At 37.1% G+C, this 144,179-nt stretch overlaps 1 protein-coding gene and 1 long non-coding RNA gene across 4 annotated transcripts; both read left to right on the top strand.

Annotated features, from left to right (window-relative positions):
- The first annotated feature begins 36,082 nt into the window (after positions 1-36,082).
- Positions 36,083-47,392, top strand: LOC149805614 (uncharacterized). Of its 3 annotated transcripts, XR_016419716.1 has the most exons (6): positions 36,085-44,386; positions 44,732-44,821; positions 45,673-45,869; positions 46,371-46,527; positions 46,723-46,829; positions 47,282-47,392. It is a non-coding gene; the product is annotated as an uncharacterized LOC149805614 (long non-coding RNA). The 3 variants fall into 3 exon arrangements; XR_016419717.1 differs by lacking the exon at positions 44,732-44,821 and having other exon boundaries at positions 36,083-44,386; XR_016419715.1 differs by having other exon boundaries at positions 36,095-44,386; positions 44,732-45,869.
- A 23,371-nt stretch (positions 47,393-70,763) lies between these two features.
- LOC149805613 (uncharacterized) lies at positions 70,764-97,335 on the top strand. Its single transcript, XM_089950247.1, has 4 exons — positions 70,764-71,236; positions 72,981-73,085; positions 73,476-73,508; positions 92,485-97,335. Exons 1-4 carry the CDS (start codon positions 71,131-71,133, stop codon positions 94,545-94,547), a joined length of 2,307 nt encoding a protein of 768 aa, XP_089806373.1. The 5' UTR covers positions 70,764-71,130; the 3' UTR covers positions 94,548-97,335.
- The last annotated feature ends 46,844 nt before the right edge of the window (positions 97,336-144,179 follow it).

Here is a 144,179-nt window from a genome sequence, read left to right as displayed (position 1 = left end):
ATAGTTTTCAACCCTTCATTCCCAATATAAGTCTGCAAAAGTCCTATCTGTATTGCATTCTTTACACAGGCAGTTTTTCTTCCCCAACCTCCCTTCATACAGTTGAAACATTCTTGATGTATAACTGCATGGTGAACATACTGCTCTCTCCCACCAAACCAGATCTCTTTTTTCTTCATGTACCAAGTCCCATGATAGAAAACCTTTATACTCAGGGTGTTGCAACTTGTGGTCTCAGAACACATTATTCCAAATCTCAGCATTTGATTACTGCGTGCACTAATTGATATGGGTTTTCTTCACCATATATGTTGTTGTGAATAAATGAAAACAAGGTTCATGTCAGAAATATGGTTTCATATTTGAAACAAAAGCTATTTATTAAACCTACATTGCTCTGTTCTTACCATCAAGTAATAGTAAGGAATCATTTAGCTGTAAATTAGAGCTTGCTATTTGGTTTGCCAATTCAAGGTGTATTACCTCCCCTTTGACTGTAATTGAGTGATTGCAATGTTTGCTTTGTTTCTCTTTTGTTCAATAATGTATGCATTTTTTCAGTTTTATATTAAAAAGTAAGTAATTTAACACTGCTTATAGTGGAAAGTAGCCACAGTAATGATTTTGAGACTTTTTCTTAACTTTTTATGAGCTTTGGGTAAATGTAGGTATATGTTTATGTATTAGACAACTTCAATAAGCAATTCAATTCTATTACTTAAATTTAACAAGTAGTGTATTCAGTGACAATTTTTATCAGTGTCTGCATATTGCATAGAGACATGAACTTGTCTTGGCATAGCAAAGTTTTTCACACATTTCTCCACCTCCAGCATACTTAATAGCTTGAGTCATAACAGTTTGTGCATACACTTTCTGTCTCCAACATCAATGTCAGCATTATAGGAACTTTGGATAGCTTTTTCAAATTTGTCTCTTGCTGTCCTTATGTAACATACCTCATGCTGATGTGTTATTTGGGTTGATACACATTCCCCCCACCCCCGTTGTGGGGAACATTACCAGGCTTGAAGAAATTACTCTGTCTATTCTTTGCTTATTCACCCTTCCCCATAGTTTTATACTAAAAAGTAGCACTATGTTATTTAATTATTCAGTATAATAAAGCTTATGGAACTCTTCCTTGGCTTTTATACCTTTTTATTAACATTTGGGGGTTATGAATCACATGTGATGATAGTTTAAATAAGTTTGGAATGTCAGCATCTCTTGATGCTTCATGGGTGTGTGTATATGTTTTAGTCACAAAAGGGCAATGGCCTCTTATCATTTTGACCTGTCATGTGGCACACTTATTTGTTTTGTTTGATTGATGTGAATAGGGATGCACTGTATCTTATTTCTGTGAGAGTCAGCAAGAAAAGAAATGCAATTTTGAAATTTAAAACATTTAAAACTTGTCTTATAGCCAGTGAGAGATGAAAAAACAATGTGTCATGTAATTTGATACCCTGTGATGTCATACTTGCTGATGTCAGCATGCTTGTGTTTCTTTTGTGTAGCATGCATGCCATAGAAAGATAACATGAAGATACAAAGGCAGAAAACAATTATTTTAATAACAAGAATAAGCCATTAATAAGTACAATACAACACAGCAACATGTGATGCGGATGCAATTTAACTATAGATATTGGTATCACATAAAATGCTATTGCACTATTATCCATGCACAAGCATGGCCAATTCTTTCTTACAATTATGCTCTAATATCAAGGAGTAAAATACAACTTTTTCAAAAAAAATTAAATCTGGTTATAGGACACACGGTACTAATTATACGGAAGAACTGTGAACCAGTCTAGAAATGGGTGAAGAAATGATAGAGTATTTACAGGTTTGGTGGTCCATAATTGGTTAATAATGAAAATTAAAATTTTAGGAAAAATATCTTTTGAGAGCTTATCCTATATGTAATGTAAAAAAAATATTGACAAATTTCTACTGATGCATCTTTAGCATTTTTACAGGCTTGACTCAGGAGTACTCAATACTGAAAGTAGCACCTGATTCATTTGGTGCAGAATCAATAACACGTGTTTCATGCACATGTATGTAAACAAATTGCCGCGGGTCATATGGTGTTCTCCACACATAAGCTTGCACCAAGGTTAGATGTGCACGAAAAATTATAGGTGTCATTATCAGCACCCATAAATTTTAAGTTATTGAATTTTGAATATGACAGTGTTTCCATATGTTTACCATTGGAGTGGAATTAGTACCGTGAGTCCTGGAGAAGAGGTCACTAAATTACCGTTTCCATAGTTACACACTGGTCAGATAGAGCAGTCTCCCGCAGGTATCATTCCCTATAGATGAATTAGAGGCCAAGTAAACTGCCTTCATTTCATGAGCTATACTAGTGTAGTATAGATGAAATAAGTTTTAAATTGCAAAAGTTGTCTCTTTTGTAACCAAAGTGCAAATCAATAAAGAAATATAATGACATGTAAAATTACTCGAACAGCAATGAAGGATCTTTTCACGAGAGTCGCAAAAGATTGAAACTATTTAACGAATTTCATAAATTTCATTTTAAATAATCTTAAATGTAAGATTATGTTATGTGTATCACATGACAGAAATGATATTCAATAAAAAGCATAAAAATAGGTTACATAATTGACTTTAAATTACATTCGTCATTACACCTTCAATTCATATGTCGTCATGCCGGCATTTGCTGAGTTATTGGGTGTTATTAAACGTATCATATAGTTACGTATGATACTGGAAAATATCATATGGGTATATTAATCTTAAGAGGAGCAACATTGGCTCAGTGGTTAGCGTCTCAGACCTGCGACCGAAAGGATGCAGGTTCAACCCCTGCCATCGGATCAAATCCTCGACCTTATTGGAAAATAATGAGATAACAAGTACATTCTACAAAGACATGGAACCTATTACCTCCACTGAAACGTACGAAATGATCATCTAAATTTGCAACAAGTGATCAGGAGAAGTGCGACCTGTTGAACTCGTAAGTTTGATATGTTACACATTTAAAAAATTATGATAAACAGTTACCGCATTTTGAAGTTAGAAATGAAACTTTTATTTCTGCCATCATTATATATAAACAAGAAATTATAGATGTAGTAACTAGTCTTGACCTAAACAAAACCGCTGGAACCAATCCAATAAGTAATAAACTTGTACAAGTATAGTTGAAGAAATGTATGTTCCATTGCAAATACATTTAAATAAATCACTCCCAGCCAGCGTGTTCCTAACACAGTGCAAGCTAGCGTATGACATACCGATGTATAAGAAAGGAGATAAAAAACACTACCGTCTAAATGCAGACTAATTGTTGACTTCAGCTAAATTATATACACTATTCGTAAGTCCAACCTTAGAATATACTTCTAGAGTCTGGGATAATTGTTCTATTGAAGATTCGGAAAGATTAGAATAAAGGGGGGAAAATCAGATGGAAGATGCACGGATCGTTCCAGATCTATACCCATTCATTCTTCTAGATAGTCTCTTTATGCGGAAACTGCTTGGTTTGCACAACGAAGGAAAAGGAAGAGATTATGCATTATGTATTCGATTATAAATACTCAAGTACCTAACTATTTAAACGAACTTCTTCCACAAAGGAGATATGAGGCATCTAATTATCGTCTACGTTACTCTCAAAGTATCACACCAATCTCAACCAAACTTTATATTTTCACACGACCTTTTACCATATACGATTCGTCTTTAGAACTCTCTGCCTGATGATATCCGAAATCCTCCAAATCTTTCTATTTTTAAGAAACGTTTCTCTAATTTAACTAACGTGTCATCACACAAGCAGAAAGACGTCGTATTGTAGGTGAGTAGTCACGTCACTTTTCAATGATAAATCTAGACTTAACCAAGAAGTGTATTGAAAGGTAGAGCGAAAGAGCTGGGATCTTTGGCATTAGGTAAGGAGCAATAGACAAAGTGTTCAACTTCTTCATTATCATAAGCACATGCACACGTGAAAGAGTTAACTAAATTCACCATGTAAAGGTCGGATTTCAGGAGACTACCTGCTTGCCTAAGTTTAGTATGTAGGATATTAAGGTGACATTTGTCAGTAGCGTAATTTTAGCGTGATGACCCGTTAGTTGAATTAGAAAAACGTTTCTTAAAAACAGAAAGATTTGGAGGATGAGAAACCTATAAACTGATATCAAATGTGTTAACATCGGTGGTTCTTTACAATTGGCATGACTTATTTGGTTATATACAAACCATCAAAAAACGGCAAGGGTAGAAGCGGGTAGCAAAGATATGAAGATCGGTAAGTCGCAAGCAATACCGAGACAAAAAAGGCAACTTTCAAGGTAGCATTTTCATACATTTATATTGACACGGGTCGTTTTAGACTAATGAGAAACCAATAACTGGATATCAAATAGGTCCAAATCTTTGTAGCTTTTTTTACGATTAACATGACATATTTAGCCTTATAGAAAACGATCATGTTGCAAGGATATAGGCGCACCGACAGAGAAATGAAGATGTACTTAATAAGATACATACACATAATTTTTACTGTTTTATTGCTTAAGTATATGCTTCATATCACTAGTATCAGCATCGAGGTATGTGATACCATCGCAAAACAGCAATACTAGAGGCACGTAACAAGGATATGAAGATTGGTAATGGTAAAGTCGCAAAGGATACTGGGTAAAATATATAAACTTTTCTAGGTTGCATTTTCACACATTTCTGTAGGCATAGATCAATTTAGACTGATGAGAAACCTACCAAATAATACCAGATTTGTCAAAATCTGTGTGTGCTTACGATTGGCATGACTTATTCGACTCTAAGATAAACGTTCGTGTTGTAAAGATCTAGGAGCACAAACATTCAAATGATTATCATCGAATTATATGGTACCATCTCAAAGCGGCAAGGGTAGAGGCACGTAGGTAGAATATAAAATATGATGATCCGTTGATGATCCGTAATATCGCAAGCGACACCAAGTAAAAAATATCAACTTTTTTACTTGCATTTTCACACATTTATATATTTCACAGATCAATTTAGACTGATGAGAAACCTATCAATTGATATCAAATTCGTCTAAATCGCGTTTTTAAAAAATTACTAATGTTATAACTTATTTGCCTATATGGAACACGCTCATTGAGGAAGACACTGAGCGGACATGCAGACACACAAAGATGTACTTTATAAGATGCATACACATATTATATATTGTTGTATAGCTTTCCTTATATGTTTGAGATCTATAATATTAAAATTGAAATATGTGGTACCGTGGCAAACTGCAATGGTAGAGGCACGAATCAAGGATATGAAGATCGTTAAAGTCGCAACCGATATCGAGTCAAAAATACAAACTATTTTATTTTCATTTTCACACATTTCTGTTGGCACAGATCGATTTAGACTGACGAGAAACCTAACAATTGATATCAAATTTTGCTAAATCGGTGTTTATTACTATTGTAATGACTTATTCACCTGTTTGTTAAACGATCGTATAGAAGACATTAGGAGAAAAGACAGCAAATGAAGACGTACTTAATAAGATATACACACATATTATTTACTGTTGTACAGCTTTAATTATATTCTTCAAATTTATAGTATTAGCATCGAAATATGTGGTACAATCGCAAAACGGCAATGGTAGTTTCACGTACCAAGGATATGAAGATCGGTAATGTCGCACCCGATATTCAGTAAAAAGAACAATCTTTTTTATTTTGCATTTTCACACATGTCTATTGGCAGAGATCGACTTAGAATCATGAGAAACGTATCAATTGATATCAAACTTGTCAACATCGTTGGTTGTTTGCGATTGGTATGACTTATTCGCCTATATGGAAAATATTCGGTTAGGAAAGCACTAAACGCAAGGACGTACAAATGAAGACGTACTTCATAAGACGCATACACATTATTTACCGTTGAACAGCTTTTATTATATGTGTCAGGTTTATAGAATTAGCATCGAAAAAATGTGATACGATCGCAAAACGGGAATGGCAGATGGACGTAGCAAGGATACGATGATCGGTAACGTTGCAAGCGATACTGAGTGAAAAATACCAACTTTTCTATTTTGCATTTTCACCCATTTATATTGGCACAGATCTATTTAGACTGATAAAAATTTATCAACTGATATCAAACGTGTCAAAATCGTTCTTTGCGATTGGTATGACTTATTCGCCCATATGGAAAACTTTCGTATAGGTCAGATGTAGGCACACGGAAAGACAGATAAAGACGTGCTTAATAAGATACATACACATATTTTATAATTATGTACAGCTTTAATTCTATGCTTCAGATCTATAGTATTAGCATGGAAGTATGTGCTACCATCGCAGAACGGGAACGGTATATAAACGTAGCAAGGATATGAAGATCAGTAAAGTCGAACCCAATATTCAGTAAAAAGTACACTTTTTTGTATTCTGCATGTTCACACATGTCTGTTGGCACAGATCGAGTTAGACAGATGAGAAACCTATATATTAATATGAAATTTGTCAAAATCGGTGTTTATTTACTATTGGTATGACTTATTCGTGTATATCGAAACCGTTCGTAGAGGAAGGCATTGGGTGCACGAACATACATTATGAAGACGTACTTAATAAGAAGATATATAAACATATTATTTACTGTTGTACAGCTTTAATTATATGCTTCAAATCTATAGTATTAGCATCCAAGTAGGTGCTACCATCCCTAAACGGGAAGGATGGAAGCATCAAGGATACGAAGATCGGTAAAGTCGCAAGCGACAATGAGTCACAAATAGCAACTTTTTTATTATTCATTTTCACACATTTTTTTTAATTATTTTTTTTTTTCTGCACAGATCGATTGAAACTGATGAGAAACCTATAAATTGATATCATATATGTCGAAATCGGTGGTTGTTTACGATTGGTACAACTTATTTACCTATATGGAACATGTTCGTGTAGGAAGGCATTTTGGCGCACGGAAAGACAAATGAAGACGTATTTAATAAGATATATAAACATGTTATGCTGTTGTTTAGTTTTAATTTTATGCTTCAAATCAGTAGTCAGCATCGAAGTATGTTGTAAACTCCCCCTCCCCTTAGTATGCAACTGCAAGCACACTTTGTCAAATGCTAAAAGGCACTAACTTTCTTGAAAATTATAATAATCAAAAAAATTCCGAATTCGTATATTATAACGTTATAATGCGCTTTCATTTTCCGTCAGGTAGGTCTCCAGGTCGAGTTGTTATGAACAACAGGAAACAGTATCGTACATTCTTTGCTAAGCGATCGCTCAGGTGGTGCAGTGTCTGTACAGAGCGTCCGCCTTGGATGCGAGAGGTCGCGGATTCAAACCCCTGCCGAATCATACTAAAGACATAAAAATGGTACTAGCAGCTGCCTCTTTTGGCGCCCATCATTAAGATATTGGTGTGAGGATAATGTGATTGGGTGTGACAAAATGCTGTATGTTTGTGGCATGATGCCACATTGCTAGACATCATTATAAACTGTCACAATGCAGACATGGTAGCGATATGATTGCATTTTTTTTTAAAGCTACGTTAAAAATTACACACACACACACACACACACACACACACACTTTGCTTGGTTATTTGCTATTTGAAGAGATGGAATATTGTTCATATTTCAACCGCTTTTTATTAATGATCATCGATGTGACCAACATATACGATAATAATACTCCCGATGATGATGATGATGGTTGATGTTCTGATTTCTGTATTACTACTGCTCCATGGGTATATTATATATCGAACTTGAAAACAGAAGCACTACCAGCAATAAAGCAGCTTTGAAAACAAATCGCACTTAATCGATATCAATATATATTGACATCAAAATGAACGTCAAATGCTCTGTGCAACTGTATCGAAATGAACTATTACATGCTGGGTTTTTTTCTTCTTTTTTTTGGACAGTTTTAGACCGAAAAAAGTAGTACTTCAAGGCTCTGTCTATGGTATAAATATGTTCATGTACACTTTTCCATTGTAACTTTAAGTGTATAGACTGCAAATACGATGAAGCACAAATCGAGGACGTCGAGTGTTAGCACTGGAACAATGTTACTACTTCGGTCGAGAAGGATAACGACCTATATATGTATTCCTGCCCACTACCATGTAGGATGTATCAAACTGTATATTACTCAAGCGCTCTTTGTCGAGCGTGCTGGTGTGTGTGTACAAAAAAAAAAAATGGAATATAATAACTGTAACTGAAATATATACAATTAAATTCTATATAAAAGTGATGCGGCACCTGGGAGTTAAGCAAAAATGGAAGAAACAAATTTCCGGATCGCTACTATCAACAGCAATGGGATAGGCAAAGCGAAAGCAGACAAAGTAGCCAAAGAAACAAACTTTGATGTAATAATGATACAAGAAACACACTATAGAATTAAACCAGAGTTCAAAATTTTAGTAGAAGACAAACTTAACGCAATAAAGATATGCAACAATTTTGCAAATAATGATATTAGAGTTGGTTGCAACAATAATATTTTTAAAAAGCTGGGAAAGGTTTGAGGAGGGGGGAACTTTTTAAGGGACGGTTGCTACGTGTTAAAATGTTTAATTGGCATATTATAAATGTGTACATGCCAGCTAATAGAAATAAGAAACTAATTTTAAAGAAAACTTATATACCTACCTACAACAATATTCGATGGAAAATCTAATCATGGGGGAGATTTCAACTGGGTAACTATAAATTAAACCAGTCTAGCAGGATTGATAAATTTTACGGAAATTGTTATGATCCATTAATATATATTAATACTGCAATAACCAACCAAAAGCTATCAGACCATTTCATGCTCACTATTGACCTAAAAATAAAAAAATTAGAAAAATGTGGGCCAGGACTATGGAAACTAAATAATAAGATTTTAAATGACAAAGAATATGTCGAAATAATAATTAAAAAAAGAAATTGAAACCGTCAAAAATGAAGAAAATATTAATATAATAATTGATTGGGATGTTTTAAAAAACAAAATAAAAGGAATAAATATTCAGTACTCAAATAGAGGGCGGAAAAACCCCAGAAAAAAAAAGACAAACACGAACTCAAATTAGAACTAAGCAAAACAACAAACGACGATGGAGAAAGAAAAAAAAAAAAACGATTGACAGACAAAATTAAAATCGTTGAAGAAGACGAAAATCAGGGGAGAATAATAAGGGCGGGAAAATTTACAGAGATCTACAACGAGGCAAAAACGTATATAAGCGAAAAGAATTTAGAAAAGGGGGTGATACAATTTTAAACAATATCAAAATAAACAATGTAACCCATACTGTAAAAGAAGATATCCTAAATAATATTTCCAAATATTATAAAGAACTATACACCACACACCACACAGAACATATACTTCAGCACAATCGACAGCTACTTAAAAAATGTCGACTGTGAGATGACATCAGCAGTACATAGAGACCAATGTGATGATGTCATCTCAGATGAAGAAATCACAAAAAGTATATCAACACTCACAAAAGTCACCAGGGAAAAATGGACTCATCGTGGAATTCTGCCAAAAGTTTCACGGTGAACTGACGCCGATCTTAAACGCTTTGTATAATAATATAGTTTTAAGTAAAAATAAAATGACTAAATCTATGAGGGAGGGAGTTATTACAATTATATACAAAGGGAAAGGGAATATAGACGAGATTAAAAACTGGAGGCCTATATCACTTTTAAACACGGACTATAAGATTTTAAGTAGGATTTTAACAAATACAGTAAAGGGTAGGATAAACAAGATAATTAATGTAAATCAAACTTGTGGGGGAGGGATATACAAAACAATATTTTAAACATTAAAACTATAATTAACTACATAAATGAAACTGGTATGATGAGTGCTATGGTACTCTTCGACCAGGAGAAAGCTTTCGACTGATTTGAACAAAACTGTATAAAGAATGTTTTTTAAAAAATTTGGTTTCGGACCCAATTTCCAAAATGGACCAAAATCCTACACACTGGGATACTTAAACGGGAAATGCACGAAAGAATTTGAAATACAACGATCAGTGATACAAGGATGTCCACTATCAATGCTAGAATACGTAGTGGCAATATAAATCCTACGTCACACGATAAGAAACAACCCAGATATACAAGCAGGGGCGTATTAACCATTAAGCAGACTAAGCACGTGCATAGGACACCAGGGCCAAAGGGGGCACCACAAAGTTGAGAAAAGGGTGAAAAGAAAGAAAGAAAAAAGAATGAAGATTTGTAAAAAAACTGATACAACTAGTGCAAATTGATCATGATGTTCTGTTTCTTGATCATGGTACACCCTTGGGTTATCTTCTCAGGTGTACGTGGAAAAGAGGGGGGCACCAAGATTTGTCAGTGCTTAGGGCACCAGTGAGCCTTAATCCGCCCCTGATTATACAAGGCATACAAATACCAAACCTAAAAAAGAATTAAAAAATGCTCTAACGTGCATATGATTGCAACATCTTTATAAGAGAGGGGAAATGCTATAAGCGTCGGGTTCCAAAATAAACCACAACAAGCACGAAATCTTAAAAATAGTTAACTGGAGGGGCAACCACCCTGGATTATCGCCCCCCCCCCACACACACACACTTACTGAGAGACACTGTAAAGGCTCTAGGGGTTTACTTTGGTAATAAAAAAAAGAAGCTGTAGAAAATTATGAACATATTATCAATAAAATAAGAGAAAATGTGAAAATCTGGCCATGGCGCCATTACCTATCATGGAGCGGGCCCAAGTGGCCAAGACTTATTTATACTCAAATATTAACTACATAATTAAATCCATAGATATGCATAATACAATTTTAAACAAAACAGACAACGAAATAATAGATTATATATGGAATCATAAAATGCATCATGTAAAAAGAGACATTATATAGGGCCAAAAGTAGAGGGGGCTTGGGGTTGCCGAGCCCTCTACTAATATAATTAACTAACATAATCAATAGATTAAAAAAAAAAATGCACTCAGACCCGGCTACAGCGTGAGAAGCACCGTACATCTACTGGTTCGGCTTCACCTTGAGAAACCGACCAGAGATATACAAAAATAACAAATTAATATAAAAAAATCGAAGTGCCACGCAAACATATGAGAACTAATTTTAAAATATAGAGACAAAACAGATTTATGCAAAATTTAATAAGTAAAAGTCACGCTTGGATTAGGGAGGAGGTAACCAAAAATATAAAATGTAGAGTAGAACAGGACAACTGAGGGGGTAAATTGGACAAAAAATTGGAAAAATTGGGGAAAATAAGATCTGTCAAAACACAAAGTATAATTTTTAAATACCTGCACAACACCTGGCTAACAGGCGAAGAAACAATCAAACATCGTATGCTGAGGATAATGCCAAAATGCCCTTTATGTAAAACAGCGAACTTCACCAAACTACATACCATTGTCCAATGTGATAAAACTAAACATAATAGGATAAAGTTAATAATGAAAATTTGCAAAAAATATAAGTATAACAAAAATAACATTTTATTCATAGATTTAGACTACGAAAACAAAATCGTTCTAAAATGTATAGACTACATAGTAACTACGATGATATCCTGTGGACAGGTGATAAAGATTTTTAAATAAGATACGTGGTAAAAATAAGAATATTAACCACAACAAGAACTCAATACGTCTTACGACGAATAGATACTTACCGTCAGGTTGATATAACGCAATTGATGTTGGAATTGGGGGAGAGAGGGGGAGGGAGGAATAGGTATTGCAGACCGAAGGGTCGCGTAGCGCAATTGCGAGCTGATGCCATACCCATACCCCCTCCTCGCACCCCACAACAGCCATATTTCAAAGAAAATTTCAAATTCTATTTCAAATATTTCAAAGAAACCCATATAACTTTTTTTTTTTAAAAGAGAAAAGGGAAGAAAGGAAGAAAGAAAAAATAAAAGAATTTTGTAATTTAATTTTTTTTCTTCTTTCTCTGAAAGAAAATTCTAAAGACATATATAGGAAGGCATACAGGGAAAATATAAGGGGGAAGTAAATGGCGATGACATCATGGGGCTAAGTCACAGGGCTCAGTGAAGTGCACAGGCCCATCATGAGTCTTTGAAAACACCCAATGTAGAACATAAACAGACAAAATAAAGACACAAATACATACTGTATAACACTTAGTTTAAAACCCTACTAACTTCTCCCGCACTGCACGGTTGACCACTATAGAATAATGTGGTCTCATAAATACGTTTGGATCTTTCAATAAAGCATAATCAGATAAACTAAATAAAGGAGGCCTAATGCGACCCAGGAAAAACACATAGAGAATAAAGAAGCGTGAACCTTGGATCGAGCGTAACCTACCTATCAACATCTTTAAAGACTATTATGAGGAACGACACATATTATCACTCGAATAATAAAATAGGAAATTATTTTTTTTAAACAAAATCTAAATAGTACAGCATTCCATCGTCAAAATTAGAAAACCATAAAACAAATTAAAAGATACAATATAACATCATAAAGGAAGAAATACAACTGGGAAAGATATTTGATCTATACTTGCTGTCTCAAACATAAAGAAACTATAGCATACACACAATATAACACCATTACATATAGTAAACACTGAGACCTAGGCGACATATAGCAAAGGTTACAAAACATTTCAAGGGAAGGAACTTCGAGCAAGGTGAGGGAAACCAGACTCGGACGAACAACCCTTTAGATAACACTATGGAAACATAAATACCCCATCAAAAATTCTAAAAACTAAATTTTTTATATAAAATTTTGTTTTAATAAAACGTAGAACACATCTGAGGGGGAAATACACAAATATAAAATACTTTTTATTTTTTTTTTGGAAATGGGGGCATCTGTCCGTTGCCCCCACCCCACTCCCAAAAAAGTGTGTGTGTGTGTGTGTGTGTGTGTGTGTGTGTGTTATTATACCCATTACATTACTTGCAAAATATATATGGTGCTGACATTTTCGGCAAGAGGGAGACCTACCGATATTCTGCATATAATTATTTTAATGTTTTTCAGAGCGAGAGTATTGGGGCCTGATCTGTTCAATATATTTCTCAACTGATACAGCAGGTATAATCAGAGGCGTAACTGGGGGGAGGGGGAAGGGGAGTACATATGTCCCCGGGCGCCAAGGTACAGGGGCGCCAAAATGAGGCTTACAACGTTACATTATAATAAGTAAACAAGGGTAATATTCAAAAATGTGATTAAACGGGGAGGGGGCTGGGGCGCCAATTTTATAGTTCGTCCCCGGGCGCAAAATATCATAGCTACGCCTCTGGGTATAATAGAGACCCCCCCCCCCCCCCCGAGTTTGCCACAGAGCGCTCGTGTAATATACGGTTTAATACAAAATACATGATTGTGGGCAGGAATATACAAATTTTGGTCGATATACATGATCGTTGGTATCTATTCAAACGAGGGCCATGAAATACATTAGCAAATTCCTACAGTATTTTAAGGCAGGCGATTACGAATTATTTAAACCACGTTTTTCATCTGTCACAGATTTTATAATCATTTTGAAGTGGCTGCTTTATCTCGAGGAAAACGAGCGGTAAGTGTTATACAAAACAAAATCTTAATAGCAATTTGATCACTTTTGCGTCATTTGACAGTAAGAATAGTAATAAATAGAGGATAATTTCTTTTCCTACGTTAGGCCTAATACCTGGTATGTTTTTTAGTGTGGTACACACACAAAAAACAACCCCAAAACAATACTAACAACATTTTAAAAAACCCACAAAAACGAGTGCCGTGCCGAAGCCACGGGCTAAAATGCTTTATTATCATTTTTTTTTATTTATAGCATCAATCACAAATTGAAATATATACAGTATTAGCGTTGGAAAAAAAAGTTTTCTTTTTGTTATATTTTTTTTTCTCACCCTAGCGAAACACTTTCTGCAAATGACCTTAATAAAGAAAAATAATAAATTAACCTAAACCACTTTGAATGTCGACCGTATCTTTTATTTACACGGCATCATGCGCGGAAGAAAATAACAACTGAACCGGGATTTCAGACAGCAGATGAATTGAAGTTGATTCATTGAACATCATTAGCAATTGTACAATCAAACAGATGCAACAATGAAAAGTGGAACTATGAAAAATCGAGAATGTTAGATTTGCGAAGGATTTATTCCGAATCATTGTCTGCTAATAGAGAATTCATGTCAGTTGCTGTGTCGGCGATGCCCACACAGCGCGCCGTCCAAATGTGAAGTTGCGTTTTGCTGACAGACATAACACTGTGCCATAATTTATCTGATGACATGTAAAGAAGCTGCTTAAATTATAGTATTTTAAAGTTTCTTCATTTTGTAAGAGCTCAAGAAATTAATTCTGGTTTGAAAGACAAGATGACGGTAAAACTCAGAAGACGTATCTGTACAGTACCGTTGGTGTTGGAGACATCATAATAAAGGTAACTGCGTTAACTTCGCTTTTTGTTTGGTAATTTGTTGGATATTATCTTTTGCTGATCTTCTTTGAGCTTGGAGTAAATTTTACATTCTGAACATTTTTATTTGCACTTATCTGCTTAATATGTATTGCTGGGATATCATATAGAATATGAAGTCAGTATAATGGTACTATATTTTACATATTTGAATGATAAAAGACTGGTAAATGATATAATGATAAACTACAAAATAAATAATTTGCCCATTATTCCAAATATGTTAATTAAAACAAACATTGAATGTAAATTCAGATATAATGAGCAGTTGTAAGAAGTAAGAAATAACATTTTATCCATTGAACCTGTTATGTGTTATCATCATCAGTTTTAAAATAAACACATGGAGACAAGTTTGCTTAAATTCTAAAATTAACACACACACACACACACACACACACACACACACACACATATGGTATTTTAATCTAATACAGAAATGGTGACATTGATATATGCAGACCAATAGATTTTTTTCTTCTACAGATATAAATTAAAAAGCCTAATTCTGAGAGTTTCACCTACAACATTCATGATGGGAAAGGGCCACTAATTAAGAGCTGACATATGTGGAAGAAAAATACCATCCATGTTGAAAAGGGCTAGAGGTAATGTGAGAAAACATAATTTATCAATCTTATTTAACATTATTGTTGATATTTTATCTCAACTGGTCAAAAGGCTAAGTGGGTTTATGTAATGGTCCAGAGTGTGTTATTTATTTCACATCCCCTTCTGTCTTTCAACAGTAAGAAATTAGCTACTTTGGAGTCCATAGTTCTGATCAATTTGTTTATATAAAACTTGGTTTTGGGCTTAAATCAACATCTTGGATAAATCTAATAATGAGCAAAATCCAAGTATATACATGCGATCATGTATAAGATTAGTTGAGTTTTTTAACCAGCCTAAAAGCCATACTTCCACAATATAGGCTAAAATCATTAAGTTGTCCTTGAAGTTTGATGAGTGTTAACCATTAATAATAATAAGGTGATCTTTCATCTGAGTATGTTACCACCGCATGCAATATTTATACATGTAGTGCAGTTTTTACTAAACTTAGAATACATGCTTATATAAATGAGATCTAGATTGAAGAAGTGAAGATGCGTACAAATACATGAGGTTATAACCACTACTGCTGATTCAAGTTTGATCATGCTTGGCCATTGGGCTTATATAGTCAAGTTTCACAATGATGCTTATTATGAGTGTGATAAAGGTATGGTAGTGAAGTGACCTTGCATCTGATTGGCAGAGTTTCTTATGATTTGCACAACAGTGTTTATGATCCAATTTAGATCTGACTTGTTTAATTATTTGCTTGTATGTCTGAGGCTATAAGCAAAATCTATGCATATAATGTGGTGGTTCTACATCTCACTAGCCATTCTTGCTACTGCTCTTAAAACTATTTCTCATTAATTTTATCAGACTTGGTGAATAGATTTATCTCATCAAGATATAGCAAAAGAGCAATTTTGTAAAAAAAATATTCATTCATATTAAACTCAAATTCTGCATCTGATTGGTTGACCTTGCAAATACTATAAGGGCTCTATTTCTGACAAAAAGATTATTTTGATCTAATGTAGCAGAAATGCTTATATGATCAAAACATTGAACATATTTGATGACAAATAAGAAATAGTTTTTCATGCAAATTTGATAAACATTGATAAATCGGTTCATATCATTAAAAGCTTGGAAGAGTTTGATTACATGCGAGACCATCACATATTAATCATTCTTTATTTAGAGAATTATTTTTGTCAGAATTTAGTAAAATATGTAAAAATCAATATGGACTGGTTTTGTTATGTACAGCAACACTAGTTGTTTACTGAGTACTGAGGGAATTGGAGTAAGGCAAGGGTACATTGCAGTAGGTAACCTGGTTGACTTGATAACAGGATTTTAACACAAACATTTTTATCAGGAGTCTAGCATACTAACCATTGATTCACTGCAGATCCTGCCCCCCATTAGTTACCTTTTAATACATAAAGCATTTGGGTTTTTTATGTCACAAATCCCATAGGGATTAAAATTAACATCATAGGTCTCACTGGATAGTTTCGTATTTTGACATCCCTCTAATTTTTAAGGTAGAAGGCATGAACCTAATTATCACAAGCCTAGCATTTATAAATTTACACATAAGCTAAATGTATAATGTGGTTCAGATTCACTTTGAGTTAGGCATGGAAATAGGTTGGCTTGTTGGTGACTGCCTGTCACAGTTAGATGAGCATTGGAGATCATATGCGTAACTTAGTCTGCAAATGAGCTGCCGACTTTTATTTGTGTCTGCTACAGAGGTAAATATAAAAAAATCTTGATGGTAGAGGGGTGATGAAAAGTATGCTAATTTGTTATAGTACTAGTGAACTTTATTCATTCATAAGGCACATACTGATTCTTTTAGTTGCCTTGTCACAGAAAAATATTGAAAATAGCTATTTCTAGTAAAAAATGAATGTAAAATGTACCTGCATCCTTTGACCCTACCAGAACCAAACTAAAAGCTCAAATTTGTGCAGCTGCTTTTGCTCATCACAAACATAATTGGGAGTATAACTGCTAACCCTACCCTCTAGCACACATTTAAGATCTTTAGAGTTTTTAAATACAGCCTTCTAATTATACAAGTTTCATTACATTGGTCAATAATTAGTCACATGTGATGACACTTGTAACTAATCAAACCACAGCAACTGAGAGCAGACTAAGCACTGATATTTATATGGTACAGTGGCAATATACAGTCTGTCTGCCGCAACACATGAAACAAACTGGACAAATCTGAAAGCCTTGAATTTGACTTTATTTATCTGTATGGTAGAACAGAACCTGAGTTGAAAAGCTTTTAAAGAAAGACCTTGATATCAAACCTAATAATAACTGCAGGAGTTATATTATGGATAATTAACCATTCTCTCAGTTTCAAACTGGGCATTCCATCCCATGGGGTTCTAAATGTAAACCAAGTGTAACTGATATCCTAATGAACTGTAAAGACCATAGCAGCACAACAGCAGGGGACCAGATATGTCCAGATCCAGAAATCATAGACCAGTTTCAAACTGATGATGAACCACATAAAAATTACACATCTGCTAGAACTTATGTTATGAAGATAACTTAAATTGCATTATTATTAATCCTCCTCCTCACATTCATCATAATTGAGATGCATCATATATGTTTTATTGTAAAATAGTTTATGCAACGTAATTCAGTGAAGACCTTTGCTGCCAATTTACCAGTGAACCATTTGTTTCAATGAACATATTTTATGTTGTAACAAGGAGCATCATTTAAACATTATGAGTAGTAAAGTGGGGCACATTAGGGACAATGGGACTTAGCATTAAAAAAGACCCCTGGGTCAGATTAGGGACAATGGAAATTTAACATGGAGAGAAATCGTGGGTCACTTTAGGGACAATGGGAATTTAACATAGAGTTTGGGTCTGTCTAGGGACAAGGGAAATTAACATGGGGAATAGAGTTTGGGCTTTTGGGATTTTTTAAAAATTTTTTTTTAAATTTAAATTTAAATTTAAATTTAAATTTAAAAAAAAAAGGGGTAGGCAATGGAAAGGCTATCTCTTTTCGAGAAATATGGCTGGCCCTGAAAAGGGCCTTTGGGTTTTCTTCTTCTTCTTCTGCTTCTAGTTTCTTCTTTTTCTCCACCAAGTTCTTATTTTATCTCCAACACTCTTTCTCTTCTTTTCTTTCTTTCTTTTTCTCCTGCTCTTCTTTCTTCTTCTCTTCCTCCTCTTCTTTCTTCCTCTTTTCATTTTCTTCTTCTTTTTCAATTTTTTCATTCCATGCTCTCATCCTTATCCTTTCCTCATCATCCTCCTTCTCCTCCTTTATTTCTTTCAACAGATCACTGATGATTACCTTCATTTTTCGTAAATTGTTTATCTCCATCTTCACTCGATGGGGACTATAAGAATAGTGATCCTCGTTTAGGTTGACCAACATTTGCTCTATCATTCCTAAATTGTCGAGGACGTTTTGCAATTTTTCCATTTTGTCCATTTGGTTAGAAGCCATCTTCTTTTTTTATTCTTTGCAGAACGGTTTGAACGACGAATACTGTGGGTTCTTATACGAAAAGCGCGGACGTGAAGGAAAACATCCCCCTACTTTTTCATTTCATATAATAAAACCCAAACTATACTTTCTCATTTCATATAATAAAAACCCAAACTATACTCTCCACATACGCTAAGAAACAATAAACAAAATCCATAATCTACTATCCACACAATCTTACGTGAGCGCTTACAAAACCCAAACTATACTCTCCACATATGCTAAGAAACAATAAACAAAATCCATAATCTACTATCCACACAATCGTACGTGAGCGGTTACAAAACCCAAACTATACTCTCCACATACGCTAAGAAACAATAAACAAATCCATAATCTACTATCCACACAATCGTACGTGAGCGGTTTCAAAACCCTAACTATACTCTCCACATACGCTAAGAAACAATTAACAAAATCCATAATCTACTATCCACACAATCGTACGTGAGCGGTTACAAAACCCTAACTATACTCTCCACATACGCTAAGAAACAATTAACAAAATCCATAATCTACTATCCACACAATCTTACGTGAGCGCTTACAAAACCCAAACTATACTCTCCACATACGCTAAGAAACAATAAAAAATCCATAATCTACTATTCACACAATCGTACGTGAGCGGGTACAAACACAAACACACAAACACAAACACACAAACACATACGCTAAGAAACAATAAACAAATCCATAATCTACTATCCACACAATCGTACGTGAGCGGTTACAAAACCCTAACTATACTCTCCACATAAGCTAAGAAACAATTAACAAAATCCATAATCTACTATCCACACAATCTTACGTGAGCGCTTACAAAACCCAAACTATACTCTTCACATACGCTAAGAAACAATAAAGAAACCCATAATCTACCATTCACACAAACTTACGTGAGCAGTTACAAACACAAACACACAAACACATACCCTCACACTATGAAAAAAGAGTTAGTGTTTATAATCACACTACTCTACCTACACACACACACACACACACACACACACACACACATTGGCAAATCGATAGTTATTTCTTTTCTAGAGTATTGGGTAGCCCTGAAAAGGGCTGTTTTTTTTTTTTTGAACTCCAGATGCACCTATCTAATGGTTGCACCTTCCTGGCCTGGCGCCACACACGCATCTTCTTCCCCAGTCTCCTTTCACCTTTCTTCTGGGGAGCGCAGAGGGAGGATGATTCGCTTCAACACCCCAATCCTCTGTCTCGGGAATATTGTACGACATCCTCTCTTCTAGTTTCTATTCCTCCTCTTCCCTCTGTCTTCTCTCCTCCTCTTCGTTCTTCATTCTTTCCTCTTCTACTATAGCCTTCGCGGCCAGTTCATTTAACAGGCGCCTGACATATTCCAGATGTATCTGGAGTTCAAGAAGTTTGCTTATTCTGCTATTCATTCTTGTGTTGATCAATCAACAAGGGTAGCTAGACTGCCCAGCGAGTTTCAATTTGTAGTGAAAGCGCGGACGTGATGGAAAACATCCCCCTAAAAACATAAAATTGATCATACCTAGATCATAACCAAAAAAAAAACAACAACGCGCGGACCTAAAAGAAACACTCACTCACTTTTTTATGCTACCCATCACTATTTTAAAATTTTTTATAAATCACTTCAATAGACTATCCACATACGCAAAGCAATCCAATCTAACCCCAAATTTACACCTCAAACACCCCCCAAAAAAAGATATCATTTTAATCTACTATCCATACCAACTTACTTAACCACTTACAAACACAAACACACAAACACATACCCTCACATTTTTTTAAAAAAGAGTTAGTGTTTATTTTCACACTACTCTACCTACACACATTGGCAAATCGATTGTTATTTCTTTTCTAGAGTATTGGGTAGCCCTGAAAAGGGCTGTTTTTTTTTTTGTTTGCTATGGCATTCTTTTTAGTTTCTAAGAATGCGATGTCCTCTGAGGATAGACTTTCTGGCGATAGGTCTGCTTCTTCGGAAAGAGAAGAAGAACTCTTTGGTGTCGATACGACAATCGACAAAGCCTCTGTCAGCTTCAGGTTGCTGCTGCTGCTCTTGTTGTTGTTGTTGCTGTTGTCTCTGAAGTCTGTGCTTCTCTGTCCATTCTTCTTTTTCCCTGTTCATTTCTTCTCTGAAGAGCTCTTCTATTAGGTCTTCAGTGATTTTTAACATTCTCACATTCTCTATTTCTTCTGGCTTCGGTATCAGACTGTGTCTGACCCTATGCAAATTCACGTAGGCTTCGTTGAGTTTAGCTAGTTTGGAGCACATCTTCTTAGGAGGATGAGTCGACAATGGATGGTTAGACTGGAAACAACCCGGTTCTTAAAGTCAAAGCGCGGACGTGAAGGAAAACATCCCCCACACGGTTTTTGAGTCGCAACGTTTAGTGAGTGTCATGAGAGGGATAGTAAGAAATGAAAGAGCATCAATCCAACATTCTTATAGCTAAACAAAAGACAAAGGCATTTTTTTCAAAACACAACATTTTTTATTCAAAAATCACTTAACACTAAACAACAACTCTAACATTTTTAACAATAATCCAACAATATAACATCAAACATTTTTTTCAAAACACAACATTTTTTATTCAAAAATCACTTAACACTAAACAACAACTCTAACATTTTTTAACAACAATGCAACACTAAAAGTTTCTCCACTAGGTAAAGAGGGATAACAGTCTTCCATGGTTTCTAGTAATCTAGGATGACTTCTCTCAAACTGTTGATTTCTATGGTATTATCGAATTCTGCATACAGGATGACGTTCACCGTTTCATCAGGGTCTCGGTCTTTAAACTGAATTTCCACACGAATCTGGCCGGATTTTATAGGGTGGAAATGTCCCTCGTCGCTGCCTTGGTCTGGAGTGAAATCGAAAGCCCACAAAGCGTAGCCTCCTGCATAATCCTCGTACGTAATACCGTGACTGGTATTGGTTCCTAACTGTCCGGTGGCTTCGTACAGGGACAAGTACGATCTCAAGTAATTCTTCTTGGTAAAGTCAGGTTTGAAAGGTCGGGTACACAAGGTCTTGCCATCGCGACTGACTTCGATTTTGGACACGCCAAAGTGTTGAAAGTAGAAAGGATTTTTTTTCGGCAGCTCCGTTGAAGGCTGTATTCTCGACGATACCAACGATCAAACGTTTGGGTAACTGTCCTTGGAACAGATGATCTTCGATCATGGATCGCTGTCCCTTGGGAATGGTGAAGGTTTTCACTTCCACGCGTCGTATGGGATACTTGGCAGTCGTTCTGCTCAACGTCTGACTGATGTCGTTTCCCACTTTAGGTAACACTTCCACACGGCGTACGTAGAGTCTGGCTTCTAGGATTTTGGTTTTGTAACCGTCACTATCAGCCATCAAATGGAAAGCGGCACTGCTACGATTCAGTCTCAGGCGGACATCCACCCCGTTCAGCAAATACTTTTCTTGCAACCACATGTCCAAATGCAAACGATCCATCAGTTCTAAACTTGTGTCGGCTCCCGGGATTCTCTTTCTTCGTTCTACAAATCCATCATTGTTGTCTTTCTTTTCATCAGTTTCCAATATTTCAAACTTGGTAGGTTCCTCAGCTTCCCATACCACACAGGCATTGAGATGAGTGTTCTTGGCATCTATTCCGTACGTCAAGAGATTTTCCAGGTAGGCACGATAAGGGTAAGTATCCATGCTGCTACTGACCAGTTTGTTATTCAAGTACAAGTCCACTCCACTGAACAAGGAATGCATGAAATTGTTGACGGGAGCTACTGCTTCATCGTCTATAGCACCTCCAGTCTTATCTAGAATTTTGACTTTCAGGTACAAGTAACTGCTATTCAGATCGATGTAATCTTTGGGCTGTCCTTTGATTTCAAACTCGATGGGAGCGGAATCGGTCAGTGAGGAGACGGGGTGAAATTCCACCCACTGGGATTCTTGCATCGTCATCATCGTGGGGGGCATGGCAAACAGATCCAGTTCCGTCTTGGAACAAGCGCAAGATTCTCGGTGCATCATTTTTTTGTCTCTTTTCTCAATAATCGAAAACGTCTAAGTCTCGAACGGTTCTTCTTTTCTTGGCCTTTCTAGCTTGAAGTCTGGTGAAAGGGTGTTTTCTTCGTCGTCTCTTTCTGCCTTGTCCTTGCTGAATGCCTGACTCGGTAGCATGCAGGGCATTTATAGGTGTTTCTTGGTGACCCAAAATGTCTTTGCCCGTTTGCAGCAAGACATTTTTGCCTGCCCTCATGAAGGCTTCTTTAGGGTTTTGTTTGTCGATGATGACATTTTGGAGAAATTCTTTGCCTTGCGTCAGTGCCGCATCTTTCAAGGCGTGCAATCCGCGTGTCACCATCGGTTTCAACACCGGGGCCACCGAACGAAAGGCCGATTTTAACATATCTCCTAAACCGTGTCCTCGCTGTCGAGCAACCCCTCGGTACACTGGATACATGACTTACGAATCGTGAGAAAACCGTTTTCGAAAATGGAGTTTCACCGTGACTTTTCCTTTGGTGAATGGAATATTTTGTCCCAAATCTCCTTTTATAGTAATGTTGACCGTGTCCAAATACGACTTACTGACAGGCAAATAGTGAGGATGTACAAATTCGCGGTGGACGTGGTAAGTGTTTCCACCTTCCTCGTCAGTGTTCGTGGCAGAATCCACTTTGAAAGGAATGACACGCAGTAACGGTACGGAGGTGTGTCCCACCACGTTATACTCCACCACATCGGAGTACACAAACATCAAATTCAGTCCTTGGTTCAATTCTACCGGGGCACGAAATAACTTGCTAAAAGACTCGTTGTCGTAAACGATGGGTAATTCGCTTTTCTTCATCATGCTCATTCTCAGGTTCATGTCTCTGCCCAACATGTCATACAATTCAGGACAAAATAAAATGGACAGGATTTTACTCCGTTCAAATTTCATCAAGAAGCGACGAGCTGTTTTGTGGTACTCCATGGTGACGCTTTTGTTAACATGCTCCAAAGCTTTCAGAAACACGGCATTAAACCTGGAGGCTATGGTGCTGACCAAATGTTGACCACTAAAATAATAGCCTGGGGAAATGAACAAGTGATAGGTGGTGTACTTTTGTGTACGGGTTTTCTTGTCATATTTGACATTGCTATCCATCCACTGTTGCAATTGTTCGTCATGAACTTCCACATCAAAAAAATTTTGATTGGGAAGGACATTGAGGACTTGGGTCGGGTGAATCATTTCTACTAAAGCCACTTCCCAATGGGCTTCGTGATCTAAGGGGATGGCTTGAGGTAATTTGGCCGTGTAACAGCACAACGTGTTCTTGGGAAACACCTCCATGGAACTGTCACTGGGTAAGGTTAAGTAAAATTGGTTTTGGTGACTCATAATTCCAGAGTTCTGTGGCTGTCCGAGGGGTTAGTGGACGTCAGAGGCGTGTCTCCGCCCAAAATGGGGTTCTGGTTGTGGTTGGAGTGGTGACTGGCACTGGCACTGGACACAAGGTTCCCGTGGTTCCCGTTCGAGGTGAATTTCAGGGAGGGATTAGGAAGCAAGTAACCGATGCAACTGCTCAATAAAATGGTCCACAATTGTTTGTCTCCTTGTTGCAAACTCAAATTGGCAATGGCTGCCCCGATGACACAATACACCACGAAGATTTGGCAGAAAAAGACGATTTGCGTTTTAGGCACACGTTCTCCACACCACACCCACAAGGGTTGTTTTTGTAAATCTTGCACAGAAGAACTGGGTGAAGGAGGAGTGGTCGACGTAGCTGCGTCTGTGTGAAAAGGCATGATGGTCACTTCTTTTTATAGTCGATGACTTGCGAAGCGTCGATCCAAGAATCAAAACTGGGCGAATATCCTTTCCAACGTACTTTGACTTCTTTGACACGTCGTTTGCCCACTTTACGGGTTCTGCGTTCGAGAATGCTTTCGATGTCGTACACGTCGTCTTCTTTTTTGGTGACACGTTGTAACTCGGGCAAATAAAACGTTCCTTTGAGCACTTCTCCGTTCATGTCTTCCAATTTATAGACGGCAGGATGACGGCCATGCACTCGTCCAGTGACGCGAAACAGTTCGGTCGTCCAGTTAGGTAAGTAACCTTTGTCAAAAGTGCGTTTGGTTTTGCCAATGCGCACCCAATCTCCTACGGCCAACTCTCCACTTTTCTTGGGGACAGCCCTCGTCGGGGACGTACCAAACAGACGCTCAAACACCAGCACTTCGTTGTCGGGAGTCACGTCTTGCGGGGCACGTCCGATGCTTCGATGGTAAGATTGGTTGTACGCTTGCACCAGGTGCGGAAAGATGTCGATGTACTTCAGAGTGTGGTGATGCGTAAAATATTTCCACATGCGTTCTTTCAAAGTGCGTTGAAAACGTTCCACGATGCTGGCTTTGGTTTTGGGATTCTCGGTGGTAAAAAAATGAATGTCACGTTTCTTTAATTCTTTTTGGAAAGCTTGGTTCAGAAATTCGGTACCTTTGTCCGTTTGCCATCGAAGAGGGTGACGACCGCTTTGTTTCAACACCCGTTGCAGGGCTCGCACTAACTCGCTGCTCGATTTGGAAGTCAAGGGTACGACCCAAGCAAATTTGGAAAAGACGTCGATGACACAAAACAAATATTTGTAGCCACGATTGTAGCTGGCCAAATGAGAGACATCGGCTAAATCGGCTTGCCATTGATGATCGATGCCTTCCACTCGGGTGCGACTTCTGGCAAACTTGCGTCGAATGGGTTTGTGTAAAGTGTAGGTAGCTTGTTCTTGTAACCATCGTTGCACTTGAGGTAAACGGAGACTTTTCAGTTGCGTTTTGGCAGCACGATACAATTTTTGAACTCCTACGTAACCTGCAGGATGGGAGGGATCGTAGTAAATGCTGGCTAAGACTTTTTCCATTTTTTGTGTTGGTTGGTGTGTTAATAAGGCACCCACTCTTGGAGGAGGCTACTCTTTTTCTCTTGGGGTATTTTCTTGGATTGCAATGCTTTGCGTGTGCGACCGGCAATAGGTGTTGAAGAGGAGGAGGATGTCTGAGCGGGGGATATCGGTTCTTGTTTCACTTCTGTCTTCACTTCTGTCTTCACTTTCTTTTTCTCTTGTGATGAAGAAGGGGTGGCCATCATCTTTTTAATCCATCCAATTCTGGAGGTAGGTGGTGTTGTTAACTTGCGTACTTTTTCTGGTGGAGTTTGAAACCCTTCTTCTTCTTCTTTTCCTTTTTCTGTCTTGGTCACTGGTACTGGTGGTACTGGTACTGGTGCTGGTGATGGTGCTGGACTTTTCATCAAGGTCTTAAAATCTTTCAGAGTGGGTAGAGCTGTTTCGTCTAAAGCTTTCTGGTGAAAGAGTTGCAGTCGTTGCAAGAGTTGACCGTACTTTTGCGCTTTTTCTGTTTCGGACAAATCTTGGCGATCCATCAAGGACTGCAATTCGTGTTGTAACTGGGACATCTCGCTCAAATGGGGATTGGGAGGTAAATGCGGGGTGTGTTGTTCTTGCCACCGATGGTATTCCATCCATCGTTTGTAAGGCACTAAAGCTAGTTTTCGTCCTTCCATGGGGTTGTCAGGGGTCGATTCTGAGATCTTGGAATTTCCGAGGCCTTTTTATCTTGCTCCCACCAGTCCTCCCAACATGGTTCCCAAGACTCCTTTCAGTATGAGGCCTAACAAGAGAGGTAAAATACCTCCACGTTGCACTAACAACTTCTTTTTTTGACGAATGGGAATTTTCTTTTGAACCATTTGGCGAAGAACGTGACGATGTTTGCCTAAGCATTGTTTCTGGTGTTTGGACAAAGGGATCGTGCCTTTCAAAACGTTCAAACAACATTCGCACACGGTATCGATGACCTCTTTGGAGGCCGTTTGAATGAGTTTTTTTCGTATGGGGTGGAGAAGCTTTGGACAGGACAGATAACATGTCCCCATGTTTGGCTAAACTTGGTGGCAGTCCTTTCCTTTTCTTTCCTTGGGGTTTTCTGGAGGGTGACATCTTTAAGTCTTCAGGAGCACCAAAAAACACTGATACCCGACTTGGTCACAGGCCTTTTTTATACTGGAACGCGTCGCCACTGATTGTCTTGACGTCGTATTAGTTTGAGGACAGGCATGACACGTCGTGCAGGGGTACGTAACGGACTAAATCGAGCCAGTTCTTGCTTGGACAAATCCAGTAAACCTTGTAACATGCCCGATCTTTCTTGAACTTTGATTTTGGGAGAAGGTACTTTGTGAGCAGCAGCCACTGCCACTAAATTGGAAGGTCCTGCCAATGGGGAAGTTCTTTTGGGGGTCATTAACGGAGAAGTTCTTGGTGTGATCAACGTCTCCAAGTACTCTTCAGTTCCTGGTGTCATCAATGGAGAAGTGGATAAACGTGAGGATGCCGGAGACGCAGTCACTGCCGTGGCAGATCGTGGTTTGCGAGTGTAAGGTTGCGCCCTGGCCGAAGTGCCTCTCTTGCGACTAGTTTTCTTCTGTGGACTTTTCTTTTTCTGGGGACTTTTTCTCTGTTTCTTTTTCTGGGGGCTTCTTTTCTTTTTCCGGGGTGGTGGTGTCTGGTCATAGGAGGGTCCTGCCACTGGAGAAGTTCCCCTTGGGGACCTGGTCTTTTTCTTCTTGGGGCTTCGTTGGACTTTTGTCTTGGGTATAACTTTGGGGGCATTAGGATCCCATCTTAAGAGTGAGCGAATGATGACCCCTCCTAGAGTACCGCTCCCTCCAGGTTTCAAAATGATTTGTTTTTTGGATTGAGTGTTGATGCGGGGATCGGCCAGTTGGACCAAAGCGACTTTGTTTCGATCGAAAAAGCGTTTGGTTTGATGAGGAATCTGAATGATTCCTTGGAGTAATTGACGTGCCGTCACCGTGAACCATCGTAAGACTTCTTTGAGACTAGATTCTAAGACACGAGCTCGTGTTTGTGGATCTTTTTCTCGACTGATGCCATACAAGGCACGAATCAATTTGACGGGAAGATGTGACTGAAGGGACGTCATGTTCGCACTGAGAGTGAGACAGATGAAAAAGGGTCTGAGGTTTTTATAGATTTTTTTTATGTGGAGTGAAATGAAGTCGAGGACGGAGACGTGTACAGGACAGGCCCTCCGTCTTGGCACCAGTGGTGAAACAAGTGGGTACGAAATCGCAAATCCTCGGGAGTCGTAGGTTTCAAATCGACGAGTAAATAGGCATGTGGAGTTTGAGTGGCATCGTCGTACGCCTGAGTCAGCCAAAGCGTTCCTAACTGTTTGGCTAAGACTTGCACTTGCGATTTATCTCGAGGGCTTTTAAACAAGACCACGTAATGCGCATTGAGACTGATGGTGCGATGGGCTTTACTTTGTTGAAACAAATTTTGGGTGATGTAAACGACACTGGCATTACGGTGATGCCCTTTGCGCGTGAACCACAGTTTAATTTCTTCTTCGTCTTCTCCTAACATGTCGTCGAAAATGACCAAATGGGTTTGACGGGAGTCAGAGACGATGCCGTCGTCTTCTTTAGGAATGCCTTCCACAAACACGATGGAATCGCCTTGACTTTCTCGCAAGAGGTTGTACGCCGATTGCCACTCTTTGTAACACCACACGATCCGTTGAGGTGGCCGATCGATCAAATGATGTTTATGTTCGATCAAACGTTTGACGAATTCGGTTTTGCCTGAACCGCTAGGTCCAGCAGTGAGCATGTTAAAGGGATGGCGAAGATACAAAGCCTCCCAACTGGCACGATCTAAGTGTTCGTCGATGACATTGACAGTAGAGGAAGAGGGAGCAGAGACAGCAGAGGTAGCCATGGTGTGAGAAATGTCACTTGTGACACGAAAAACAAACAAGACAAGAGTTTATATACTTTTTCAGAACACGTTTATTGAATGTTTTTTTTTCAAACATGAATACGAAAGACAAATATACATAAAAGCCAAAGGCTTAAGGACAAGAATAAAAGGCACATGATAACCATGAACGTGGAATAAACACAAGTGTCTGTACAACATGTTTTGGGTAAAGTTCTAACCAGTTCTATAGTAGGGGGTAAGGTCACACAAGTGTCCTCCCGAAAGGGTCTTTCAGGCCTGTCCACGACAGTCCTGTCCTGGGTGACGGGTTCTTCTGGCACCGTCACTAACACAGGTTGAAAAGTAACTTTTTTCCTTGAATAACTCTCATGCATACTGGGCCACCTCTTGTGTCCAAGCCTCAAAACCCTGGTCTCGGTGATGTCCAACATTTGACTCCTAACCAATCTGGTTTCTTCTTCGTCAACGACATGGTAAGTTACTTCAATGAACAGTGAACTATCGATCTTGCCTAGGGTTCCTTTTCATATACAGACCAATACCAACGTGACCGTACGGCAACGTAAAGTGATTGGGAAGTCTCACTCGCTTCTGGTACACGATTTGATAGACTTTTTCTAGGGGCCGACTGACGATGTGGTGAGTGGGTAAACGTACAATCTTGTTCGGTTGATAAGTGGTCTCTTTAAAGTTTCCATCCTCTCCCGATTGCAAGGCTTCTTTCAATACCCCAAAGTTGACCACTCGACTGGTACGATGATTCAGAGTCAGTCCTTTCACTTTGCACGTCGTGTGCACTTCTCCTTGTTTGTCCCGGTATTCGTAGCCGTAATTTTTGGGACCACCACTGACGAAACTTAGAATCTTGTCGTCGGGATGCTCGTCTGTCCAGGCTCCTAAACGGCCTCCTTCAATGTCAGGGTGCTGTTGAATCGGGTGATGGATGTAAATGCAACTGTCCGTGTCAAAGTACAGGACGCGTTCTTCTAACAGTTCTAAAGCTTAATACAATTTTAAGCGAGCATGAGCTGTCACGTAAGCCGCAATGATGACATTTCCAAAAGGGTCGTCTTGTACAAAGTCCAGATCTTCTTCGTAATTGACCAAGATCAAATCCTCTCGAACGACGTCCACGTGTTTCATGTATTTGGTTTTGTCGTAAATCATCTGGAAGTAGCGGGAAGGTTCTGTCAAATATTCCGTCTTGGGTAAACACGGTCTTTGTGCCATTTTACCCCACAACCAATTTAACATCACTTTGGCAAACGATCGCCTGCCTTCGTTTTTCTCTATGTGGTCTAAAGAGATGCCTTCTTGTTCATAGTATTTCTCTTTGGCTTCTTGCTTCAGTTTCAAAAAGGCATCCACGTAGTCGGCGAAAATGCCTTTCTGCGTGGGGTCACCCTTGTGGTATTGTTGTGTCTTGGGAAAGTGGCAAATTTCGTACACTTCTAACAGTTGGTATCCCACGTCCAGAGCTTTGAACAATTCCACGCTGACCCAGGTTCCCGTCAAGGCACGTTCTTCCTGGCTGTGATGGCAAGGTTGGTCCTGGTTGCACGTTTCGGCACAAGTACGGCACAAGGGAAACATCAGTTTGCCTTGACAATGGTGAGGTAAGACGGGATGGTATAGGTTCGTGGGAGGCAAAACTTTACACTTGATCAAGCCTTCCTATTGTCGAATGTATTTCAAGTCGATGTGTTCCGTCAGCAATTGTGGGTGTCCTACAGGAAAGCGACAATATTTGCACACGTAGGGATACAGCGAACACACATCCAAGTATTTGATTTCTTCTCCTTTCTCTTCGTCGGCTTGGTACAGCAAACAGGTGGCATTGGTCCTTCCTCCGTACAAACTATCCCTCGGGTTCAACGGGTCCATGAACTGGTAACTTTCCACGAGGCGTTTAAACTCGGGATCGGTTTTCATACGGTGATCGTACTCGTGTTCCCACATTTCCACCACTTGGTATCCTTGCTGTTCTAACTTTAGGCGCTGCTGACAAGTGTCCTGGTACAAGTCTTCCATGGTTCGTTGTAAAAACTGATTTTTAGTGCTACGGTCAGGGTAACAGATGGGACATCCGTGAAATAAGCAGCCATTAAACTCGTACACGATCTTGGGGTTTTCTAAGTCCCAGCCATCGACCGAATACGTTCCGATGGTCTTTTCGCCCCCTCCGTTGCGGGCATGCTGAATCCACTTGTCTTCCTTGTCGCCAAAGTAGGGCTTTGACCGAGTATTGACGTTTGACAAAGTGGGTCGTTTGAGGACTGATGACAGCTACGGTGTTTTCAGGCATGAATCGTTGTCGATACACTAAGGAACACGCTTTGGCAATGGTGCAAGCTTCTTTCAAAGGATCGACCCCTCCGTGTTCCATGAACAGTTCTCGAAATTTTCCACAGCAACGCCATAAAATGTCCACGTCGGAACGACAATACTTTAGCATTTCTTCCTGAAAGTCGAAAGGGTCGAAAGGGTCCGAGGCGTGAGCTTGGTACCAAGCGTAGAAAGCTTCTCGTTGTTCGGTACGCATGTTGTCGGGGTCGTAATAGTGAGCCTCAGGTAAATGGGGTAGAACGGCATGTTGATTGGCTTCCGTATTGAAAAAGTGAGGAAAGTACCCATTAGCCATTTCTGTCATTCCAAACGTTTTAAGTATTCGACTCAAAGGCATGGCGAAGTAACTCATCGAATCTTTAAACTGCACTTGCCCCACTTGCATGAAAATGATTTTGGCTCCGTTCAAAGTCACTTTAGGACGCTCGGTGCCTTGTTCCATATAGTATCTCAAAAGAAACTGTCCATCGTATCCGGAGAAATTGTGAGCCATCACCGTGGCATGACGATGACAATCTCCGTAACGTTCGATGTCCTCTTGGCTCCACGTCTTGTCAATGGGGTCTAAAACCCATTGGGCAAAATCGGCTAACGTGTTCGGTCCCCGAAAGATTTTTTCACGCCCTCCAGGAATCTTGCTGCAGTGAGGGCAATGACTGAAGATAGGTTCTTGAATGCACTTCTCGCATGCTCGATGAGCCACGCAGAAATTAGGAATGTGAATGCCGGTCTCTTGCATGCATTCGAAATCGAAAAAGATGAAATTGCCTTTCTTCTTGTGACCGTCCTCTTTCTCTGGTGGGGGTTGGTATTTTTGCACGTAGCATTGGTGTTCCAAGTCCACGATGTGTTGACAAATGTGACATTTTTTCTTTCCTCGACATACGTGTGCCTTGGCATTATTGGTAAGTATGCCTTGTCCACAGGTAGGGCACAATCTCAGGAGTTGACAAGCACATTTCTTCTGTGAACCTTGTGTTTTCAAATGTTGTTGGTAACAGGTAGGGCTGACAAACGTGCGCAGACAAGTCGAACAAGGCACTGGTTCTTCGCTCAGACAGGGTGGAGAGGCCAAACATCCTGAGCATTTCCATCCACAATGTTTGTGTTGCTCTCGGTTATTATAACCATATTCACATTTCTCACAATAATAAGCATATCCCAGGAATCCAGTGATACTGGTAATGGTATCGAAATGGTCATCGTGATGATAAACATGAATGTATTTTCCGTCCTTAAAATGTTGGCCTCGAAACAACAGAGGCCCGCGCATTTCTTGAGGGTGCACTTTCAAGGTGTAGCATGGAGCTAGGGCATCTTGCAATTTTTGCATCTCAGGAATGCCACATTGTGTGTCTTTGGACATGCCAGCTTGTTGCAACAGGAGTTCTGCTTCGTTTCGTTGTTTGGTTCGGTTCGATTTTCGAATGTTCTCCCAGGTTCTTTTCCATTCTACCATGTCGTTCTTGTTGGCATAGGTTCGTCCCACCACGATGGCACGGGCTAAGCACATCTGGTCTTGAGGGTTGTTAATTCGGACGAGACTCTTTTTGGTGTTGCGAAGGACGTTCACCAGTAGGACCTTTTTGCGTCCTGTCCCTTGAGGAAGAGAGACGTGAGCCATTTTCAGTGTGGCTTTACCATCGGTGATGTCAAACTGGTCATTAGATTGTTGTACGTGTTGAATCTTGTCCATGACTTTGGAAGGGGTTAGTTCTGCGGGTCTGCTAAACTCGATCCAAACAGGGGATTTCAAACCATCGTGATCTATGGATAGTGTCAAGCGATCGTCTTCTTTGGGTTGACATTGTCGCTTGAGTGCGGTGAGCAAAGAATCACCTATCTCGGTGATAAACCCTTCTGCTTTCTCCAAGGGTACGTCGGCCTTGAAATCTTTAAACTTCACCGTGTAGGTGTAAGCCGTGGTTCTAAATTTTCTAGAGGAGCGCTTTTCCGTCTCTCGAATGGAATAGTACTTTTCAGGGTTGACTAAGGGTGGTGAACTTGGTTTAGAGGGTTTCGGATTCTGGTTCACTCATGTCCTCTTCAAAATCACTGGCATGAATTTGTGCCAAGATTTCAGCCCTGGTACGAGGCGATAGATCACGTTTCTGCCTCTTACTTTCTTCTTCTTCTTTCTTCTCGAATGAATAGGATCGTTTCATCTTGAGTGCAAAACGTCAAATGACTCAAGTTCAAACACCATAGACTAATTTATAGTCATGGCAAACCAGCGTATATAAAAAGGGTGTGTCTTGTCCTTTCACTATTCATTTCACTCTCAAACCGAGGAGAACGATGGAAGAGACTACCCAGATGGAACGTTTCGTCAGAGCTTTGCGAGGGGTCATTAGAAAATTCTCTTCAGACCAGCCGACGGACTACTCTCCTTCCTTTCGAGATAAGAGTCAAGATACTTGCTATATCTGTCAGAAGAAAGGGCATTGGTCTTCAGAGTGTCCAGACCATCAAAAAAGAAAAAAAACAGGGGCTAAAAAAGACAAAAGTCAAGATACCTGTTATTATTGTAAAGAAAAAGGACATTGGTCTCCAGATTGCCCAAAAAAGAAACAAGAGGAGTCAGAAGAAAAGAAGGATTCTTCAGAAGAAGAGAGGGATTCTTCGGAAGAAGAGAGGGATTCTTCGAAAGAAGAGAGGGATTCTTCAGAGGAAGAAGAGGAAGAAGGAAGACAATTATATTTAAAAGAAGCAAAGAAACAGGAGAAGAAAAGAAGAAGGGAAGAAAATGAGGAAAAAACGGTGAAGAAATTAAAAAAACAGAGAGACTAAACAAGGAGAAAGAAGAAGTCAATGAACTTTTAATTAAAGTGTTCTGTGGTGAATTGTGAATTGGATTGTAAAAAATGGATAAAAGAATACATGAATGATATAAGGTAAGTGTCTTTGAGTTTTGATTTTAAAATAAGAAGCTACACTCACGCACTCATACACAGACACGTACTATAAGGGTAAAATGGGTGGGGTTTATTTTTGAGTTATTGGCAAATTGAAATTGTATTTCTTTTCGAGAAATGTGGGTGGCCCTGAAAAGGGCCTTTTTATTTTGGTGTAGGGGTGAGTTTAACCAATCAACTTTAACTGCCTTAAGCCTTTGCCACGGCCAAGGCCTACTTCTGATGATTGGGTTGAAATCACTAAGGGTGGTACGACAGGCTTAGTCACAGGGTTGGCGTGTTTAGCTCGGGAAGGTCGTATTCTCTTCGGTCGTGATAAAGAAGTCTGATACATTTGTTTCAGACTTCTTAACTCCGCTAAAATGTCCAACAGTACCGTAGCCGTTTGATTTTCACCCTCTTGTTTCTTTGCTGCTACTTCTTCTTGCTGTTGTTGCTGTTGTTTTTTTCTTACCTCTTCTTGTTGCTGTTGCTGTTGCTGTAGGAGAAAAGCTTGTTCCGCTTCCTTTTGTCGTTGCATAAATTTCTCCAATTCTTCTTTCTGTCTCTGTCTAAAATTCTCCACTTGCGGTAATGAAGAAGGTAACGAAGGTTCCGGAACAAATTCTTGCGAGGTAAGAAAATCCACAAAATCCCAATTCACCTCTTGTGAAAGTAAGTCCGGGTTCCCTTGGGCAGTCTCCCCTGCTGGTGCACCCCAATGGATCGTTTTCTGAGTTTCCGTCATGTTGAATCACTGTCGCATAGATTGACTGCACACAAGCGCTAGCGAATCTATATAGACCAACTGACATCACAGACTACTCTCTTCGGATTGGATGCGGGCTGACTGAATTTTGTAACGCGTGTTTGGATTGGTGAATGAACTCAATCTGTTTCAATCCTGCCTCTACCTATAAATAAGCGCAGTTCAGTGCATTGATTCACTTGTTCTCGTCGCTTCAAGATGTGGACCGATGTGCAATCTTCTACGCTTGTGTCTTCCATGATGTTCCGGATGGACATACCCATGTATGTCCGATCCAAGTGGACTGTTGTCCACAGGACAAACACCAGTCTGTGGATACGTAGGATCTACGTAGAAAGACAAGGATGCCTCAAAAGAGTCCTGATTTACGGTCCTACAGTGAAACGCAGCCTAAGGACAAGAAGAAGATGAATGCGGTGCCCTTTATGTTAATGAATACATTAACATAAACCCAAAGGCCCTTTTCAGGGCCAGCCATATTTCTCGAAAAGAGATAGCCTTTCCATTACCTATCCCTTTTTTTTTTTTTTAAATTTAAATTTAAATTTAAATTTAAAAAAATTTTTAAAAAAATTCCAAAAGCCCAAACTCTATTCCCCATGTTAATTTCCCTTGTCCCTAGACAGACCCAAACTCTGTTAAATTCCCATTGTCCCTAAAGTGACCCCCGATTTCTCTCCATGTTACATTTCCATTGTCCCTAATCTGACCCAGGGGTCTTTTTAATGCTAAGTCCCATTGTCCCTAATGTGCCCCACTTCACTACTATTATGATACACTTATCATACCTGTATATGAAATCTTAATACTAACACTTATACTTGCAATACTACTACTAATAAAAACACCTGCATTGATAATTTGATTATGTTCAATTGGACTTGTATCTAAATGATCACCAGCTGTATGAAAAGACATATTTTAATATATAGATATTGGATGGAATACTAGTTACCACAATTGAATAGTCATATGATAAATGATATATTATTTTAAACAATTTATATTTGCAGTGAAACATACTTTTACATTATTTTCACTTAAATTTCATTTATAGAACAGTATACTCTGCATTCATTAAATTACTGAAATGGTTAATAATACAACAACAAATACTGCAACTTCCAGAATCACAAAAATCAAAAGATATAAACAAAAACTTCCCTACATGTATCAACAGTTGTCACTTAATAGACAGAACTATGAAGATTTAGAATAGGATGTTAACAAATTAGGTATTCAAGTTAAAAAGAAAAAAATACCAAGTAAGCTTACTACCAACAAATCAAACAATAACAGTGAATTTTAGTACATTCCCAGGAAACAGAATATATGATTTTTCTTAACTTGATCTGATACATCTTAAATCTATAGAAAATGATTCATATTGTATGACTAAAATATTATGTAAACAAAAATTCCATCACTTTTTTCAGATGCAACATGCATACCCCAACCCATCCTTCTTGATCATAAAGTATACCAGCATTCCACTATAAGATGGGGAGCTGTAGTGGCTCAGTGGTTAGCTTTCTGGACCTGTGAAATAAGGTAGGTTCAAATTCTACCATCAGACCAACCTGGGTTAGCTACCATGGTGTGTCCTTGGGCAAGGCACTATACTTAAAGTGCCTTGGCACTAAATAACTTACCATAAAAGGCCAAACCAAACACAAAAAAACAACAACTTTAAAATATGAGTTTTGTCAATACTAAGTAAATGAAAATCATACTGAAGAAATGTTTTTGTTAATACAGTTTAATGGATCTAAAAAATCTCTTTCTTCTGCAGGAGTTTAAAATGTTAAATTAAAAAGGTCATGGTACACATTGCTTTGTTCGTACGCATCAGGCTCCGTAACCCATATCCAACTAAAAATTTTAGTAGAGTCTGAATAAAACATATTTTAATCTGGATGATAATATTCTTTCTCCATTCATATATTACACCACCAAGATTGATCCAAATAAGATTACATTTTACTATAACACTGAGGATGAGTATGCCTCTAACAACTGACAAATGTGGAGAGAATGGAGTTAAACTGAACTTTGATTTCTTTTCAACCATAGCACAAGATGATCATTTATTATGAAAAAACCTGAATAAAGTTGGAGTTCATAACCATGACAGTCTTGATACAATATAAATTCAATATATTATTGTTGTCTTGAGGTATAGTTCTGTATATTACAATCTCACACAAGATCAGGGTATATTTTAGTACCATACAGTTAATTCGGGATTGTGTTAATACCTATTCTGGTGAATGAACATTAAATAAGGTTTACTATTTTGGAACCAGTTGCAATAAAGTTTACTAAACAAGAGAAAATATGACTTTACTATAATATCTAAAATGTAAAATCTGCAAACAGAATACTTGCTTGACTTTACACTTCAACTATATCATAATATTTATTTGAAATGAATTTATACAAATGGCATTAAATTGGGTTTCAGGCTGGTAATGACAATGGTAGTAGTGAATAGGGACGGTCTAGGGACTAGGGAACTTCCATGTTAAAAAGGGTATATCCACTCTGGGGACTATGTAATTTAACATGGGAGAAAAAAAAAATATCCATTCTAGGGACAAGGGGAATTTAACATGGGAGAAAGACAAAAAACTATTCACTCTAGGGACAAGGGCAATTGAACATGGGGAATAAATCGTGGGACTGTCTTGGGACTAGGGGAAATGGAACAGGGTCGGGACCCTATTTTAATAAGGTCCCGACCTGATGGGTCTATGAAAATGGAACAGGTGAAAATTGAAACAGGGAGGGGTCTCTATTTTTTTATTATTTTTTTAAACAAAAAAATAAAAAAAGGGGTAGGCATTTGAAGGTCAAGATCTTTTCGAGAGATAGGAATGGCCCTGAAAAGGGCCTTTGGTTTTATGTTAATATACCCTTAACATAAAGGGCATCTGTGACATCTTCTTCTTGACCTTAGGCTGCGTCTGACTGCAGGACCATAGATTAAGACTCTTTTGAGGCATCCTTGATGCTCCACATAAGATTCTTCGCATCCACAGGCTGGTGTCTGTCCTGTGGATAACTGTCCAGTTGGATCGGACATACATTGATATGTCCGTCCGGAACATCATCGAAGACACAAGCGTTGAAGATTGTACGTCGGTCCACATGTTGGGGTGCTGAGTAACAGGTGAAGGAATGCAGTGAACTGTACTTATTTATAGGGGGAGGAAGGATTGAAACGGATTGAGTTTGTTGACCAATCCAAACACGCGTTACAAAATTCAGTCAGCCCACGTCCAATCCGAAGAGAGCAGTCTGTGACGTCACATAGTCTATATAGATTCGCTAGTGCCTGTGCGCAGTCAATCTAAGCGACAGTTTTTCAACATGACGGAAACTCAGAAAACGATCAGTTTGGGTGCACTGATGGTGGAGACTACCCAAGGGAACCCAGACTTACTTTCAGAAGAGGTGAATTGGGATTTTGTGGATTTTTTTACCTTGCAAGAATTTGTTCCTGAACCTTCGTCACCTTCTCCTTCATTGCCGCACATGGAAAATTTTAGACAGAGACAGAAAGAAGAATTGGAGAAATTTATACAACAGCAAAAGGAAGCGGAACAAGCTTTTCTCCTACAGCAACAGCAGCAAGAAGAAGAGGTAAGAAAAAAACAACAACAAGAAGAAGCAGCAGCAAAGAAACAAGGGTGTCAAAATCAAACGGTCACGGTACTGTTAGACATTTTAGCGGAGTTAAGAAGTCTGAAACAATGTATCAGACTTCTTTATTACGGCCGAAGAGAATACGACCTTCCCAAGCTAAACACTCCAACCCTGTGACTACGCCTACTGCACCACCCTTAGTGATTTCAACGAAATCATCATCAACAGTACGCAGTCCAGAAGTAGGCCTTGGCTATGGCAAAGGCTTAAGACAGTTAAAGTTGATTGTTTAAACTCACCCCTTACACCAAAAAAGGCCCTTTTCAGGGCCATCCACGTCTCTCGAAAAGAGATAGACTTTCAATTGCCAATAACTAAAAAAAAACATTTTACCCAATAGTACCTGTCTGTGTATGAGTGTGCGTGAGTGTAGGTTCTTATTTTAAAATCAAAACCCAAAGACACTTACCTTTTATAATTAATTTATTCTTTTATAAATATTTACAATTCACAATTCACAACAGAGCACTTTAAAAAGTTCATAGACTTATTCTGTCTCATTGTTCACTCTGTTTTTTTAATTTCTTCACCGTCATAGTCTTTTCCTCCTCTTCCTCCTCGCTTTCTTCCCTTCTTTTCTTCTCCTGTTTCTTTTTCTTCACCTGTCTGTTTTCTTCCTCTTCTTCTTCCTCTTCCTCTGAAGAATCCCTTTCTTCTTCTGACTCCTCTTGTTTCTTTTTTGGGCAGTCTGGTGACCAATGTCCTTTTTCTTGACAATAATAACAGGTATCTTGACTTTTGTCTCTTCTAACCCCGTTTTTTTCTTTTTTGACGGTCTGGACACTCTGAAGACCAATGCCCTTTCTTCTGACAGATATAGCAAGTATCTTGACTTTTATCTTGAAAGGAAGGAGAGTAGTCCCTCGGCTGGTCTGAAGAGAATTTTCTAATGACCCCTCGCAAAGCTCTGATGAAACGTTCGATCTTGGTAGTCTCTTCCATCGTTGTGGCTCATCGAGCGTGCGAGAAGTGATTCAAGAACCTATCTTGAGTTATTGCCCTCACTGCAGTAAGATTCCTGGAGGGCGTGAAAAAATCTTTCAAGGACCGAACACACTAGCCGATTTCACACAATGGGTTTTAGACCCCATCGACAAGACGTGGAGCCAAGAGGACATCGAACATTATTATGGAGAATGTCATCACCATGCCACGGTGATGGCTCACAATTTCTCCGGATACGATGGACAATTTCTTTTGAGATGTTATACGGAACGTGGCATCGAGCGTCCTAAAATCACTTTGAACGGAGCCAAAATCATTTTCATGCAAGTGGGACAAGTGCAGTTTAAAGATTCGATGAGCTACTTAGCCATGCCTTTGAGTCGAATGCCTAAAATGTTTGGAATGACAGAAATGGCTAAAGGGTACTTTCCACACTTTTTCAATACAGAAGCCAATCAACACGCCGTTCTACCCCATTTGCCTCAGGCTCACTATTACGACCCTGACAACATGCGTACCGAACGAGAAACTTTCTACGCTTGGTACCAGGCTCACGCCTCCGACCCTTTCGACTTTCAGGAAGAAATGCTAAAGTATCGTCGTTCCGACGTGGACATTTTACGGCGATGCTGTGGAAAATTTCGAGAACTGTTCATGGAACACGGAGGGGTTGATCATTTGAAAGAGGCTTGCACCATTGCCAAAGCGTGTTCCTTAGTCTACCGACAATGATTCATGCTTGAAAACACTGTGGCTGTCATCAGTCCTCAAACGACCAACTATGTCAAACGTCAATACTCGGTCAAAGCCCCATGCTGGTTGCATTACTTGTGCGACAAAGAAGACAAATGGATTCAGCATGCCCGCAACGGACAGGGCGAAAAGATCATCGGAATGCATTCGGTCGATGGCTGGGACTTAGAAAACCCCAAGATCATGTACGAGTTTAACGGTTGCTTATTTCACGGATGTCCCGTCTGTTACCCTGACCGCGGCACTAAAAATCAGTTCTTACAACAAACCATGGAAGACTTGTACCAGGCCATTTGTCAGCGACGTCTAAAGTTAGAACAGGAAGGATACCAAGTGGTGGAAATGTGGGAACACAAATACAATCACCGTTTGAACACTGATCCCGAGTTTAAACGCCTCATGGAAAGTTACCAGTTCATGGACCCCCTGAACCCAAGTGATAGTTTGTACGGAGGAAGGACCAATGCCACCTGTTTGCTGTACCAAGCTGACGAAGAGAAAGGAGAAGAAATCAGATACTTGGACGTGTGTTCACTGTATCCCTACGTGTGCAAATATTGTTGCTTTCCTGCAGGGCACCCACAATTGTTCACCGAACACATCGACCTAAAAAACATTCGACAATACGAAGGCTTGATCAAGTGCAAAGTTTTGCCTCCCACGAACCTATACCATCCCGTCTTACCTCGCCATTGCCAAGGCAAACTTATGTTTCCTTTGTGCCGTACTTGTGCTGAAACGTGCAACCAAGATCAACCTTGTCATCACACCCAGGAAGAACGGGCCTTGACGGGGACATGGGTCAGCGTAGAATTGTTCAAAGCTCTGAACATGGGATACCAACTGTTAGAAGTGTACGAAATTTGCCACTTTCCCAAGACACAATAATTCCACAAGGGTGACCCCACGCAGAAAGGCATTTTCGCAGACTACGTGGATGTCTTTTTGAAACTGAGCAAGAAGCCAGCGGCTATCTGTCCTGGTGTCACACTCCCGAAGACCAAAAGACATTCAGAGAGAAATTCTGGGCACAAGAAGGCATTACTTAAGATCACATTGAGAAAAACGAAGGCAGGCGATCGTTTGCCAAAGTGATGTTAAATTGCCTGTGGGGTAAAATGGCACAATGACTGTGTTTACCCAAGATGGAGTATTTGACCGAACCTTCCCGCTACTTTCAGATGATTCACGACAAAGCGAAATTCATGAAACACGTGGACGTCGTTCATGAGGATTTGATCTTGGTGAATTACGAAGAAGATCTGAACTTTGTAGAAGATGACCTCTTTGGAAATGTCATCATTGCAGCTTACATGACAGCTCATGCTCGCTTAAAATTGTACGAAGCTTTAGAACTGTTAGGGGAACATGTCTTGTACTTTGACATGGACAGTTGCATTTATATTGATCACCCGAGTCAACAGCACCCTGACATCGAAGGAGACCGTTTAGGAGCCTGGACAGACGAACACCCCGATGACAAGATTCTAAGTTTCGTCAGTGGCGGTCCCAAAATTACGGCTACGAATACTGGGACAAACAAGGAGAAGTGCACACGAAGTGTAAAGTGAAAGGACTTACTCTGAATTATCGTACCAGTCGAGTGGTCAACTTTGGCGTATTGAAAGAAGCCTTGCAGTCTAGAGAAAGTGACCACCTATCAACCCAACAAGATTGTACGTTTACCCACACACCACATTGTCAGTCGACCCTTGGAAAAAGTCTATCAGATCGTGTAGCAGAAGCGAGTGCGGCTTCCCACCCACTTTACTTTGCCGTATGGACATGTCGGTATAAAACATTGGTTGTAAGAGGATAGCCACCCACCAGAAGGATGACTTCGCCACAGCAAGAATCGAGTGAGAAATCCAGTGAGAACTCCAAGTTCAAACCCTACCATTTTCCAGTCTTCTTACCTGACTATTGTGATTGTGCCCGTCGATTGGACACGTTTCAAAAATGGCCTACGGATAGGGAAGGATTACCTTCTTCGTATGTTTTAGCTAGAACAGGATTTGTCTACTTCGGACCTGAGTCAGGATTGGGATACGAAGTACAGTGTTTCGCTTGCGGACTGAAGTTACGAATGGATCTATGTATCTACAAAGATTCAGCTATTCTGGAACATACTCGATGGTCTCCGCACTGCCCTTACCTTTCAATGGCCTTTCCACCCATTAAACTACGGTACAATTATGACGGTACCTTAGAGACGGTACCTTCCAAAACTAGACGTAAACACATTGCATCCTATTTCATTGTTGTTTCTTTTCCACATAATAGCTTATTTTTTTATAAAATGTTAAACTTTACTAATCTTTTTTCAAGATCACTTTAGTTTGCAAAAATATATCTTGTCATTTATTGGCATTCTACATTGAATTTTGTAAACTAGCTATAAACCTGACCTAAGTACTCAACTTAACTGCTGACAGAAACAGTCTACAGTAAATGTATTTCATTTCTATAGCTCGATGGATAAACCTTACATCTTTTAAAGCTGTGCACAGAATAGGCCGACATATCACGAGTCAGGAAAACATGGGGGTGGTATCCCCTGTGTCCAAAATTAATATCATTTTGAATAGAATATTCTAGTGACAATTTCCTCTTTTCAAATGGTAAGCATTGCTTTTTTTTATTTTCGTCAATCTGTCAAATTCGGTATGCATTTTGCTTTAATATTTGAGATGGAAACCTTAGGTGCATAGAAATGTCAGACAGCATTGTACATCATGGATGGTGTCCAACATACTTTTATGATCATAAAACAAAATCCCATTTTTTAGCTATGGCCACTGATTTAAAAAATATTCATCCAAGCTAAATATAATAATAATAATAATGAGGACTTTGTATAGCGCCTAATCTTTAGAGGCTCTAAGCGCTTTGCAACATTAGACAACATAAAAACATACACAATGATATGATTACAAAAACAAACACCATGAAATTAGAAAACATAAAAAACATGCTGAGAATATTTAAGGTAGTTAACAGTATTAAGTCATTAAGTTTGTTTTTGTAGTCAGAATAAGTAGTTTTGAGAGCACTCTTGAATGGGATCACTGCGTCTTTGTGTCTAAGTTCAGTGGGCAATTCATTCCATGTTGCTGGGCCCTGGTATGCAAAAGAATGCTGTCCATGTGACTTTGTTTTCATAGTGAGAATAATGAGTATATGATTGTCGGAAGAGGAGTGTAAGTATCTTGCTTGTGTGTACACATAGGTGAGGTCGGATAGGTATGTTGGACTAGAGTCTGTCAGTGAAACGTAGCACAGAGAACTAATGTTGTGTTTGATTCTGGATCGAATGGATAGCCAGGGTTGGGTACAGAGCAGCGGGGAGGTGTGCTCTGATTGTGGTACTCTAAGTATGATCCAAGCAGCTATGTTTTGAACTTTTTGAAGTCTCTGCAGTAGATATTAAGATGAACCAGACAGAATTGAGTTACCATAGTACAGTCTTGAAAGTAGTAATGAACACACAAGTGTTTTAGTGGCATCCTGAAAGATATCTGAGAATGGAGCTGATGCGTCTCAGCTCAAGATATGCAGCCTTGCATATGTTCATGACATGTTGGTGCAATGTGAGAGTACTGTCCAGAGTAACACCTAGGTTTTGTACTGATTGTGTGAATTTAATGTTGGTGTTGCTGATATTTATTGTGTGAGGTAAAGGATGTGAATGAGAAAGTCTTTGTGTTGTAATCAGAATGGCCTCAGTTTTATCATCATTCATCTGCAGCTTGTTACAAGTCATCCATGATTTCACATCAGAAATGCACATCTCTACACCTTGGATGGTAGCATCAACTTCAGTTGGGTGGCTAGATTTGTATATTTGGGTGTCATCAGTGTACAATTGGTGAGACACTGGATGATGATCTATGACACTTGAGAGCAGCTGAGTGTATAGAGTGTAGAGAACAGGTCGAAGAACAGACCCCTGTGCAACACCACAACATAGATCAACTGGGCTGGAGTGTAATCTATTTGCAGACACAATTTGTGTCCTGTGGCAAGGGCGATATGCAGATTGTACATTGCTAAAAAGACTGTTTGAATTCAGACAAGATGCAAGCTGGGATTGAACAACCTTTTGTAAGATTTTTTATATGAATTGGAGATTAGAAACCGGGCAGTAGTTCTTTAAATCCTTATGGTGTAGTGTTAGTTTCTTCAGCAGAGGTTTTACAATGAGAGTTTTGAAAAATGATGGAAATTATGCTGATGAGAGAGAGGTATTAATAACATCAGTTAGTGAAGGCAATACTGGATCTAAGCACTCAAGCAGCAGTAATGTTGGAATTGGATCAAGTTCACATGACTTTGGTGCACTCTAGGATGATTATTTAAAGATGAAAATCTCAAGTGGAAACCTTTCTGGTCAGCCATCTCATCCAAAACCTCCTGAAATGGAGAGTATTTTGCAGACTCCAAGATTTCCTCTTATCCTGCTGGTATGTTCTATTTAGTTTATCTGGTCTCTTTTTATTTTTTATCAATTGCTTTTATACCATGCCACAATTGGAAATTCTTTATCAAAAGTATGTATAAATTTCATCATTTTTCTGTCTGTTTAATAAGATGTGTTTAAGAGTACTTACTTACTCATGATGCTGTATATATGAGATTAGATGTTTTGTTAAAAAAGAATGCATTTTGTGATATATTGTATCACTGCTTTATATACAGTGGTCATTGCAACCAGTATGCATTTTGTTTACATGCCAAAAAATCCAGTCTGATTTCTTTGTTTCTTTTTTACTGCAATTAAGGAGTAGTGATAATCTTTATACTCTTAGCTGCATCCAGAAGGACAACACCATCACCATCCCCATCCACTCTGGAGTGGAGAATATAAAGATTTCTCTCTGCCAGTTCCTCTGCAAGTAGTAAGTATTGAGGATGGAAAAAAATGTACATTATAGAATAATGAAACAAATACTACAGGTGTTGACTTTTATATAATCTCTTATTTCATTTACAGCTCTCTAAATACGAGTAGGTCAATTATACACTGTATTTATGAATTTAATTCTCATCTAAGGTAGTAGAACTGTTTTATGTTTGACAAAATGTTGGGTAATTTGTGGCCATACACTAAAAACACATTTTGTAGCATTTAAAAATGCTTATGTTCAATGCACGTAAAACTCATTGGTTTGTTGTCACTTCAGTTGATAATAGTCTTGTCATCTTGTAGACATTTTGAATGTTAGTGTTCAATGCTAAGGTCATATACATTGATTCAACATCAAAATTTGTTTGCAAAATGGAAGATTATGACATGAAAGCACAAGCTCTTGTAGCTTAGATACTGTTATTTCAGAACATTGTGAGATGTTAATTAATTAAATTATAGGTCATAAAACATACTGTTCAAGACTTATTTGTGCAAATAAACAATGAATTGTTTTTCATTGATGTGTCGACTGTTCATCATTCCATTGGTTTTTTTATTTTTCTTTCTGATGTATACCATTGTCTTGTTTAAGTCAGACGCCTAAACCATCTACATTGAATGCAGACTTTACAGACACCAGCAGTGAAACAACATATTCAGGGAATAAAAAAATAAAGGATTATAGGGAAAAGTTTTCATATAAACTGTACAAAAACCATGTATTTCATTTCATAAATATATTTCATTGTTAAACCCATGTTCACTGTACAGATCTTTTTAAGGAGTTTATAATAATGATCTTGATCTTTCAAAACTAATTTCATCACAAATCTGTTACAGATTTCCAGTTCAATGTACTTATGAAACTGGACACAAATATTGAGAATTTGTTGGAGCAGCTGGCCCTCCAAGTTCATACACAAGGCCCAGACACAGAATATAGAGAAGAAATTCTTGCAATGCCATGTGATTCAGTGGAGGAACTAGAGGGCCTTTGCCAGAGGTTGGAGGAGAATCCCAAACTCTCCAAGAAGATGGTAAATTGGGGCTTTATTTTCTATTTAAAAAAAACTGTTATAACCTTTATTTGCTGTTGTGAACCTCAATATGCATTATGCAAGTTCTGCAGTGCCTGTATAATTATTTTTGGGGGTGGGGTGAACATGTAGTGGTCGGCTGTTTTGTCTTACGGATGTAGGCCAAAACATGTTTAGAGATGAACATGTAACAGGTATTTTACTACATATACACTATTACATATTATGTGGCTACTTTAATTCAATCCTTGAGTGAATGTCATTTATGAAGTTAATAGATTCACGGTGGTTAATTTGGTTTATAATTGCTATTAGTACATTGTGTTGCATAGTTAATGTTATCAAATTTTTTTCAAGTTAGAGAAATTAAATTTGCTTGCAAAACCATGGCAAAAAATAACTATATACAAGCATATTTTGTCACATCGATCATGAAATACTACTACTAATAATAATATCAAAATCAAAAAATAGTAATATTATTATTATTATTATTTTCAGATATGCTACTTGAGCTCCCTTGGCAGGTTTACAATTGGGGATAGTGTCTGCAGGATGATGAAAAAGCTTAAAACAAAAAGACTGGCCAGAGTATAATCCAAAGGGACGTAAAGGGAAAAAAGCATTTCAAGAGCTTGTGATATGTCAGATTTGATAAGTAAGTATGGCTTGATTTAAATTGTGTTTTTCATGTGACTTGCCAGAGATTTTTAAATGAATTGATAAAGTAACTTGAGACACATTTCAAAGTACATGTTTTAAAAATATTCCATTGATTATTGCTGGCATTTAGAAAAATGCAATGCATCCTTTGTTGTGAAACTTATTTTAAAACATTGTATTACTCTTGCAGAAGCCTGCTTGAAAACTAATGGCAAAGCAAAGGCAAATGGAATGGAAGAGACCATATCAGAGACCCTCAAATATGCACCCAACCAACGCAGAATGATAAAAAACAAGGTAATCCAAATGACTCTTATTTCATCAATATTGGATTCAGTTTCGTCTTTTAAAGCATAGTATTTGCAAAGCGGATGCATTTCTAAACTGATAACAAAATCAGCTTATCCTATTGCCCAGGACTATCAGAGCTAGAGTCCAGCTAACTACAATATGCATATATCTTGTCTGATCGGACAAGTCCCTCCATTTGGAATTTTTATTCACATGAAACATTTGGATGAAATAAATTCATCTTTGTGCAAATTGATTGCACCATCCACTTGCCAGAAATGACAAGTAAGTGCAAAGTTATCTTGTATCATGGCTTAACGATAGTAAGGGAAGCACAAGTGCAGTGAAGAAAATTTCATACATTTTTATAATGCTGATTAACATGACTTCTGCATATGTAACTAGTGCTGAGATGATATGACTTTATTTAAGCATTACAATTTTGTTTTAATTTGCAGGTGCCTGAGCAGAAGAAGTAATATATAAACTTTACAGTGGAGTTGGAGACTGATTCTGATTCATAATCTTAATTAAATCTAGAAAATAAACATTAAAGTCATATTAAAATATCTGTTGTATTGTTTCCTTCTTTCATGTTTCTCTTAAAAACAAATGTCTGAACCTTTAGTCTGTAAATTCAGTGGATTCCTTATCAGCCCATCTACTTTTACTTTACACCATGCTACTTTAAAAAAAAATGAATTATCCCCATTGGGGTAGGTCCCCCCAACCCCCCACCCTACTTTGTCAACTTACCTGCCACATTTAAATCTAATGGAAGGCCCTGCTGTAAAGCCTGTTAGTAAAACTACCCAACAAGAGGATTTCATACATTTGCAACTCCTAGATGGATGGTAATGTTTTCATTTTTGTAATGTAGATTTGGACATTCTTGCCACCAGTATGGAATATGTGTTTCAGAAACACAAGCAGCTTTCATCAGATTTGCATATAGGTTTTATATGTTGTGAGTATGTTGTAGGAAGTTTTTTTAAATAACATCATATGAGATGATGCCAGTGGAAATGGCAGAAAAGTGTCTGTATTGTTCACCAACTACACCTTGTTCTTACAAAATGTGGCTGTTACACATTCCCATGATGATGTCACTGACAGCCATCAGTGAGGAATGCCCCAACAAGCATAATACAAATTGCTTCCATTGTAATTGTTACAATTCCATTCTGACCACTCCGGTGTCCTAGTGGTTAGAGCGTCCGCCTCAGAAGCGGGAGGTCATGGGTTCAAACCCCAGCCAAGTCATACCAAAGACTTACAAAAATGGTATTAACAGCTACCTCGCTAGACGCTCAGCATTAAGAGGTTAGTGTTAGGACTGATTGGCCTGGTGTCAGGATAATGTGACTGGGTGCAACATCATACTACATTTTTGCAGCATGATGCCCCAGTGCTATACATCACTATAAACTGCCACACTGCAGACATCGTAGCAATATGACTGAAAAATTATTCAAGCTACGTTAAAAATCCAATCACACACACACAATTCCATTCTACGATCCAGAACCAACACTAATTCCGTACTACAGTTCTTGCATTTCAATCCAATTTTGCTTTTGAAATGTAGTGCCACTCAATTCATAATGAACCCATTCATTTCAAACACTCGCAAATACTTATTATTCCTGTCTACAACTGAAAAATATCTATATAAAAAAACGTGTAACTGTGTTTTATGCAAGGGCATGGAGATGCACAAAAACTTGCACCTGAAGCTTGAATAAAACCCCGACTGTGGATAAGACTTTACCCATCGATTACCCCAGCTTGGGGATAAATTCCGACCGTGGCGATTTATTATATATCCTATGACTGCTCCAGCTTGAGGGCAAAATCCAAGCACATCCCTAAAAAGATAACAAGTATAGCGGCTCTTTACCTTCTGTAAATGCCACTTGAGCTTCCTGATGCTGTTGTATCTGCCATTTGACAGAATCACGAATGTGGATATATTTCTTAATTGCCTCTAGTTGTTGAGCTAGTTTAGCTGTATGAAATTCCTTTTGTGCAGACTCACTCATTATTAATATTACAACAGTGATTTAATTACACATCACCTGTCAGCACACCGATGATAAGTCAGTTATTTTATAACACACCAACAAGCTTGCCCCTTGCACCCCCCCCCCCTTTTTTTTTTATTTGGGCACCTGTGGACATGAATCTGCAAGGCTCAAATTGTCATTTTTAATATAAGATCTCAACATTTTTAAGGCCTTAATTTTAAAGACATCCTTAAAACCCCCAAAAGGTTATCAACTGGATCACCAGCCTTCGTTTAGAGTAACAGCAAGTATATATATATATTTAGGTCTAAGGAAACACAATAAAAATGTTTGATTTAACAATGACATATTTGCCTCAGGTCTGTGATCCTGAAGTGAATATTAACTGTCCATTTATTTTCTTGGCTTTTCTTTACTAGGAAATTGATTATAGAGATTTCTGCAATGGTGAAGGCAATGTAAAAATTGGTTACTATAACATACTTTTTACGCCATGTTTGAAAAAATAAATCCAATGGAAAGGTTATAGTCTGAAAATCTTCATTAAATTAAGTTAATATAGGGGAAAAAACTTTAAGAGTTCATAAATATTTTTCAGTGCTGAATAAAGATATAACATAACACTTTCTGCTGTGATTTTAATAGTTTCTGAGAGCATGGCAAATTTCTAGAACTATAATGTATAAATGTTTTCAAAAGATTATATTAATATGAGGGAAAAATCTGTTATGAAATAAACCGACAAGATCTTGTATGAATTCATGTTATCTTTAAATATGATATTTGTGTGAAAATATCTGGAAGAAAAAACAAGATGGTGCCACTCACACATACAATGTGGTTGCCACAGTAGCCATATTAAGAAACTTTTTATCGCTACTTCTGAATGGATAATTGTGTCAGCGTGTCAACATGTGTACAAAATACTTATGTTGATGTCTAGCAGGTCCTGAATGAGAATTATGGTGCTGTACAGACATCCTATAAGGCCACCAATGTGGCCATCCTGAAAATCTTGGTATAACTACTTCTCCTGAATGAATCGTCATATCAGTGAAAGACTTCTTATGTCTAGTTGGACGTAAATGAAAATAGTGCCAATCTAACCTCCAATATGGCTGTTTTAATGGGCATCTGGAAAACCCCTTCCTTGCTACTTCTCCTAGATGGCTGGTCATTTTGACATTGTGCTTTCACTAGATGACCTATTTGATGTCTGGTTGGCCGTAAATGGAACTATGCATATGGTTTTGATGTCTAGTTGGTCCTAAATGTGGTTTTTGCTGCTCATAAACTGCTAATGGTATTATAGTTGGTTCCTTAATGAAACTGCTGTACAAAATTAAAAGGCCTTCTCACTTTCTATCAAGTTGGATACAGTTATCTTTACCAGCTAGGATTTCTTGATCCTCTTTTTTATACATCAACCCTTCGCATATGTAGTTAGCTAAAACAGTATTTTGAACAATTAATTGCCCTCTTGCAAATACAATCCCAGTTGCATGCTTTTACCAGTGTGAGAGCTCCTTATATAAGTAGCTAAGTATTCAGTAACTGAATTTCCACATCCACATGCATCAACTCAGAATTAAAAGTTGCAAAACATATACAAATTTGAAAATCTTGAGACATGTGTCACTTTGCATGGTGGGTGTTATGATTTAAATGCAACAAGGAAATTGAATTAGGGTTAATTTCATTAAGCTGTATTCAATCATGGGGCCCTGGATTATAGAATGGTCTAGGCATACACATCACTAATCAACTCTCTCTAGTCCAACCAATGTGTGGATATGAGAAAGCTTGCCAGTAGCGTTATGTGTGTTGATTTCTTCCAATAAATATGTTGGCTGCCATGTAAAGTCTATGATGTCCTGAAAAATGGTGTTAAGCTCCATACAAGCAAGCTAAACAATCAATGATATAATGGAACAGTAGACACCATTTTAGCTAAATATGCCAAGAATTGATTTAGAGACTTGGTTAGTGATGATGACTTAAAATTGGCAAGGGATTAAAAAGATAAAAGAAATGACCTTTCATGGCACTGTAATATAACAAATGAGGAAAAACAAAAGTTTATTGCATTTGAACCTTTTGTTTTTTCACAGTTTCAATTTAAGTCATAAGGCCCCTTATTTTGCCTTACCAAACATATAGCAAGTTATTACCTCAAGCCCTAGCACTAATAATGCCTCACAAGTAAGCAGTCTTTTATGAAGTCTCAGGTCTGAGTATATGTCTAGCAATACTTATGTCCAGTTTGTTTATAAAATTCTTTCTCACATGGTACAGTTTTCAGAGAGACACGATAAATTCAACAAGTGTGCTAATGAAGGGACAGACATTCTTTATTTATGCACACATCCCAAAGGGACATTGCTATGTTTGAATCAACACTGAACTGAAGAATGGAGCATCAGCTGCATCAATTAAAATATTGTGGCCCACACAAAATACTGCAAGGACTATAATCAATTTATGAGTGCAATGGGCATGAATTACTGTAGCAGACTGGAGGAAGTAATCCGAATTTATTAATATCTTGAAGCTAAATATAGTAAAGTTTTCATCTATAATCTGTGGAATCGTTTTTGCACACAGTTTGCAGGATTTGTCTTTGGGTCATCGTTTTTCTTTTTCTTCATCTTTCTAGCTCATGGTATCTTGATAAGTCTTATGGTGCCATGCAACTGCACTTGATGATTACCACAGCCAGTGACATTGTATCAAATCTTCTGGGATCAGATGATTCAATGCAAATTCCACATAACCTATCACCATCCTCATGTTTGCCATCTGACTTACTAAGTTATTTTGCCTAAATAATAATAAAAACAATCTGGTCTGATGTATTGATAGCGTTCTGAATGACCATAATATATTCTCTGTATCTACCCAAGAAAATCCTGAGTGGATCGCTGTTTGGTTTTAATAAACCAATGTAATCCAATGAAAGGCATTTTACAGACACAAGTGTCTGTTTCCTGTATGCAGTGATTAAATGATAGTATTATGTCTTTATTTTTTTAAAACTGATGATACATATGATCACCTTCAGTGTGCAATATTAGTTATGTTAATTAACGAGTGGGCAATATTTGAATTTCAAAGATAAAAGTGTATGCCATGATCACTTTAGTAGGATGATTTGTCAAGTGAGGTTATCTTTTCTGTTTGAATAAATATTGTTAACTAAACTATTTTCGCAAGTTATGACATAAGAATGATTCAAAGAAAGAAAATTCATTAAATTGAACATGTAAAATGTAATACTGCAACAGAGTCTAGATGAACTATTTCTTCAGAGACACAATCCAGACTCTGTGGCAGCAAAATTATCAAAAAGGACACAACTAAGAGACAATCACATTTTCAGTCACAATGGTTTGACAATTATCAATGGCTTGAATTCATTGACTGTGAAGGCAAAGTGATTTGCAGTTACTGCAAAAAAAGTTCCCAAACTGTCACAGATTTTAAATTCTACCAGTGGACTTGTCAGTGTAACTGACAAATTCAGGATTTAATCAAACAAGTCTCATGATAGTATTATACCTAATAAAGCAAAATGTAGCACAGTATATTCATGACACTTAGGCCAGCATGTACAAAATATTCCTCAAGTTACAGTTGCTAGCACTCCACTAAGAAATGTCATTTTATAATAAATAAAAATGTAATGGAAAAAAAAATCGATAAAGTGATTGCACTCTTTAACATAGCCTACTACCTAACTCAATAATGAAAATGATTTGGTTCATTATATCTTTGTGTTTTATGGAATAAATGCATACATCTGATTGAATTTTAGGCAAGAGACTGAACTTTTGGGTTAAGTTAAAATGTATGTGGAACAAATGCATTTTCTAAAACTACTTGTATCAGTGTGCATTGTGACTTTTCTTTAAGATAACTCTAAATGGTACTGGGTATATATCATTTTCTTCAACTGCACACTGTTGTCTTCCATTTGATTTGATGACTTACAGCTATACTGTCTACACAGTAGGCCTCAACATCAGGAAAAATTCTGTATACTTCAGTTACAGCTGAAATAAGTTTTGCATTAGTACCTGAATCAGACAAAAAAGCTTGTGTTCTGGTGTGTGAATAGAAATGGCTAAAAGTAATATAGACAAAAGCCATAAGAGTACACAAGTTGCATATGAAAACCACCAATTCACTTGCATGTGTGGCATACAAGTTCAAAGATTTACTTCATGTTTATTTGTGTACACACATTGTTCAACTCATAAGATATTTTAAGAGCTATTTCTCTATTGTATGGATAATTCATTTACAAATGTGATTAGTGGGCCACACCGAAGGCCATACTATTAGTTCACTTGGCAATATGGTAACGTCAGCTGAAAAGCATAATCATCCATTAAAAGAGCATTATGATATGAACATTAGGTATTTAGGACTTATAGATTTTTCTTTTCCAAATGGAGTCCAAGTAATTATTGCCCAATCCAGGTATAATTTTGTACACAAGTAAAGAACAAAATAAGATAAATCTTCATTTATTTGCAATTGACAATACACTTCTTAATGAATATACACTTTTGCATTTATTTTGTATCACTTGAATAAACAATATTTCTTTCAGTTCATTTTAAACTTTTATTTTATATCACTTGAGTAAACAATATCTCTTTCGTTTCATTTAACACTTAGAAACAGGTTCTTCCAGTTACAATAATCAACTCTGGAAACAATAAACAAACTGGAACTTTTGACCTAATTATATTACATATACTAGGGTTAAAACAATAAATTCCTTAACATAATAAATTAACAGTTCCAGTTAATCAAACACAAAATCATCTTTTATACAGGGTGTGAACTGTTAATATTTACAGGATAAAGCTTATAGTTTCCAAATTGATTGAAGCTTACATGTTGCAGTTGCTGGCACATATCTATTTCCAGCATGGTTTGCATACATTCCACCTTTAATAATTTTGTTACTTCCCTACCCCACCCCATTCAGTAACAAGTATCAAAAATCAGGCTCATTCTAAGGCAAAGTCTGTAACTTGTGTACCACAGTCATCAGAGAGACAAAGATGCAAAACTTTATGATGCCTGTCAAAGGAAGAAAACAGTTTGTTGTTTACCCAAGTTTTGAACCAGTTAACTTGAATTCTCAGACCATCAATTGCTACAGCCCCACTAATTACAATTGTTAGGGAATAATGAGAACTCACCTTCAGTTATCTGTGTATATATATAATTTTAATAACCAAGAATACCGGATGTCTGGGAACATTATAGCATTCAATGGTAACGTCAGAACTGAGATGAGAGAATTCAACAAGCATAGTACATGACATAATATATCCATAAACTATTGACTGGGAAAAATACTACAGAACACCATTTCTGCTGGCAGTAAGATGTTGAACCTATATGTCAAAAATATCAGGTTGGACATCTAGGACCAGTAATATTCATGATGGGCAGTACCCACCCCCTACCCCCCAAGTGAGAAGGGCCTAATTTGTAATCTAAGCCACCCAACCTATCACAGCCTTTATAGTACTTGAAACAAATATTGAGTAATAGTAAAACAAACTCTGAAAGTTATTAAAACCAATTTGTTATATTTCCATAACTCTGCATAGTTAACTGTGCAAGCAGACTTAAACATATCAGTGTATGACAGTTAAATTGATCTATAGCATCGATTAACAGAAGCTACGAATTCATCAACAAGCAGTGAACAATCATCTTCACAATAAATGTCAAACATTAGCATCCATAAGCTGTCAAGACAAGTTGTTACACTGGATATATAATCATCCATTTATTTCAAACAAGCTGTGAAAAACGAACCTCACGTCCGCTATATGTACGCTGGCCATTGCAAAGGATGCTTTAATAGATTAATGTTTATCTCGTGTCTTGACAACCATTTTGCGCGCGCACACCGGAAAGTCATGCTATATATTTGTTACTTGTGAACGTATTCGTGGGCAGTACGCTATATATTGTTCCCGTGGCCGTATTCACGGGCAGAATGCTATATGTTTGTTCTTCGTGAACGTATTTTTGGGCAGTTACTTTGTCATCTTCAACCTAAAGGTCAAAACTGCCCATGAAATTTATATATCTGCCCACGAACCGAAAACATGAATAGGACTATAACATAAGTGTATATACTTATTTTCAACATATACATAATTACTATGTAAGAAATACAACCTATGTATATGTATTTTGATTTGAAATGTAAACTATATCATGTCCTTCCCGTAAACCCACTTTCGGGATGACTGCCCACAACGCACCTAAAACGTGTATATATATATATATATATATATATATATATATATATATATATATATATATATATATATATATATATACATATATACATACATATATATATATATATATATATATATATATATATATATATATATATATATATATTACGTGGGGACTAGCTATGATATAATGCTGTTATCATCTTGTGATAATTATTTCTTGTGGATGTAATATGCAGATATTTGTTTCTGGAATGTAAAACATATTAATGTTGAACCATGAAATATTGACCGTCTAATTGCATTTTCGATTTGAATTTAAATGGACTTGTGTACCTTAAAAGCAAAGCATGTTTTCGTACGTTTTACCTTTAAATGCATGAGATCTCTAATTATCAGACAATATTATCATACTAATATTAACCAATAATTGTCCTGCAAGCGGTCTTTATTTAGAAATAATAAGCATTACAATGTCAGTTTAGAACATAATTAAAGGTTATAATTCGACAACAACTTTAAGTCTGATTATATAGCTGGATATAACATATGACAACCAAGCACCAAATACGACACTATCTTGCTCTTTTGCATGTAACACATGCATCAACAGCGCGATTTGCCGTTTGATACAGCATTAGCAGTCCAGCAGGCATAACTTTCTCTCACGCTAAGGTCTTCGCATCTCGTCTCGAGATCACAATGCCTGCAAAGTTACATTTGTATACAGATCCACGACACTACGTGTCATTGGAGTTGCCTACACTGGTGACAGCGATGCTTTACCGTTCACGATGTCTGATTTTAGTATAAGCACATTCGGCACCCCTCGATTTGATAATCAGGCGATGATTGTTCAGGACGACCTCAACGGGATCAATGCTATCCGCTCTGCTTATGCTGGCTATGTTTTGTTATGTTATCGTTGATGTTATTATGCGTCAATAATACATTAGTGGCAACGAGTGATTTTCGTTTGTACCTACGTTGGATGTAATCGATTCAGTACGACCAACACTTGTTATCATTGACATTCAGAAGCTGCAACGAACTGAATACAGCTCCTGTTTGCGTTTGTTGGATGTAACACACGTGTTCATCAGGGGAGGTAAACCAAACGAATCAAAGTACTCGTAGTTGCTGCTACGTGGTCTGTTAACGATGGCGACCCAGCGAATGTGCATGTCCATCGTAATAATTTTGTAGGTTAATCAATCAGTTTTCGTCGGATGTGATGAGTTTAGGAAGTTGATCCTTAGAAAATACATCTCTGAAATTTCCAACACTGGGTACTAATGATTATTTTATGTCCATGTTAGACAAGGGTGTTGTCGTTTTAGGAAACTTTGTTTTCCGCGTTGAAGCTCCCTTTTCCACTTCTGGAGAGTCCATTAGCAGAAATTTTGCATTTTCACGTGCAGTTCTGAGTATTTCTGGCATTAACGTTGTGGCAATCCTTGCTAAGAGGGGTTCTGAAACGCTGACAGGTTAAGAACGATATCTCGGTGTGCAGCGACAAGTTTGACGCCCGACGTAGCATGCCGATGCGTTTACATCACTCAGTCCATACCTGTCAGTGCTGACGCCTGAAGCCTAACCGATGCAGGTGCATTTTTTCTACTGCAGTGGCAGTGTTAAACATGGTGATACGTAAGTTGTTATATTAAATGATAATATGATTTGCTTTTCGATGGTTGGCTTAGCCAGGGCGTGCGGTGAGGTTGACACGTTTTTGGACTGATGGCGAGCAGAGCTGGTGCCATATATTTCACTGCCCATTACCGCCTTTCGGTTAGCTCTTTCAATTGCAGTGGTCACTGTGGTAAGCCCCCATAGGTCGAAGTGGTGTAATAAAGGAAGTGAATAGCTTGGACAACACGCTGGTGATGGATCCGCCTTCGCGATGGGAACTTCGTGTCTTTTTTCTGCTTTGAAGCATTCTCTATAACAATGATGTATAGTATTAGTTGCTGAGACAAGTCCACACATACTTAATATACCATAGAGCGCAAATCGTCCACCGGATCTCGATGCTGGCGGAAGAATCTTTTGAGACGGTCAGAATATTTGGATATATATAAGTTGAAAATCGGATACGTCTTAGCTAAATCGGCCAACGAGACCCGTGTGTCCGTGTCCATGTCTCGGTACTTCTACGTGGCTTCCATCATCAGCATGTTCATGCGAGAATAATTTCGGGTTTCCTCGGTGAATCTGCATTTGAGCTCTCTCTCTCGCTCTGGATATTGACTGAAAGTGATGAGAACGTCAACGCCAGACGACCAAGATTGTCGAACACTTGCTTGTTTCTTGTTTGTTGTTTCGTCGTGCTGCCAGCTGAAACACCACGAACACGCACCCGGACAGCTGGCTGCCTAGATTTGTGGCGTATTCACCTGAACATCAAGAAACGTTTGCACTTAAATATATTGCTGCTCAAAGGAAAGTATATTAGTAAATCTGGAGAATGTCGATTCCACTTCGAGCATCTGAGCCGGCGATGGAGTGATTTTATGCATCCGCAGTGACAACCACGTCAAGGTGAATTATTCGTCATCAGTTGAACTTGCCTTGTGCATGTATTGGGCTATGGAATCTCTTTCCAGCATCAGCTGTTCGTGTATCTCGGCATGCAGATCTGATGACTCGTATTGGTAAAGGCACATCTATCTGTGAATTCCATGTTCCCACGTTGTAACCAGAATTATGAGCAAAAGCAAAATTGACTTTGGAATTTCCTTCGTTAACCACAGAAACATCACCAACAGCAGCTTGTGGAAAAATGTCCGCGCTAGCAGCGAATTTAGTAATCACAGCGTCTTCAGAAGCGTTATCTCTGAACCACCACATTTTGGTGACATGCGTTCGCATTTAGTCATCGCTGAACATAATCAAATCCAAGTTCGTGCTAGCTTGGAGTAAGTAGCCATTGACTTTTTCCACGGACTGATTGCTCAGTTAGTATTGCTGCTGACTTGAACAACGACGTGGCCTGTGCATTGGCTGAATGATTTCCACCGGCCTAAGTTCGAATTTTCATCTGATTACCAGATTGGACATATGGAGAGGAAAGTACATATCTTCGTCACGCGTCTGTATTTTTCAGTGCGTGCTCACGTTAAGGTTGGTAATGATCATGATCGCTTTATGCTGAATCCATGGCGGTGATGCCGTGTACGAAAACCGATTGTTGTTCTCGGTGAAGTTAAAGATGTCTCATATTTTGACGCAGATCAACCCGTTCGCGTAAGACGACTGATGGTCTAATTCCAATCGGGAATTATACTGTAGCGTGGAAGTCACCAAACGCGTCGTATCGTCGAGAGCCATTATTTATGTAAGTTGGTTCCTACAAAAGATGGAACAACTTTGTTGCTTTAGATCAGGTCCTCGCGCATAATATGGCAGCAGTCTGTCGTCATAGACTTGTTCTCCAGATGACCGAGGATATCCACTATCCCGTTATCGATTCCACACCCATATGCCCAGCTTGTTTAGATGCGATCAGCAATTTTAACCGAGCGAATACTTTCTCCGATTTCACTTCCTTTAGTTTCAGGTTCCTCCTATTTATTTGTACCTCTAAGCCATGATTACTGCCTTCTGGCTTCTAGTTATTCCTGGCTGTTGTTGATATTGCTATAGTTTTTTGTGCCAGCAAAATACACCGAGAGGCTATTGAAGAACGAATTTTTTTCAGCACACCGGACCTGGGTACGAGGACGTGGAAGGGATGGCGGAGGTGCTTCTCACGATGAAGTACGAGCTACGCGTAAACCGCCATTTTTCGAGAGTGTTTTGATCCTAAAGAATATTTAAAGGATCTATTCCACATGCTTTGGTACTATCACAGTGGAAAGATCGATGCAGACCTTCTCGCGGTGTCCTATCATTATCTTGAAAGTATCACCCTGAATCTAGTTGAGCTGGAAATTCCACATGCAGCATCAGAACTTCATGAGGTATCAACATTATATTTAACCACCTATCCTGCAGTGGAAGATGGCATAAAGCAATATCGTCAGCATACAACTCGGCCTAGCAAAATATGAGCAAATATACTGCCCTAACTGATGTATATTTCACAGCACTGGTGATAGCCATGATATACTATGAAAACGATAACCTCAAGGCGAACACAATCGCTCGTACCAGTTATGACCTTTTTAGGTATCACCATAAACTCCATCTAGTAGTGGATGCGCTTAGCACAATTGCTTCGCCTCTGAAAACTATCACTCTTCAGGAGCCCCATGAGATAATTGAAGACCTGGTAAAGATTATTCAGATCACTAAATGAAATACAGATCTAGATGTAAGTGCTGAGGGAACGGCATGTGCTCGCTAGACGATTTAGAGCTGGAAAATAAATGACCTTCCTAGACGAGCACATGACGAATCTCGAGTCTACATTTAAGCAATGTACTGGTATAATAAAATGAATTACATCATTAGCTTTAATGAGATCGAAAACAATTTCTCAGCGAAGCAATTTCGCGAGTCGTATTACCGCTATTACCATCAACAAGTCTGCGTGTTCAGGCATTAGTACCGACGATATAAAAGCATAGTGAGATTTATATCGATGACACCGCTTGGCGTGACTTTCACAGGATTCACCTCCATTGTGTCCAGAGCCAGACTTGCCTTACAAACACATCGAGCCACGGCCAGAGGAAAAACAAAACAGTTCCACGCAGGCATGCCGTCGTATCATAAAATGTTCATTAAAATCCTATAGTATCTACGTGGGGCTCCCTTTGACATCTCATTGTTGATTCGTGAGATGAACCGTCGATGAGCTCATTGTGGATGAGTGCTGGTTGACATCATTGAGCCGGTTCGATAAAGCCCGCGATACAAAGAGTACATCCCGGAATTATCATATGTAATAATATAGAATAATAAAATATGCCTGGCTACGTTGTTGATGACGACGATGTCTTTGTCACTGACCTGATCCTGCATCAACCCTAGGGCGTCAATGAAGCTATCGCTACGGTGATTCCAGGTCGGCTTCCTGTGACGCTTGAGGTGACGCTGACGAAAACGAAGAAATTGTGCTTCGCACAATACTCTCTCTCTCTAGCATTCCTTGTTGTACCTTTCCCTGCTGCCCTGGTGTAACCATGCACACATGATTGATCCACGCAGAGGCATTCAATCATATCCACACACGAGATTAAAATTTGCTTGGCAAGAAAAACAAGCAATTAAATAGGTGGTTGAAGGAATTAAAAGACAAATAATTATGCATATTGTCTAATCGTTGATCATTCAAAATCATGTATGCATAAACACGCCTAATGGTGTTTAAGAGAGATATAGATAATTATATAGGAACGGGACTATGATAATACCTTGATAAAATTAGATAATAATGGAATCTCAGAACAGCTATTATGCTATAACATCCTCTTACAACATAATAATTGGAATGGAAAGGGTTCATCTCATATCTAACACCCATCAATGAATGCGACAGTATCGTATTCTCTACTATAGTGAGTATTCGTTAGACATGTTTATAATATATATTGCATTTGACAAAGAAATAGGTGATGCGGATTTCTCTTTCTTCCCTTTTAGGTAAACTTATCTCTGAGCAAAATGACAATGAAACGCGTTTTGATGGCCTTCTTGCTCCTCTATTTTGCGACGTTAGATGTAAATGAATTGCAGCAGTGGGAAGACTTCACATCAATGCAGCCAACAACGGTAAGCTGGTTTTATTGATCGAATATTGCAGCAGAAAATATCGTTGAAACTATCGGTGGCCATTAGTAAACTGCTCTACGAAATTTGTATTTTTGTGAAAAGGCCGCACTGGTATCCTCTATCCAGAACTAAGACTAGTTCATACATTTCACATAACTTCAGAGGTAATAGTTATGCACACTCGAAGGTACATAATGCAGTGCATTTACATTCCAAATTAGGCATGTGTATTTACATTAATTTATAATTGTGTCCCTAGCATGTTCTATATGTAAATAAGTTTTTGATATGCAGGTGAATACTTAATACCTTAGCGAGAGAGAGAGAGGGGGATACAAAGTGAGATCGAATGGAATGATAATAAATCATCATGGAGCAATGGTAACTTAGCTGGTCTAGCGTCGATCTCGTTATGTCAGCATAGCGGGCGTGATACCCGACAAGCCCAGCTTAGGGTCGTCAATCAACTTATTGTATCCTTGGGAACTATCACTATCTCCCATGTCCTCCATATTATGCGGTGTGATGTTTGATGTGATTTTGATTTTTACCGTAGAGTTAACAATTTTTCAGTCATATCGCTACGATGTCTTCAGTGTGGCAGATTATAGTGATGTCTAACACTGGCGCATCATGCCGCAGACATGTAGTGTAATGTCCCACCCAGTCACATTATCTTGACACCAGGCCGACCAATCATAACACTAACCTATTAATGCTGAACGCCAAGCGAGGCAGCTGTTAGTACCATTTTTGTAAGTCTTTGGTATGACTCGACCGGGGATCGAACCCACGACCTCCCGAATCGGAGGCGGTTGCTCTAATCACTAGGCCACTATTATGCGCATGATTTGAAGAAAAAAACAAGCAACCACTACAAAAAATTACATCGAACGTATACATTAAAGAACAATAATACATCAAAATAGTATGATTCAAGAAAGCAAACCTAAATTATTAGTAAATATATATATAAGTCAATTAAATTTACATTTGGACTAATTTAAATTTACATAGAATAATGAAGTGCATAATTTGCATTCGTCTCAAGAACGACTACTTCTTGAAAACAATAATGCGGTTCCTTTTGAATCGGCGCTTTTGGTGAAAATAAACAAAAAATATTAAACATTTTAAACTTTACAAATGTATGATCATATGACTGACAATGTAAACCGATTAGTTAACAATTGAATAACTATAACACTTTAGACACATGATAAGGACGTAGCCCCTTTTGTTTCTTCAATAAAATGTTCACTACAAGTACAACTGCAGTGCTCTGTATTTATGCTACACTAAAACTATTCCTATTATTTGTGTGCAGTAAAATCTCGTGTCGTTTCGTACGCAATAACAAAATGACTAAATTTTAAAAAAGTTACAAAGACTGGTTTTAAACAAATCATGGAGACCCATTATATGAAGGAGCTGCTTGCGTTTTAATATTAAGAATGATAATCCAGGATACAGGTCTAAAATCAGTCGCCCTTGTATAAAATAGCTTGTACATTGTTGGAGACTGACTAATCTGTTTTAGAAGATGACAGTAGGCTAAAAAATTATTGTATTAAGGTGAATTTTTGGAGTCTGCAAGACACTTATGATGTAAAAAGATGATGTTTCGGAGAATAGGATATTTATTAGATACAGAGAGATATGCTCGAGCTATTATTATCACCATTATTATTATTATTAACTTTTCGTTTCTAGCAGAGGGCAAACGGATTCCACGGTAGAAGTCATTCCACAGAGTGTGGGCGCGATCCACTTCATATATATGGCCCATCCATAATGCGTAGGCGTACACTGTGTTAATTAAATGATTCAAATTTTGAAGTTTTGGTATTTTTGACGGTGCAATATTTGCTCACAGTTTTATAAACTACATAACGTGACTTCTTGCATTGACATATACTCGAAAGTGACCGTGTGTTGTTGTATTTGTATACCCAGTATGTTCGTAGTAAATATCAAATCGTCATTATTGATGAAGTTTGGAAATATAAATATTCAGAGGCAATGTGTTTTACTTACAATGTATTTACATGAACTTAAATAGGCGATACATCTTACGTTTTACGCATAATATATCCCATCATTGGGGCAGTTGAGCTAATGAACGGTAATTATAATGTTGCATAAACACTAATCAAGCGTTGCATTTGCCATATACATTGGGCTTAACGTAAAACGCCAGTGGCAACAATTATGATGTTATGTAATGGGTCTGCTCTTTTCGTTCGGTTATGATAATTTCTGAAATGCACAATATAACAAGACATATTTGCTTCTTTATTTTTTCCCATTCACTTCTTTTCTTATCATCTCTCCCAGAACGTACTTCTCGAAGCGTAAATCCGCCAATATTTTTTTATCTTCGGATATCGTCATTCGTTGCTCTTACCACCATTCTAATGATAATGAAACATTCATGCCATTAAGAACTTTTTGATATAATAAACTATACTTTCACACAAAATTTTCAAATTGGTGGATGAAACTTAACTGAATGAAATAAGACATCATTATTACTATAAATGTATCAATTTACGCACAATCAAGTACCATCCGGAAACACCTGTTCTGAATTGTGAATTACCAATGGTCATTTAATACATATATACTACAAATTAATTCGACTAATAACACAATGAAGACACAATAGGAAACTTTGATTTCTCACTTGCATCGCTTTTCTTGTTGCACATTTGCATGATTCACGAGTAAGATTGTTTGCACCAAATACTTTACGCCGTGCAGTATAAAACACGACAAAGCACATAAAACAAAAAAACATGATCCCTATATCAAATAAATAAACACGTATACCAAACATATCCAGAGAATTGTCCGTGTTAATAAATTAACAAGTATATTTTACGAAACTAATCGATGTTGTCATGTCACGTGAATATGACAGGTTAAAAAATATAGTTCAACACCCGTTTCCCCTTAATTATAGGCTACTGCATTTGTATGAGAAACTAAGAACGAGCTTTTCGGAGTAATGCCTTGATAGTGAAGTACTGCTTCGGAAAAAAAACGAGTTTATGCTATAATCCAGGTTAGATTGTACAGACTTTGGAACGCCAAACAGTGTAGAAAAATTAATTAATGCCTTGGAATATAGTTTTAGTCTTAATATTCCCTAAATAAATTGATACTGGAAACCTTGTTAACGCACACATAGCGGGCAACGTGTATTGGTTGCCCTATTTGGTCTTCGGTATTCTACCATTATTCCACGAAATGATTCGTCAAAAGCATGATTGGTGAAAATGAGTTTTAAGTATATTTTGGTTAGATATTCCATACATTTGACAAGTGTGACAGGATCTATACTGATCAGAAACATCACTCTTAATTTTAGCCATTGCAAATGTTGCAAGATCTTGTGCTACGCGTTACATACAATGAAATGTCCAGCCAAGTGAGTTTCATGGGCTAAGCTAAGAAGTTCCTGTCTATAAGATACCACAGTTTGAAAGCTAGATGACCACTCATCATCAGCGGGTACATCCGTTGGTCTCCAATTCCTAATAAGGCCCCTATGTTTCACAAACATATTAAATTGGTACCTCTGTGGACTCAGCTTTGCTAATAGCCCTCTATAAAAAAAACTGGAGATATCATGATATTTTAGGTGTTCGACGACAAGAGAGTGTCGTGTGTCATCCTGATTAGAAATAAGAGAATGAATTGTTAAAAGAACATGACAATTATCAACATAGTTTGACTGATCATTAAATGAACCAAACGTGACCTAATCAAAATTCTAACCAATGTATCAGCTAAATGAATTGTTTCCTGATCAACTTCATTCTCAAGAACTCCTTTTTGCCACAGGTATAGTAACTGCATAAGAAGGTTATAAAGCAGGGATTTCATTTTCAAAAGGAATAATCTTTTGATCCAAAGTATGTGTATCAGTTACAAGTGAACTAACCACAAATGATATAAAGCTAAGTCATTCCATAGCAATAAATGAACAATTTTAATCGGTACAGAATTCAAAGCGCCAACAGTCAATGGCCGTGAAGCTAGGTCTGAATAGGAATAAAACAACATTCTACTCGCTAAAGAATAACACTTCCAGAAGAAGAAGAATTCTCAGACATTGGCCAAGTACCTCACAATACAAAAATCTGAGAATCTCCTGTGTCCCTTAATATTATAATAGTGATGGAATTGGTGGAATAGCCAAGTAGTGATATACTGAATGTACTCATGAACTGGTCATAATTCTCAATAATAATCAGACTGGTCTTTTATGACCCCACATATGTAATGTTTCAAATATAAGACCATGACCTTGACATATGAGCAACAAGAGCATTTGGAGCAGCTCTGTCTTTGTTATGTTACCTATTTTGTAACTTATAGAAGTCATACATAACGTGCCCCGTTTTAGTGCAATAAGTGCACGTAGGAACAGGTTAAGTATTTCTAATCAGTCTTATTAGATGTTGGATTCTTGTTATTTGTAGCAAATTAAATTTGTAACTACTCGATTGAGACTGATTTTGGTTTCCTGCTAACTATTTGCAGATAATAATTCTTATTGACAAACGAAAATTGTGAGCAAATGAATACTCGTTCGCTGCATGAATAACCTCATCTAAAGTATATATTTGTGTTCATTTATTGACCTCACTATTGACGCAGCTTTTGATAATATTTGTCAATTGTTTCAGCCGGACACCACCGGACAAATAGTTGTTTTTTCCTTAGCTACCTCGACATGTATTTCTTTTTATGCAAATCCTAAACCTGTGTCGATATACCTCAGGTACCAAATCATAACTATTCAAGATACATTGCTTGACAATATCGTTATCAGTACTTGCTTCTACCGACAAAGAATTATATACATTGCGAGCTTTGTGAATAAGTATGATATGTAATAATAAGGTCCCGTGCTCTCTTGGCATTATTGAACTCTCTACCTAATTTTTCCAAAATACAAGCATACTGGTATACATCTTCTTTAAAGGGAGGTAGCAATCTAATATTATTTGTAACAGAGAAGGTTGAACTTTTATGAGTTGAGTACATTGTACCAGCAATTTATATTTATTTTAATTTTACTTGTATTTCCATCTAGTTCTCGTCTTTTTGTTATTGAAATTTCATTTAAATATCTTCATTTTGCAATTTGATCCTCATCTATTCCTTCTTCTGTAGTTGTGTCTCTCTCTCTCACATTAATTTTCCTGCATTTGTTTTTCTTTCTGTTTCCTTCATTTTCACTTTGAATACCTTTTCCTTTTTTTTAAATTATAATTTCATCTCCATTTCTTACTTTTATATTTGTCCATATCATTCCTTATTTTTCAACTTAAAGCTTCGTTTCTTTTTTGTATTTTAATTTCAAATCACTTTCATGACTTGCAAATTATAGTCAGACTTGGACTTACCAATCAAACGCAAGGCACCTTTATCACAATTATTCTTTTCTTCCAAAAACTGAACCAAGATATTTCTTACCTTTTTGTATTAGTAGAAATGGCCTTGCCTCTGAACGATCATATTGAAAGGCGAGTTGACACAATTCCTCGCTTTTGAAGGATTCTAACCTGTCTTTGCCAGGATTTAAAATAGTGTTATCCACATTAGTTGACATTGTGAAAGTTGTTTGGTTTCGCTCTATAAAATCAAACGATTAGAAACTAAGATAATTACGAAATAAAATGAATTTCAAAACAATTGCAATTTCTCTCAATTTTATGTCCCGGACAGGTCCTTGGTTTATGTTACGACTCTATGATTATAAACACTAGTAACAAAAATGAAGCAAAATCAACAAGTTATGTAAAATACAAGTCCTAAAAGAATACAAAGTCTCTTTGAAATTTCAATACCGTAAATATACTGGTCCTCCAAGAACCGTGACAATGTCAAGATGGCATTTTTAAAAATTCTTCCGAATATTTTATATCAGTTCCAGAATAATAGTATAGTCAATATAATGGTTACTTTCTGTTTCCAAACGGTCTAAAGATATGTTTTCCTCTAGTAAAACACCTAAGTTCAACGAAAATACGGTTGCAGACTTACATCAGGAGCACAGTTAGTGTGAATGTCTCCAAATATCGGAATGAAACTAACTGCTTAATTGTATAGTTATATCCATCGCATATTGGGAGTGTAATCGCCAAAGACCAGATGGAACAACACACTATTGACTGACGACAAGCTAAGTATATTCACATAACTTTGTGCAACCAGTGGGAATCCACATCATTATTGCTCAAGCTTTCATATTCCATCAGTCTCTGTGAAACTACGCCATAGGCGCCATATTAAGACTTATTATTTAGATTATTATTACTATCTGTCAACATATACGTTAACACCTAGTTATAGATCCTATTCAATTTGTGTTCTTAATAGAGCCGAATTAAATACACAGTTATTACAAAAATTCTGTTTACAAGCATGAATAAAAATTACGAAAAATAAGAAAAATCTTCTACCAGGAGTTACAAAAGTATAGACTCGCATAAAATTGGGCTTCAATATGCTTTCTATATCCGATTGTTATTTTAACCCAGATAAGACTGATCATAGTCTGAACCATTCCATTTACGAAACGTTACTAAGTGTTTTCATAGTTAATCGTTTGAATGATTACAATGACATTTTCAACGCTGTGTCTCTCACGTTTGCTGTCGATTTTGTGAATATCACGTTCCTTCGTTTGTTTGTTTGAAAGTTTCATTTGTGACTCTTTAAACTAGTCCACGCAGTTGACTTTTTCATCTTTACTTCCCAACCAAAGAACCAGCGTCTTAAGTTCATCAATCAACACATCTAACAAACTAAAACATGTATCGTTACAAAGCGTGGTTTGTTTACAAAGTAGTACAGAATATATTTTATTATTTTAGACACACGTGTCGTGCAATATGAAGCAGTACAATAAAGCAAAATTATTACACGACTCAGACGTTACAGGAGACAAAAAAAAAATAATCATATACTAATTAACCAGTAATAGCTACAATTTAACAAATCTATCAACTGGTACAGGCATAAAAATAACGCATACCCTAGTTTTATTTAACAGCATATGAATTAAACTCTAGCTATAATGAATCCCTTTTTAACATATATTGCAGACCCAGACTTGAACACAGACACCATTATCGTGTTAGCAGGAACTATTGCTGTAGTGAGCATTGTGTTTCTTCTCAAAGGTATATGTGCGTTTATGTAGTTCATCATCGCTCATACTGGTTAGAAATACTTTTCCAAATTTGAACCTTTCCTTATATCTGAAGCAAATGAATCATTGATGGAGAGACATAAAATAGAACGTGCCCACGCAAAGGGCATTATCAACATTTGCACTGTGTTGTTATACATACATAGAGATTATGAAAGAGAACAGGTTTTAATGATTTATGGTGATTTTTAAAAAATAAAATTCGAAATAAAGAAATATCTCTTGTAATACGTATTCTCTTTAAAGTATGACATTGTTCTGTCATCTCTAATTACTATTTCCTGTTTAATTTATCATTAATATTTTTAGTCATTCAAGATGATACATGTGTTCATTTTTAAACTGAAAGGATATTTCAAACGTCAGTTTTAGTTCTCGGCAAGTATAAATCATTCCAAACCCTCGATTGTAAAGCTGTCGCTTTTCCATCTGTCACATACACTTGGATTAAATCTGAAAACAAATTTGCAAAATGGAGATAACAGGTAGTCCGGATCAACCTTTATTTGAGCACCAACATCAAATAATTATTCTTTCTCTCTTGCAATTTCTGTCCAGTTTCAAGTTTCATTTCCTAAGAAGATAAAAGCTATTACTAAACTTATGATAAGTGGGGCACATATTGGGTACACAAGGATTGTTCATCAGGGATTGCCAATGTCCTAGACTCGGATTAAGATAAACATGTTTACCTCCATGGATAAAGGTCGTTATACTTACTTATATTCACAGAGAAATATTAGCTGTTATTGTGTTGTTTTCAAAAAAATGTCCCTGGTCATGTACACAGTGGGCCTGACTTTTCTACATGATTGAGTACGAAATACAAATATATACAATATATAATCATTACGAAAAGCCTATATATAAACCGAACTTAAATATACATAAAAAATGTACACTTCACAAAGGCGAGCATTCTCGGTAAAGTGTTAGGTCAAGAGAATATTATAGGAATAATAAAGCTTTATATTTTGCTGTAAACGCCCCACTAACTACAACATGATGGGTTGTGCTTGCAACCAAAAATGATAAATTGTGTTAAGGGGTATTTTATTTGTTACCGTTGATGCAATGCTTGTATACTTACAGAATGGAAGACAAAACCTCTATTACCGCATGTTGACAATCGTCATGTTATTGGGACACCTACTGAAAAAGAGGAAATAACAATTTATAAAGGAACAAGTATTTTATGCTTTGTTTCCTATTTTGTTGTGAAATAACATCTTAACACACACACACACACACACACACACACACACACATATATATATATATATATATATATATATATATATATGCAGAGAGAGAGATAAATAAATAGATAGATATAGATAGATATATAAATGAATATATATATATATATATATATATAGATAGATATATATAGATAGATAGATATTCAGTTAGATAGATAGATATATAGATAGATATATACATATATAGATAGATAGATACAGGAATTTAGAAAGCCACTAGCGTCACTCCCCACACAAGCTGAAATTATTTTCGGGCAAGCTCAGATTTGTAAGGTACTAGTCCGCTGGGAAGTCAAAATAATTTAAAAAAGTGTGCATGATATAAGACAATTATTGACCGTCTGTTTCTTTAACTCTGTGCGATTAATCTTGCTGACAAACTGTCCTGTTCAGCACCTGACTCTTTATGTTTTGTCTTTACCATTAATCTCGCCACAATGCAATCATATATCAACACGTGTATTTAGCATGTAGATGTAGAACATTATTCTGCATACAAAGCTACAGCTTCTTTCATACACTGCACATGTCAGTTACATTTTGGAGTCTATATCAACCTCACATTTTCTCACGCAGAAGATGTGGTAATAAGAATATGTACTATTTAAATCATGCTTTGCCAAATAAAGAATACATGTATATAGTTTATGTTATCGATTACACTGTAATCGTAATATGTGTAAGTATTAGGGATTCGCAGAGTTTTAGGTTGTAAGGTAGCCCAGGCAATCGTCATAGATGTTCAAAGATCGTTTTCATAGATGTCGCCCTTTTATGGCGAATGGTCGGTAATTTCGAGGAGCAATTGGATTAATAATTGCAAACAATGCAACTCTTGAGATTTCTGTGACGTGTATGATTTTATAAATAAATGAGATTCATCTCTAACGATCAGTTACAAGGAGGATTTCGTTCAAAGAAAGCATGATTAAGGTAGGAACATGTAGCACCCATTTCAGACGTTTTTGAAATGTTGTTTACGTAATAACTGCAGGAGACATTTTACACAATGCTTTGGAAACACTTGAATGGAAGAATGTGTTCTCAAAATATTGTCAAAGTCGGATTCTTAAATATTCTGATGAATATAGCTCTCTCTCTCTCTCTCTCTCTCTCTCTCTTTTATAATTATATGTATTTCCAAAATCTGTTATCTGTATCCCGTTATATATCTATCTATCTATCTATCTATATATCTATCTATATATCTATCTATCTATATATATATATATATATATATATATATATATATATATATATATATATATATATATATATACATGTACACGTTTGCTTTTTGTCTTCCATCTATGAATGTATTTTAACTCCTTCTAATCTAAGAGTCTCTATACGGATGTTATTTAAATATATATCTGAAATAATATTACTATCTGCACATGACTGTTAGGTGCCAACATGAATACCAAGGAATCAAAGAGTTTATATGTCCTTAAGATATTGGGATATTGTGTTTGTGGCAAGCTCAACTTTCCTGTGGGTAAGTTCAATTTTTCAGGCAGATTGACTGTCTAAGCTGACTTAAAAAACGTCTAACTCTTTTGTATTATTATAAACACGCACACTCACACACACACACAGACACATACACACACACATATATATATATATCACCACACCAAGGCGAACGTGGTAAGGTAGATTTTATGTCAATACGGTGTTGTAGCACTAATGAGGCTGCACATTTTATCGCCACCGCAAGACTAAATACACCATGATTTATTGAGCTTGCAACCAATAATGTTTATTTGGTAGCATCGGTTTAATGTTTGTATGTTTACAGCATGGAAAACAAAACCTCTATTATCACATGTTGACAATCGTCATGGTAACATGACACCTACTGAAAAAGAAGAAAAGGAAATGACAATTCCTAAAGGTACAATTATATTCTTCTTTCTTCATTGGTTATTATCATGTAAGCATAGTAAATATCACAAACAATACAGATATATTATAGTACAATTTGCTAAAGGATGATCCAGTCAGAAACGGTACCACAATGTGGTTGTTATAACTAATGTGAATTGACATTATTATTATTATTATTATTATTATTATTATTATCATTATTATTATTATTATTATTATTATTATTATTATTATTAGTTGTTGCATAAATTATAGCATACCTTTACAGTTTTCTAGATGGCGATTACTTCTTGGACACATTGTTATATATATATATATATATATATATATATATATATATATATATATATATATATATATATATATATATATATATATATATATATATATATATGTATATATATATATATATATATATATGTATGTATATATATATATATCTATAATTTATTTTGTGTGTTTGACCTATGTCCACTACTGAGGGTAATGTTTATGCCTGCCTAAAATGTGTCACGTTTTGTCTACCTGACTATTTGTTATGATCTTTATATGTAAACAAAATATGTAGTAAACGTTAAGTTCAAAGTCATAGCTTTTGTGAAGAACTAGATGAATTTGTTATTAGTTCGTTTCAGAGGATGCAATTGCAGCGTAAGTTAAATGAGAACGTATATGTATGCAATAGGTAAACAATTATTAGCTCCTATTTAATGAATTTTCTATGGAATCACTTATATGTGGGTTCGGAAATAAATTGATAGAACTTATTTATTCAAATTATTCATACGAATCATAGCGCGACAATTTGCTCTTTTGCCTAAAGAGTTACTTTGGGATTACTGACGAGTCATTCAAATTGTTTCTCAATTATATCATCGTGGAACTTCCGGATATTCAAGATTGACTTGTGATATACCATTTATTGTTATTTGGATTTTATTCAAGGTACTCTTAGTGTCTTATTTAAGTTTCATTTTGGAACTTAGAGAAATACATTGAATTGCTTGTGCATGTTTCTGCAACGCGTTCTTTGTATTATAATAATTTCAAGCTTGAGAGATACTTTGAATTTTTTTATAGATATATTGCCCAGGAAATTGAAACCAATGCTAAGTTGATAGAAAATTGTTCTTCATTTAAAACATGCTATATTTGCAAACAAAACTAAACAAATCAGTCGGCAAACTATATGAACCAAACGAGACTATGTATAATCTACTACGAAAATGACAAAAGTGAAATATAATTAATTTGCAAATAAGCATACATTTCACCTGCTCAGTTATTTTGTATAACCTTGGTTATTACGTAATTTAATTATGTTCATACAAGGTGTAGTCAACAATTGCAAGGTAAAACTAAAGCCAATAGACAATATTATATCTAGTATCAATGCCACTCACACATCTTATCAATGTGTAAAATTAATTCGATCCCGCTTTCGAGCACCAAAACAACTACAGTAAATATCCTTATCCGACGTTGTCAGTATAAGCTACGCAGTCTGTTTATAAGATAATATGACCAACTTATTTCCTGTTTTCAAAAATATAGCATGGTAAGATTTTTCAAAGCGTTTTGATTATTTGAAGATTTCGTTTAAATGTGGTGCAACTTATTTCCTTTAAAATAATTCTTTAACGTTTCTGGATCTACAAGGCAGATAATTAATCATATGATTGAAGCTTTATGTTATACTATGAATATTTTGAATATCTTGTATCCACGATAGACTGCCTATTATATTCCAGTTCCCGTTGAGTTCACACCCGAGAGGTTGGGCAATACATTTCTTATGATACATAATGTAGAAAACTTCCACCAGCAGATATCAACTGATCAAAACTTAGAGACAGGTAAGAGTCGATGACATTTTGGTCAATTGATGTGTGTGTATGCATTATGCATATTTGTTTAAATATACGCATGCATGTTTCCACGTAAGTGCAGATCGATTTATTTTGTATGTGACTCAATTTCCCTACGTTGTATTTGTATGTTTCAGACAAATATTCATTGTCTCATTGATTGTCGATCGTACAGTTTCATGATGTTCGTATTATGTAATTTCTGCAAATAATGTATCGTACTTTACTATTTATCGTCGACCATCTTTACCATGATTGAACGGTACCATTGTTGTTAAAGAATAGCTAACCAGTATCAATTTGGACCTCATATCACTTTGCTTTGGAAAGCTTTTATTATATGTGTATTGAGTATAAAGTAATTATATATATTTCCAGATTGCGAACCGAGTTTATTCAAGGCATGCCTTCGTACGTACATATTTGTAATATTTTACATTTAAGAAATGCATGATTTGTTAATGTTCAATGCATGGCACGTGTGTAAACTATGTCATTCAATCTGCTACCTGTGTTTTGCCCAGGTTACAATATTGCAATACATTAAGCTTAATAAAACTAATTTCCATATAAACATAAAAACGCTTCTAAGAATCAAGCACATGTGATTTACAAAGACTCTAACGACTTATGTAAGCTTTGAAATAATTTGTATAGCTCAGTATGATCATCCATGTATGGTTTGTGTTATTCAGTCGACAAGGTATATCCTTTACTATTCTTTGAATGATCGGGTTATGGGAAATATTTTGTCATTTTCACTTGGCTCGATATTACAATGGATGACATACTGTTTTCGTTGTTCCATGATAATGACTTAATTATAATGTGCAGTTTTCATGCACACGATTTATTAACGAGTCATATCTCATAACCACAACCCAAGTGTGGAAAATGAAATTAAACAACATTAGTGAAGGTTGACAGTTCTATAGAACATAATAAGTTTTCATATTTATTTCAAAGGCTCCAGTATATAAACCAGAATATATTGGAACAACCCAAATGCATGGCAGTAAATGAAAACACACTTCCAGGTCAATACACCAGATTGCTTTTTCAGTCCTGAATCATATTGATGCTTTTTATAATCGACCACTGAAAGGATTCATAGTGTTGCTAGCTTCTTTAAACCTTCTATTCAACCACGACAACTACTGTCTTTTAAAACAAATATGGATACACCCACACATATTGATTTTCAAAATATGTTCTAGTTCCTATAAATCATTGATATTTATTGATTGTATATCGAGTCGACGGTAGACATACATAGATATACTGTGGAACGGAAAATCAATAAATACTACAAAGTTTTGGCTCTCTTTCATGGTCGTGCATGCTTCACCAGAACATGAATGCATATGCATTCAGTAAAACATTAGCTGCAATGTATTATAACAAGAACATAACAAAAAGTTGCATCCAATATAAACTATAACCCACTATTAAAGTAAACGTGTAATAGCAAAAGCCTCAAAGCGTTACACAAAATATGAAACTACTTTGACTAGCTACCTAAAGCCCTGGTAAGTTATATGTTTCATTGTTTTATATGTTTAATACCTTAGGTATAAAATTAATAATACAATAATAAAATGACAACGTCAGATTAGAACAAAACTTTCGTTTTATATTAATACAGAATGGCAATTTTAGTTAGCTTGTTTGCTCTGTCAGTAGTTCCGCTCAAAAACGGTTTCATTAACAATTGGTTCCTCTCTACTCGTCGATTATTTTAATTCGTTCACGTGTGATGGTGGACCTGAAATGGGAGCCGAAAGTATCATTTGACATTAACTTCGGTTACAATACATATATTAAGGCTGTGATTATTAAAGTTTATGGCGATAGTTGTACTATGCCTACACAAAAAATACTTCCAGAGCTCATTTTCTTACGTTTCGACCTCGGGTCTAAGCTGAGGCTTAATTGCAACTATGCTATTAAAGTAATCCAGTTGCTTCCTCTACAATTTTGTATTAAATAACACCAGTGTAACAATTTTGTATTTTACCGAATAGTAAAGGGTAGTCAGCTGCAATAAATTCCACAGGTAATAACCCATATGGATTGGGAAGGTGGAGCATATGTATGCATTTTTACGAAAATAAATATATTGTCTTGTATTGCATGTATAAGCAATTACCATATAAAATATATTAAAAAATTACCCTCCAAAGGGTTTAGTGATGAATACTTCGATGACATGAAAGCAACATCGTAGGAAAGCGCCTTTAGTGAGGCATATATCAAACAACGAATTACAACATATGGTAATCGAGCTATTGAACAATATCTTTATTAAATAACTTACAGAATCGTTGTTTGTTCTGGCGTGCAGAAAAATCATTGATAATATATTTAAATGAGGACATACATAACAGTGTTAATGCTACAGACTAGAGTGAAATGTGCAATGAGATTGACCTATCATTGAAAAACAATAACCATTTGGAAAATTAGATTGCTTGGTACTGTACAAATACTATCAGACCCGTTGATGAACAGACGTGAAATATGCAAGGTCGTGAATTATTAAACCTGTCATTTCGATAACTTATTTTGGACACAGGTAATCGGCAAAAGAACAAAATTGATTGTTCACATTGTAGTATAACGTGCATTGCACATTATAAAATACAATCGGCGAATATTAATTTCATTTAATAGGTTAGATGATACTTGGAATATCGTACAATCGCATATAATCGCATGTCAATGTAAAAATCAAAGATGATATATGGGTTTTTATACTCTATAATATATGGAACATATACCAATTAATAATTTAAAGAAGATAATCAGCTTTTAGATTTACTAAATGCTGTGAATAATTTATCAAGTATCAGATTGAAAAAAAAACCCGTAAGAATATTGAAGCTTAATTGACTTATCAGTATATGTGTATTTAATATCAGAAGGGCAGAAAATGGCATGGAGACGAATTATATTTTGTCACAGTAACTGAAAAAAATTAAGTCCGATATTATTTGTATAGTATTGGTCTGAGATTGATCACTGTCACACTTTCCTCAAATGCGATTACAAATTGTATGTAGTTTTAGGCTATGGTGGCAACGCTTTCATTATCACGTTTTAATAATGTAATCTAGTAATATGTCTTGGTACACGGAACGAATCATTAAGTTGGATTGAAAGATTTAGCTCACTCATAAAGACAGAAAAAAACATAACGGAAATATATATATATATTTAAATTTCATTTGATTGTGAGCAACAGGTCAGATCAGAAAACAGAAAGTATATGGTATAGAATTAGACATGTTCTTAAATGTGCAAAAGTTTTATAATAAGAAAATGCATCATTAAAACTGGTTTGCTGTGATTTTTGAAGGTCTCATCCTGCCGCAAAGATTAAAACTTGTGGTACTAATATGCGACAATAAAATATATTCTGGACCTTGGAGTCTCGGGTAAACTAGACATTGCAAAAATGTAAACGCATTCAACGAAGATGCTGTATCTATCTCAAGTCGCACTTTAGTTAATTCCGATTACAGTGCAAGCTTTCCTAAGTCATTGATTGCAATGATGTTAAGATAATATGTACTAGAAATTGTGCATATTCAAGAGTGTAGATCAGAAGGGCTGCTCGTAACCATTGCTATTATCATTTTAGAAGAAACTAAATCTAAACCTATATTTATTCATAACATGTATTTTGATGACAGACATATATGGTCGAAATGATTGTTTTAAAACCTGATTTATATAACTCACACACAACACTGCCGAGTAATTACAAATAGCATATCTCATGTTGAGCAGATTTAATTTTCAAAGCGATTTTGAAGGTTTTTACCTCGTTAATTGTAAAAATAATAATTATATATATTTTCAATTGCGAACCACCCTTCTGAGCAAGTGACGCGATATTTGAATGATTTGAAGTTTATTGATACCATGTAACATTTTGATTCTGCAACAAACCTAATGACTTTTGAGAAAATAAAATCGGTCGATATAAGTATTTCAACAGTTTCAACATAATTATGTAACCTGCTAAATATAAATTGTAGATAACGCCCAACATACACATACACGTCATTGTATATGTCAGACGTTATATATATATATATATATATATATATATAACGTCAGACATACACAATGAAGAATACCTGTACCTTATGTAATATAGTAACTCAACTTGAAACGTAGTGGGTAACCTCTTCGACTATTGCGTGATACATTTTTTTCCACTGTGAGACCCTCGAAGAATTGATGAAACTAGATATTAGATACCGTCTAAAAAGTAAATACACCTTGACTAGCTCATGATCCTATTTCAAAATAAAGAGTGTTGAACGTTTGATAGACTTTGACGTCTTTCTAAAGTTGAAAGTTGAATGTATGGTGGCTTTAGTATAATGTGACATCTACACAGGCAGATAAGGAATATTACTCGGAATATATTAACATAAAAAAGTCTTCGGCGAGCATTTAGCCTTTCTCGCTCATTATAAATACACGCTATGAATAAGTCCAAAAAAACAGTTTTATGATGTTTCTATTTATGTATAATGTAGAACCTGTCGTATATTTGTACCTGATAAAATATTTTAGATTCTACATTACTTTTCAAATTTCAAATTCACAGTTCTTCTAATAAAACATTTTATTTTACATTTGCTTTTCATAAGTTAGTTAGTAATTGAATAGGGTTTTATGATATTTAAACTATGGTAATTTAAGGCTTGACTTTTGTATAATGTCCCATATGTTGCATTACTTAAAAAAAATTCAATATTATTCTACTCAATACATTAAATATTAAATAAAAAACAAGGGATCAAACTCTTATCAATAAGACACTATTCAGTGTGTTATTGAAATTTATATTATAATTAAAATGTACGATCTTCAATTGATCATTACCATCTTCAGTTTATATATATATATATATATATATATATATATATATATATATATATATATATATATATATATATATATATATATATGTATATATAAATCAGGTTTTGTCACATGTATAATAAGAACCTATCATGACATAACATCAGTGTTATTTAGGTGAAGATACCCATTTGTCACATGTATAATAAAAACCTATCATGACAGGATATCAGTGTTATTTAGGTTAAAATATCCATTTGTCACGTGCATAATAAGAACCTATCATGACATGATATCAGTGTTATTTAGGCTAAGATACCCATTTGTCACCTGTATAATAAGAACCTGACGTCCCGCTTGCCAAAGTAAAGTTAAGCGTCTATCATAGCCTCTCCTTCCCAGGTGTAGTGATCGCCGCAGGACCACAATCTCGCTCTGCGGGGCAGGATGTTACTTGCATATGGCCTCTCATACACTATTGTGTCCACAGCAGCACCTTCACGCGGGCCCCCTGTTTTAAACAGAGCATGATGTGTGGCTCGACCGAGTGCCCGGCGGTATAACTGGGTGGGCAGACTGGGCTCGTTAGCCTTGGCGGGCAACCAGTCTAAGAGAAGGGAAACTCTGACTCCAAACCCGGGCAGATGAAGCTCGTTAGCCTTGTCAGGCAGTTCATCTAGGAGAAGGAAACTCTGATTCAAAACTCACCAAGTCCCATCCATTGGATTATGGCTCCACTTCCTTGTGGATATCTTCGGGAGAAGGAAAGGCCACGGGAGTAAACCCAGACAGAAAATCCGGAGTGAAGCCCCTAAGGAAGCTAGGGGTCGACTACGACCTCCTTTCTGCAGCTCCTGCATCCAAACTGGTGCCAAATGTCATGCTCAGCATTGCTTTGGACCCCACCAGCAAGGACGAGAGGGGGACCCTGACGTCTGGGCAGCCCAGGACCTCCATACTCCACGCCCAGGCTTGCGCCCTGGAGAGGACACTTACTCTCGCTACTGAGTGAGGAAACAACACGGAAGCTGACAGTTTACGGGTTATAAGTCCACCCGATTGGCGTAGGGAAGGGGCGCCACGTGTCAGCTTTAACGGTAGGAGGGATCGTCGTGTCCCACTGGCCAACTAACGCCCGCCTCAAGCCGGGCAGCCCTCGGTCAATAAGGTGTTGACCCGCCATCGTCTGCCAGCCCCAGTGGGTGTCTGGGGCTCAGTGTGTTGTTCAGCATGACAAGCAGACCGTAATTCCACACCAGACAAAAGAAACAAGAAACTAATATAGAAGACTCCAGCTCTTCGATTTGCAAACTGGAATGTGCGCACCATGTGTACAGGCATCTCCGACGACCTCAGATAAGTGGACGACATCAGAAAGACGGCCATCATCGATAGAGAACTCACCAGTCTTAATATCAGCATAGCTGACCTCCAGGAAACCAGGATTGCCTCTAGTGGCTCCCTCAGAGAGGAAAACTACACCTTCTTCTGGAAGTGTCGAGAACCTGAGGAGCCCCGCCAGCACGTAGTAGGCTTCGCCATCAAAAACAATCTCCTGGCCTCGGTTGAACCTCCCACAGGGGGCACTTAGCGTCTCTTGTCAATCCGCCTCATCACTGCTTCAGGTCCTGTCAACATCATCAGTGTCTACGCCCCAACCCTCACGTCGTCAGAAGACGCGGAGGATCAGTTCTATGGGCAGCTGGACGAACAGATCAAAGGATGCGTCAAAAAAGAACCACTATTCCTCCTCGGCGACTTTAATGCCAGAGTAGGTGCGGACCACGAGTCATGGCCTACCTGCCTCGGATATCATGGCACTGGAAAGACCAACGAAAACGGTCAGAGACTGCTGAAGCTATGCATCTACCATGGAATGTGCGTCACAAACACCTTATTTAAGTATAAGCCACAACACAAAGTGTCATGGAAACAACCCAGATCTAATCACTGGCACCAATTCGACTTGGTCATCACCAGGCGCTCTGCCTTTAACAGCATCCTCTCCACCAGAACCTACCACAGTGCAGACTGCGACTCCGACCATGCCCTCGTGAGCAGCAGAGTGCGACTACAGCCACACACGCTACACCGCTCAAAACCAAAAGGACGTCCTCGCACAAACGCTGCGCAGATGTCGGTCCATACCAAGGTGGAGGAGTATGTGTCCGCCCTGGACGAGGCTCTACAGGACCTGCCGGAGCACGACGCAATAGCCAAGTGGAACTCCATGAAGGGTGCCATCTACAGTACAGTTACGTCAACGTTTGGCAAGAATTAACGACCCAGCCAGGACTTGCTCAACGCATACCTATCAAGAATGGAGCCACAAATCGAGGAGAAAAGAAAATCCTTCATAGCTTACAAAAATGCCCTAATGAACGGACGCTTTCTGCTCTCAGAAGTGCCCGAAGTAACACCCAACGCATTGCTAGACAGTGTGCGAACGAGTACTGACAACAACTGTGCGAATGAATCCAGCGCAGTGCCGAGTCAAGAAACATCCAAAGCATGTACAGTGGCATCAAGAAGGCTCTAGGCCCTACAGAGGAAGGGGTCGCTCCCCTGAAATCCATGATGGGAGAGAAGATCACAGACCGTGGGCAACAGTTGGCCAGATGGGTAGAGCATTACTCAGAGCTATACTCCCGAGAAACGTCAGTCACTGATGCAGCCCTCAGCAGCATAAAAAAATCTGCCCACCATGGAAGTGCCATGCTTAGAGGAGCTCAGCAAAGCAATCGACTCACTTCCAAAACGACAAAGCACCAGGTAGTGACAGCATCCCGCCCGAAGCCATCAAACGTGGAAAACCAACATTGATTAAACAACTGCACGAACTCCTTTGCCTCTGCTGGGAGGAAGGAGTAGTCTGCCAAGACATGCGCGATGCCACCATTGTGACCCTTTACAAAAACAAGGGCGACCGCAGTGACTGTAATAATTACAGAGGGATCTCGCTCTTGAGTATCGTTCGTAAATTGAACGCCAGCATGATACTCAACAGGCTGCAGTTGCTGGCGGACCGTATGTACCCAAAATCACACTGCGGCATCAGAGCAGGCAGGTCGACGACAGACATGATCTTCTCCCTACGACAAATCCAAGAGAAGAGCAGAGAGCAATGTCAACCACTCTACGTGATGTTCATCGACCTCACCAAGCCCTTTGACTTGGTCAGCAGGAAGGACCTTTTTGAACTTCTGAGTAAGATCGGTTGCCCACCAAAACTCCTCAGCATGATACTCTCTTTCCATGCAGATGTGAAGGAAACAATCCTGTATGATGGATCCTCCTCAACCTCCTTCCCAATTAACAGCGGCGTGAAGCAGGGCTGCGTGCTGGCACCAACACTTTTTGGGATATTCTTCTCCCTGCTCCTGTCCTACGCCTTCGACACGTCCACCGATGGCATATATCTACACACCAGGTCCGACGGGAGGCTGTTCAACCTGGCACGACTGCGCTCAAAGACCAAAGTGAGAGATGTGCTCATCAGGGAGATGCTTTTTGCAGATGACGCAGCTCTTCTGACCCACACCGAGGAAGCCCTCCAGAGACTGGGAGACCATTTTGCTGATGTCTGCATGCAGTTTGGTTTCACCATCAGCTTGGAAAAAACAAATGTGAGCGTGCAAGATACCACCATTGCCCCTTCCATCAAAATCAACGGTGTCACCCTGGAAGCAGTCATCAACTTTACCTACATAGGGTCAACCATCAGCAACACTTTTTCGATTGATATGGAGATGGACAGAAGGCTTGGAAAGGCAAACACCATCATGGCTCGATTAACGAAGAGGGTGTGGGAAAACAACGCGCTGTCAGAGAATTCCAAGGTCCGAGTCTACCAGGCCTGCGTTCTCAGCACCCTTCTATATGGAAGTGAGACCTGGAGTACCTACATGAAGCAAGAACGCCTCCTCAACTCCTTCCATATATGGTGCCTAAAACACGTCCTGAAAATCAGCTGGCAAGACCGTGTTCCATACAGCGAGATCCTGTAGCGTGCAAGTATCCCCAGCATGTACTCCCTGCTGAGCAAACGCCTCCTTCGATGGCTAGGACACGTCCGACGCATGGAGGATGGAAGGCTACCAAAGTACATACTATATGGACAACTGGCCACTGGCATGAGAAGAGTCGGACGCCCATCACTCCGTTTCAAGGATGTATGCAAGAGGGTCATGAAGGCATGCAACGTTTCACCCGAGGGATGGGAAGAGCTGGCCGAGGACCGAGACACCTGGAGACTAACAGTAAACAATGGCATATCAGTCGCTCATGCGAGTAGAGGTCAGTTGGCGGAAGAGAAACGTAAGAGAAAGAAGAACGCGGCAGCAACCACAGTAATGCAGACTTTCCAGTATGTCTGCACCAACTGCAATAGGGACTGTCACTCACGTATAGGCTTGCACAACCACAGCAGACGATGCCAACAGAGACAAACAACACCCCAAGGGTGCTATTCGCATGGTCTTTCGAGACTGAGTCGCAAATGATGATGATGATGATATATATATATATATATATATATATATATATATATATATATATATATATATATATATATATATGCACAAATCCGACCTTTAGGCGACAGCGTCTAAATTTCAACCTTTCGGCGACATCATTGTATAATGAATATGTGTGGGTCATGATTTGGGCGACCGGTCGCCGAATGGTTCATGTGTCGCCCAAAAGTTTAGTATATATCTCGCTCAGATATAATTTATATGTGTCACCTAACAGTATTATATTCAGTGTATTTCGCTATTGCGATTATCAGCGAGACGGAAATAAAGTGATCGCATGCGTTGGACGGTCTGAATATCGGGGTTCTGCTGTCAGCATCCATAAAATATTGGCTTTTGTGATCACTTCATGTAATCAGGCGACTGTTTTATTATACTTATTAAACGGGACTGGAATAACTGGCCTTAATCCGGAATTGCCAAATGATTTTAATTCGGACTGTATAAAGTTTTGATCTTAAAGATAGGCGTGGTTATTTGAATATAGATTGATTTTGCAAATATTTTGTTGGAGAGATTGCTGTTTAATTTTTTGATTTGTTTACTGTATATAGCAATCATTATGTACTTGAATTTCAGATGATTATACGTATTTTTATTATATGCTAGTCAGCGAATTAGTGTATTTTCCATTTTAAATATCTTTTCATAATTCACTGGAGTCAATTATGAATGGGCTCACGGGTGACCGAGTGGTCTAATGCGCTCATCGTTATTATATCTCTGTCACTACCCGCATGGGTTTGAGTGTGGACTCTACCTACGTGGGCATGCGAGAAAGCTTGCCCGTATCTTCATGTGGGTCAGTGGTTCTTCCGGGGTTCTTCTTCCACCATAATTACTGGCCGCCATGTAGAGCCATATAAATTGGTGTTATACACTTACGCTTATACATACCAAAAAAACCAACCAACCAATCAAATCAAGCTGTTTTTTGTCCTAATGTAATAGATAAACTTTGATAACATTATGACAAAGAACATCGAAGGGTATTCTTAGTTTAATGGTAAACATATCCACATATCAGGCATTTGCACCAGGTTGGAATCCAGCAACCTACTTTTCATTTTTTCTTTTTGATTATGTGTATTCAAGGTTGAGTTATGAAAGAGAACTATGTTATTACTAAGCAGTGGCCTTAGCAAACGCGGGGCTGGATTTGGATAATTTTGACGGGACCCCTGGATTTACGTGAGGGGCCTCCTGTGAGCACTGCATTTGGAAATAAACTTTTAAACCAGTTTTATACAATATCAAACTTTACATTTATTCCATCGATTTAAAGATACTTTCTGTCTATAAATATATTTTTAAAATTTACTAACGCGCGGGGCACCTTGAATTCGGGGCCCAATTGGGTCACATCGGTCCAATCGGCCAAAAAGCATTATCTGTTACTACTACTATTTTCTATAAAAATATGAAGAACAACAGCAGTAAATAAATGGTGATCAGCAAACATTATCCAGTAAGAGAGCTTCTGCTTCAATTTATTATACATTTTGCTAGCCAATACGTTCGAGCGGAACATAAAGTAAAACCGGCGTGTATTGAGTGAATAACGGATATATTCCATCCACAAAAAAATTGATATATATATGAAATATATTCATTATTCACTCGATTGAAGCAAATACCCTCTATCGATAAACATCATACCTTTATTTCATATCCATGATGGTAAATGGAGAAGCTCTCTGAACTATTTCCAAAGTTGTGTGGCAAGGGGACAACCCAAAGGATATACTATCTTTAAACAATTTACTGATAAATAAATGATTTTTTAAAAAAAGTTTGATGAACGTTTTAGACTTGGCTGACTGCCATAGTTTCAAATGTAACAATTACCGTCCAGTTCATATACAGTTTTGCTAGCTGTTACAAAAATACACCATAATAGCAAGCGGAAGTTATAATTTTATTTTCATCAATACTAGTACTGATCGCAGCCGTTTCAAGCAACCTGAAATACAGATTAGTATAATGCAGTCAAAACTGCAAAGAAATACAAGAAAACTGAATTATTCGATCGTTAATTTAGCTACTGTTTACCTGCTACCAAGTGAAGCTGGGCAAGATTGGGTCAGGACCTACAGCAATTAAACAACTCATTTGTAGAAGACGAATAATACAAAGCCATACTTGAAGTATTGTTAGAAACCTTTTTGAATAGGCAATATTACAACGTAATGAAAGAGCAATGGAGGGGAATAAAGAAAATTAAATCAATAACCAACACATATTGACAAGTAAAACAAAACATAAGACGGGAAAGGCAAAGAGAATGCAATACAATAATAAATATTTAAATACAAAAAGAAGAGGATAAAATACAAGTGATGAAAGTACGAAGTTTTATAAGATTACAAATTGACTGGCACAAACTAAGGGCAGAAGAATTCTGCAAATCATATAATAAGACAAGAAGGATGCAAATCAAGGACGAAATAAGAAAAGGAAATAGCAGGCATATGGATAAACTAAAAAAGATAACGTTACCATAACTAAACCAACACACATAATGGAAGAAATATACAGCTTTCAAAAAGAACTAAGCATTACATAATATATCGGGGGGGGGGGTGATAGAATCATACGCTGGGAATATATAATTCTCCTAAATCCCACAGGACTCGAGGTCTCAATGCGAAAAACTTATAATATCAAATGAAATAATTGCAGCATTCAAGCAACTCCTTAAAGGAAAATAAATTGGTTCTGGTGGCTTAACGACAGATTTATAGATTACCTTAAAATATATCTTAATTCCAATATTCAAGATATGATATGTTAATATTCCATTAAATAATGAAATGACGTCCACGATGAAAGAATGTATAGAAACACTTATGTATAAGGGGAAAGGAGATGTAAAAGACATAACGAGTTGGATATGAATATCGTTTTTAAATACAGACTATAAAATACGTAGTAAAATTCTTTCTAACATAATTAAAACATGTGTCGGAAACATAGTTAACATTATATTCATAACAAAATTCTAACCTTAAAAACAACGATTGATTTTTTGGAAACTAAAGAAGATGAGGGAGCCTTGATCGTACATATCAAGAATAGGCTTTTAACAGAATAGAGTATATTTACATCGATATATTTATTCTTATATATGCACGATGAAATATAATATAGAACGTTTCGCGAGACAGGATTGTTACTTATCGATGATATTATATGTAATAGCAATAGAAGCCCTCCGAATAAAAATATATAACAAAACAAATTAAAGGGAATTTAACTCCCAAACATCAACAACGAACTAGAAATGGTACAGCATGTTCTTGACTAATACAAATTTTACATCCAATGCCTACACCTCCAAACATTAAGAAAAGGAATTGATGGACTTCTGGAAAGCAATAGAATCTAAAATTAATCATGCAAAAAACTGAAATTATGTTGATAAGTAACTGGCGGTGGAACAATTCTGGACTAGAACCAGAACTTATAACGACACGTGCAATAGGTTTAGGAGTGACTGGTGTGTGTGTGTGCGGAGGGGGGGGGGGATCTAAGAGTATACAAATTCAACACAATTGAGAAAGACTTCGAACTAACTTACAAATGTAGGCATCTGCAAATTTGAATAAAAGCGATCGAATGCAGGTCGCTCAGACATATGTATATTAACACATGGTATATGTTTAACTAGGTAGATTTAAAGGACAGCGTGCTAGATACCTTTGACAAAAAATAATCCTGTTCATATAGGGAGGGAAGTAACATTAACTTCTAAGCGAAACTCATAAAGTAATGATGGAGGGATGACTAAATAATCCAACATATTAGACATTATAAATTATAAAATATTTCAAAAAGCATTAAAAATCAAACTAGATAAAAGGGAATCTGTGTAAAAAATATATATTTCTCTGTGTATACGTTGAAACAAATACATGGGATGTACAGAAACAATAATATAACCAAATTAATAGAACCAACAACAAAAATGAGATATGTCAAAACTATAGTTCTTAAATATATAGTCAGATCAAGAAAATATGGACTGAGGGATAGTATTTGTTTGGCTAAATGGAGATCTAGCATTACAGAAGACATTTTTAAAAAATGACCAGTATATCACATTTTGTAAAACAAAGTTTATATGCAAAAAAGTCTTTAAATAATGAACTAAAAAACAAACAGAGAAATAAATTAAATACAAAAAATAAAAACTCAGCATCGTACCTTTCAGATATAAAGCCTACTATACACAACGGATAAAAATAGCAAAGAGCTATACAAAGAAAAAATAAATTGCATTACAGATGTCTTGATCAGATGTGGTAGAACATATTTTCCGAAAAACAAAAACAACACCACAGCCTTGTAGATACATTGGTATATCTTATACATAAAAAACATATTTGTCTTTCTATATGTTCCGGCTGCCAAACAAGAGGTCACGAGTCTGAAACTCGTAGCGGCATTCGCAATATATTTTTTCATTATTTTTTTATATTTATCTTCAAACTTTTTAAAACTCTCTGCCCGAGTGTATTTATTTATTTTTTTTTAAATATTTTTAATTCCCGTCCTAGGACGGGCAATCGACCTAGTCATATAAAAAACATTCTCATCTGTCTTTCTGTGAAACCTAGGCTGTCAAACAAGAGGTCGCAAGTTCGAAACTAGCGGCTTCCCCGCCAGGAATGGAAGGAAAAAAACATTCTGAATAACAATTTAACAAATAGAAAAAGGAAAATCATGGGCTCAGGTACCCGAGTGGTCAAAGATGCTCGCCTTTAAAATCACAAAATATTCTCATCTCGCTCGCTTCAGTTGACTCGAATTTCGGGCTCGAATTTAAGAAAACATATCCATCGTTAAGTCCACCAACGCGTCGAATCAGATAAACAATAAGAACAACAACAACAACACAAACAAAGAAACGAAGTGCTTTGACATGCGTTCCTTTCCTAATTGACTCTTGCATTATGTATGAGAGAAAGTTTTGTTGCATCAAAATACCATGCCACTCAGATGTGATCCCCGATTAGTAACTTTGAAGAAATATAGAAATGGTATGAAGGGTTATCAGCAGGGTTTAGACATCAGTGGAGGTAACCTCATTGTGTGTAAATTTCTAATAATCAACCATTCTGAAGTTACGAACGTTGTTGATTAACACACTTTGCCAATGTGTTTCTCATATTATACACTACACCAATGTTCATCATTTGTTTAATTTGAAAATATGTGTCACACGTTACGAGTTGATAGTGAAAATCACTGAAATATATAATACACGATACCAGTGGCCTCCATCATGGCAGGCCAATCATGTTTCTATGTCAGTGCAAATCTAAACACAAAGGTCATGCACCAGAAGCATGGTCAAGTCAGGTACAAGAGATACATCAAGTTACCAAGTGAGCCACTAATTATCCTGGATTCTATCAATAATCACACATATAAGAAAAGTTGTTGTTGTTGTAGGGTATAATGCCATTTTTAAGCACACGATAGGTTATACATGGTATAGGAAGAACCCGGAAAATACCCAGAAAGAACCACCGACCCTCGAGAAGCTACTGGCAAGCTTTCTGACATACCCACATTGGCCGAATCTGAGACTCGACCCTACGCAGATAGAGGTGAGATGGCAATGATCCATAATGGAGAGCGCTTTAGACTACTCGGCCAAATGGGGCGCCTATAAGAAAAGAAAAGAACGGGTGTTATTTTAATGCTGGGGTTTTAGTATTTGGTGATAGGGTGTTTAATTAACTAAGTACCTTTTAATGGATGTCAGGAAAAATAAAGTATAACACTTTATTATGTCTTGTCTTTTATTTTTAAGAGGTGGGAGGTGGGTGTTGTACTTGGGATATTTTATATGTACCCGGTGTTCGTTATATGTAATCGTCATGCATTTCCTAACGAGCGAAAATGACGTTACTCCAAATGGTCATTTATAGGTAAACTACCTTAAGCAATGATACGAGACACACCCCACCCCTATAATGGTGTGGCATTGTGTAGTATCTCCAGCACCTAAATTGCATGTATATTAAATCAAAAGCCAATCTTTAATTTACAGTATGCACTATATCTAAGAATGATGCATGTCACTGCGAGCTATTCTGGCGCAGTTTGCAACAGGAGGTATTGACGGAATAAACAAGCAACAGTCACATTCAATCAAATTGCATGATCAACCAACATCTTCCATACTTTGGAATATTCTTCCTAGTGGCTACACTGCTAGATCACTGTTAAGTCTACAAATCCCTGCATATCATTTGTAATAATTACAATGCTTTTTATGTAAGGCAACTGCATACCCGCGATTATTTTTGAAAATATTAGGACGGCATTTCCAGAAGCTGACTCGGCCAATATATAAGCATGCGCATTACGCTTGAAGGTTTCACTACAGAGGTTAAACCTAGAAGTGGGCAAAATATTTAGCTAATATGTGGGGCTATGGTATTTCATTACATATGCTAACGGTGCGATATGTAACACGATGATGATCAAAAATAAACTTAAAATCTGTTTTAGTTAGATAAACATACACGCTACCAACAAAGATATACGTAATATACATATATTATGTCGCCGAAAGTTTGCACCGCGAATATATATATATATATATATATATATATATATATATATATATATATATATATATATATATATATATTAAAATTTAAACATCTAAGCATCCTTTTAAATAAAGGTCACTTAAAAATAAGTTTTAACCTTATTAATATCTCGTTTATATATATCAAGAGACTAATACAGTTTTAGTTTCACAGAAACATTAGAAAGTTTTGTCTGACTTTTTGGCGACACTAGATATATCCTTTAGGCGACCGCGGTAGTCTAAAGGTTGCTCGTATGTCTACCAAAGGTCGCATTTTAGCTAATATATACATGATAAAATAAACAACACCAACTCTACAATTTGTGGTCGATTTTACTTTTTTGGTCCATCAGACTGAATTCAAAACTGAGTTCAACATTATTGATAATAATATGCGCATTTTTTATCAGTTAACTTTACAGAATCGTTCATTTTTTACGATATTGCATTTATGCTCACTTCATATTGCAATCACGTGTGCCCAATAGTGTATTATGAACTACGTTGAAAAACAAGTATGTATACTTATATTGTATGTGTGTTATGTTTTGGTTGATTAACTACTTCTTTGAATGAACTAGAGCAGTTGTTTCTTGGACTGCAACATACCAGCTGCTTTGCTACATTCCGCATTAACTTTTTTGATTCAATGTTTCCGATTTAGGTTAGATATAGACGCCATACACTTCTCTTGAAATGATAAGGATTAAACTGTCTTCTTTAGCTGGTAATAAGAATGGCAAAAATATAATTACAACTTTACATCCTTAATTTCCTCAAATGTATTTTTCTAGTGCTGCAAATCCGAATATCACGAGCCATGTCATGGAATCTCAAGCTTAATAACACATTTCGAAACTCTTCCTTAATTTCGACTATATTCAAAATGTAATTACATCTTCCTTACTGCAATCAAAATGAAGAAAATTAAAACATTACATTCCTCTGAGTCTTTTTCATAATTACAATTGAACGACTTCATATTTGTCCCATATTTTCATTTCAAACATTCAATGAGAGAACAGAAATACACTTGCAGATGTCAACGCGCTGTTGAAATCCGATGTACTTCATGAAGAATTGTCACATAAAAATCAAGTTCATAATCACGAAACTTCGTACATTTGACAAGAATACCAAAACTCAAAAATACATCAATGGTTTTGTTTCCGTTTTTTAAATATTTGTTATACACTGTAAACTATGTTATGAATTGGCAATCCAATTACTTCCTTTTTGATAATTTTATATTATTCTAAGTTAGATAAGAAGCAAAACAGAGAAAGTGTTCAACTAATATCATAAAAATAAGTTTATTAATTAATTGAAAACAGAAGTATTATGAAATAAATGTTCGATAAAGTATGATTAATTATTTTATTGAATACTTTTTATTTATATTATTGTAAGCATTATGCAGATGATAATTTATAATATATAAGTTGTGTTCTGCTGCAAATGTTATCATGGTATTTTATATTATAAATAACACAATTTTCATAATTCATTTAAATAAAACTGTTTAGCTTTATTTATTAATAATGTTCACACATACACACACACACACACACACACACACACACACACACACACACACATATATATATATATATATATATATATATATATATATATATATATATAAAGAGAGAAAGAACGAAAGAAAGAGAAAGAGAACGAGGGAGAGAGAGAAACAGCGAGAGAGAAAGAGAGAGAGAGAGGGAAAGAGTCAGACAGACAGGAAGAAATATTAAATAAAATGTCCTCATCATAGTGAACCCAGGAATGGTGTTTAACCCATTCAGATTTCAATAAAACTATGTTCTTGGTTCTTCATTCTACTAGATCGATTTAGTAATTAGAAGATGAAAGAAAATATTCAGTGTACTCATGTTAACATAGCAAGTGCAATAATTGAATGACTCCTAAGTTTACATTGTCGTATAAAATAATGAAAAATCAAAGTAATGTAGACTTTTAATGTGAGGAAAATACTACTTTCTTTTTGTCTCCAATACAAAAGGCAGTTGCTCGCCAATGTAAGAGAAACATTCTTGTTTTGCTCACTAGACTGTCATTGTTACCTACTCATGTGCATTAATAATTTTCAGTTATATGTCTATTGCATGTATAGTCCTACCCGATAAATGGTACATATTAAGCACACCTTTTTTATCATGACGAATTATTGGGGCCGCCCTAGCTCCGACGCCCCTGATATTTTATTTGTTTCATTAAAATGATCTATCCAACTCACACGCACGGAGAGGGTATAACCTGTTCATACATTAGGAAAGAAACATAAATCCAAATTTGCAGGAACGTCCATTGCGAAACTTATACGTAGACGTAAAATTTCTAACGCTAGTACAAAGAAATCGTTTTAAGACAGAGAGAGTCTGACCGAAGCAGGTAAATTGCAACAATTTGTAATTAAGCAGAACATATGCTTATTGACGCGAACATATATATATCAACTTGTTTATGACGCTAAGGGGTTGAACAATTCATATACTCCACATTACTCTCACTCTCACTTTAGGAATCAGAACTGGACAACGAGGGAACGAATTGTTAATGTTGTTTGTTTAAGTTTGTCATTAAACAGTTTTGAGATTGTTTGCGGAAACAAATAATTTGGTCCTTAATATTAGAGAATAAAAGTAATTCAATCTCATAAGTACAGAACAGTCATAAATCCCAATGCCGCTGTTAAGTGTCAAAAGTCGAAAGATACCCAGCTGTATTACATAGATGTACGGATTAATCCGAGAAAAGGGCCGAAATTACGAGAGACTTATTTGTGGACGAGTCTCAAAGTTGCAAACTAATCCCTAAATCCGTTTCAAATTTACCTCTGATATAAAAGGCCGTTATGTGATCCGGGGAGAAAGTTTCACTATTACATTCATTGACTTGCCGTTGCGTATATTACTATATATATTTGATCAGCAAGCAGAATGGGCTACTGCCTTTAATCACGACCAATGAGTATCGAAATTAGATTGATATGACATTATCTGCCTAATTAATGCGCTTCCTCTTCAACATTTAGTTCCAACTTTGTCTTCAAACTGGATTTGTTTTGTCGCTCTGAAAGCTATATGCTTAGTCCCAACCTAGGGACTATGTATTGGCTATAAATTTTTTATCTTTTCCATTGTTCGTAATCTCACTTAAATAGAAAGATTTAGGTCTGACGGAAACCGGGCTTGAGGTCACAGTTGCATACATTTATATACATATCTACATATATATTCGATTACAAACTCACCTAGTACCCAAACCACATACATTTATATCCATATAAATATGTGTCTATTAATTAGACAACTTTAAGAAACCCGATCTATTTTTTCAGAAAGCACCGATTCCAAGATGATCAAAAAATGTAAAGGTATTGTTATAACTGCTGCGATGAATGTTGCGATAGACACTCTCGAAAATAATGGTCTTGTTGGCGTGCGAGGGGATGCCTATTCGGGAAAAACGTGTGTCTTATATGGTGTGATGCAAGTCTTTAAGAGCAAGCACAGAGACTGGAACGTAATTCGTATAAAACAAGAAGATCATCTCCGTGCTTGCTACAATAAAGAAAAGGTACTACTCGTTATGGATGATATTTTGGAAGATGATAATAAGTTTATTATAAAATGTTTGGAAGACGTTAAATCGTACATTCATAAAGGCTGTTGGAAGGTTATATTCTCATATTCAAACAAGTCGTACATCGAAAAACTAAGCGAAGGAAAGAAAGTAAGTATGCTTGATGGGGGCTACGTTTTAAACATATCTGCTCAATATGAATGCACTGATGATGAGAAAATAAAAGTCCTGAATTCACGCTGCGAACGTTTGGGGTATGAACTGCCAATGGAGACCAGCATACAATGCGTGCAGTTGGTTCCAGCCAAATATTTCTTCTATTACGTCAAACGCTACATCATTAATAAGGAAGATATGGTTGAGGGCTCTTCGATCTACTTTTTTCAGAATCCTATCGATGAGATGATCCGAGACCTTGACGATCTTAAAACAAAGAATCTTCTTGGATTCTGCATTCTTTTTATTTGTAGCACTCTTAGCCACATTGGTTTTTATACTTTACACCAATTTCAGTTGCAATTGAAAGAACCAGCTATAGAAATATTAAAGTGGCTTCTGAGGGAATCTAACAATGAAGATATTTCGATTCAAGAAGAAAGAATGCAACGTGCAGTTAAGGATGTACCAAAAGCATTTATTGAACAGACTGAAAACAACAAATATCTAATAAGGTTCCCTTGCGTCTCAGTAGCTGTAAAGTTAATAATTTTTAACTCTTTAGCTTTAAACGACAATGACAAACTTTTCAAACATGTCTTGTCTCTATGCGACTTGACGCTATTACGACAATTTGTCCAACATGACCAGAGTGTTTCGATGTTGAAAAAACATAATAAATTTCCGCATCTCGTAGAGAGATTTGTTTCTGAAATTACAAATGGCAATGTCGAGAAAGTTTGTAGTAGTCAACTTTTTAGTAATGACGATTTTAAACGTGCCTTCATTGGGAAGTTTGAAAGCATATGTGATGATAAATACACTTGGGAAATCGTCTCAAAGCTAGACAAAACTACAGGGAAAGCACTGTTAGTGTTCGTTGTACAAAACGATACATCCGACAGCGCAGCTAACTTGGCAGATTATATTCTAGGCAGCAAAATGTGGAAGAAGTATTCTCAAAAACGAGGTAAAAAAGATGATAGAAAACTTCTGGTTCTTCAACAAAATGCTTCTGCGCTAAATAACACTAAAGGTTTAATAAATGAAATGTTATCAACACACAGAACTTTGATAGATAGTGTCTTTAACAAAGTCTGGAAAATCACTAAGTGGAGGGATAATAGGCTGAGAGAGGAGGCTATACGTCGTGTGATAGAGGTCCAGGCATTGATCTTGTCGGAAAGAAGTACAAACAGTAGATCAGAAATACACAACGGAGTTTTCAAATTGTTTCAGAAAATTAAAACTTGGGAACATATAAACGAGAAGAAACAATCCTTGCTGCAATTATGTGTAACCTGTACTAATAATGCACGTTTACTTGCATGGGCAATAGAACAGCGAAAATATGAAATAAATCGACGCGACTCGTGTGGACAAACTCCTTTGCACACAGCTGTGCAAGAGGAAAATATCTGTGCCGTTAGAATTCTTATACAATCTGGAGCTGTCATAGAAATAAAAGATAAGGATGGCGACACAGCGCTTCATTTAGCTATGCACAAAAACACGGATATTTTGAACATTTTGATCCGAGTAAATGGAACAGATGTTAATGTGAGAAACAAACACGGAAAGACGCCTTTGCATCTCGCACGTGAGTTACAGAAGACAGAACACATACAAATTCTTGAACTGGCGGATATAAGTTATGAATAGCATATGTATTTACAAATACGCTGCAACGACTGATAATGAAGAACCAAAACGAAACCGCGTGTAATGGAGCTTCCCAGATTAAAATACAGAAGAACTATCGAACTTCCAAACATTGCAGATATTTCAGCTTTATTAGAATTTTCTAGCATTATGTAACTTCTCCTACAACAGTTTCTAAGAGTTCGATTGTATCACGCTTCTGATGTTGCAAGTTGTTACGACTTTAGGTTCATAAACTATATAAGAGGAAGAAGCCAGACCAACAAGCTTTGCAAAACTTAACATATAATTAAATTATCAAAGTTAAAAAGTAAACATCTAAGAATAAATAACAATATTAATTATTTAGTCCAAAATAATCCTAAACAAATGTATTCACGTTCAAACTAATCGAATGTTCCTGACGAATTTCAGGTCATAGAATGCACTGGTCGGCCTACAGTCCTGAAGTATCAATTTGGCATTCTCCAAATCCCTTTTAATAGTGCACACCAGCCATACTAATATTTAAGTCCGGTGAGAACTTAGTAATGCCAATGAATATTTCAAATAAATATCTCCTCGCAAGTAGTATATATGCACACTATTAAATACGTATGAAGACTAACGTTTACACGAGAACACATGAAATACGAATCGAATATAGAAAAGAAGCCAAACTGGGAAAGGTTTGATTGCTCAGTTATCTTTAATATATACCCCTTAACAGTCTATTTCAATTATATGTCGCAATAAGCTCACCTGAAAAACCTTTCTACTGAATCAAATATTTCACAGTACATGATCACCTGACATAAACCATCCATTGATAAATAACTGAACTTTTATAAGAACCCACCTGATTCTACCAGCTAATGAGAAACTACCCTAGACTTGTCAACTGGTTTTAGTAATAGAAATTTGACAATATAATTTATAAATCATATGCCATCTACGTGCACACTTGATATCGTAAGATATAATCTATAATTGTGTACAAAATTAATTATGTAATATCATCATTATTAATAATTTCTAAAGTTCACTGTCATGGCAAAATACACAACAAAAATGTACAGATATTCATAACATAATCACCCATACGAAACTAAATAAATAATTCTTGTCTTGTCTATGTGTTGGAACATTACGTATATATTGCTACATATTGATACGCTGTTATGCATATTTACTATGAGTTGGTTGATAGTTTTTTTGACTTTGTAGTTTAGCATAATCTATTGTAATATAATGTGATGTAACATTGTATGTTTGACTTAACCTGATACAAAATTAAGTTTGTTTCTACTTGATCTTATTTATTGTTTTTCAATTTTTATATTTATACAACTAATATACTGTTAAAATACACACTACTTAATAAGGGTTTATTATAAGAAACATTATTAATATAAGTAAATATGTTGATTTCGGTCTTGGTCAAGTTTATCATAATTCGATTAAATTTTCGTGATCTACCTGACATAGTCGACGTTCTATAATATACTGTTAGAAATACATTTCTTGTTATAAATACGATTCTATTTTTTAAGTAATGTGAAGTTTATAGAAATATATTTTCCATTAGGTAAATATGTGTTATCTATAGAAAATGTTAATTGCGACCTGAGGTCAAGCAGAAGATAATATATTCTTATTACCTAAAGAATCTTTCATTCGTGGTTTAGGATTCAGCAGAATCAAGCTGCAGTATAACTAATTTGTGCGGATAATTTTTTTTCCAATTCTTTAATTCAAGTGATTTCTCTGTGGAAATACATATGCTCATATTCAAATAATATTATGAAACACTTACTCCGTAAAATATAATGAAAAACTGCCTGATATAAAACACTTCCTAAGTAAAGTATTAATGAGATACCGTCTGAATAAAGTGGTATAAATTACTTCATAGTAAAGTGTTATGAAACACTGCCTGAGTAAACTGTAACGAAACACTGGCTGAGTAAAGTGGTATGAAACACTGCCTGTTTCAAATCACTTTACACGGGCTGTGATTCATGCCATTGTACCGGACAGTGTTTCATACGACCATGTTATGGCAGTATTTCATAACAGTTTACTGAGGCAGTGTTTTGTCCAACTTTACCCAGGCAATGTTTCTCAGCATTTTACATAGTCGAAGAAGTATAATTTAATTTTAGTTATACATTTCTTATTATAACTTCGATTCTATTTTTTAAGTAATGAGAAGTTTCTATAAAGTTATTTTCCATTAGGTAAATATTTGTTATTTTATCGAAAATGTCAGTTGCTTACTGAGGTCAGGCGGAATACTATATATTCCTGTTACCTAAAGAATGTTTCATTCGTTGTGTAGGATTCAGCAGAGTCAAGCTGTATTATAACTAATTTGTGCAGGGAATTTATATTATTCAAATTCTTTAATCCAAATGATTTTTCTGTGAAAATACATATGGTCATATTCCAATAATATTCCTGGAAAGAAACGTTCACTGGAATGTATAGGGAATTCAAACCTGGAATTATATCGCTGTGATTCAAAAACATATTGTTGGCACATCAACACCCAGAGCGTTATATTTAATTTGGACTTCTATTAAATTGTATGCGCATACATATATACACACATGTACATACACATACATAGACACACACATACATATACACATACATATATTCAAATATGTGCATACACACATATATCTACATACATATACATATATACAGATACACATACATACATACACACATACACACAGATAAATACATACGTATACATATACAGATACACAAAAACTTACATACATGTATACACACATACACATACATATTTACATACATACAGGCATGCATACATATATACATACCTACATTACATACATACATACATACATATATATATATGTATGTATATATATATATATATATATATATATATATATATATATATATATATATATATATATACAGAGTACAGAGAGAGAGAGAGAGAGAGAGAGATAAAGAGAGAGAGAGGCATATACACACATCCACATTCATGTATAAATACGTTCTCATACACATGCATATACAAACACATTCACATATGTAGATACATACGTATGCATACACATGCATATATAAACACATATGCATGCACATACATATGTACACATATATACATGTACATACATATATAAACATATTTGCATAAGCAAACATAGATACACTCTTTTGAATGCACATATATACACTCTTTTAAATGCACAATCATACATACAGACATGTAGATATATATACAAAGATTTACACATATACATCCACATAACTAGATTTATACATACACATACACATACACATTCACAGACACGGGTAAACAAGTAAACATATACATAAATACGTACGTGTACATGCACCTACATATATATATCCATATATATTCACAATCATAGATGTGTACATACACATACATATATACACATCCATACACACATATAGATACACACATATACCTACACATTTACTTATGTACACATGTACATGGATATATACGCACATGCACATGCACATAGATAAATACATACACATAATAATATACATCCGTTATATACGCAATATGCATATGCATGCAAACAGGTATGCCCATGCAAATATGCATATTATCACTATATAGAAAATTCACTTATTAATACAATTTTTATACAGAAACTATTTCTTTAATCAATTGATAATATTTATATTCTTTTGTCATTTTAGGTGATTATTTTCTCTTGTTACCAGTCTCCTAATATCTATAAATTAGGAGACAAATTACACTAACACTTTTCTGCATCAACATCGGTGGAATTTCTTAGATATGTACCACTACAAATATTTCCTTTCTAATATAAATAACAATAGCATCAACTAAACGAGGTCGTACCACCTTCGTTCAATGCATACATGCTAAGCTTATTTAAAATTGATTTGCAAACTGTGTACAAATCATTAAAATAGATGATTGGATAGTTACATACATTTTCCGTGTACAATTTTTATATGCAGAATATATTTTTGACAAAATGCACAACCTTTTCTTTTTTAAAATGTTACGTATTTGAATATACATTTATACATATATGGTTTCAGTTGCAATAAAAAGAGATTGATGATTGTACCTCTTTCGTTTTGGATTACTTTATCAATATGAATGTTCATTTGCAACTTGAATACAAGGCAGATGATTAAACTTACCTTTATATATCCAATACAACTAGTAAATAAAGAATCATGTTTGAACCCATTGCTCTCCTCCCCCCTCTCCCCCCCCCCCGAAAAAAGAGATAAAGTCTCTAAGGAGTCATTAAATAATGCTTACATACTTATACGGACTTTCGAGTTTGTTCAAAAATTTATTGGTAAAATTATATGCATTGTATCAGTTTAGAACTATTTCATATTTTGTAAATTTGAAAGGCAAGAACACATATTAATTACAATCGCTCGCACCGTTAAACTAATATTTTTGATTCCATTTCAACCCTGGTGTTGGACTAAAATAACTTTTAATTTCCTATTCATGATTTAACAGCATATATTATTAGCATGGCAGATATCAAATATTTATATGGCGTATATATATATATATATATATATATATATATATATATATATATATATATATGGCAGATATCAAATATCTATATGGCGTATATATCATGCATAGCTAACATTGGTCATGTATTGTATGCATCGAATTCATATTTTCATAATATAATTTGCTCAGCCTCGATACAAGTACATTTATTTCCATAATAATGGAAGTAAGGAATACATATTTTGTATTCTTTAGTAAACGTTCCATACTGATGACTGTACTTTGAAGATTGTGATGGTCCATGTCAACAAGAACACTGTATTACATACACAAATTAGTGTAACAATTAAATGAGTTGAATGCATGTTTCTCATGTATGTTTCAGCTGTAACCCCCAATGAGGGCAATTTCTAATACATGGACTTTGTTTCTGGTAATGTTCATGCTGGATACAACTACAAAAATTAAGCAAATCCTTTGAGATTCTAAGGGCCGCAAATAATATCAGCTTCTGAAGAATGAAAATGAACAATCAGTAAATATAAAAAGTAATAATTTGCTTTTTAAAAAGTTTCTGATACATTTACTTTGCTATTATAATTTAATGTTTATTGTATCATTTTATGTTTGAATTCCTTTCAAATGGCTAAATATTTCGTTTTCCGTTTGTTCCTGCCTGATATGTAATGTTAGCAGTATCTGCTATAAAGGAAGCATATGTAATCGCTGAAGACGTTCTGTTTGTTTTCGTTTTCGTTTGTTCGTGTTGTTTTTGTTTATTTTAACTTGGCCTGTTTATTTCGGCACACAATCAACCGTAATTGTTCGTATTAGACTGTATGGCAGAACTTACCTGATATTTATTTGCATTATTTTTATATTGCCTTAACATGTTTTGTTTGCGTGTGTTTAATACGTGTTTAAAGCTTTTATATTTCATAGCTTATCGTCCCTTAAATATATATATATATATATATATATATATATATATATATATATATATATATATATATATATATATATATTTGTCTTTACTCTATTTAGACTTTATGTATGTTTAACTAGATATTCTTGTGAAACAATATTTTTTTTTTTTTTTGCCGTAGAGATTAAAGTAAGGTTTTGAGTCATGCGTCAATTATGTTGATTTAATTAATGAAGTTTCATGGCTGAAGTGTAGACCGCCTTGTAATGGTTTAGTGCAAAACTGCAATTGTTTTCAGAAGATACCAACATACCTCCCAAATGTATCTCACACAGCGAAAAGCACGTTGAGTCCAATTGGTGGTCTGCTTGTTTTCAAACTATGGACAATACAGCCTATATGGACGTCCACACCCGCAATCGTCAGAGGAATAAACTCCCAAAGATTCGGCTTCCTCCAGCAATAACATGTCATCTGCTAACAGGCTTGGTTACGGTTTGGTGCTTGATAAATGCTTGAACCTCGAATACGTAATTAATAAACTCTTCAAAATGTATGTATGCTCTCAATTTTGTTTGGACTTGGCCAAAGGCTTTGATCGTGAACCCATCTGGAACGATCCATTTTAGCGTGTCCAGGGATGAGTGCCTCGTCTTTGACAAACTATGTACATAGATCCGGGTGTGTTGGTATGATGAATTCCCTGTCCGGCGTGAGGCAATTATAGAATAACCATATGCCGCATGTCAACTTTAAGAGTCGATCGAACTTCGTGATGTTGCAACTTTGTCATTCTACTTTACACATGATGGAGTGTTTCACAAAATCAGAGATAGGGACTCCGATATAATTGGCGCTAATCATTCCAAAGACGGTCACGGTGGTAAAAATGGTGACCTTTGACCTTCACTTTTTTACATTGTAATAATCATGTCTTTATCGACATGTTGTCGACCGCAATGATCAAGAGCTACTCTCTGTTGAAAAACGGGATTTATGAAAGGAACAAAGACACAAATTTAAGGTTAAATTATGTTTATACCGCCTTCACATGTGTGAAACAGATGTATGGACGTGTTTATATACGCAACAATATTATATTTTGTATAATACAGATATATAAAATACGGATGGCATACTTTAATAAGTAAAATATGTAAGGACTTCATTTATGTTGATTTGCTGTTGTAGCTATTTATATTTAAAATCTACACCGCTAATGGTAACATTGGAAAATACATGAGCATTAATTAAAACGTTTATAAATGTACTAAAGTAATTAAATATTAACAATGTTCATTTTCAAAACATGCATTTATTGGCATATTATGTGACGCTGATTCTCCTATGTTAGGGATATGAGAGAGAGAGAGAGAGGGAGAAAGAGAATTTGTTGAAATTATGTTGCAATCAAGAAAGCTGCATTGTACACACTGCACTTGCTATTTTGATGAAACTCGTTTATCGTCCATTTTGTTATGCGCGACTACTGACTAACGAACGTACTGCGCACTGATAGATTATTCTTCTGGTAGCTGAGATCGGATTGGTGGTATCCAGTGACGTGAAGCAGCGTCAGAATATTCTAGCTATAAACACCAAAGATCTAAGATTTCCTCGTGTAGGGTGCTGACGAATGTTTTGGAACTCATTTATTGATATGGGTCACGTTCTTCTATTCATGGTGACTCTTTACTTATACTAAAATAAATCGCATGTTCGTGCATGTGAACCCGTAGATTGCTATCTGAGGATGTTACCAATATATGACCATACAGGATGACACGGTCATGGGGTATTGAAGGCAGTGATCTATATCAGTGATGGCTATTTTATACTATCATGTTAGATCTATCGTTTCGATTGTGTCTTAGCGAATGCAATGATTGTGTTTGCATTGATATGCAATTTGTTTGTCTTAAAAAAATGACGCAACTTCAACACTCTGTAAATTCGATATCTCACTGTTCCATATCTTCTTCTTGGAGTTGTCTGTTTTTTATTTTTTTTTTCATTTCAGAAATTCCAGCCTCGAACACGGCCATGATACTTTTTTATATTTAAAACCCACCGAGTACAGTTAGCTAATCGTGATGTTACTACGATGTGCCGGATGTCGATTAAATATGTATTATTGTATATTATCGTATCATAATGAATTGCCTACTTCCACTAGATACACCGACTACTCTCGATATACCATCGACAATAATTCCGGCTAGTGCACCTAGGATGAGAGTAGTGAATGGGGATGGTATAGGGTCTATGGGACTTATCATTAAAAATGCCCTTGGGAACATATAGGGTCTATGTAAATTTAACATGGAGAAAAATCGTGGGAACATATAGGGTCTATGGGAATTAACATGGCCAAAAACCCAGGGACAATATAGGGTCTATGTAAATTTAACATGGCCAAAAAACCCCTGGGACTGTATAGGGTCTATGTAAAATTGAAATAGGGAGGGTCTCTATTTTTTTTTTTTAAAAATAAAATATAAAATAAAAAATAAAATAAAAAAAGGGGTAGGCAATTCAAAGGCTATCTCTTTTCGAGAAATATGGGGGCCCTGAAAAGGGCCTTTGGGTTTTCTTCTTCTTCTTCTTCTTCTTCTAATTTCTTCTTTTTCTCCACCAAGTTCTTATTTTATCTCCTACACTCTTCTTCCCTTTCTTTTTTTTCTTCTCCTCCTCTTCTTTCTTCTTCTCTTCCTCCTCTTCTTTCTTCCTCTTTTCATTTTCTTCTTCTTTTTCATTTTTTTCGTTCCATTTGCGTATTCTTATTCTTTTCTCTTCATCCTCCTTCTCCTCCTTTATCTCTTTCATGACACCACTAATCTTGTCCTTTGCTTTTCTTAAGTTATTAATTTCCATCTTTACACGATGGGGACTATAGGAATAATGGTCTTCAACGAGTCTTATTAGCATCTGTTCCATTATTCCTAAGTTGTCTAAAACGTCTTGCAAGGTTTGTATTTTGTCCATTTGGTTTGACGCCATCTTCTTTTTATTCTTTGCAGAATGGTTTGAACAACGAACACTGTGGGTTCTTATAGTGAAAGCGCGGACGTGAAGGAAAACATCCCCCTAATAACATAAAATTGATCTTACCTAGATCATGACCTAACATCGCGCGTACGTGAAGGAAAACATCCCCCTACTTTCTCATTTCATATAACCACAACTATACTCTCTACATACGCTAAGAATCAATAAATAAACCCATAATCTACTATTCACACAAACTTACTTCACCATTTACAAACACAAACTTACTTCAACATTTACAAACACAAACACACACACAATCACATACACTTTCACTATTAAAAAAGAGTTAGTGTTTATTTTCACACTACTCTACCTACACACATTGGCAAATCGATCGTTATTTCTTTTCTAGAGTATTTTGTAGCCCTGAAAAGGGCTGTTGGTTTTTTTTTAAACTCCAGATGCACCTATCTAATGGTTGCACCTTCCTGGCCTTGCGCCACACACGCATCTTCTTCCCCAGTCTTCTTTCACCTTTCTTCTGGGGAGCGCAGAGGGAGGATGATACGCTTCAACACCCCAATCCTCTGTCTCGGGAATATTGAACGACATCCTCTCTTCTCTTTTCTTTTCCTCTTCTTCCCTCTCTCTTCTCTCCTCCTCTTCTTTCTTCATTCTTGCTTCTTCTACGATAGCCTCCGCTGATAGTTCGTTTACTATGCGCCTGGCATATTCCAGGTGCATCTGGAGTTCTAACAGTTTCACTATTCTGCTATTCATTCTTGTGTTGATCAATCAACAAGGGTAGCTGGACTGCCGTGCGAGTTTCAATTTATACTGAAAGCGCGGACGTGATGGAAAACATCCCCCTAAAAACATAAAATTCATCTTACCTAGATCATGACAAAAAAAAAAACCAACAACAACGCGCGGACCTAAAAGAAACACTCACTCACTTTTTATGCTACCCATCACTATTTTAAATTTTTTTATAAATCACTTGAATAGACTATTTACATACGCAAAGCAATCCAATTTAACCCCAAATATACACCTCAAACACCAAAAAAGACATTATTTTAATCTACTATCCATACCAACTTACTTAATCACTTACAAACACAAACACACAAACACATACCCTGACATTTTTTTTAAAAAAGAGTTAGTGTTTATTTTCACACTACTCTATCTACACACATTGGCAAATGGATCGTTATTTCTTTTCTAGAGTATTGGGTAGCCCTGAAAAGGGCTGTTTTTTGTTTTGCTATGGCATTCGTTTTTAGTTTCTAAGAATGCGATGTCCTCTGAGGATAGACTTTCTGGCGATAGGTCTGCTTCTTCGGAAAGAGAAGAAGAACTCTTTGGTGTCGATACGGCAATCGACAAAGCCTCTGTCAGCTTCAGGTTGCTGCTGTTGTTGCTGCTGTTGCTGCTGTCTCTGAAGTCTGTACTTCTCTGTCCATTCTTCTTTCTCCCTGTTCATTTCTTCTCTGAAGAGCTCTTCTATCAGGTCTTCAGTGATTTTTAACATTCTCACATTCTCTATTTCTTCTGGCTTCGGTATCAGACTGTGTCTGACCCTATGCAAATTCACGTAGGCTTCGTTGAGCTTAGCTAGTTTGGAGCACATCTTCGTAGGAGGATGAGTCGACAATGGATGGTTAGACTGGGAACAAACCGGTTCTTAAAGTCAAAGCGCGGACGTGAAGGAAAACATCCCGCACACGGTTTTTCGAGCCGCAACGTTCATAAGAGGGATAGTAAGAAATGAAAGAGCATCAATCCAACATTTTTATAGCTAAACAAAAGACAAAAGCATGTTTTCAAAACACGACATTTTTTATTCAAAAATCACTTAACACTAAACAACAACTCTAACATTTTTAACAATAATGCAACACTATAACATCAAACAATTTTTTTCAAATCACAAACATTTTTTTCTCATTTTACAACCTACTTTAAACAGGGCTGACAACGTTGTGAATGAAATTGTGATTTCCACTGTTGGAAATCATTAGGCCATTGATGGACACTACGTTTCCTAGCTTGAGACAAAAGATAAGCATAATGGTCACAAAACCATCGATCTACTTTCACATCGTTTCTAGCAGAACAACGAGGATCGAAATGAGTCACTAAATGTTCTAAGGAATAGCCCAGGCTGCGATGATGCAGAAAATACACACAGTACTGTCCACACTCCAAGGAATCTGTGCCTTGTAATTTCACATTATTGAATCGGGTGGTTTGAGCATTTCTTCTCATAAAGTCGATGATATCGTCTTCCAAAGGGGGCAATCCGTACGAATCGAAATATTCCACACATCCTTCTTAAGGAAAGTAGACGGCTACCCAGTGGGTTCCTGGGAGATGACTGTCGTCCGTGTTGATCACGTAAGCTTGATGGTCTTTAGGTTTGCGATGAGGGAGTTCATCTTTAGCACAGACGACAGGATTCCAAGAAGCCGTATACGAACTGTGGTTCAAAAGGTAATAAAGTTCGCAGGTATCCATTGTTTTGTGTTTTCTTCTTCACAGGTAATAATAAGTCGTCAAATCGATCCTGACTTTCTGCTTGAAAATGTCTGACGAATAAACGGTTATTCGTTCTGTTTCCTCACTCTGATTCAGGAGAGCTTCGATACGATGGATCTCTTGAGTGGTTAATGGTGGACAAGAATGTTCACGCAAGTCTTTGTACCACTGGTGCAACACGTCTTTGTTCGAGATGAGACTCCAAGCTTCGTCCAGATACTCGTCCAATTTCTCTTCTTGACTTAACATTAGGCATTTATCGTGTTGAATTTGACTGGGATGATCGTTTTGACATCCATAGCAATTTTTCTTGATCAATTCCGTCATTTTATCGACCAAGTGTTTGGCAAAACAGGAGACTAAATGGGCTTCTTGTTCTGGCCATCTCGACTTCATTATGATCACTTCTTCTTCTTCCACAGTCTCCTCACATTTCATGTCCAAAGTTTCTCCACTAGGTAAAGAGGGATAACAGTCTTCCATGACTTCTAGTAATCTAGAATGACTTCTCTCAAACTGTTGATTTCTATGGTATTGTCAAATTCTGCATACAGGATGACGTTCACTGTGTGATCTGGAGGTGGATTTGCAAACTGAAGTTCCACACGAATCTGGCCTGATTTTATAGGGTGGAAATGTCCCTCGTCGCTGCCTTGGTCTGGAGTGAAATCAAAACCCCACAAAGCATAGCCTCCTGCATAATCGTCGTACGAAATACCGTGACTGGTGTTGGTTCCTAACTGTCCCGTGGCTTCGTACAGGGACAAGTACGATCTCAAATAATTCTTTGCGACACCAAAGTTGGGCTCAAAGGGTCGGGTACACAAGGTCTTGCCGTCGCGACTGACTTCGATCTTGGACACATTGTAATGTTGAAACTCAAAAGGATTTTGATCGTGGGTTCCGTTGAAGGCTGAATTCCTGACGATACCAACAAGCAAACGTTTGGGTAACTGTCCTTGGAACAGATGATCTTCGATCATAGATCGCTGTCCAGCTGGAATGGTGAACGTTTTCACTTCTACGCGTCGTATCGGATACTTGGCAGTCGTTCTGCTCAACGTCTGACTGACGTCGTTTCCCACTGTAGGTAACACTTCCACACGACGCACGTAAAGTCGGGCTTCTTGAATGATAGTTTTGTATTCGTTGGCATGGGCCATCAAATGGAAAGTGGCACTGCTACGATTCAGTCTCAGACGGATATCCACCACGTTGAGCAAATACTTTTCTTGTAACCACATGTCCAAATGCAAACGATCCATCAGTTCTAAACTTCGCCCTTGCAGAATTTTCTTACGACGGTCGTTAAACCCCACATTGTGAGGATTGTCATCTTCTGTCAAGACTGTGTTGCTAAACGTGCCTACACCTGCTGTGTGAGGTTTCCATACCACGCAAGCATCCAGATGAGTATTCTTGGCTTCTTTTCCGTACGTCAAGAGATTTTCCAAGTAGGCACGATATGGGTAAGTATCCATGCTGCTGCTGACCAGTTTGTTATTCAAGTACAAGTCCACTTCGCTAAATAAGGAATGCATGAAATTGTTGACAGGAGCTACTCTAGCATCGCCTCCTGGATTGGTGTTGTCCGTTTTGATCACTTTCACTTTCAAATACAGGTAACTGCTATTCAGATCGATGTAATCTTCGGGTTGTCCTTTGATTTCAAACTCGATGGGAGCTGATTCCGTCAAAGAGGAGACGGGATGAAATTCCACCCACTGGGATTCTTGCATGGTCATCATGCTGGGGGGGCATGGCAAACAGGTCCAGTTCCGTCTTGGAACAAGCGCAAGACTCTCGGTGCATCATTTTTTTCTCTTTCTCAATAATCGAAAACGTCTAAGTCTCGAACGGTTCTTCTTTTCTTGGCCTTTCTCGCTTGAAGTCTGGTGAAAGGGTGTTTTCTTCGTCGTCTCTTTCTGCCTTGTCCTTGCTGAATGCCTGACTCGGTAGCGTGCAGGGCATTTATAGGTGTGTCTCGTCGGCCCAAAATGTCTTTACCCGTTTGCAGCAAGACATTTTTGCCTGCCCTCATGAAGGCTTCTTTAGGGTTTTGTTTGACGATGATGACATTTTGGAGAAATTCTTTGCCTTGCGTCAGTGCCGCATCTTTCAAGGCGTGCAATCCGCGTGTCACCATCGGTTTCAACACCGGAGCCACCGAACGAAAGGCCGATTTCAGCATGTCTCCTAAACCGTGTCCTCGCTGTCGAGCAACCCCTCGGCACACTGGATACATGACTTACTTACGAATCGTGAGAGAACCGTTTTCGAAAATGGAGTTTCACCGTGACTTTTCCTTTGGTGAATGAAATATTTTGTCCCAAATCTCCTTTTATAGTAATGTTGACCGTGTCCAAATACGACTTGCTGACAGGCAAATAGTGAGGATGGACAAATTCGCGGTGGACGTGATAAGTGTTTCCACCTTCCTCGTCAGCGTTCGTGGCAGAATCCACTTTGAAAGGAATGACAGGCAGTAACGGTACGGAGGTGTGTCCCACCACGTTATACTCCACCACATCGGAGTACACAAACATCAAATTCAGTCCTTGGTTCAGTTCTACCGGGGCACGAAATAACTTGCTAAAAGACTCGTTGTCGTAAACGATGGGTGATTCGTTTTTCTTCATCATGGCCATTCTCATGTCCATGTCTCCGCCCAACATGTCAAACAATTCAGGACAAAATAAAATGGACAGGATTTTACTCCCGTCAAATTTCATCAAGAAGCGACGAGCTGTTTTGTGGTATTCCATGGTGACACTTTTTTGACACTTTCCAAAGCTTTCAGAAACACGACATTAAACCTGGAAGTAATGGTGCTCACCAAATGTTGACCACTAAAATAATACCCTGGGGGAATGAACAAGTGATAGGTGGTGTACTTTTGATTTTTTGTGCCAGGGGTTTTCTTGTCATATTTGCCATAGGTATCCAAGTACTGTTGCAATTGTTCGTCATGAACTTCCATATCAAAAACATTTTGATTGGGAAGGACATTGAGGACTTGGGTCGGATGAATCATTTCCACTAAAGCCACTTCCCAATGGGCTTCGTGATCTAAGGGGATGGTCTGAGGTAATTTGGCCGTGTAACAGCACAACGTGTTGTGGGGAAACACCTCCATGGAACTGTCACTGGGTAAGGTTAAGTAAAATTGGTTTTGGTGACTCATAATTCCAGAGTTCTGTGGCTGTCCGAGGGGATATTAATGGACGTCAGAGGCGTGTCTCCGCCCAAAATGGGGTTCTGATTGTGGTTGGAGTGGTGACTGGCACTGGCACTGGAGACAACGTTCCCGTTCGAGGAGAATTTCAGGGAGGGATTGGGAAGCAGGTAACCGATGCAACTGCTCAATAAAATGGTCCACAATTGTTTGTCTCCTTGTTGCAAACTCAAATTGGCAATGGCTGCCCCGATGACACAATACACCACGAAGATTTGGCAGAAAAAGACGATTTGCGTTTTAGGCACACGTTCTCCACACCACACCCACAAGGGTTGTTTTTGTAAATCTTGCACAGAAGAACTGGGTGAAGAAGGACTGGTCGACGTAGCTGCGTCTGCTGTGTGAAAGGGCATGATGGTCACTTCTTCTTTTTATAGTCGATGACTTGCGAAGCGTCGATCCAAGAATCGAAACTGGGTGGATATCCTTTCCAACGTACTTTGACTTCTTTGACACGTCGTTTGCCCACTTTACGGGTTCTGCGTTCGAGAATGCTTTCGATGTCGTACACGTCGTCTTCTTTTTTGGTGACACGTTGTAACTCGGGCAAATAAAACGTTCCTTTGAGCACTTCTCCGTTCATGTCTTCCAATTTATAGACGGCAGGATGACGGCCATGCACTCGTCCAGTGATGCGAAACAATTCGGTCGTCCAGTTAGGTAAGTAACCTTTGTCGAAAGTGCGTTTGGTTTGCCAATGCGCACCCAATCTCCTACGGCCAACACTCCCCTTTTCTTGGGGACAGCCCTCGTCGGGGACGTACCAAACAGACGCTCAAACACCAGCACTTCGTTGTCGGGAGTCACGTCTTGCGGGGCACGTCCGATGCTTCGATGGTAAGATTGGTTGTACGCTTGCACCAGGTGCGGTAAGATGTCGATGTACTTCAGAGTGTGGTGATGCGTAAAATATTTCCACATGCGTTCTTTTAAAGTGCGTTGAAAACGTTCCACGATGCTGGCTTTGGTTTCGGGATTCTCGGTGGTAAAAAAATGAATGTCACGTTTCTTTAATTCTTTTTGGCAAGCTTGGTTCAGAAATTCGGTGCCTTTGTCCGTTTGCCATCGAAGAGGGTGACGACCGCTTTCTTTCAACACCCGTTGCAGGGCTCGCACTAACTCGCTGCTCGATTTGGAAGTCAAGGGTACGACCCAGGCAAATTTGGAAAAGACGTCGATGACACAAAACAAATATTTGTAACCACGATTGTAGCTGGCCAAGTGAGAGACATCGGCTAAATCGGCTTGCCATTGATGATCGATGCCTTCCACTCGGGTGCGACTTCTGGCAAACTTGCGTCGAATGGGTTTGTGTAAAGTGTAGGTAGCTTGTTCTTGTAACCATCGTTGCACTTGAGGTAAACGGAGACTTTTCAGTCGAGTTTTGGCAGCACGATACAATTTTTGAACTCCTGCGTAACCTGCAGGATGGGAGGGATCGTAGTAAATGCTGGCTAAGACTTTTTCCATTTTTTGTGTTGGTTGGTGTGTTAATAAGACACCCACTCTTGGAGGATGCTACTCTTTTTCTCTTGGGGTACTTTCTTGGATTGCAATGCTTTGCGTGTGCGGCCGGCAATAGGTGTCGAAGAGGAGAAGGATGTCTGAGCGGGAGATATCGGTTCTTGTTTCACTTCTGTCTTCACTTCTGTCTTCACTTTCTTTTTCTCTTGTGAGGAAGAAGGGGTGGCCATCATCTTTTTAATCCATCCAATTCTGGAGGTAGGTGGTGTTGTTAACTTGCGTACTTTTTCTGGTGGAGTTTGAAACCCTTCCTCTTCTTCTCCTTTTTCTGTCTTGGTCACGGGTACTGGTGGTACTGGTGCTGGTACTGGTGATGGTGCTGGACTTTTCATCAAGGTCTTAAAATCTTTCAAAGTGGGTAGAGCTGTTTCGTCTAAAGCTTTCTGGTGAAAGAGTTGCAGTCGTTGCAAGAGTTGACCGTACTTTTGCGATTTTTCTGTTTCGGACAAATCTTGGCGATCCATCAAGGACTGCAATTCCTGTTGTAACTGGGACATCTCGCTCAAATTGGGATTGGGAGGTAAATGCGGGGTGCGTTGTTCTTGCCACCGATGGTATTCCATCCATCGTTTGTAAGGCACTAAAGCTAGTTTTCGTCCTTCCATGGGGTTGTCAGGGGTCGATTCTGAGATCTTGGGACTTCCCAAGGCCTTTTTATCTTGCTCCCACCAGTCCTCCCAACATGGTTCCCAAGACTCCTTTCAGTATGGGGCCTAGCAAGAGAGGCAAAATGCCTCCACGTTGCACTAACATCTTCTTTTTTTGACGAATGGGAATTTTCTTTCGAACCATTTGGCGAAGAACGTGACGATGTTTGCTTAAGCATTGTTTCTGGTGTTTGGACAAAGGGATCGTGCCTTTCAAAACGTTCAAACAACATTCGCACACGGTATCGATGACCTCTTTGGAGGCCGTTTGAATGAGTTTTTTTCGTAGAGGTGGAGAAGCTTTGGACAGGACAGATAACAGGTCCCCATGTTTGGCTAAACGTGGTGGCAGTCCTTTCCTTTTCTTTCCTTGGGGTTTTCTGGAGGGTGACATCTTTGAGTCTTTAGGAGCACCTAAAAAACACTGATACCCTACTCGGTCACATGCCTTTTTTATACTGGAACGCGTCGCCACTGATTGTCTTTACTGCGTATCAGTTTGAGGACAGGCATGACACGTCGTGCAGGGGTACGTAACGGACTAAATCGAGCCAGTTCTTGCTTGGACAAATCCAGTAAACTTTGTAACATGCCCGATCTTTCATGGACTTTGATTTTGGGAGAAGGTACTTTGTGAGCAGCAGCCACTGCCACTAAATTAGAGGGTCCTGCCACTGGCGAAGTTCTTTTGGGGGTCATCAACGGAGAAGTTCTTGGTGTGATCAACGTCTCCAAGTACTCTTCAGTTCCTGGCGACATCAACGGAGAAGTGGATAAACGTGAGGCTGCCGGAGACGCAGTCACCGCTGTGGCAGGTCGTGGTTTGCGAGTGTAAGGTTGCGTCCTGGCCGAAGTGCCTCTCTTGCGACTAGTTTTCTTCTGTGGACTTTTCTTTTTCTGAGGACTTTTTCTCTGTTTCTTTTTCTGGGGGCGTCTTTTCTTTTTCCGGGGTGGTGGTGTCTGGTCAGAGGAGGGTCCTGCCACTGGAGAAGTTCTCCTTGGGGACCTGGTCTTTTTCTTTTTCTTCTTGGGACTTCGTTGGACTTTTGTCTTGGGGATAACTTTGGGGGCATTAGGATCTCATCTTAAGAGTGAGCGAATGATGACCCCTCCTAGAGTACCGCTCCCTCCAGGTTTCAAAATGATTTGTTTTTCGGTTTGAGTGTCGATGCGGGGATCAGCCAGTTGGACCAAAGCGACTTTGTTTCGATCGAAAAAGCGTTTGGTTTGATGAGGAATCTGAATGATTCCTTGGAGTAATTGACGTTCCGTCACCGTGAACCATCGTAAGACTTCTTTGAGACTAGCTTCTAAGACACGAGCTCGTGTTTGTGGGTCTTTTTCTCGACTGATGCCATACAAGGCACGAATCAATTTGACGGGAAGATGCGACTGAAGGGACGTCATGTTCACACTGTGTGAGACAGACGAAAAAAGGTCTGAGGTTTTTATAGATTTGTTCATGGGGAGTGAAATGAAGTCGAGGACGGAGACGTGTACAGGACAGGCCCTCCGTCTTGGCACCAGTGGTGAAACAAGTGGGTACGAAATCGCAAATCCTCGGGGGTCGTAGGTTTCAAATCGACGAGTAAATAGGCGTGTGGTGTTTGAGTGGCATCGTCGTACGCCTGAGTCAGCCAAGGCGTTCCTAACTGTTTGGCTAAGACTTGCACTTGCGATTTATCTCGAGGGCTTTTAAACAAGACCACGTAATGAGCATTGAGACTGATGGTGCGATGGGCTTTACTTTGTTGAAACAAATTTTGGGTGATTTAAACGACACTGGCATTACGGTGATGCCCTTTGCGCGTGAACCACAATTTAATTTCTTCTTCGTCTTCTCCTAACATGTCGTCGAAAATGACCAAATGGGTTTGACGGGAGTCAGAGACGATGCCGTCGTCTTCTTTACGAATGCCTTCCACAAACACGATGGAATCGCCTTGACTTTCTCGCAAAAGGTTGTACGCCGATTGCCACTCTTTGTAACACCACACGATCCGTTGAGGTGGCCGATCGATCAAATGATGTTTATGTTCAATCAAACGTTTGACGAATTCGGTTTTGCCTGAACCGCTAGGTCCAGCAATGAGCATGTTAAAGGGATGGCGAAGATACAAAGCCTCCCAACTGGCACGATCTAAGTGTTCGTCGATGACTTTGACAGTAGAGGAAGAGGGAGCAGAGACAGCAGAGGTAGCCATGGTGTGAGAAATGTCACTTGTGACACGAAAAACAAACAAGACAAGAGTTTATATACTTTTTCAGAACACGTTTATTGAATGTTTTTTTTTTCAAACATGAATACGAAAGACAAAAATACATAAAAGCCAAAGGATTAAGTTCAACAATAAAAGGCACATGATAACTATGAACGTGGAATAAACACAAGTGTCTGTACAACATGTTTTGGGTAATGTTCTAACCAGTTCTATAGTAGGGGGTAAAGTCACACAAGTGTCCTCCCGAAAGGGTCTTTCAGGCCTGTCCACGACAGTCCTGTCCTGGGTGACGGGTTCTTCTGGCACCGTCACTAACACGGGTTGAAAAGTAACTTTTTTCCTTGAACAACTCTCGTGCATACTGGGCCACTTCTTGGGTCCAAGCCTCAAAACCCCATTCTTTCCAGGCACGGACATCTGTCCAATGGGGATGTAAGTCACAAGCTACACACACATCGTCATACACGTCTTGGGTAGCTAAAAGTTGACGAATCTTTTTTTCCTGTTGACGTCGAGAAGTATCCAGATGAAACCGCAAGGCTTTGAGCAAAAGGAGTTTTTCGTGACCATTTAAGGCCATGGAGGTGGTAAGTACTGATCGTAAAGAGTCCACAAAAATCGGCTGGTAAACGAAATCCCAGAAAACAAGTCACTAAGACACACACCACTTGTCGTCCCAAATTGAATGGATACAGTTCTTGTAATAATTAATGGTAATGATCCACGGTTTGAATATGGTCATTGAGTTCCTTCCACGGAATCTGTTGGATGGCATGTGACATAAACCGTGGCATGGCAGCCTGTTTTTATATTCTCTTTTTTTCGGATGCAATACACGTACTTTCTAGCCAGGGATCTTCGTTCTCCAGTAGGGAATCTAAATCTTGCATACTGTAACCGAAACGTCAGAGTTCGTTTAGAAGTTTCCTCTTCCGCTAAGTAGATTCCACGTAACAAATGTTGGTAATCCTTTAACTTGTCTTCCTCAATGCGTTGCACTAGGTGAATCTCGAAGTAACCATAATCATGAACATGTCGATCATTAGCGACCTCAAAGTTTTGAACAATGTCTGACCATTGAAAGAATTTCTGACGAATCAGTTCTCTTATACCATTCAGTTACCAGTGGTTAAAGATCTGGTGACGTATCGGATGCAATTGTTCTTTACGTTTCACTTGTATTTTGACCAGCTCTCGGTAAATCCTTTCTCTCAACTCCACAGGCAAAGCACGAATGTTCTCTTGTAAAGTATTCATGAATAGGTCAGTCCGTACAATTCACAAAAGTAATCCACATAGTGAGTAATTTCTGACCACTGCCATTCAGGGTAACGTCCAAGAATGTCACTGAACTCTTCTGATGTAAACGGTCTAAAGCGATACAATAGGAGGAATGCACCCTTGACCCAAAGAAATCTAACACACTGGTTGACTTTTTTCACTTTCCTCTTATGAATTTCTCGACACAAAAGTTCTACAGTGACCCATTGAGATTTCACTCTGGCAAACCCCTGCCAAACTTCCTTGTAAATCTTCTCTTGTAGTTCTTTAGGTAATGATTCAATATCGTTTTTGAAATGAAGTTTAAATACTGGTCTCGGTGATGTCCAACATTTGACTCCTAGCCAATCTGGTTTCTTCTTCGTCAACGACATGGTAAGTTACTTCAATGTCTCGGTCCCACTAAGGGTAAGTAATGACAATTCGGTGACCATCGAGCATGTTCTACGTAGGCCGAATCTTGCGGTTCCCAGTGGTGAAGTGACACACCGCAACTGAAGCACTTGACTTTATCTCCTTCGCCCAAGTAGAAAAATCCGGCTCTGGCTAATTCTTCGGGGGTCGGTCCTCCCAGATATTTAAGCCATTTTCCTTTGAACGATTGAAGACGATTTTCAAAGTCGCAGTATTCCGACAAACGCACAGGAAACGAATATTCGTTTTTCACAGGTTCGTTGGGTGACAGGAACAGGAGTTTGCTCAGGGCTGGATGACATCCGTAGGGGGGTAGACGTGAAGGTGAACATTCCCCTTTAAACCCGGTAAAATGTCTAAGAGGACGAGCGGCATCGCTTTCGCATCCCTCAGGTTTGACACGCACAGCATCACTTTCCATGACAGGGGTAGTGAGAACAAAGTTCCCATGATGCTTTACGGCATCGCTCAGGTCACAACGTACAGCATCGTACCCATCGCAAGGCTCACAATCGCACTCGTCTGCAAACTCCGTTACGCAATTACAATGGTAACCACATGGACAATCGCAGTTTCCTTCCGGACATTTTCCGTCGCAATGCATGGGTCTTATCCATCCAATATTAATCACACTAGAGGAAGATACAACTTTTTTACAATCCCCAAACTGGAACGATGCCTCTTTCAAAGTATTCATCTTGTTCGCTCGGTCTTGGTAGTCACAATGAACTATCGATCTTGCCTAGGGTTCCTTTTTTATATAGAGACCAATACCGACGTGACCGTACGGTAAGGTGAAATGATTAGGAAGTCGCACTCGCCTCTGGTATACAATTTGATAGACTTTTTCCAAGGGTCGACTGACGATGTGGTGAGTGGGTAAACGTACAATCTTGTTCGGTTGATAGGTGGTCACTTTAAAGTTTCCATCCTCTCCCGATTGCAAGGCTTCTTTCAATACCCCAAAGTTGACCACACGACTGGTACGATAATTCAGAGTCAGTCCTTTCACTTTGCACGTCGTGTGCACTTCTCCTTGTTTGTCACGGTATTCGTAGCCGTAATTTTTGGGACCGCCACTGACGAAACTTAGAATCTTGTCGTCGGGATGCTCGTCTGTCCAGGCTCCTAAACGGTCTCCTTCGATGTTAGGGTGATGTTGAATCGGGTGATGGATGTAAATGCAACTGTCCGTGTCAAAGTACAGGACGCGTTCCCCTAACAGTTCTAAAGCTTCGCACAATTTTAAGCGAGCATGGGCTGTCACGTAAGCCGCAATGATGACATTTCCAAAAGGGTCGTCTTGTACAAAGTCCAGATCATCTTCGTAACTGACCAAGATCAAATTCTCTCGAACGACGTCCACGTGTTTCATGTATTTGGTTTTGTCGTGAATCATCTGGAAGTAGCGGGAAGGTTCTGTCAAATATTCCGTTTTGGGTAAACACGGTCGTTGTGCCATTTTACCCCACAAGCAATTTAACATCACTTTGGCAAACGATCGCCTGCCTTCGTTTTTCTCGATGTGGTCTAAAGAGATGCCTTCTTGTTCATAGTATTTCTCTTTGAATTTTATTTGGTCTTCGGGAGTGTGACACCAGGAAGGATAGCCGCTGGCTTCTTGCTTCAGTTTCAAAAAGATATCCACGTAGTCGGCGAAAATGCCTTTCTGCGTGGGGTCACCCTTGTGGTATTGTTGTGTCTTGGGAAAGTGGCAAATTTCGTACACTTCTAACAGTTGGTATCCCATGTCCAGAGCTTTGAACAATTCTACGCTGACCCAGGTTCCCGTCAAGGCCCGTTCTTCCTGGCTGTGATGGCAAGGTTGGTCTTGGTTGCACGTTTCGGCACAAGTACGGCACAAGGGAAACATCAGTTTGCCTTGACAATGGTGAGGTAAGACGGGATGGTATAGGTTCGTGGGAGGCAAAACTTTACACTTGATCAAGCCTTCGTATTGTCGAATGTTTTTCCGGTCGATGTGTTCCGTCAGCAATTGCGGGTGCCCTACGGGAAAGCGATAATATTTGCACACGTAGGGATACAGCGAACACACGTCCAAGTATTTGATTTCTTCTCCTTTCTCTTCGTCGGCTTGGTACAGCAAACAGGTGGCATTGGTCCTTCCTCCGTACAAACTATCCCTCGGGTTCAGCGGGTCCATGAACTGGTAACTTTCCACGAGGCGTTTAAACTCGGGATCGGTTTTCATACGGTGATCGTACTCGTGTTACCACATTTCCACCACTTGGTATCCTTGCTGTTCTAACTTTAGGCACCGCTGACAAGTGTCCTGGTACAAGTCTTCCATGGTTCGTTGCAAAAACTGATTTTTAGTGCCACGGTCAGGGTAACAGATGGGACATCCGTGAAATAAGCAACCGTTAAACTCGTACACGATCTTGGGGTTTTCTAAGTCCAAGCCATCGACCGAATACGTTCCGATGGTCTTTTCGCCTCCTCCGTTGCGGCATGCTGAATCCACTTGTCTTCCTTGTCGCACAAGTAATGTAACCAACGTAGGGCTTTGACCGAGTATTGACGTTTGACAAAGTGGGTCGTTTGAGGACTGATGACAGCCACGGTGTTTTCAGGCATGAATCGTTGTCGATACACTAAGGAACACGCTTTGGCAATGGTGCAAGCTTCTTTCAAAGGATCGACCCCTCCGTGTTCCATGAACAGTTCTCGAAATTTTCCACAGCAACGTCGTAAAATGTCCACGTCGGAACGACAATACTTTAACATTTCTTCCTGAAAGTCGAAAGGGTCCGAGGCGTGAGCCTGGTACCAAGCGTAGAAAGCTTCTCGTTGTTCGGTACGCATGTTGTCGGGGTCGTAATAGTGAGCCTCGGGTAAATGGGGTAGAACGGCGTTTTGATTGGCTTCCGTATTGAAAAAGTGTGGAAAGTACCCTTTAGCCATTTCTGTCATTCCAAACGTTTTAGGCATTCGACTCAAAGGCATGGCCAAATAGCTCATCGAATCTTTAAACTGTACTTGTCCCACTTGCATGGAAATGATTTTGGTTCCGTTCAAAGTCACTTTAGGACGTTCGGTGCCTTGTTCCGTATAGTACCTCAAAAGAAACTGTCCATCGTATCCGGAGAAATTGTGAGCCATCACCGTGGCATGACGATGACAATCTCCGTAACGTTCGATGTCCTCTTGGCTCCACGTCTTGTCGACGGGGTCTAAGACCCATTTGGCAAAATCGGCTAACGTGTTCGGTCCCCGAAATATTTTTTCACGCCCTCCAGGAATCTTGCTGCAGTGAGGGCAATGACTGAAGATAGGTTCTTGAATGCACTTCTCGCACGCTCGATGAGCCACGCAGACATTAGGAATGTGAATGCCAGTCTCTTGCATGCATTCGAAATCGAAAAAGATGAAATTGCCTTTCTTCTTGTGACCGTCCTCTTTCTCTGGTGGGGGTTGGTATTTTTGCACGTAACATTGGTGTTCCAAGTCCACGATGTGGTGACAAATGTAACATTTTTTCTTTCCTCGACATACGTGTGCCTTGGTACTATTGGTACGTATGACTTGTTCACACGTAGGGCACAATCTCAGGAGTTGACAAGCACATTTCTTCTGTGAACCTTGCGTTTTCAGATGTTGTTGGTAACAGGTAGGGCTGACAAACGTGCGCAGACAAGTTGAACAAGGCACTGGTTCTTCGCTCAGACAGGGTGAAGAGGCCAAACATCCTGAGCATTTCCATCCACAATGCTTATGTTGCTCTCGATTATTATAACCATAGTCACATTTCTCACAGTAATAACCGTATCCCAGGAATCCAGTGATATTGGTAATGGTATCGAAATGTTCATCGTGATGATAAACATGAATGTATTTTCCGTCCTTAAAGTCTTGCCCTCGAAACAACAAAGACCCGCGCACTTCTTGAGGGTGCACTTTCAAGGTGTATGGTGGAGCTAGGGCATCTTGCAATTTTTGCATCTCAGGAATGCCACAGGGTGTGTGTTTGGACAGTCCAGCTTGTCGTAACAGGAGTTCTGCTTCACTTCGTTGTTTGGCTCTGTCCGATTGTCGAATGTTCTCCCAGTCTCTTTTCCATTCTACCGTGTCGTTCTTGTTGGCATAGGTTCGTCCCACCACGATGGCACGGGCTAAACACATCTGGTCATGAGGATTGTGAATTCGGACAAGGCTACGCTTAATGCTGCGAAGGTCGTTCACCAATAACATCTTTTTGCGTCCGGTCCCTTGAGGAGGAGAGACGTGGGTCATGTCCAATGTGGCTTTTCCATCGGTGATGTCAAACTGGTCATTAGATTGTTGCACGTGTTGAATCTTGTCCATGACTTTGGAGGCGGTCAATTCTGCAGGGGTGCTAAACTCGATCCAAACAGGGGTTTTCAAACCGTCGTGTTGTATGGAAAGTCTCAAGCGATCGTCTTCTTTGGGTTGACATTGTCGCTTGAGTGCAGTGAGCAGAGAATCCCACACTCCGGTGATCAACCCTTCTGCTTTCTCTAACGGTACTTCGGACTTGAAATCTTTACACTTCACCGTGTATTTGTAAGCCGTGGTTCTAAATTTTCTAGAGGAGCGCTTTTCCGTCTCTCGAATGGAATAGTATTTTTCAGGGTTGACTAAGGGTGGTGAACTTGGTTTAGAGGTTTCAAATTCTGGTTCACTCATGTCCTCTTCAAAATCACTGGCATGAATTTGTGCCAAGATTTCAGCCCTGGTTCGAGGCGATAGATGACGTTTCTGCCTCTTACTTTCTTCTTCTTCTTTCTTCTCGAATGAATGGGATCGTTTCATCTGGAAAATAAAAAGTCAAATGACTCAAGTTCAAACACCATGAGCTACTTTATAGTCATAGCAGACCAGCGTATATAAAAGGGTGTGTGTCTTATCCTTTCACTATTCATTTCACTCTCAAGCCGAGTACAACGATGGAAGAGACTAACCAGATGGAACGTTTCGTCAGAGCTTTGCGAGGGTCATTAGAAAATTCTCTTCAGACCAGCCTACGGACTACTCTCCTTCCTTTCGAGATAAAAGTCAAGATACTTGCTATATCTGTCAGAAGAAAGGGCATTGGTCTTCAGAGTGTCCAGACCGTCAAAAAAGAACAAAAACAGGGACTAAAAAAGACAAAAGTCAAGATACCTGTTATTATTGTAAAGAAAAAGGACATTGGTCTCCAGATTGCCCAAAAAAGAAACAAGAGGAGTCAGAAGAAAAGAAGGATTCTTCAGAAGAAGAGAGGGATTCTTCGGAAGAAGAGAGGGATTCTTCAGAGGAAGAAGAGGAAGAAAAAAGACAATTCTATTTACAAGAGGCAAAGAAACAGGAGAAGAAGAAAAGAAGAAGGGAAGAAAATGAGGAAAAGACGGTGAAGAAATTCAAAAAACAGAGAGACTAAACAAGGAGAAAGAAGAAGTCAATGAACTTTTTATTAAAGTGTTGTGTTGTGAATTGTGAATTGGATTGTAAAAAATGGATAAAAGAATAAATTAATGATATAAGGTAAGTGTCTTTGAGTTTTGATTTTAAAATAAGAACGTACACTCACGCACTCATACACAGACACGTACTATAAGGGTAAAATGGGTGGGGTTTATTTTTGAGTTATTGGCAAATTGAAATTGTATTTCTTTTCGAGAAATGTGGGTGGCCCTGAAAAGGGCCTTTTTCTCTTTATGATGTAGGGGTGAGTTTAAGCAATCAACTTTAACTGCCTTATGCCTTTGCCACGGCCAAGGCCTACTTCTGGACTGCGTAATGTTGATGATGATGATGATAATGATTGGGTTGAAATCACTAAGGGTGGTACGGTAGGCTTAGTCACAGGGTTGACGTGTTTAGCTCGGGAAGGTCGTATTCTCTTCGGTCGTGATAAAGAAGTCTGATACATTTGTTTCAGACTTCTTAACTCCGCTAAAATGTCCAACAGTACCGTGACCGTTTGATTTTCACCCTCTTGTTTCTTTGCTGCTACTTCTTCTTGCTGTTGTTTCTGTTGTTTTTTTCTTACCTCTTCTTCTTGTTGCTGTTGCTGTAGGAGAAAAGCCTGTTCCGCTTCCTTTTGTCGTTGTATACATTTCTCCAATTCTTCTTTCTGTCTCTGTCTAAAATGTTCCACTTGCGGTAATGAAGAAGGTAACGAAGGTTCCAGAACAAATTCTTGCGAGGGGAGAAAATCCACAAAATCCCAATTCACCTCTTCTGAAAGTAAGTCCGAGTTCCCTTGGGCAGTCTCCCCTGCTGGTGCACCCCAATGGATCGTTTTCTGAGTTTCCGTCATGTTGAATCACTGTCGCATAGATTGACTGCACACAAGCGCTAGCGAATCTATATAGACTACGTGACGTCACAGACTGCTATCTTCGGATTGGATGCGAGCTGACTGAATTCTGTAACGCGTGTTCGGATTGGTAAATGAACACAATCCGTTTCAATCCTTCCTGTACCTATAAATAAGCGCCGTTCAATGCATTGATTCACCTATTCTCGGAGCCTCAACATGTGGACCGACGTTGAATCTTCAACCCTTGTGTCAACAATGATGTTCAGGACGGACATGCTCATGTATGTCCGATCCAAGTGGACCGTTGTCCACAGGACCAGCAGCAGCCTGTGGATAAGAAGAGTCTATATAGAGAGACAAGGTTGCCTCAAGAGGACTCTGATGTATGGCCCTGCTGTAAGACGAAGTTTGAGGACAAGAAGATGTCGCAAATGCCCTTTATGTTAAGGGCATATTAACATAAACCAAAGGCCCTTTTCAGGGCCCCCATATTTCTCGAAAAGAGATAGCCTTTGAATTGCCTACCCCTTTTTTTATTTTATTTTTTATTTTATTTTTTATTTTTTAAAAAAAAAAAATAGAGACCCTCCCTATTTCAATTTTACATAGACCCTATCTATACAGTCCCAGTTTTTTTTTGGCCATGTTAAATTTACATAGACCCTATATTGTCCCAGGGTTTTTGGCCATGTTAATTCCCATAGACCCTATATGTTCCCACGATTTTTCTCCATGTTAAATTTGTATAGACCCTATATGTTCCCAAGGGTATTTTTAATGATAAGTCCCAAAGACCCTATACCATCCCCATTCACTACTGATGAGTGTCGTGGTTGTGATAAAGACATCTTGAATGTCAAGTCTAGACGCTCATTGTTTACAAATTTGATGTTAAAAAATCACAAGTTCACCTTTGTCAATATTAGAACGACCAGACAGGTAAACGCATCCAAACCTGCCTTGTCGGCATGCATTGTTAGATTGACATGACTCACGTCAGGTCGAATAACGTCCGTAAATGTTGATAGCTAGCATTTCAAATGTTATGTGTACTTTCTAAGTGTCCATGTAAACCTCAATCAGCGCTTGTAATGTTGGCTTTGTGGAAGCTGTTCTGCCCTAAGCTATGCTGTCATATAAACTATATCACAATTATCGCATTTTGGGTGCGCGCCTGTGGTATGCAAATTTGTGGTGGGCGCGTTTGTGATGGGCGCGTAAGTGGTGTGCGCGTGCGTGGTATGCGTCTGTGGTGTTCCAGACTTCAAAAATGACAATGCATGTGATTATGTGGACAGAAAAGGGTTTAGCAAATGCGTTCATAATTGTAATGCTGTCAACTCAACATTGCCAAAGGTTGCCGATCCTTCAAGGTAAATTGCATTTTTGACATGTTTCTTTTGGTTGTAACCAAACTGGGTTCTTGAATCCAAATATAACCTTGCAAGCATCTATGCAAATCCCGAATATATGACTTAGGGGAATCCACACTCAAACCACAGCGAGTCTTCATGAGCATGTAATAGACGCTATCAAAATCCATAGTTGAAATTCATGTTGGCGAGAAGGGCTGCATGTTCGTTAACCATTCCATACATAGCAACGTGTTTAATGTCGTCAACGACTCGCATTCCAAAATATTGAAATTTTGTTTTGAAGTATATAAATGTCATTTGCTGTCATAACAATCTAAATAAAGAAATACGGTTAAGAAATAGCACGTATTTGTACGGATTCATATTTAAAGGTAAGACAATGGAATTATATTCATAAATAGGGAAAGTAGTACATTAACTTGAGAGTAGCTTTCTAGCACACGAATTAAGTATGTGAACGAAGCAGCTACATTGTCCACATTTTTTGTATAACATGGGAGCATCTAGTAACGATTGTGCCTTTTAAGATGCCATCTTTGAAAAAATTATATTTATACATTACAAAATATTCATGTATTATATGTACTTTAAACGTTGGCTGTATATGGGTATTAACAAACGAAATAAGATAAATATTTGACAAACACATGGAGTAAGGAAGTCAATAATGTTTCGTTCACTATAGGGAATCATGTGCACATTTATGTTTAGTCACTTTTAAGTCCCTACTGACTTATTAGAAAGAATAATATGTTTAATTAGAAACATTGTTCATGACGTCAATTCAGAACCTCTTTATATTCACATGAATAAAATTGTCACTGGATGAAGCCGGGTTGGGACTGGATTAGGGAAGACACAAAAAGCAACTGCGTTTACAAGATGTTTATTTATAAACGCAATTTAAATATTAACAAATCTGACACCATTATAAACAAAAAGATAAGGAAAATTATAAAGTTCCTAACATGGAACAAACAATTAACTCAACGAGAAAAAAAACCCAACATGAATTTAACAAATGGAATTTCAAAACAAACGTGAATTCCTATCACCGATCAACAAAATAAAAGTGACCTACACCCCAATATAAAGAGTCTTGAATGTATCCTTCAAATAACGATTTAGAAAGGAATTGTAATTATGAATGTATCGTTCATAACGATTTAGAAAAGAATGTAATTATGTATCTTTCATAAAACGATATTGAAAAGCAGTGTAAATTACGAACCTATCGAGCGTTCATATAACGATAGAAATGAATGAAATTATGAACATATTGATCGTTTACACAACTGCATTGCTATAGGAATGAATAACATTATAAACCTATCGATCGTTCACATAACGATATAGCAATACGTGTAATTATGAACCTATCGATCGTAAACCGATATTGAAATAGGAATAGGAATGAATGAAATGATGAACCTATCGATCGTTCACATAACGATATAGCAATAGGAATTAATGGCATTATGAACCTATCGATCGTTCATAAAACGACATAATAAGAATGAAAGAAATGAACCTATCGATCGTTCATATAACGACATAGCAATAGGAATGAATGACATGAGCCTATCGATCGTTCATATAACGACATAATAGGAATGAACGACATTATAAAATGCAATTGTAGAAATAACATGGAACACTATAATTATCGTGGCGCTTATTTGACGGCCAAGATGTTAACTCCGGTTCCACGCGCTCTAGTAAATTTTCCAGAGAAGCTCCCACGCATGGTCCGCTCCTCTCAGTCTGTTGAAGGATTCCTTACATCACAGACGCGATGGTTACGAAGACATCGTCCTTCGCATTGAGAAAACCAGTCCACTCTTCCAATCCAACGTCACCAAAACACAGCGTATACGTCACAGGAAACCCCACAGAGTTCTGTGACTCCACATCAAACGATGTATAAGGCATGGCAGGCATGTATAAAGCAGCTCTACAACTGGTGACTCTACATCAAACCATATACAAGGCATGGCATTTAGGCAGCTAAAATGATAACTAAACCGTGTAGTACAAATGACACGGTTAAGTACTTCCGCAGAGATATATGTAGTGCATGCGCGCACATGAATTCGTTACCCATTACATTAATCGTTTAATTAATGCAGCGTATAATTAAATATCATTTTTTTCTGTTCACTTACAACAAATAGCTAACTCGAACCAGACTAAAGTATTTCTAATATGACGTTGTATAACCTAGGTATTGACTCTCCGTAGAATTTGGAACAAATATATGTTTCTTGCTCTTTAGCTACTGCATTCAATGAATATGTTTGCAGATACAAGTCTCTTTGAAACACTAATTAAGGTTCTAAAACATCTAAAGTATGAAAACAATTCTGTCATATAAACGAATAGTAATAAAGAAAATTGAATTACCTCTACAGCTGGAGATTTGCTTCCATAAAGGGGTAAGCTTCCTGACAAGACTCGGCGTAATGTCATTTGGTTATAGAGAATTTGCTCTGTAAGTGCACTAGCTGTGACAGATATGCGCAGCTAGGTACTTAGTCTTCCCGCTGTAGTCAATTTGTTCGTGCAGCATCGTCTGAGTTTCGCTCAGGATTTCGAAATAACTAAGCCAACAAAATATACCACCCTCGGGTGACGCTGTACGCGGCAACGAAACCCGAGTACATTTGTGATAACATATACATATTGATATAACTCCAACACATTTCCGTGACAAAAATGAATTATATTAGTGATGCAGTTTAATACAACTTTGTAATAACTTTTCTGTACTTTGTACATTACTGCAGTTTACATAAAACCTCGTTGATACAATACTTTAAAACTGTTCAGGTTGTTTTGGGCCAGGTAGCATATATTTTTGATTATCTCATATTATGCTTGTTTCACTGAAATGACATTTTTATATTTTAGTGCTTGGACGTCAGCGTTTTTCGTTCAGTAGTTTACGAATTTTGTTTTAGATTAGTATGTATTTTTTTTATTTATAATAACTGCTAATCCAATTTAGATCACCAAAACACTCTTTAGCAGCATCTCTTAGTTGGATAAGGTACAACAGAATTTATGTTTCTTATGCATGGATGTAGTGAAGAAACACACATTGTTTGCGTCGTACGTATGTTCGTTATTGCCGCTAATATTGAAACATTTGTGGATAATATATACATTAAATATATTAATGCTATTTATATTTGGGGTTTCAACTAAATATGGTAATGTTCTCAACACGTATTGTATCAACAATCTCTTCTTCACGAGTAACGTCTACCACTACTACCAGCTCTACTACTTCCACTAATAATAATACAAAGTTCAACAACAACAGTAAGAACAATATTAATACTTCTAATAGTATATATATATATATATATATATATATATATATATATATATATATATATATATATATATATATATATATATATATATATATATATATATATATATCCTATACAAACTATATATATATATATTTGGTATAGGCCACATATACATCAAAGATGTGTACTCATGGCGAAGCCAAGATGCAGTTAGTTGCAGTCGAATCTCAAATAAAATTACATGATCTTTCTAGAATTTATTGAAAATAGTGAACACATTATTTAATTGATTTCTCAGTTTAAGAAATCGTCACAGCTGCAATAGCAACTTAAATGTCAGTATATTGCTAATGTTGCAAATTTACACACCCAAACTGTTCTTTTACGTTGTTTTCTCTGTGCAAATTTTAATCAGTTTGATTGATAAATCCGTGTAAAATGAAATCTTTCGGTTAATAAACATTTTTACACGTACATCTGCAAATAACTTCTGGTTTTCTACTTTCTGTTAGATAATAACCATTAACAAATGTAATTACCAGTTGTTTTAATTACAATGCTACACGTGGTATACATTATCACTATTATAATTGATAATCTGTTAGAGGAGAGAATTGTTTTGCAACGTACTAATTAGTAATCTTCCCGCAGTTGTTCACATCACTAGCTAGAAGTATCGCTTAGAGATATGAAATCGCCAGTACATTTCAAATTGTGCTTGAATACACTTCCGACACTCTTCACTTCAGAAAATTACGAAACGACACCATCCAGTTAATGTATAGTTTGCGCAAAACACAGATACAAAACTTCACGTTATAGCTTAGTATACGAGGCTGCTGGTTGTGAACAAACAATTTCTAATGACACAATTTAACATCGATCTCAGATCAATAGGGTTGGTAAGGATTAATAACAATGTTGCAAATTGTTAAAAATTAAAGTAGCTTTTGTTAATTGATATGCTGTTACCTTGCATAAAACAATTACCAACCGTAATGAACACTCTCTTGTACATTGTAAATGAGTGACGTCGGATTTGTCATACATGCACACAGTGTAAGTTTGCTCAGCAAAATTAAAACAATATTTGAGGCGTATGTAGTACGATATTGAATGAACTGAACTATTTTGATACAAATTAATTAATTATGTGAACAAATAGAATGTAAGAAAATTCGCAAAGGATATGCGAAATTCACATACACACTTGTCTATATTTATATTAACAGTATGTACCAGCCGTGACCTGCAGGTAAGTCTATCTAACATATAACAATATACATACATTCTGAGCGTGATATATGTACTTTCAAGCAGTGATATTGATATTTAACGAACAAAACGAGGCGTCATATAGGATAATATTGCATATATTCCATAGCAACAAAAGCCATATAAATTACAGTTTGGTATGAGGAGAGAGATTAATAACAATATAATCAAATATATGATGGGGAAAAGCATCCTGTACTTTCTAACGTAGTCGGCTAGTGAAATATTTAACAATGTTAAGAATTTTTGATCTAAAAATAATGGGCTCGCTAGTTTATATGATCCTGATAAATTTACTGACGAACAACTGATTGCGTTGTTTTGCGATTCGTTTTGAAACTTAATGATTCGAGGCAAGGAGTAGCACAGTGACATTTACAATCATTGTTAATGATATGAATGGACTAATGAACTAGCAGTATTTGTGACCTAAAATACTTTGCTAACATCTATTTATATACCTAACCATGTATCAACATATGTTGTATATATCTCTGCTTTAGGTAGTAAAAATGATGGCAAAATATACACCTACAGCAGTGTTTTTCAACCTTTTTATTGCAACGGAACCCTTCGGAGCGTTTAGATTGCTGGCGGAACCACATGCAGTGACACAAGAAAACACCGATTTTTACAGGTGTATGTGTCTAACATTGTAATTGTAGCCCAAATCAAAAATAAACTCGTGTGGCCAGAATAGCCGATATTACTAGTTACTAAGTTACTTTATTGTTTCCCGTTAGCATCAGTTTGCAGTAACGAACATTTCAGTGCGAAGCTTGTGCTTGGTGATTTCTATAAAGCAGTTAAATTCATGGCCGAATGTTCGAGAGAGACACCCGAAGTTCATCTTCGACAGATAAAAGTCGTTCTCGTTTCTTGTGTTTGATGGTCGTCATAGCAGATAATCCGTACTCGCACATGTAAGAAGTTAAAGACTGCAAGAGAAGTCGCAAAGCTTTCTCAACGATAGCCGGGTACTCATTTTCAACTAGTAACCAAAACGCATCCAAGTTCAACTATGCACGTTTTAGCTTCAGCGTTCTGTCACTCGCAACCCTAACGAGCTCCTCCTCTTCCTTCAAAGTAAACTGTCCTTGGCACGGTTCAAATTCCACAAACGGGTTTCTAACCCAGTCGTACTGGTCAACAGATATCGACGGAAAATACTTGCTGAGACTATTCAACACAGCATCCAAATGGGTCACAATCAATGGAAGAATTTCTTGGTAATTTTTTTGAACAACACTGAGAAACATTTCCAAATTGCCAGCATATGCATGCTTCTTCCAAATTACCAATTTCCTCAGAAATGCGTTTATTATGTCAGTTGAAGTCAAGACCGTTTCATGTCTGCCTTGCATTCCACTGTTCAAAATGTTTAATTCATGAAATATATCAGCCAGATAGGCATGTTTGGAACACCAACACTCGCTGCTCAGTACTTCTTAATAATCCTTCAAGTTTTCATGAGAACAGAACATCAGCATCTCCCCTCTCAGCTCGCAGAAACGAGCTAAAACGTTTCCGCGAGGCAGCCATCGTGCGTCCGTGTGTTGGATGAGTGTGACATGGTCCGCTTCCATGCTTTCACAAAGTTTGGCGAACTGGCGACATTTCAAATGTCTCATCTTCATATAATTAACGATTTTCACCACCATGTCCAGCACAGACTTTAAATCGGCTCCAACTGGTTTAGCAACTAGTGCTTCTCTGTGGATGTAACAGTGCGTGACCATGATAGCTGGATTCATCTGTCGCACCAGCGAGACAGAACCTTTGACACTTCCCATCATGGCAGGGGTGCCATCCGTACAAATGCCAACGCAGTTTTTCCAGTTCAAGTCACATGAATGCAAATATGAATTGACAACGTCAAATATGTCTTGTCCTTTTGTTATTTCTGGTAACTCCTTACAGCAGAAAAATCTTCAACAATAGCTCCATTGTCAATAAAACGTACAAACCCCATAAGCTGTGATTTACCGCTGACATCGGTGCTTTTATCCACCTGCAGTGCAAAGAATCCACGTGTCTTTATCTTCGCTAAGACGTGACTTTCAAGATTAGGGTTTCGGCGAGGCTATGCGATTTCATTTTCTTTGCAAGGATCTCCGCGACAGTATAACTTGCTTCTTGAGCTTTGTCACTTATCTTGAACTTTTTCTCGAATGTAACGGTTTGTATTTTATTCCAGCTTAGTGCCCTCTCGAAGTACGCCACATTCTTGTGCGCTACATCCGGATGTTTACTTGTTAAGTGTCGCTTCAATTTAGCTAGTGCCATGGCACTATTGACAAGCTTTTCCCCCGCAGACAACACAGAGCGGTAAGGGGCAGTCTGGGTCTCCTGCCCAAATGATTCCCATAGCTAAGTAATTGTCACTGTACTGACAAACGTTAAGATTCCGATCGAAAACGTCAATTTTTGTCACGTTCGGCTCACATGACGCGGTACTAGCTGTAGGTTCAGTCGACTGCTCCTGACTTTAATTTGGTCGTCAGCTGTGGCATCGTCTAATTTTCTCTTCTTAATAAATCATTCCATGGTCGCGCAAAAACTCTCATTAGGACAAAAAACGGAAACAGTAATTAAGTAGATAAAAAACGACTAATTACCGCACAGTTCCGGTACTGCCAGACTTAGTCCCTGGCGATTTCGGCCGTTAATTTTATATTTTTAATGGCCACCGGAGGAACCCCTGGCTGGTGCTCACGGAACTCTTAGGTTCCGCGGAACCACGGTTGAAAACCACTGACCAACATTTTTAAGTCCTGAATTTCCTCTTAATGCACTATCTTAGTTCTGCAAATCCGAATTACAAGAGCTATGCCACGGATTCCAAAGCTTGATTACCCATTTTGAAATTGTACTGTAATTGCGACTAAATTCAAAGCCCAATAATATCCCCTTATTGCACACAAAATGAAATGAACATTATAATCCATGGTAACGAACATTACGATTCCAAACAGTCAATGGCAGAACAGAAACACGCATGCGGATGAATCAAGATGATGTTCCCTCATTGCACGAAGATGTTACTTCATGTAGAACTAACACAGGTAAATCAAGTCCATATTCATTTTTAAATGAATCGCCAAAAATACCAAAAATAAATCCATTCCAGACCATATTTGAAAAGCTGTTGCAATGTGCATTCGTAAACAATACGATTCTTTATTTCAATTTTAGGTCGACCAAAACTAATTTTTTTTTTTCAGAAGTGATGTCGACCGCGGGAATAAGTTAAAAATTTAGTGGGCGGAATTATGTGCGCATTAATATTGTTCTTGATCGCTGATCAATCGAAGCTTGTGTACTAATTTAAATACAACCTCAATTCAGGCGCTTTGTTTCATGCAATGTATATTTATTTATATTATTAAGCCATCGGTAGAGTAAGAAAATGAGCATATACTAATAAACTAATTGCATTTGTAATTGAAAATACGAACTCGTTTTTTCGGATGGATATAAGGAATTCCCAATGTCGCACAATTTATTCCCATACAAATGCAAAATATACTATGTTACGACTTTATGGTCTTACAGTAAATACCAGAAAAAAGCACACAAAAATGACAGAATTTATCTCCCTAGAATAGAAAATGACTTAAAATGAAATAACAGTATTATATATTAAATGCCAAAAAAAGCTGGAAAGTTATATCAAAAGGTCAAAATATATGATTCTATTTGAATTTCGGCAATATAGTGTTGACTGCGTGTATGTGGTAGTGTGATGGCGTGTAATGATTCGTTAACATTAATATAATTAAATAATGGTGATGTCAGAGTTTGCTATAATTTAAAATTAATGTTCCTGACGAATGCTATTAGTGATGAGCAATTGATATTTCCAGTGAATAATAATTTGTGTAAGTAAATCCACCCAATTATAACACTGAAGACAGCCATATAGTTATTTCTGCGCCCATATGTTAGGACAATAATAAGTCACCTTAAGTGAACAACATATATTAAAAAATAAGATACAATAATATTGCCCGGATGTTGGGCAGCCTCCATGATACAAGATTCAATATTTTCAATAAATTTAGGACTTTCCAAATGAAAATTTAAAGTCCTGGACCCAGTCCCTAATACAAATGTTTAGATTAAAAGGCAATGATCATACTATTAATCCACACTTGATAGAGATACATTTGCTATGGATTATACTGTTTAGAGACAAGTATCCTTAATCAGGCACAACATTGCACAGTTAACCTAATTGTGTGCAAGGTCAAGGTCAAGTATTAAGACCATAAACATTAACATACGCCACCAACTAATAACTTTAAATGCACATAACGTACATGTTAATGCGTGATTCATGATTTTTTCTTAGTAATTATATGACACTTTCATGCAACATAATGATATTCGTTCTATTCTTCAAAATGAGCAACTAATGTTTGTCTTTTCATGTTCAACTGATCAAATGTATTCATCTTCAACTATATCAGGCATATATACGGATACGTCTTTGAAAACTTATCATGTTACACAGTGTAATATTATAGTATACAATGACCGTATGTCACTGTACTTTTTATTTTCCTTTTATGCATTTTCACATTAATACATCAATCTTTATTATGTTGCATATATTTATACTATCCAATGTTTTATTAATAATTGTCAAGTATCCACCGTGTCTAATTACCATTCAATATTCGGTATATAAAATATCGAATCAACATTTAAAATAAATAATCGATTGCATATTTATTAATTATATTATTAAGTCTTGTTCCGTGGTAATAATGTAATTTATTCAACTTTCTCTTCAAGGGCATGATAGTGATGTCACATTAAAACAATTTTCCTAATCATGTATTTTTGTTATATACGATTCAAGACCTCTCAAACATTCACACAAGTCTTGATTGTAAATCTGTATTTATGTTTGTTCCTAATATTTTTGTCTTTTAGGGGAGATTTTGTTTACAGTTTTTTGCTTATTGATACATCTTAATCCTTTACAGCAAGGGAGCCATACAAGATAATTGACATCTGCTTCATTGACCTTTGAACATATTAATATATTTTAATTCAATTTAGACCCAAACTATGTTTGGAAAAAGTATATTTGCCATCTAGTTTAGGATAAATGTCCACATTAATACTTAAAGTCGCTGCCTTAGTGAATACAATCAGGAATGTAATCACTTAACAACCATTAGTTATATATCCTCTCAACTAACAATTCCATCTACTAAAATTCAATCAATAAATCAATTAATCTATCAATCAATATGTCCATATATTCAACTGTTCAACTCTCATTTTTACAGCAACTTGTCTACCTGAAAATAGATTGAATGAAGTATTCGGCATTGCAGTACCCGAATAATGAAGTCAGATATCGCTCTCTCCTAGTCATATCATTTAACTTAATCATGATCAGATGTAGTTATAGCTGGCAACACTAGCGACTGTACGGAGAAAATTTAGTCTTCACACAGCATAACGGTCAGATTGCAAGCTAAACATACAGCGCATAGATCAATATTTGACAGCTTTTTGTGTTACAAAGCTTTATGGCAATCCTTTTAATGTTATAGTAAATGAAGAGATGCAAATGCTTCTCTATTAGTCATGTACATTGTGACGTCACATAATGTCGGTTGTTTTGGTTACGCGAGAAATATATTTGTGTTAAACTACAGCTGAAAAGGCTCCTCAATAAAAGGTCTTATCCAAATGAGGTAAACAATCAAAACCTGTTTTTAATTTCTTTTTCTCTTCGTTTAATGTGCGAAATTACGAGATTTCTCTGGTTGAACTTGAAACTGATTATTTCATCACCCAAAAATGTAGATTCAGGTTTTTCATATTTTTTATTTTGACTACTTTAGTTAGTTTATCTCAAAACAACGGAAACAAAAGTGGATGCTGCTCATATCCTATTCATAATTGTCATACTTGTATAATAGTGCTAGGAAACTCAAACGTGCTAATTGTTTATCTATCCTTTTTGTCAACCAGACTCATTGCCTCATGACTTTCTCCTGATTGTGGACAGAATGTCGGGGACAATCTATTGTACAGACATCAATAACAACAGCTATGTGACTGTTCCACTTCCTGATGTACTTGACATCAATGACATCGACTACGACCCTACTGCTGATGTTATATACGGTACCAATGGGTCTCACATAATATCAATATCAACTAACTGGGACAGGCAAAAGACCGTAGGAGCCTTCGGTGAATGTGGGTTTTCGCTAATTTTCATCTACAGCATATACATTTGTATGATTCCATTTTATTGCAAGTTAACATTTAAGTACATTATATATATAGCTGGATATTTTTTTTTCCTTTTGCAGAGTAAACATATTCGCAAGTAAAGATAACACAATGATTCTCAAACTTTTTTATGCAACAACAGTGTTATGACACGGTGAATATACAAGTGTAACAACAGTGCTATGACAAAAGGTGGATATAACTGATGAGATCACTAACATTAACGTCACGAACGGTTGTATTGGTTATTCAATGCACTACCCAGTTCAATGCGTGCATCAATTGAATCATTGAAAATCACGTCAATTTAGTATCAATAAATATATCATCAGTTCCTAATCTAGACGTAATTCATTATTTCAGCCTAAGATTTTTCTAGGATAGTTTTATCTGAACGCATCTCCATATTCAGTTCTTATGTATATTTGTGATGAAAAAGAATAAAACAGTAAGCACCTACAAACCTTTCTGGATACTTTTTTAAAAATTAATGTTAAGAAAATAACCGATACTTTATTTTTTATTTTAATACATGGTCCGCTACACATTTAGTTGCCTTTGTGCACCATATACACATAACAAAGTTTTCCCATAGGTTATGTCATCATAACAGTTTGGCATATGCAGATTCAGTGCAATGAAAATATCTAGTATTCGAAAACACAAATACATCTAAAAGAAGCACTTACTCTTTGAAGTAGCTAAATCTAAAAAGAATCACTACTCTTTGAAACAATTGTTGTTGTTTTCTAGATGCCGAAATCCTTGGAATTGCAGTAGACTGAACATCTATACTCCTGTTTTACACAGACAAATGGAATGACGTCATTGGTGTCATCAATCTTGATAATACATCAGAAAAAACAGTTCTTGGAAATGTGGATCGTCTAAGGGACATCGTGGTAGATCCAGTAAACGGGTATTCGTTGCCTTCAGCACTCATTAGATAAGAAATATATTACAATCTGACTTGTGTTAATGATGTCCTTGCTATTAAACCATTTGAAGCCCAAATACGTCTGCAAACATTTTTTGTAATCCATTTGCACCGTAATCTGAGTTACATGTTCCATTTGCTAAATGAGTTCATGACAAATACCATAATGTGATAGTGTGCATTTAGATTGTTTGGCATACAGAACGGGGTACTAACTATGCCTACAATAAACAGGCACACATAATACATGCTTCAACACCATTATTTTGATAATCATTTCCCTGTCCTTTATGTGTCATAGTTTTGTCGCTTAAAGGCGCTTGATGTTCCTAAATTATTCATTGTATTGTAATTAAATCCAATTTACAATGGGAAAGAAAAATACAAAAATGTTGTTTCCAATTCGTTATATTTGTAATTATTTGTTCATTTACAAGGGCGACGTATATTGGAAATCGTTTACAAACATAAGTTCCAAGCACGGACAAGATTGTCTCACTCTTCTTTAGCATAATAATGCTAGTAATGTTGAATGGAGAATGCGTTACTTAAATAAATTAAAATGGTGCAGTGTTTGTTGACGTGGTTTTATAAATTAAGTATTTAAATGTTAAGGACGTATGATTGCAATTTATTAACATCCATCTGTTTTAGAAGTTGGCAGTACTGCTCATAAACAAACACTTACACTAGCACATTTATAAGAAATCAGATAGTGATATAGCTGAGAAACTAAGAAACGAATTTGGACAGAGTACATGAATACGATCATTTGAATTTTGTTTTCAAAAATATATACAAAAATAACAGCAAGTGTCAGCTGCGAGAAAGGTAGGTTTCATAGCATCATCGAAAATAAGGCAATGGGGGCGGGGCATAATCGGATTAATCTGATCCAAACCAATGTGGATATATAAATACGACGAGTATGAATAAACAAATATATACAATAAAATTACAATAAACCGGTCTGAAGCAAAACCAAGCAAATAGCTCTTTGTTCATTAAAATATAATAGCACTTCATTAAATAAAATAAAACTTACTTATAATCAAACACTTTTGTCCAGACTTGCAAACATTAATTAATTAAAGGCAGACACATGTCATGAGTCTTAGAAACAGATACGTGGCAGACACTGACGCTCTTCTTAAAAGGGACAAAAAAAACCCCTTAACTTTCCTATCCAAACATTCTTTTGTATAATTTATTACCTACCAGTGCCACCTCGGTATGAATGTTTTAGTTTTCCTTAAAATAATACTTACATATTTTGAAGAGGCTGCACTAACTGTTTAAGCAACAAATATGTAATGCACTCCCATATTGTCTAGAAATGTCTACTTTTGTCCGATAATGCTGCAACATTGCAACATAACGATGTTTAGACCATTGCAAAGGTTGAAGAGGAAAAATAGGGCCGGCTACCCAGGGAATGTGCATCGTTTCCTACTTGTTTATGGTTGAACTACATCTGGAAGCCGAGAGGTGTTTGCTGCTGAGTGTATGATGTTTTTAGTGTCAAAGGCTTCTTACGTCTCTTTTAGCGCGGGATAGTCATATCAATACAATGTTCCGCAGGAAATAAAGATCGCTTTTCACTATGCGTGGTTTATTGATACTAAACACGATACAGAATTATCTTTATTACAGCTCTATATATTGGATTGAATATGGATTGCTTGAACAAATTCTGGAGATGTCCAACTACGATGGTACAAATCGAAATCAGGTGATGCATTATCCATTTCAAAGGTTTGGCTTTGCGAAACTAGCAGCAATCGTGGATTTGGATTTTAACGGTGCATTTTTTTCAGCATTGGCATTCAAAATGTTTATACTGCATTCTGTGTGATCTGCTTTGTTCTGTTTTAATTGATTCATACACTGACTATTCAGATAAGAGGCCTTAATTCAATCGTCCAAAGATTATATACTAATTATGAAAGGAGTCATGTATTGACAAAGCATATTCTGCTGCTACATTTGTACTTTGACAAGAATCCGTTAAAAAACAAATAACGATATTTTTACCTAATTGCTCTCAGCCATTATAAACATATTTTCGTCAACTTTTGTATATTATAATGGCAACAGCAATGTTCCCCTGTTTATTACAATAATATAAATACCTTTGTGATGTTTATCTTTTGGTGAAGAAAATTGATGTAAATCTTGTGAATGTTATAATATAAATATGGTAGAAGGCGTTGCCAGAGAATATTGCATTAAATCATATGTCAACCTATCCATATATTCGCCATGATCAATCGTGGAGAGAATATACTTTGTTAATTTTTTATTGTACAATTCAATACTAATGTAGTTTTAACAAATGGTGTTAATCTCTCTGTGCTGATAAAAATATAGATCAAGAATAGCGAAAGTCGGGTTTAATCATCACCAGTACATGTTGTTCTTTGATTTTAATTATATAATACGTTGCGTTTTCATTCTGACATCAGATCATGACTTTTCGGCATGTTTTAGTAGCATCGTTTGGCTGATATAGTCTAAAATATAAATGTGTTTATCAAACTTGTATAATAATCTTTGAAGGAATGATAATTCAACAAGCTAAGTAAATAATTACCTGCTGTATCAAAATGGTTTTCTATCGGAACAGCGGGTACATAACTTATCAATTAGTGATACCAGTTATCCTTTACAAATAAAAGTAGAATATGAACTGCAAGAAATTGGTTACTATGGTTATATGTTAGTGAAAATGATCAAGATCATGTTACACTTGGCGTGCATTAGGAAAAAAGAAATGTCCTGCTCTCTTAGTGATTAAGACGTAGATGCATATGTTTTAATGGCAAAAGCGTGTAGTTGTATTGTTACGACGCATTTGATTGAAAATAAATAGCAGGTAAGAGAGGATGCTGACAGATTCTGTAAATCTGATAATATAATTTATTTCCCTAAATGACAAGTAAAATAATTAACCACTTATTTACAATATGATGAATTAAATCGTTACGTACTAAAAATTTCAAAAGTTTTGAATAATTCGAAAAATTTCCAAAGACATTCAATTTAATGATATGTATTGTAATGATGTGTCACCAATATAATCACTATGCTAAAATCTCAACATATCTTCAAACTAATGCACAGTAATTCCGCGATGCTTATTAATCCAATTAACATGTAATGTGTCGAGCACTGTCATTCGAACGAATGATTACAATATGTAAATTCGAGGCTCCAATGAATCGTTATCCCATTTCGAAATCAATACATACAAAGTTATGTAAGTTACATTAGATGTCATGCCCTCGTCGTATTACGTCTTGTTGACTTCTACTAATGTTAGGAACTAAACTTAGAACTTTATGAATTAATCTTTAATGTAAAAACTAGGATCAAAGGATGTTTGGATTAGAAATGCCATTAACAAATACCCCTTAAATGCTCACAAAAACTGCAATCATGAAGGAAATACACATAATACATATATGCTTACCATTACCCTTTGGTAAAGCGTATACAAACACAACCCTCTCATGTCAAATCTAATAGAGAACATTAGTTAAACATGTAGCTGTCGCAGGAAGAATGAATGTAAATGCTTAGTAATTATTGCAGATGGAGACCTGTACTTGTGTGAAAATGAAGGTGAAAATACAACAATACGTCGACGTAATGCAAGCGGTTCTAACAGTCAGCGTATTTACGGGGCTGGAGATGATGAATATAGCTGCAGTATTACTGTGGACCAATCTTACGTCTACTTCACATTTGGCAGGTATTTTCTTGCAGATACAACTGAGCTCTAGTATATTTCATACAAAGATAGTCATTGGACTGCAATAGTCAACTTCTTAGCGTATTTAATGCCAATAAAGCCATCATTTAAATAACACGTTTGATGTTTTACTTAATATTTGAGCAACACATTCAATACAATTTTCCCTCTTCAAGACATATTGACTGATGAATCATATGCAGATATTCTACAAAAATACACTATTTCAAAGACTTAGCGAGAAGATTATCCAATGATTTTTCATTGAATACTGTTTGATTCTGAAAGATAATCAGTCATATCTTTCAGAACAAGCTAGTATCAGCTTATAATAAGAATCCATTCAAATGTATTCGGAGTAATACACGATTCATAATTTCCGAAAATTATCGATGTTTATTATATACTATGGCTAATTTCCACAATATTTGTTTCACATCTAACGCTTTCAGACAATGATTCAACAGCGGTAGTATTCTAAAGTAGTCTGTATCATAATGTCTCGGATTATATATACAGTATGAGAGCATGTAAAACGTAAGCTTAGTTAGGTTTGTTGTCTGTTTTATCTTTGGTCCCCATACATTTAACAACGGTAAAGGAGTAACAAAATATGACCGTCTTGCAAAGGGTTACTAACTTCAAAGCTTCTGCATATAACACAACGTATTGATGTACAGACTGACATAGGAATGGTGGGACGAAGAAAAGACTCACTATGTCATAATATCTAATTGGAAAGCATAGATTTCATTAAATCACTAGCATCGTTATTCGTGCCACTAGTCGTCGTTATCAAGAACGGTATGCATGTTTGAATTTTGAATGTAATATCTTATTAGAGATATACAGATAATCGAAAGGATGGAACTGGACAGACCGTTGTTTCTTCTGATGAAGACACATATCCAGCATGCATTCATGCACAAACTAACAGAAGTCGAGGTATATAAAAAACTTGTATTAGGCTTATGCACAATCAATAGCCGTGATCATATTTCGTACAAGAATTTCATATGTAAGTTTGAATTTCAATATTTAAAAAAAAACATACCCCACAATGTCTGCATTTGCCACTTTTCCATGATACAGATGTGTACCAAGAGACCAAACGTGTCTTAGTTTTGTCACTCCTAGATATCAGATTAACAATGAGGACAACTACGAGTTTTTTATATAGTTTCGCTGCATCTCTAGTTTAATATGTCATGAATTGTGTTGAGCTTTTGCTGATTCACTCGTCGAACCTCAAAACTCCGTGCTTTACTTACATAATGATAATACATATGTTGCCAAAAAGATCGGAATTTGTACTGTTTGGCTAATACTGCAGGCTATATTTGGACATATGTTTTAAGACTAGGAACCTAAGTAAAATGTTGCAACATATAATCAAAGAAATGAAAATATAATATCGGTTACTAAAAGAATATGTTTTCATTTTAACAAGTATATATATATATATATATATATATATATATATATATATATATATATATATATATATATATATATATATATATATATATACTGATAAATCCATATAACATGATTACACCCTCATTGTTCCGCGTGAATATAGCCTCTATAGCAGCCTCGATGGCTAAATATCGGCATGAAGCATTTCAAAAATGAATGTTTTTAGACATGATTCATGCCATGTTTATATGGCTATATGGTCCTAACTTAATATAACAGATCAAAATCCAACAGGTTTTGTACAATTTAACAAATATTTTATTTCCCTAGAATAAATAGTGAACATGTTAAAGAACTTAAGTAATGCCAATCAAATCACAAATTGTCCAAATATGTTAATCACAAGTCAAAGTGTGTACTGTTCCAAATGATTTCCAGCGATTTTCAAATGACATCCCAACATTGAATATGTTTACCTGTCTGTATAAATAGGCTAATATGCCAGAGACATGTAGTTTGATTACGTGTTAGCAGTCGTTTATTATATCACAATCAATTAATCCAGAAATGTTTTTGTCTGGAATAGCAATAATTACAAAATGTTCTAGTCCAATAACATTACAGAGGAACAAATTGTATTGCGTGTGAATAATACTTTGAATAAACAATTCCACTCAAATGAAATACTACATACAAGAATACGACTGTTTCGGATTCAGATGTAAAATACATTAATCAGCAATTTGTAAAATGTTAAGCATTATCGAAAAGGCAAAGAAACAAAAGTAGAACAATGATAAGCGTTCCATGTTCATCTCTAGAATATTCTAAGCAGATACAATGCAAAGTCTATTACTACAATTGTAATAAAGCATATCATAAAGATCAGGTCCAACAGGTTCTTGATGGGAGAAATTTCAATGACCTACACATGTTCACCTATATTGATAATGATCTTAATATGTAATCCATATGGAAATATTATCCATGTGTTGTATGTTTACTGGTCAGGTGCACCATGAACTTGAGTTTGGTCAATGGCAAACGCAAATTACAATTATACCCATAATATAAAATTAAATATATATCTTTATATATATATATATATATATATATATATATATATATATATATATATATATATATATATATATATATATATATATATATATATATATATTTATTTATTTATTTATTTATTTATTTATCTATTTATGTATAACACCTCCCGCTACAACGGGAAAGATGTATACACTAAAGATTCAATGTATGTGTTATTCAAATATATCTTCGAGTAAAAGGTACATGCAAATAAGTCCTGTAAATGACAACATATGCACATGATGGAATACAATACTGATATACACGCACAAGTTCATATTTAATTATATTATAGTTTCCTTTGATATGCTGGAAATATTTTATTCCTACAAATCCCGACTTTGCAATCTGGCCAGTGAATTGAATATCGTAACAAACAATGAATGCAATAATTAGAGAACTGATCTAATATACACAACAAAATACTGCAAAGTCAAAAGCAAGCATTGTGGAATAGTTTATCTGATGCTCATTTAATTTTTTATACGAATACTACAGTGGGTGATCGACACTAGTTTGAATCAATATCTTTTCTAGATCAATGAGATTTGGTTTGTCTACTTAACAAACTAGTCAGTCACTTTTACTTTGATATGCGGACGTTTTCGCCAACAAATACTAAATGTATGTTGTCATACATCCCTGTTTGAGAGGGTTTATACAGTTTAGAGTTTGTTTCACAGGAATCTGGACCTAGATTGTCTACGTCATGGTATATTTTACATGTTCGTGTAAGAACGTCTGGTGACAAGTTCTCATTTGCAAAAATTATATTTTCTCATTGCTGTAGAAGTAAATGTATCTGGTCCAGATTATTCCATATTTTGAATTCAGAAGATTGATTGCAGCAATGTCATTTCAGTCGATGTGTATTAAATCGCTTAAATTCTAGCCCTGTGAGTACATGGTTGACACGGTTATAACAATAAAAAATATCTTGTACATATTAACATACATATGATGTCATGTATGTAAGTTACTTTTGTACTAACTCTTTATGGGCCATAATTCAGTAAATAGTGTTTATAATTATGAAATATGTAGGCATTACCCCTAAAAGGTCATTAGTCATTATATCTAACACTGTCAATGTCTGGGGATGTAGCGTGATTCTTATCCATTGCTGAATATTTGTGTTACAGTAATACAGCTTTAAAATTGATACACTTTGGTAAGGCACTTTTACTATATAGCATAATACAAAAATTCTTACAATCCATTTTCTTTTATTACACAAATTATATTTCTCAAAAATACACCTTCTAAAAATATTTCAATCTCTAGAATTAGATCGTACAATTTCCAAAAAGATTAGGAAAGTCGTGTTTGCTGTTGATTTTCTTATGGATGTGCATGTAAAATAGGATCGATATTTCCAGGTAAAGAGTACATCGTGGGAAAACATGATGCATTGGCCTTCTCCCTGTCTGCTCCGTGTAATTTTATATGCGGTATGTTACTGATTTACGTACATACACTCATCGTGGCAGTCTATAAGGCATGCAAAACCAATTATCTACCATGCTTTTGGTAATGTACTGTTTGTTGACAGAATTAGAAATTACAACTAAGATAAATGGGATTATTATTGCTAATAAGAGCTGTGTTAGCCAACAATCGAGAGTAGAACGAAATGGAGATTCCAACGTGACAGGCGATACCTGTAACTGTATAGCACTACAATAAGGATCTGAAATCAGCTTTGCTTGAGCCTGCTTTCCTCGTCCTACCTGATGGTAAATGTTTGAGATAGAAATGTCTTCTGCATGCATTGTGGAAACGGATTCAATATTTAAAGCAAGAATACATTGGATCCTTTGTATTAATTGATTCTGTATTTACTATGTTTACGTTATTACGAAATATTATAACGGGCTTATATTAACATATTGTATACAAATTTAGAATTAGTTTAGGAAAATATTCATACAATGTACAGCTGATAATTACTTTGGTTATGACGAATTACATTTGTTTATACCAAGTTTTCCATCGCTGTAATATATGTGTCATAATATATACATATCATTTCTGAATTAATACTATTATACAATTTATTTTAGCAGGAAAATTGGAAAGGCTACTGACCGATTTGACGAAGTAAAGTTCGCTCAACCCATTTAATCAATATGCTTTCGTGTAAAATCACGAACTCAGATGTTGGTTTAAATGTGCATTTGAATGTATACAGAGCTAGCCTTGTGCTATTATTATTTAGCAAGTCTAGCAATTACTTTTTTGTACTTGTGCATCTCAACCTGAATGCCATTCTTTATGCAAATGTAGGTGTTACTTCTTTATAAACTGACTACACAATGAACACACAATCTAATCGACCTCCATCTTCATCTGAAATATACGCTAAGAGTCAAATTAATATAAAGTTAAATTAAGTAACATATTCGCGGCATTTTAAGAAAGACATGTGAACACACGCATCTCGCTCTCTTTCTATATTGTATTATAACCTTTTGATTGACATTATATTTTGTATATCTCTCTAAACATATTTATATTGCACACTTTTAAGTTCATCATATATATTTATTTGGTAATATGAAGTAAATATTTCTCAAAATGTGACAATGGGGATTAAATTATGTTGACATTGTTATGTGGATGTAAAGGACACTAAACAACCATCAAAGTGGATGCAAGATAACTGAGTATGACTATGCATTTTGTGATCGTAATAAGTCTATAAATTAGGATAAATGTAAAATAGTCGACATGATTGCATTATATGTCTTTGTATAACAATGCCCATCAGGATCTTTTAGCAGGTTTGATATCGCACAGCTCGCGACATGTTTTTAAACAGTATTCTCCACAAAGTTATACTTTTCTCGAACAGTACAGATTCAACAATTAATTGAACTCATATCATCAGTGTTTATGAAGCAGGATCGTCTGTAGGTCTCACTGTTCTCCACGCTGCAGTCGGTGCACTTGCAGGTCTCCTTGTCATCAGTGTGCTTCTTAATGTATATTTTCTTCGAATGAAAAAGAAGTAAGATACACACAAACACACTTGTATCCACTGTGCAGAATATGAAAGACAGCATGCGAAATGATTAGGAAATTAATGATGATCTGTCCGTTTCATTTCCTTCCAAACGTTATAAGTGCTTAGGAAGCATGAATAAAAATATATAGAGTTCACATAAATGCACATAAACCAGTTCCCTGGACTATTAGGTCCTAAAATGTAATATAAGATCACACTTCAAACGATTTTCTTGTTTGTTGAAGTTAAATTTATGAAACATTTGTCAACGACTCAAATATTTCGAGAATGTGACTAAACAGATGGTAATTTATTTAAACTTGTATCGTAAAGTACAAATTAAACAAACAAAATAAGAGTCTGGAAACGGTGCTTCATTTTCTAAAATTACTTTCTTTTATGTTTTAAAAATTATAAGTACTTTCGGCATTAAGATTTTTATTTTTATCTTAGTTCATCTGCATATTTGACTAGTTTAAGTGGTAGTAGATATATCTTTACATTCCAATCAACACCCAGGCAATCTCTGCATATATGCAAATATATGTATAAATCATCAACATATTATGATAGGTACACCTTAGGTAT

The sequence above is a fragment of the Sinohyriopsis cumingii genome, chromosome 2 (assembly GCF_028554795.1).
Source record: "Sinohyriopsis cumingii isolate HCF-2022 chromosome 2, ASM2855479v2, whole genome shotgun sequence".
In the NCBI taxonomy this organism is placed as follows: Eukaryota; Metazoa; Mollusca; class Bivalvia; order Unionida; family Unionidae; genus Sinohyriopsis; species Sinohyriopsis cumingii.
The sequence above is the reverse complement of the archived record's forward strand: the minus strand, read 5'-3'. Positions and strand labels throughout refer to the sequence as shown.

Coding starts and splice junctions, on each gene's coding strand:
- LOC149805613 (XM_089950247.1), top strand. CDS start 71,131: ATGTTTACAGCATGGAAAACAAAACCTCTATTATCACATGTTGACAAT. Junction 71,237..72,980: donor GGAAATGACAATTCCTAAAG/GTACAATTATAT, acceptor ATTATATTCCAG/TTCCCGTTGAGTTCACACCC. Junction 73,086..73,475: donor TGATCAAAACTTAGAGACAG/GTAAGAGTCGAT, acceptor ATATATTTCCAG/ATTGCGAACCGAGTTTATTC.